At 40.8% G+C, this 144,179-nt stretch overlaps 6 protein-coding genes and 1 long non-coding RNA gene across 12 annotated transcripts; 2 read left to right on the top strand and 5 right to left on the bottom strand.

Annotated features, from left to right (window-relative positions):
• Positions 1-291: 291 nt before the first annotated feature.
• On the bottom strand, positions 292-28,345 carry tdrd5 (tudor domain containing 5). 5 transcript variants are annotated; one of them, XM_030048894.1, is made up of 19 exons: positions 28,253-28,344; positions 26,959-27,202; positions 25,689-25,891; positions 23,173-23,482; positions 22,104-22,261; positions 21,212-21,295; positions 20,969-21,025; positions 19,887-20,046; positions 18,713-18,861; positions 16,854-17,041; positions 15,064-15,273; positions 11,511-11,577; positions 10,653-10,853; positions 9,981-10,112; positions 8,914-8,979; positions 8,566-8,769; positions 3,525-3,705; positions 1,072-1,135; positions 292-963 (listed from the first exon to the last, which is right to left on the bottom strand). In XM_030048894.1, exons 2-19 carry the CDS (start codon positions 27,200-27,202, stop codon positions 927-929), a joined length of 2,715 nt encoding a protein of 904 aa, XP_029904754.1. In that variant the 5' UTR covers positions 28,253-28,344; the 3' UTR covers positions 292-926. The 5 variants fall into 5 exon arrangements, with proteins under 5 accessions (XP_029904754.1, XP_029904753.1, XP_029904751.1 ...); XM_030048893.1 differs by having other exon boundaries at positions 9,975-10,112; XM_030048891.1 differs by having other exon boundaries at positions 9,924-10,112.
• A 2,217-nt stretch (positions 28,346-30,562) lies between these two features.
• nphs2 (NPHS2 stomatin family member, podocin) lies at positions 30,563-36,939 on the top strand. Its single transcript, XM_030049657.1, has 7 exons — positions 30,563-30,854; positions 31,593-31,696; positions 32,805-32,877; positions 33,330-33,412; positions 33,857-34,116; positions 35,316-35,394; positions 36,706-36,939. The coding sequence occupies exons 1-7, from the start codon at positions 30,563-30,565 to the stop codon at positions 36,937-36,939; spliced, it is 1,125 nt and encodes a 374-aa protein (XP_029905517.1).
• A 1,526-nt stretch (positions 36,940-38,465) lies between these two features.
• Positions 38,466-59,627, bottom strand: axdnd1 (axonemal dynein light chain domain containing 1). Its single transcript, XM_030049659.1, has 25 exons — positions 59,573-59,627; positions 58,478-58,605; positions 57,429-57,532; positions 56,621-56,736; positions 55,849-55,918; positions 55,675-55,731; positions 55,387-55,495; positions 54,966-55,087; positions 53,424-53,564; positions 52,873-52,977; positions 52,103-52,223; positions 51,207-51,308; positions 50,146-50,312; positions 49,837-49,906; positions 48,458-48,692; positions 47,635-47,851; positions 47,172-47,268; positions 46,181-46,398; positions 45,428-45,518; positions 44,209-44,352; positions 43,943-44,041; positions 41,510-41,554; positions 40,628-40,729; positions 39,718-39,809; positions 38,466-38,622 (listed from the first exon to the last, which is right to left on the bottom strand). Exons 1-25 carry the CDS (start codon positions 59,625-59,627, stop codon positions 38,466-38,468), a joined length of 2,964 nt encoding a protein of 987 aa, XP_029905519.1.
• Positions 59,628-61,337: 1,710 nt separating this feature from the next.
• Positions 61,338-82,646, bottom strand: LOC115357466 (desmoglein-2-like). The gene is made up of 12 exons (XM_030048925.1): positions 82,518-82,646; positions 80,585-80,710; positions 80,126-80,272; positions 76,107-76,245; positions 73,014-73,174; positions 69,528-69,662; positions 68,524-68,709; positions 64,622-64,929; positions 64,267-64,409; positions 63,823-64,044; positions 62,990-63,226; positions 61,338-62,008 (listed from the first exon to the last, which is right to left on the bottom strand). The coding sequence occupies exons 1-12, from the start codon at positions 82,566-82,568 to the stop codon at positions 61,905-61,907; spliced, it is 1,959 nt and encodes a 652-aa protein (XP_029904785.1). The 5' UTR covers positions 82,569-82,646; the 3' UTR covers positions 61,338-61,904.
• A 5,860-nt stretch (positions 82,647-88,506) lies between these two features.
• Positions 88,507-91,515, bottom strand: LOC115357901 (serine/threonine-protein kinase pim-2-like). Its single transcript, XM_030049662.1, has 8 exons — positions 91,452-91,515; positions 90,970-91,245; positions 90,760-90,854; positions 89,808-89,855; positions 89,357-89,578; positions 89,017-89,194; positions 88,708-88,884; positions 88,507-88,598 (listed from the first exon to the last, which is right to left on the bottom strand). Exons 1-8 carry the CDS (start codon positions 91,513-91,515, stop codon positions 88,507-88,509), a joined length of 1,152 nt encoding a protein of 383 aa, XP_029905522.1.
• Positions 91,516-96,146: 4,631 nt separating this feature from the next.
• On the top strand, positions 96,147-105,210 carry ctns (cystinosin, lysosomal cystine transporter). 2 transcript variants are annotated; one of them, XM_030050260.1, is made up of 11 exons: positions 96,147-96,249; positions 97,705-97,823; positions 98,446-98,524; positions 98,775-98,865; positions 100,162-100,265; positions 100,373-100,510; positions 101,457-101,556; positions 101,918-102,037; positions 102,251-102,421; positions 102,802-102,919; positions 104,605-105,210. In XM_030050260.1, the coding sequence occupies exons 2-11, from the start codon at positions 97,757-97,759 to the stop codon at positions 104,748-104,750; spliced, it is 1,134 nt and encodes a 377-aa protein (XP_029906120.1). In that variant the 5' UTR covers positions 96,147-96,249; positions 97,705-97,756; the 3' UTR covers positions 104,751-105,210. The 2 variants fall into 2 exon arrangements, with proteins under 2 accessions (XP_029906120.1, XP_029906121.1); XM_030050261.1 differs by lacking the exon at positions 96,147-96,249 and adding an exon at positions 96,314-96,332.
• Positions 105,211-123,486: 18,276 nt separating this feature from the next.
• LOC115358316 (uncharacterized) lies at positions 123,487-128,598 on the bottom strand. Its single transcript, XR_003928178.1, has 3 exons — positions 128,284-128,598; positions 123,909-123,955; positions 123,487-123,757 (listed from the first exon to the last, which is right to left on the bottom strand). It is a non-coding gene; the product is annotated as an uncharacterized LOC115358316 (long non-coding RNA).
• Between the last annotated feature and the right edge of the window lie 15,581 nt (positions 128,599-144,179).

Consider the following 144,179-nt stretch of genomic DNA (forward strand, 5'->3'; position numbering starts at 1 on the left):
CGTGACCAGCTGAGGCAGAAGATAACAGGGGTAATAATAGACTGAATGTGAGAGCTGCTGGTTGCCCGTGTGTGTATAACCTGATTTAACTTTTAATGAGTGAAGGCTGAGCTGAATAAATTTTGGAGTATCTAACATGAATTTTGCCCAAAGGTCAAAATTCACATTTTGGCCAGTATCTCTAAAACAAGGCAAAGCAGAGAGATGCAGCTAGCTGTTATGTTAATCCAGCAATGACAATAAACATCCACTCCTGGCGATTACTAAAACCACTCATTTCACTCAGTCCTAAAAGATTTCAGACTTATACAATTTTATTATCACTTCCAGAATGAATGTATCAAGTATTTCTTTGTTTTCTGAAAAGCTGAAACTAAGACACAATCATCCAATACCTGTAGGATTACATCACAAGCTGACTGCAGATATCACATCTGAAATATTAATACAATGATGCATTAAATGAAATTCAGTCTCAGAAAAAAAAAAAATACATCGCTTCCATGTTATTATCATATGACATCATTCTGAAATGTTTTCACTTTGTTCTACAGAGCAACATTAACATGTATAACAAAATTATTCTTGCAGTGGATGAAACAACAAAAAGATTTCCAGATAGCTGCTAAAAAAAAATGCTAAAACTCCAAAACCAAACTAAAAGTTCTGAAAAACAAAAATTCAGGTTAAAAGAGAACAGGCTTCCATTTCTTTTCATCTTTCAAGACCAAAATGTTTGAACAGTACAACGACAACACTGATATCAAACTGAAAAAAGGTATTATACATTTAACCTAGTCTGCATGAGATTAACATAGCCGGCAGTGTCTGCAGTGTTTGTGGGAACGTCGCTTGTTCCAACGTGAAGAAAAAGTACTTCTTATGAAACTGCTTGCCAGGTCAGAGTTTTTGGGTCAATGTACAACTTAGTTCTCAGCTGACAACATGTTCACAGACTGGATCCTGTTGAGTTTAAAGATATTAAATGATGAAGCTCAGAGGCAGGTTTTCTTTCCAAAGTGTATGTAACTGTACAACCATGGAGCTGAAAAGGGGACGGGGGTTACCTACCTGCCCCCAAACACAGGAAACAGGAAGCTGGAGTTGGGCCGCTGGAGGGGAGGCACCGACAAACCTGGACATCACAATCAAATACACAAAAATATGACTTACCAGAATATACTGTTAATAATACACTGTTACCAGAACTGAAAGCCTCTATATAGAAAGTTTTTCTTTTTATATCAATATATCAAACATTTTTATATCAATTAGTCAAGTTTCATCTTATCTTATGCGTCTCCATAGAACATTTATTTTAGTCTTGTGAAATTCTGATATCATTTACTGAAAAGTATGCTACTGAAATTGCCAAATGATGTCAACAACTGGTGACAACTTGCGGCATCAAACATCACTCTTTGTAGTCTCTGTGGCCACCCTTGAAAATCACTGGTATGGTCCTTTAATAGGTTTATAGGCATTGCGTGCTTGATGTTGCAGCTGACTGAACCAGCTCAGTACTCGAAGACTGTAGTGCTGATGCATCTTTCTTGCCCTGAATCCTGAGGCTTCACATTTGTTCTTGTTGGCCAAGTCACTGTCGATGCATCCTTGGTTGGCAGGTGAACTTCCTGCCAACCTTCAGAGTCAGCTGCACTGCAGCAAGAAGGTAATTAAGCAGAACACAACTGAATGCTTCTACTTTTACTGCTTCTATTTTTAATGCCTGATATTTTTAGCAGTTTGCGGCGTATTGGCTGCATTTTTGTCCTCAGAATGGATTATTCCTGAAGAATGATATCCAGGACAAATTATGTGCAAACAGATGAAGTATTACTGAACTAATACTGAAGTTTGGCAACTAGGCTGTTTTGATGTTGTTTTTCCTGGTGAAAATATCAAAGTGAATTTCAAATGAGATTTTATGTACGTCACTGTGACCAAAGGACAAAAAAGTTTTCTGATACAAACTGGCACAGAGACTGACAACAAGCATTGCACAGCGCACTATTAACAACTGCTTATAATCTAACAAGGTTTCAGCACATTTTCCACTTCAATATTCATTTGCAGACATTACTTATTAGACATTTTTATTTAAATTACTTCTCACCATTTTGTAACTTTAACTACAGACTGATAATATTGCTGACCCTCAGAATGCAAAACAATTTCCAATGTGATGCTTTTGTGCTTTCCATACTTAGAAAAAACTTGGAAATTGATTTTCAGTAGTGCTTCATACTGTCCAAACTTCCACAGAAGTTTCATGTTTCTGACTAGGTGCTCAACAGAAGGGAGTACTGAACACCAAAACAGAAATCTGCTGTGCAGTCAGACCCAGCAGCAGGTATATTTAAGTGCACTGTGGCAAGGGACAAGCATTGGCTTAGCCTTTGAATGTGGTAATGTGGATTTTTTTTTTTTTTTTTAGTTTTTATTTGAGTCAGGTTTCTGCAATGTCAGGATTCTGAGGGAAGCTAGCGAACGATTCTCAGAGCACGCAGGGAGTCAAAATACAAGGATGAGATGTGACTGTGAGGGCTGAAAAATATAGGGAATACCGTCAGCATATTGTCAAACTCTGTTTTACATTTCTGTGCTGTCGCTCTCTTTTTTCTCTCTCACACACAGACACAAGCAGCATATCTGATGTGATTGTTCTGTTTTTGTGTGCTTTGTGACACTCCTGCTTGCTAAAAGGGACTTGTGGATATATTTGACTTGACCCACTCCTCGCAGAGGGTTTTGCTTATTTCATTAATGCCGTCCAAATGAAAGCAGTGTGGAGTAGCAGTGTATCGATATCAGGACAAATGCAATGAAAGCAGCTCGTTGGGTCAAATAGCTCTGGTAACAGGTCTAATTGAATCTGTGTCAGTTTCTCAGTGCAAGACCATCCACTACTGGGAGCAGCAGGACAGAAATCAATACGTCCTCTCTGCATCCATGGACACACTCTAATTTCATTGAAGGCTTTTGCGCGGGTGTGTTTGTGTTGCAGTGGGAGAGAGAGAGAGAGAGAGAGAGAAAGAGAGAGAGGGAGAGAGAGAGAGAGAAAGAATGTATGTGCAGGTTAATGAAGGTCAGTGTGAAATTGTATTAGAAAACTAAAAGGTTTGTGTGAGAGAAAATGGGAGCACGAGCATGCTTTTATGAAATTTTTTTCCAAAATCAGACAACTACCATTTAAAGAAAGCGACACCTACCTATCACCTCTTACAAAATGATTAATAACACAATAATGATTAATAATTAATGACACAAACATTATGTAATTGGTAACTAAATCACCATTTGCTTGGACAAACAGTAAACCGTGGGGACCTGAAATAATTAATAAGTCACTGCACAACTTCTGTATTTGAAACACATCATAATGAAACAAATTCAATGACATAAGTGTAGGTAGTAGCTTAAGGTTGAATCATGACTGAATTATATCAATAATCAATAGAGAGCAAAAAAGTGACCATTGTTCATATTAGACATGAAATGTTCTTATTACTGTATGTTCATACCGTGAAAGCAGCCCTGAACTTGTCCCAGGTCAGGGATGTGGAGGCTCAGTGTCCTCAGGATGGGGGGCACTGTGGCTTTAGAGGGGGTGGTGATCCCATCCAACTCCGCCCCTGAACCAGGACTGCTGTTAGTGTTGGTGTCACTGTCGGAGGTGGGTAAAGCAGGAGGCTGGGAAAGTGTCTAAGAACAGAGAAAGGTGTGTTTGTACTTATTAAATAGGGGTTCTAAGTGCTTCAAATTTCAGTCCTTTACTTTTGTCAGTTTGTGACTTAAGAAATGTGAAATTGAAATATGATACAGGGTGATTAATTCACAATAAATATATAAATGCAATATACAAGAGCAATTTGCAATATCCATAACTTGAATGTGATCAGCAACATTATAGATCAGTGGTTCTCACATGGGGGTACGCATACCCCTAGGGGTATGTTGGAGTACTGCAGGGGGTACGTGAGACTTTTGTTAAAAATGTTAATTTAGATAGTGAAAGTATAGGTCATGCATAATTCCTAAAATAACTAGCCTATGCCAGCCTATAATAAGTGTAAAAACTATAAACTATAAAAAATGTATGTATTTGTTCACTTGGACAAAAATCCAGAAAATGGATTTGTGGTAGAAACACAGCAGCGATACAGCTGAAAACAAGAAAAAAGAAGTGAAAAAGAAGCTAAAACAAGGCAGTGTGTTTCCTGAAAACCAGCAAACAGAAAAATGTGAGTGTGCTTTTCCATCTGTGTGTTTTGAAACCTCGGAGGAGCTGGGCAGAAGCGCGCCATCAGGCCTTGACTGTGACCTGATAATTTCACTAATGAACACACCGGGATGAGGAGATAAATGCAGCGTGCTTTCTGCCAATTAACAATTAAGACAGCAGTGCAATGGACTGTCCCCTGGGGGTGGAACTGAAGGTGGAGGGCTGACAAATGACAAACAAGGGATGAGGCAACAAGGCAACAGAGGACTGTCAGAGCCTGGCAAGAATGATGAGGGGTTTGGGAGTGGAAAGTAGCTGCTGCAAGGCCGAGGCTGGCAGGACAGCTAAGACAAAATGACTGCCAAGCAGGTTAACCAGATCACTTGATGATATCAAAGCTTTAGGTGAAGGGTGTATTGGTTCTCAATGGCCATGTACACAGTGCAGCTAAACACTGCTGTCTCCAGTCTAACATGTCCCACACATAGAGGGGATTCATTCGCATTCATAAATACAATGGCCACCCTGAAAATTTTACAGCTAGGGTACAGCTAACTATAGGTTTGTGGGGACTTCAGTTCAGTGTGTTCTACATTTTCTGTCTTCCATGATGCATTTGAGGTGATATCTAATGGCCATAGCGTTATTATACAGCAAAACAACTTGAGCACTAAGAGGTAGGATCCCAGAAGTTCACCTGCCAACCAAGGATGCATCGACAGTGACTTGGCCAACAAGAACAAATGTGAAGCCTCAGGATTCAGGGCAAGAAAGATGCATCAGCACTACAGTCTTCGAGTACTGAAGCTGGTTCAGTCAGCTGCAACATCAAGCACACAATGCCTATAAACCTATTAAAGGACCATACCAGTGATTTTCAATGTTTTGCCCACTGACTACCACATTTTCCATGGCAACAAACCATTTTGCAAATCTTGAGGGTGTACAATAAATTTCAAAACAATCAAAATCCCTCACTTTTCAAATTAGAATATTTGGTTGAAACACCCACCTTATAATGTTCTGCTTCTGCAGCTGACACAGTCGTCAACATTCATAAGTCATAGAACTGATAACCGGCTGTACAAGACATTTCCCTGGGGGCTATTTTCCAGCAGAGAAATTGTGACCCTCCTGCCATTTTTAAATCATCAAAACCCAACAGTGCTGCAGCTTTTAGGAAAATGAATGTGGACGACTTCATTACAGTGATGCAATACTGGTGTGAAAAAAGGTTTGATGTCTCGTAAAGGTCATTTTCATATAATAGGGGAATGAATGGAACCCATCCTGTTACTGGTTGGAGGGGCGTCCTCGGGGGGACCAGCCTGCAACCACACAGTTGGTAGCTGGTATTAGTTCATTGTGTGCCAACCATCATTAAACATCAGCCACAAAAAGAAGAGGAAGAGTAACCAACCACAGGCCATGTATAGAGCAGCAGGGTTGGTTTGCATAACACAGAGTGCTCCAGGATGATAGCAGAAGAGAGAAATGTCCCACTCAGATTCTTCAGCCGAGGGTTTACAAAAAAGTGCCACAAATCAGGTTCTAGAGGATAAAGCTCGTTGTCAAGTCATTGGAAAGGCATCACATAAGCGGAGGAAAACTTGTAGCCTGAAAACCTCCAATCAATTCATGACCGATGAGGAGCTGCCATTCTTTCTGTTACACTAGTGAGTAAATTCAAAGCATGTGGTCCGAGTAAAAAGGTCACACAGGAGTAAAATTGTTTTCCTGTCTTTCCCAACCCCAATTTATTTCTATCCAGCCAATCCCAGTCCTGTGACTGCTGCCATATAGTCAAACTCATCCCGTTTACCCCTGAACCAAGAACAATCCTGATTATTTCATTTCATGTTGTGCAATTACACAATGCAATGCAATCTGATTACAACATACACAAAACTTAGTTCAATGCTACACATTTTTTTTTTTTTGTAACTTACACTGAGGAGTTCATTGCCCTTCCTTCTCTTTTCCTGTCAGATAAGAATTTATGAAGCACAGCTTGTTGTAATTGATCAAGAGGCAGCAATTACAGTAACACTGACTGTAGCTCCGTGATTACATTGATTACATGTTGCACTCACACCCCCCTTTATTTTGCCAATCACAACAACAAAATGGAATACTACTGTCCTCCAGTTTAAAAACCTGCAGATGCAAACAAACTCTCACTTATGTTGTTGCGATGGTCTACACAACCGCTGCGCTCTGTGAGTAAAATCAATTCCGGATTCAGACTTTGCAAATTGGCTGAGGGTTGAATCAAGAGAGACCCTTTAAACTTTAACTGACAAAAATGTGGAATAAGCACAAAATCAACCACCAAATTACGTGCTTATTCCATGTTTTTTTGTCAGATGAGTCTACAGCGTCTTCCGTTGAACTGACTCCTGGCAGTGTTGCATAGTGCACCTTTAAGGTAAGTACTCTATTCTTGTGTTTGTGAAAACTTGGAAAAAATATACTCTCTTTGGATGCAAGTATCAGGCTTCTGCATTCATGACTCGATAGTCATCTCTGGTCAGGCAGTGATGCACCAACTGGGCAGACTACACACTTGACCATGGACAGTGAATACAAAGAAAACTTCCCAGAAAACCTTATTAGGAAAAAAGAAAGGAAGAAACCATGGGCGAACCAAGCAGAGGCAGAGTGTACCACATGTGATGGGAAAGTCAAAATATATGGTAACATGGACAATGAGGATGACGTAATGACAAATTTCCAAAGAAGCGCGGGCAGCACCCGTGCCCACAGTCAGGTAAAGGCACTGCGTCAGAGATGGGACTCTGGCCAGCACTGACATCTACAGAAGCTAAAACAGCAGGAGCTGAAGCAGCATCTTCGTCCACTGCCAGATGGAAACACTCCATCTAAGACCGGACTAATGTCCTCAGAAGCAAGGACAGCCCCCATGTCCACAGCCAGACAGAAGACACGATGCTGGTGTCTGAGAAACATTTTACATGCAGTGATATGCATTTTGTACTCATGAGTTTTTGTTAATTTTACAATTTGGCCTATAACTCTTTCTGCCTGATGGGCAAAATAATTTAATTTAATCCAGCCCTCAGACATACATCATGATTTATAGTTTAATCCAAGCCCCCTTGCCAAATTTTTGCTTGTACCGCAAAACAAATTCTTTCGTTTATTTCACAAAGGTGCTGCGCTATGCACCAACAAGCCTGTAGATGGCAGTGTAAGATATGTGTTGGGTTTAGCTTGACATGGAACACTACTCGTTATTTGCTGTGTGCATGGTGCAGGCTGCAACTAAATAACAAAGTAAAAGCTTTCAAAACAAGCTGAGTAGCTTTGTTTTGTTCAAGAGGCAGGTAAGCGATGAGATGTTTTCCCACTTCCCGAGGAGTTTCTCCACAGAGAGAGCAGTGAAACAGTTTCACTATTACTTTTTTGACTAGAACGTAGCCCAATGAGAGAATGTATAAGAAAGATTGGATTGAAAAAGGAACCTCCTGGTTACCAGATGACTGCTCTACCATCTGAGTCAACAGGAAGAATGATGAGTGTGATAGGCTAGCCTATGGACACTATGAAAGCTTTTTTGTCATTCTTTTATTTTTTTTAATGTCATTATTTTTTGGGGGGTGGAGGAGGTGGGGGGTTATTTGTGTGTGAGTGGGACCGTGTTCGTTCCCTGTTGCCCCTGGTGACTGATGTCAATGTCAGTCTTGCACAGGTGTTATGATCAATTTATAGATCTGTGTTGAGGTGTCACTGCTGTTGTGCTGTACTGGCCAACATGGAGTGTAGAAATTTTGAGATATTTATTTGGTGACGTAATACAGTCTGAATAATTTGGAGATGAGCGGCAACAGAAGAAGAAAAAAAAAAAAAAACTACAAACCTCCTGACTGCAAGCCAGTTGAAGATAGACAACAACCAGTATCATGTTAAATTCACTCTCAGTGGAATTAAACTCAGAAAACATGGAAGCAACACAAAGTGGTCTAGCAGACCAAACAAAGATCTTCGAGTCTTGCGTCGTCCAATGCACAGCTACATTTCTGGAGATGTGCGGTAGGCCATGGCAGCAGTCTCTGTGGGCTATGCAGGACCAACAGTAACGTAAAGCATAGCTACAGCGGCATTTAGATACAGAACTATAAACTAGAATAGAACTATACAGTGACCTTCAGCAGTGGCTAGTTTGTTGCTAACATTTGTGTGGCTTCAACAATTAAATCCAAACCTTGCACTGCAGTTTCACAAGACTACTGAACCATCTGGAGATCACATGAAAGTGAATGATCCTTTAACAGCTATAACATAGACTGTGTATGTAATCAGAATTAAAGTCAGCTTACTTTCAGATCAGCTCCACAGTCAGCAGGGCTTGTCCTGGTCTGGATAAGATCTGGAGGGGCGGACGTGCTGGTGGTGTGGGGAGAGGCAGGGGGGCTGGAAGGTTTGATAAGAGGTGGCTCTGGGGCCCAGATTTCATCCCATTTACTAGAGCTGAGAAAGGTTTCTTTATTCAGCAGGCCTCTGAATGGGTTGGCATTCTGATTCTGCAATGAACAAGAAACCTAATGGGAGGATTGTTCACACTTTTCTGGTGTTTCTAACAGTAAAAAAGCTCAAGATCAACAGCAGTTATGCTGTTAATGTAAAGGTGATTTATTTCCACATTTTCTATTGGCTGTAGCTGATACCTGGGTGTGGGGGCTGACCTCGCTGTTTTTGATGAACTCCAGGCCTGGCAGCTCTTCCTCTTGTACCTGAGACACAAAGAAACTTCCTCCACATTCATATTGAAACAACAAAGTGGACTGGGCAGTTGTTAACACATCTCCTGCAATTTTTATATGTGACCATTCTCCAACCTGACATTTTGTTTGTTTGGCCATCTGTCCACTACATTTATGATTTTGACAAAAATTTGGAAAATGATTCATCTCATCACTGTGTTCAGACATTTTTTCAATTACAGTGACTGGCCTAACAGAAGTACTTCAGTATGGATAAATAAAAAAGAAAATATCTTGTCCACTGCAGTGGTTCATTTAGGTAGAGCAATACTGTACAACCCTGGTTCCTGTAAGTTCAGTCCAAGCACATCCCACTTCTCAACATGATACCAACAATATCTAATAATCCAAAGGGCATGAAACAGCCCATTGAGTGGTTGTGCTTTCTTTAATGGCCAACAAGCTCAGAGCAGAAGAGTGTGAACAGATGTGACCTTCCAACAGTGTGCCGATACCTTCAGCAGGGATGGAATAAACAGAGAAACACAAAACCCCCCGCCCCATCCCCCATCGTAATTCTGCAAGTACATGGTTTGTGTTTTATGTGTGTTGCTGGATGCTGCAGTGGGCCCTGCAGCACTGACAGTATGGCTGGCAAGATAAGAGCTATGGACAGCGCTTAATAAAGCTTAGTTTCAGCTACAGTAAGAGAAAGAAAGAGAGAGAGAGAGAGAGAGAGAGAGAGAGAGAGAGAAACAGAGAGAGAAACAGAGAGAGAAACAGAGAGAGAGAGAAAGGGAGAGAGAGAGAGAGAGAGAGAGAGAGAGAGAGAAATGGAGAGAGAGAAAATGTGAGCGAGCAGTCCTAAAGGAAACCAATTGAGAGAAAAAACAGTAAATCCATCACTAACACCCATGTAACTCAATCCTCCAACTCAAGTATTCTGTTCAGTTGTACTGCACAAAAGTATTTACATAGTGTGTCTGTGTGTCTGTGTGTGTCCACACAGGTGTGCTGCAGACAACCTGCACCATGTCTGAGGGAGAGTGCTGAGATGTGACTGGCTGCTCGTTGGTGGGCGTGGCCTGTTCATCCTCCTCCATCTTCAATTCAAACAGCCCCTCCCTGAGGTACAGGCTCACTGGGCTGAACTGAGCACACAGCTGAGGGCAGACAATAAACAGAAACACTATGAGTATATTTGTGATGAACGGATCAAAGTCAAAGTTCAAAGTGTCACGACTTACCTATATGTTATTCTTTTGAGAATTGATACCAACAGCAAAAGTAACACCTTAACAGTTGATGGTCAATGCATTTTTAATTTATCATTTTTATAACTAGATGTTTATTAATCTAGAGTCTAAAGTAATAAATTCTAGAGTCTAGACTCTATTACTCTTACAATTTCCCTAAGACTCATCTATTTTTTTCCACCACTGGAAGCTGACCTTAATGTGATTAATTTATTATTTAGTCATCATTTGCTCTTACCGAAGACATTTCAAGATTTGGCCTATTCATATCTGCATTTATCATATTAATTCAAATGATGAAAAAATGCACCCATTTCATGCTGGTATGTGAGTGGTTTTTTAGACCCTCTCCTTCATCCAAATAAATTGCACTGTTGTGTGTGTGTGTGTGTGTGTGTGTGAGAGAGAGAGAGAGAGAGAGAGAGAGAAAGAGGAAGAAAAACTGACTTTTGCACTGGCTGCAGGGCTGCAGGCAGTCCCGTGGCCCAGGCTCAGCAGGACAGTGTGGATATAGATGTCATTGTCGGTGTGTGTGTCACACAGGTAGAGCTGCAGCACGTCTCCACTGTAGCTGTCCAGAGCGCCCACCAGGGAGCGGTCACAGCACAGATTCTGGAAGAAAGATGTGGCCTCGGCACTCCAGCTATCCTGAAAGAAAGAACACCACCACTCAGATGGTGTAATTCTGTAGGTTGTAACTTAGCTTTTTTTTAAATACACTATATCATCAGGAAAATTGAGCTCTGGCAACAAAACATGTCTAAACAAATGTTAAGTACTTGCTTATTATAGTTCCCTTGTAGATTAGCTTTTTTGTTTGCAAAAATCAATATTAAAGCTAACTGAACTGGCAGAGATGATGGATGTATTCTAACCTCTGGAATAAAACATAGCACATATATCATGGATTAAACATAGCAGATATATCATGGATATCCATCCAACACAGCCATTATTTTTTTTTATCATTATTCCCAAACCCTATTCTACTGTATATTCCACAGTGGTTTTGGTCTTCTCACCAAAATGCAGAGATTTACTGAATACACAACGATGCAAAACAACAATACCAACTTTGGCTCTCTATTGATAAAGCCCCACTTTACTTTACTGCATTCTTGCATTGCTACTACTCAGAAAATGTCTGTGGTATTAATGCAGGATAGCTGCAAGTGAAATGCATGAAGGGGATTTTCACATAATGACTAATAATGGCTGCAACTGAGGAAATAAGTGTAATTTTACCCAAGGGCTCAAAGGGGTCAAATAAACTGAATATACAGTCTCAAATATCATCAGACTTACACTGGTGGGTTTGATTCCAGCAAGGGATGATGGGACAGCTTGTGCTGGCAGAACAGAGTAACAGGACCTGAAACAGTAGAGAGCAGAGCAAACACTACCACCTCTCTCATTCATTAAAAAGAACCAAGTGTGGTTTATATTACATTCACAAAGTGCAAACTCCACATCTCAGCCAAGCTTTGCGGTGTCTTGGTTGGTGCCCATAGTAGTAATAATAGCAATAATGATAATAGTAATAACAATATACCGATACCGATATACAGACATATTTTTTCCACCTTACTGCAGAGGACATCAAGTCTCTCCTGCAGTAGAATTAACATTTAATTATGCCTGCTCTTAGTGTGGAGGCGCACTGGCAGATGCAGAAATAAAATATGCTTTTCAAAATGTATACATTCCACTGGGCAAAATAAGAAAACTACCTCAACTTATGTTATGTAAAACATAACATACATATTTTTATAAAACATTTTCTTGCAAACAAAACTCATCATCCTACTGAAACAGGCTTGGATGATGCTCTACCTGAGAAAATCCTGACAACAGCTACTACCAGAGCAGATCTGACCTATTTAACATATTGACATCATATGGGCAGAACTCTTCATTTTGGGGTGATACTGATATTTCATTTGTAAAGCCAATATCGGCAATGTCATGCCAATGACATTGTGTATCCCTATTTCTTTTACAGTAGTGTTTTAATAAATGACTGTATTTATTAGAATACTGATTCTTTTTTGATCAGTCCGCTAATACACTATATTACCAAAAGTATTCGCTCACCTGCCTTTACTCATATTATGAACTGAAGTGCCATCCCATTCCTAACCCATAGAGTTCAATATGATGTCGGTCCACCTTTTGCAGCTATTACAGCTTCAACTCTTCTGGGAAGACTGTCCACAAGGTTGAGGAGAGAGTTTATAGGAATTTTTGACCATTCTTCCAAAAGCGCATTGGTGAGGTCACACACTGATGTTGGTCGAGAAGGCCTGGCTCTCAGTCTCCGCTCTAATTCATCCCAAAGGTGTTCTATCGGGTTCAGGTCAGGACTCTGTGCAGGCCAGTCAAGTTCATCCACACCAGACTCTGTCATCCATGTCTTTATGGACCTTGCTTTGTGCACTGGTGCACAGTCATGTTGGAAGAGGAAGGGGCCCGCTCCAAACTGTTCCCACAAGGTTGGGAGCATGGAATTGTCCAAAATGTTTTGGTATCCTGAAGCATTCAAAGTTCCTTTCACTGGAACTAAGGGGCCAAGCCCAGCTCCTGAAAAACAACCCCACACCATAATTCCTCCTCCACCAAATTTCACAGTCGGCACAATGCAGTCTGAAATGTACCGTTCTCCTGGCAACCTCCAAACCCAGACTCGTCCATCAGATTGCCAGATGGAAAAGCGTGATTCATCACTCCAGAGAACGTGTCTCCACTGCTCTAGAGGCCAGTGGCGGCGTGCTTTACACCATTGCATCCGACGCTTTGCATTGCACTTGGTGATGTGTGGCTTGGCTGCAGCTGCTCGGCCATGGAAACCCATTCCATGAAGCTCTCTGCGTACTGTACTTGGGCTAATCTGAAGGTCACATGAAGTTTGTAGCTCTGTAGCAATTGACTGTGCAGAAAGTCGGCGACCTCTTTGCACTATGCCCTTCAGCATCCGCTGACCCCTCTCCGTCACTTTACGTGGCCTACCACTTCGTGGCTGAGTTGCTGTTGTTCCCAAACGCTTCCATTTTGTTATAATAGAGCTGACAGTTGACTGTGGAATATTTAGGAGCGAGGAAATTTCACGACTGGATTTGTTGCACAGGTGGCATCCTATGACAGTTCCACGCTGGAATTCACTGAGCTCCTGAGAGCGGCCCATTCTTTCACAAATGTCTTGTTTCACAGTCTGCATGCCTGAGTGCTTGATTTTATACACCTGTGGCCAGGCCAAGTGATTAGGACACCTGATTCTGATCATTTGAATGGGTGAGCGAATATTTTTGGTAATATAGTGTATAACAACTAATTTTTTGATTGACTGATCTGGGGTGGGGGTGGAGCACTGCTGCTTCAATGTATAATTTCTTTACATTGAGAGAGAACAGCTGAACATGTTCAACTGATGACACGTCAGTAGAATAGTTGTTTACATTGGGAGAAATGATGCACAGTTAATGGAAACATGGTATATTTTCACAAGAAAATAAAAAAAGAATTGGGAAAATAACCTTGTGGCTCTTGATTTTGATTCAAATAAGAGGTGAGCCTTATTTGGTAGGTTGTTGGTGGCTTTGCCAGATTATTTTTCAATAACTTTGCTTACAACAACACAGCTAATTAAAACATTTTGTCGCCGTCCTAGGAAGAAAATTGGCCCGCCAGCACTGGCGTGTTCAACAGAAAACAGGCCAAAATCACGTTGCTCTTCATCCTCACCCTCTGTTTCAGTGGTCACCAGCAGGTGAAAGCCAACCCCAGATTCTCTCTCACCATGGAACGAGCACAGACATTGCAAGTGCTCAGTGTCGTGTGATAACCATAGTCTAACATATTACCATAGTGGGTTTAACCCACCATGGTCAAAACTTGTAAATGAAACCCAGGTGAGGAGTACAGCAGTAACACCAACAAAAACAGCTACAAATAAAATAAAATACAATTAGATAGATAGATAGATAGATTAAAAACAGAGTGATATTGATCAATTCTATAATAAATATGTAATCAAATTCTATAATACATGTGTAATCCATCTAGCTGCATTTCAGTGTTTCTCATAAATAGAGTATATTTTGGCAGCCAACCAAAATAGATTTTCTAAAAATGTGTGTGCGCACACCTGCAAGCAGTTCCCTTTAATAAATCACAACTCTACCTGAAATGTAGTGTATGTGCCAGAGTTCAACTTCCACCCTGTGGACGCCCACAATTAGCCATATTTGGTCAATAAACGCATGTCATGAATGCTGATTATATGCATACTGAAGAGTTTGTCCACTCATCTTGTTTTCGGGAGAAAGCTGCCCAATGGGAGCGCACAACAAAGTGAGAATTCAAAGACCAATGTAAAAATTGTCATGAAGAGGTTGAAAGGAGACGTATGTATTTCTTTATTTTTACTGTCATTATACTTTTTATTTAAATACTACTGCATGATCCTGATGTTTGGACTTTCAGATTAATTAATTAAGTCAGATGGTGTTCATGCGCAATGATGCTCTGATAGCCAGTGATACAGTATCTTCATGTTTGGGTCTTTGATATCAATTGAGTGAAAACAGGGTTTGAAAATTATTTTGTGAGCTGCTTTGCCCATACACGTGCTTACATTCTCCCTGTTTTTTCAGATCCCAACTTGTATATGGAAAGTGGCATATGTCTCTTTCACACCACCTTTTGTGCATATGCGATAAATGAGGCCTCAAAGTTACACACTGGGGGAAACACAATGTCTACATTTCAGAGCATATGTGATTAAAATATGATATCAACAATGCTACAATATCTGTCTAGACAAATAAGATTTTGGATGTTTGTGAAACTGATTTGACCTTACTTGAGGAATTTGAGGTTGGCTCTCTGCACCACAGCCAGGTCTCCAAAGTCAACAAAGTACACCTCAACCTGAGTGGAGCTGATCACCCGGTGGATCACCACCCGGTAGAACCACATGCCTTTGGGTGACACGCAGCAGACCTGGCCGCGCCGGACAAATTGTTCTGGGAGGGAGTAGCGCTCTGACACCTCATGACAGTTGTAACAGCGCCTGAAGAAAACAGAGAACAAGGTTACATGAAAAATTAAGCAGGATTACGTAATTAAATTAAACAGGTTACTTTGTTACTTTGCACAAGCTACATCCACTACCTCCACTGTTTGCTTAGCATTCAACCTCTGCTTCTTTGAATGATGGAGCCCAGAGACAGTAAGACTCAAATCTCCCCCTCTACTCAGCCAAAACAAATTGCACCAGTAACTTAAGCTTTAGGCGATGACTCCTGTATCATATGGCATAGATGTTTTAATAGGAATGTAAAGAGAACCGATACTTTGGTACCAAGTCCATGCCAATTATCCAAAAATATGACGGTACCCATTTTTCTATGGCACCGTAGGTACCGCAGGTACCGCAGGTATCAGAAGTATTTATTTAGATTTAGTATTTAGGCTGTAGCATATTCTTTCGGAACTGATGGGGGCAGTATACATATGATTTACATTTGTTCAAGAGTGTGCCGAAGAGGAGACAAACATGTGAAAGATGGCTCCTCCAGGTGCAGGTGGAGGAGCTCAGGGGATAATAACAAATTCGCAAAAAAAAAAAAAAAATGCAAACAGTACCATTGAAGTTTCCCATTAAAATGGTTGTTTCTTTTTCTAATTATGAGTCTACTTATTATTTCCATATTTAGCTAATCTCTCTGCTGGATACTACAACTGAAATTCTGTGCAATCTAAAAAGTTGCTATTTAAGCACAGCTGAGTTATTGTCTGTTTTAAATACTTGAAGGATGAAATACTTGAATGTTCAACAGATTTTAATAAAGGAGTAAATGTTGAACTATATGGTATTTTTTTCTTTTCTTTCCTTTTTTATTTACTGTGGTATTGAAACAGGTATCAAGAATCATGGAAATTCACTGGTACTGGTATTGACTACTTAATTTCTAGTATCATGACAACCCTATTTCTTAAAAAAAATTTTCCTTCTTGGTTTGAGACAGATCCACTGTACATACTGGTTCTAATTTCCATGTCAGTAACTATTCAATTTTTTTTTTTAATTTTATGGAAAATATTTTTTGTTATTTCTCAAAAAATTGGTCCAATTGGGCAATTTTGTATAAAACATAGATGCACTTCTTAGATTACAGTGACTACTCCGAATATGAAATTAAAGTGTTACAATCAATGTATAGGATGGTCCCACAGAGTGTCAAACCATAAATGATCAAGAAAACTTTACAATAACCGTTGTTTTTTATCATTACTTGTGCAAATCTAATTAAATCAGAAACTAACTTTTACACACAGATTTTTTTTGCCTACATTATGGCTATTCAAAACAGCAATGAACTTGGGTACCCATTTACCCAAATAACAATCAACATCAAACATCAAACATCAAACATCAAAGCTAACCCTTTTCCAGACTAGGGTTTAGAGAGCCCTGTAACAAGGGTGGGGAGATCCTGCATTCTAAGGTGAAAGTGTGAAATGATTGTTAGTTCAGGGCTAATGCAGGTTAGCCCAGGTCTAATGCTAACAGGGGTGTTAGCCCAGGGCTAAGAAGGGCCTACGCCCAGGGGTAAGTGTAGAGTGAAAAGGGCTCATCTTGTGTGCTACCTCATTTCAATCATCATGTCCTCCATGGCTCGGGCCTCCTCACTTTCATTGAAGCGGATGTAAAAATGTCCAGGTGATTCGACCTGCTCCACCAGGACAGCCACCAATTCCTGGGGGTAATGGCGCGTTGGCGGTTTGAGATGTTCACCCTGCAGAGCGTCCAGTGGCACTGCTGACCTGCATTGCACCTACAGGATGGAATAAATCTCATTTCTCCCTCAGTTTCTGAATTGTCTTAAAAGTTTTGTTTTCAACATGATGTGTACTCAATAGTCGCTGGACAGTTTAACTGTCTAGACTATATCATTCTGCAGCTCAACATTATTCTAAAACGACATCTAAAATTACAATATAGCTTACTGTATCAGCTTTCTTGCAGAATAACAAATACAGAGAGAAAGGCAGTGCAAAGGTCATGAAAGAAATAATCTAAGATTTGAAACTTGATTGATACTGTAATCATCAAAATATTACGGTATTAGCGCTGCTCAAGCTGTAAGAATGCACCAATATTACTTGACTCAAATCATCAAAAATCAATCAAAACTTTATTTGTAGAGCACTTTTCATACATGATGTAGCACAAAGTGCTTTACATGTTAAAAACACCCCCTGCCCCCTGCCCCCCACCCCAACCTCTAGACCCCCACCCCAAGATTCTCTCTCACACACACAGATACGCACACGCACGCACGCACGCACGCACACGCATATCATGTGATCACCTCTTTGTTTGACAGGCCAACTATTCTGTATTCATTCTCACTGAACACAGAATATTGAGAATGTATTCATTCACAATGAATACAACTGCAGGCATAGGAAATTTTAATCTGTAGTAATTTTCAGTTAAACTGGTTGTAATCTTTTGATCAGGTGACTTGCCTTGACTCAGCACAGATGTGGGGATATCATGCTAAATGTGAAATGGAAATGAGAGTGGGGGTGTACAAGCATTAAACTGTCGTCACATATGGATTTGGACTAAGTAACATGTTGACTGAGTTTTTGCCCAGTTCATAAAAATTTAAATACCTGGAGATCAGGATAACCAATAGGACTAAAGCAGAGGTGAAAGCAGACTTAAGTTCTTGCCAGTAGTACTACCCCAACCTTCAACCTTGTTCTCCTCCTGCCCCGAGCTTCATGCATTATGCTTGAACACACATACAATATTTATTGCCACACAATAATTTGTGAATGTGGACAAAACTTTCAAAATTAAAACAATTTGTTTTGTTTTGGTAATTTTCCAGCCAACCACAAAAATGTTTGGAATTTCGGTGGAATCATTTATCATTTGTCCTTTCCCAGTGCAAATGACATCAACACATGGGTTGGTTATGAGAAAATTGAAAGTACAGGAACAATTAATCAAATGTACTCTTCCCAGTAATGTGTGTGTTTAGGAAGTAAAGATGCGCACAATTATGCAAGAGTTACAAAACAATCCAGAAGTCTCAAAGCTTGTTTGAGTTGTTGGAATAAAACTAAACATCATGAAACAGCACGACTTATTTTGTCTGTCAATTAACTTGGGGGATTTTTGCTAGAAATGACTGCCTGTCAAAAACCCAGAGCACTCAATACCAATCGGGCTGTGATGGGCACAAACACACTGGGACACTTTATAAGAAACCTAACTATTGTTCATGTTGACTTAATGTTAGCAGATGTGTTTTCCTGCTAGAAAGGCAATTGCAATGGGGTTTTGGTAGGCAGCTTCTGTTACCTCTTCCCGGTACTGTGTAGTGACAGTGGCAATCTTTCAATGGTACAGAGTACTGGACTGCACAGGCTTACTTTCAACCCTGGACAAAGGCTAGTTAAAATAAAGAGTTAATGAGACATTGTTCAACCTGCTGGAGCGTCTTTGTGTTGCTATTGATGTCCAGCTCCTGGTTCTGTTCATCTGATCCAGAGTTATCTCCCTCAACTTTGCCCTCCCAGGGAGATTCTCCACAGCTGAAGTAGTAGCTCTTAAGCGGCTGCTTGTGTTGCTGCTCACCTGAACATGCAAAATTACAGGAAATAAAAGTTTCCTCAATCAGTCAGGACTGCCACATACCCAAACTCTCAAGGCAGGGAAAAAGAAGTTTCTAACAACAGAGTGCAGATCATTTTTTCAACTAGATTTTTTTTTTTTTTTATGTGCATGTGCAGGAAAAGAGAGTAGATAAGGAAACTGTAGACAGACTATTTTTGCATACTGTGGGCCTTTCACAGTCTTAGAGTTGCATAAACTGGGTTTAACTGGAAAGCTGAGATTCTTGTAGATTCATTGAGCCCAATTTTATTAATGTGTGATGATGTTAGCCCCCATAGTAGCCATTTCATTATAAAGAGACCGTTATTTTTTTTTTTTTTAAACTTGACGCACTGTATAAAATGACCTGTTGTGACCTCTAAGTTAAAACTAACTAAAGAGAAGGGCAATTAGAGGATGTATGGTTTTTCAGGTGTACTGACAATAAGGAGGAACAGAATACTCCCATCCAATTGCTGTACAATACCATTCTTACAGGAATTCCCAAAACTTCATGCTACCAAATCAAAGCATGAATTTTTCTGTGGTGTTATGTGCTTCTATGGTGGTCTTGGTGTTCTAATGTGGTATTTTGGAGGGATTTTTGACCATGATTGTCAATTCTTGAGTTGTCAAAAATGGTTATGTTTTGCACAAGACCTGTGGTATTAACCCAAATGGTTTCAATCCACATGGTATCAGTACAAAAAACAACTTCAGAATTAGGCATGGGAATAGCCATCATATACTTCCAGCATAATGTTCTAAACCCTTATACACTCTAAACTTTAAAAATCTAAATAGTACTTAACTAAAACACAATGTGTATTACAGAATTATGACTAGAATAATTCTGAAATGACACTAAGTGCTGAGCTGCATCTTAAATTAATCTTCAGGTTCCCAGTTTTCAGATGATGAATACCACTTCTATCCGGCATCCACCGGTGACCTCTGATCCTCTGCCGCTCAAGAGCAACACACACACATCTCTGGGACACCCATACCTGGTTCGGTGTTGTTGTCTTGTATGTCCATGACAATCCAGTGGTGTCTATTGTTGCTGTCTACAGGTTTCAAGTGGAAGATGTCACTCATAGCACCCACCAGCTCAGTGACACTGACGAAACCACTCTGCAGCACTGGCAGCTCCTCACCAAATAGCCTCTGGTCAACACAAAAAAATCACAGGATTAACTCCTGCCAGGACAGCCACCTACTCTGAACATAAAGGTTGCTTATACTATTGTAAGGTATGTTGGATGAAACAGATTTCAGCATGATTCAACCACAGTAAAACAGTGGCTGAATCATATTAGGGATGCACCGATCCGACTTTTTCAGTTCTGATGTTGATACCGATGCTGGGGCCTTACGTATCGGTCGATACCCGATACTGATTCGATCTTGCTGATTTAAGAAGCTGCAAACCTCAACAGGACGAACACACTAAAGGCATCAGGTGTTATCTCTTTTGGCAAGAGTTTGCATGCTTTTTTAAATACATTTCTGGCAGTGCGGTTTCAGAAAAATATTTCCACAATGGTATATTGTACCTTGGCGCCAAGTAATCCATTAAACGTTGAAAGCCCACCTTTTCGACAGGTGACATTGGTAGCCTATCCAACACAATCAATTCCAGGACTTTCTCTGTTATTTTCATAACTTTGACGCTGTTGTTTGGAAATTTCTCTAGTCTCTGTAGCGCATCTCCTAGTGTTAACTGCTGTGTACCTCCAGAAGGGGCAGCTCCTTTGATCAGTTCAGCTGCTGGAATTCCTCGTGCTCCTTCGTGTGGTGTTTCTAGAGGTGCTTGATTAAATTTGTAGTATTATATCTGGCAGTGCTACCACCACCCCGGCAACATTCATTTTACATACACTGCAAACTGCTGTCGAGCTAGTTGGCGTGCTAAGGGTAAAATAGCTTCATATCGCAGATGCTTTCGTTCGCTCCATGTTGCTTGTGTTTGCAACTCAACTCAGTCAACTCTCGTGGCATGCGGCACACGTGCTGTATGATGTAGCCCGTGTCGCAAAGATTTAAAGGGGAAGGATCGGTCTTACGGATCGGAGCAATACTTTCTTACCTTGTACTCTACAGGCAGATCATGCACTGATATTCCATCACTGTTCTGTCTGACGACCTACAAAATCAAGTATGGATTTTCATTAAAAAATGAACAATATGCTCAACTTGGAAAAACTCACCAGACACTAATGTATAAGTTTCACTCACTTAACACTTACTAAAACAAAATGCTAAGGTAATGTACATCAAATTTTATGTTTACTGAGTTATCCAAAGACCTCTCACTATCATGCAGTCTCACCTTTTGAAGCTTGGCCTTCAGCTCCTGGCTGATGGTACCAGCAATGCCATTGTCCACAATACGCTGGCGAAGCTCCTCTTCTAGCTGAAGGATTGATAAGGCAGAAGCAGAAACCACAATGCTGACAACAAGGTGGTACAGCTGCACCATTAATCGATAGTAACACTAAAAACAAGACTTTCTAGCTGCTGCTACTTTGAGACTTGTTGTACTAAAAAATTGAAAATGTGTTAAGGTGCAAAACTGTGCTAACTGAAAGCAAAATATATGAGCATGATAAATATCAATCATCACAATATTTCACAAAATAGCTGGATTATTAATTTTGCTGTAACTGAGCATGCCTAAACAATGGAAACAAAAATGTGAAGAAGGAGCTGAAGGACAAAAATCCCATTAGCATCACTGGGCATTGACATGGTATAAATGTCAAAATTCCACTTTTTCAGAACCTTTTTTTTCCTTTTAGTTTGTATAGATAAAGATTGTGATTGCATGGCACACTGCCATCATATCATGATATGTTAGATTACAACTGGTCCGCGCTCTACCAGGTGAGCTACCAGAGCACCTACCATTTCTTTTTTCTTGGATTTCCAGTTTTTCCAAACCTATGTAGGTACCCTGCTGTAAAAAGTTGTCAAGTTCATTTGATCCACCCCTTAGTTTGTCACATACGGTGTGTTTGGAATATTAACATTAGGACAGGTCACATCATCTGAAATGCTGCTTTTGAAAACCCCGTACACCGTACAAAAGAAAAAAGACAAACACTATTGAAATCATGTACGAGCATCTGATTTTTGGTTCATGTTCTCATCTTTTGTATTAAGTTACTCATCCATATGTTGGGTGCAGAGACACAACCTCTTTGCTTTCTGTGTGACCAAACCTTGAGGACACGTTTCTGAAAGAGCTGTCCTTCCTGGTGTGAGTCAGGTTCTGGTTCCTGGTTCTTCACAAACACCTCCTCTGACTCTTTAAAGACAGGGCTCAGTGGATTCTGAGTAACAGGGGATGTTGGAGGACTTGGGTTCACTGGCGCTAGAGCTAGAATAAAGACACAGAGATGCTGACTGCGTGAACACTGTGGGATGTTTTGGCATGATGATGGTAACATTCAAACCTACAGATTATCAGTACAAAGCTATAACCAGCTTCAGTGTTTTGGCGTTGTGTCCTTACTTAGAGCACAATGCATATTTTAATAATAAAAAGAATGTGAAAATCAAAATCCAAAAAAAAAAAAAAAAAAAAAAAAAAAAAAAAGAAGCAAAAACTGCAACAGGTACTAACAATAGTCACTAAATTAACACATGGAATGTTTTACTATCAAAATCATCATCAATATTAAAAAGATCACCTTGACTATAGTTAACAAGACAGAACACCTTGACCACAGTGTTAATGATCATTGTTTGCATTCCACTGAATGTGAAACTCAACGTTTTCACTGAATATTCCTATTCACTTCTGACGTAAAGACATCCGAGTGCTTCTACGTAGAAAACAGATACCCACAACAAACTCATGAGAATGCCATATAATGGAGGCCAACTTGCCTTTCTTATCTTTGCTTACAAGAACATTCATCTGTGTAATACATCAACGTGGTGTGCCACCACCTTATTGTGTGTTTATGGTGGTGAACTCAGGCTGGATCATTCTTACCCAAATTTGTGACTGGGATTTTCGATTTGAATGAATGTTCCTGTGTAGATCCAGAATTTCCCTGGTTGGGATCAATAAAGTATATCTATCTATCTATCTATCTATCTATCTATCTATCTATCTATCTATCTATCTATCTATCTAGATTATGAAGTAGGTGGCCTTTTCTTTGAATTCTGAGTACAATGGAATACAGCAACATTAACATTTCCAGCCCAGACTTTCCTAGGAAGTACCAGGATTCAAACCAGCAACTTTACAATCAAAAGCTCATCTTTTCAACAGCTCACCTGGGTGTTTTGTCGCAATCTGTGGTCTGATGTGTGCTGGTACCCTAGAGGAGGACGAGGAGGAGGTTCTGACCAGTTCTGGCCTCACAGGCATGACAATCCTTTGTGGTAGTGGTTGGGATGGTGGTCCAGCCATCATATGCTCCCTCAGGCTCAGAACTGAGCCCAGCCTAGTCTGCTGGATCAGCACCAGGTCCGTTGCTGCCTCTAGCATTTCTCCAATGGAATAGAAGCCGTAGTTGTGGACACGCAGTGGGTAGCCGAAGCAGCGCAGGAAGCTGGCCTCCATTTCTGACAGCCTGAGCGGTCCCTGAGGGAAGGCTACAATGTTAATCCAAACAACTAACCAGTTCACCATAACAGTATTAGTTCTCCACAGCACCAAAAAACCCTGTTTGAGATATCTGGAAAAAAAATCACAGCTTTTAGTGATTTGGAAACTGTAGTCAGTATCATCAATATCAATTTTTTGTGTGTGAGCAAAGTTGACATTTTGGCATGAGAATGGAGCTAGGGGAAGGGCCATGCGGTTGCCAAATTGAGAGGGCTCATACTCTGAGGAGTATGAATGTGCTCAAAATTGTGCTTGATGGAAGTGCTAGAGAGATGGGTGATGAGGTCAGCCTACATATGAAAATGGCAGGGTTGAGGCTCATTGGACCACTAGATCTCACAAATGATGTACATAGGGACATACCAACTAGCATGGTCATCCTTAATACCTGGTGTGGTCAACACAACACTCAAATATTATTTTAACCCTTGTGCAGCCTTAAGGGGTCAAAACATGGCCGCGCTGCGGGACCCTGGAAAACGGACTCGCAGACGCTCGGGTCAGTTTGACCCCTTAATGCTGCACGAGGGTTAATAATCTTATCCTTATAATTACATTTTAAGATTTTCTCTTTAAGAGAAAAACAAAAATAAGAAAACACTGGTGCATCATCAGGTCCTAACAAAATTAAAAAAAATTGTGGATACTAACAAAATAACAAGAAATTTGTTTTTATATCTCTTCCTGCATCTGGCCCAATGTCTCACGTGCCGCACATTATAATAAACGTGAATTTGCAATAGCTGCAACAACATATGTGCATACATCCAGGTGTGCATGCATTGACACACACACGCACGCACACACACACATACACACACACACACACACACACATACACACGCACGCATGCACACACACACACACACACACACACACACACACACACACACACACACACACACACACACAAACTCAAAAACACCTAACCTCCATGGCAAATTTCAACCTCATAGGTATAAAACTACAGTTGATATAAGATGGGCACAGCTTTGTGGACCGGTGAAACGATGGACTAACAGAAGGAACTTCTAATGGGGCCAATGGTGCTTTCCACAAGACTCTACAACAAATGGTTAATAAGTTATGAAAGGGGGCATGGCTTAAGTACAGGGGGCAGGCAAGTGAAAAATTAACTCCACTTAGATCAGTGATGACACCCAACTGTCTATCTGGGTGTGTGTGTGTGTGTCTTTCTACATATTTGGCCATGTTATGTGAATACGTTTACAAGTTAAGCGCCTTTTTGTCTCCCCTGTCACAACTAAAAACAATTTACACACAGGACAACTTGCACCAATGATAGCAGGTGTCATGGTCACTGCTGACTTGTGGTGTTGTTTTAGTATTAGAGTTGGGCAACAGGGCTGTGCAATATCACATATGTATTGTGTGACGATAGAGAAACATCTGTTTCCATGTGGTCTTCAAATATTCTACCTAGTTGGTACAGGAATAAGATAATTTCTCCTCAATTGAAGGTAAGGACTTCTGCTCCTCTTTACACAAAGCAATTCACTGAAATCAGAGGCCTTCATTCAAGAGAGTGTTAAGTATATAATTTTTCGCCCAAAGCTTGGCTACTGAACTAGAACAAATCATACACCACTTTGTCTTTGCTTTTTGCCATTCTTGCTTTTCACTTGGCTCCTTTACAAATGCTTTTTTTTTGCTTGTATAGTGCACTGTGGGTGTACTTTTACTTGTGCTGAGATTTTAACGTTTTGTCTTGTTATTTGTTTGTTTGTTTTTATCTTCATTGTGAATTTGAACATATATTACAAATTGAAGTGTATCATAGTGATCAAGCCTTGTCATTTTCATAGTTATTTAGATTCACCTTATGGAAGTTTGCAAAGACTGCCTTCAAGCCTCTTTCAAGATGAGTGTATTTAGAGCTCCAATCAAGCACCTGACTACACAGCATGCAACTGCATCCCAGCCAAACTTTGCTGAGATCTGAAGATAATAAAGGCATTTGAGCATCAGTGGTGCTGTGATAATGACAGAGATTATTACTCACAGTGCTTTTCCAGGGAGCCAGGTAACTCCTGTTACTGCAGCTGTGTTTGACTACCAGTTTTCAAATCATATGATGATAATCATTAGATTTTTTCATCACAGAGAAAAATTGATGCTTTCTAGAGGTTTGGTGCTTGCAATCATGAGTGCTGAGCCATACCTGGGAGAGCAGATGGCGCAACTGAGCCCTCAGCTGGGCGGGCAGGGCTGGGGGGGCACAACCCCGTCTGGGAAGCACTATCGGGGGGCAATAGCGGGGCGAGAAGAAGCTGATCGCTCTGTTCTTGGTCTTTGTGCCAGGCTTGGGCTTGCGCTGCTTGGCTACCAGCTCTTCCATGCCTTGTGTCAAGTCATCACTAACAGCTAAAGAGGAGACAAAGGTATTCAGAAGGCAGTGGGGAAAGAAGACTTCTGCATCAACCACTGGCAAAATGCTGGTCATTGTTTGTCAGCATCCGCTAAACTATGTTCAGATTACGCTTTCTGTCTGTGTTCAAAAAAAGTTTTTCATTTTTAAGGCAAGGCACAGTGCAAATTCTCTGTGTAGATGTAATAAGCTTTTTAATGTGGAAATCATTCCTTACAGTATTTGCACTGCATGGATATGCTAGCTAACTGTTGAAATCAGAAACAATGATGTATCAGTCACTGCAAAGCTTGGCTGTCTCAGGTCTTTGTCTGTATGACACCACCTGCGACAACTACAATAATAATGGTTTGTGCGAGTCAGGATGGCAATAAATGGCCACCCAGTTTAAAACACCACGTTTAAGATCAGGCAGAATTTCAATTTGCAGAATATAATGTTTAGCTAAATTTAGTTACCAAGTCATCAACAATGCTTTCTTTGCAAACTGTTGCAACTGCTGCATGTGCTGATCTAGGTAACATGGTGATGATAGAAACATCTTGAGTAAAAACCCAAATATCAAATATGCACTGTTTAGATTATTTTATTCATCATTAAAAATATACTGATCACAATTCATAAGTGTCAATGCTATGTACAGTGTTATGTGCTAGGCCAACAATGAGTTCCTGCTAAAAGGAACACTTCTGATGGTCCACTGCCAACACAAAGGTTTTCAGCATATTAAGTTTCATTGTTAACAGAGCAACTTTCCACAAGAGAACAGTGCGTTATCAGTCTATTATGCATGAATGATTTCCGATAGACCCTACACACTTGGCGTGAGTGACCTACATATGTATAAGCATCCAATAAGTTCAGTGCAATCACATTTTCTTCAGAAAAAGCATTTTTTAGTTGGAAAAACTAAGCTACGCAGCACAAATCTATTTTGGGGGGCTTTCTTGCTAATATTATTTGGATTTTGACTACACACCAAATAGTCAAAATGCTGTACATTTGAAAAAATTGCACCGGATTATGTCTTTCTATCGCCTGAATTTAACAACAAGATGCCTACCCTTTAAGACTATGCTCCCATTTGCCATGTAGTTAATCGACACCACATCTGGCATATCCTTGACCATGTCCAATACATTTCGGAAGCCCAGGAGTTTCAGGGGCATTTGATGGCCCAACATGTTCCTGTAGTCCTGCCTCAGCTGATCAGGTTCCAGGCCCATCTTAGCTGAAATGAGCAGGGAGCGAACATCCCTCTTCAGCTTTAACAAAACCTCCTCTTGGTTGACTCTGCCTGTTGACATCTGGAAACACAAGAGGACAGTTGGTACCAAAAACATATGCTGCATTAACTCAGTTTGTTAATCCAGGTGAAAATAATGTCACTTGAACTCTGGTGGCAACAAATAACCTGAAATGTCTTTGTGCTACAACAAGAGAACTGGTAAGAACATAATCCAAACCAGTTAAGGGGGACAACCCCAAAAAGCAAGGGATTATGAGTAAGAGGAGAGCCTGAACTGCTTATTCTATGCAACCATTCCTGAATTTGTTCCTAATAGCTATGAACACCACAGAGGAACACAAACAAGTGCAAGTCCTCCGTGCATACCTTAAAGCCCCCTTCCAGTGATTTCATGACCTGTGTCATTTTTAAAACGCTTCCTTAAACATTTCAGGCATGTATGATTATCTCCACCACATTCACAAGCTCATTCAAAATAAGTCTCACCTGTGCAGCAGGTGTAACCACACCTCTTCCAGTGATTTGCAACAAGCTTTATAACAAGCCTAAATCATTTGTTTACCTTGCAAAATGAGAGTACATAATAATATATCACTTTGTGAAAGGGGGACTTCAGGCTTCATGGACTGAAAACATAATTTTGACACTATGAGCTGCCTTGGTCACAGTTCGTCATGTGACTTCTGTTTACAAGCTCTGCTTCACCGTGGAGGCTGTGAGCCTAAAAGAACCTCGTTTAAAAAATGCAGCTATGCTAACTGACCTTTCCAACTCACTGTAGTTTACACAAAAAGAAAACACAAAAAGCTGCAACTGCTACATGTTTCCAACCCGTGTGACGATTTAAAAGAAAAATACCTGACCAAATAAAATATTGTATATATATTGGTTTCCTAGATATTTGGTGAGGTCATGCTAGAGGGACAGATGGCATGCTACCGTGTTACCAACGGCCAACGGCCAGCAGTTTAAAAGACGAAATTTTCCCGAACTGCATGCAAGACAGGGCAGAGATGTACGGCAGTTTTCATTTCTGAGCAATTTATACTACAAACAGAATGAACTAAAGTGATATCTTCTCAGAAAACGACACGAGGGAAACATGTACCTTGCTCGTGTCCAGTCCCTCAGTCCTGACCCCTCCACCTGGTCAGCTAGCACTTCGTTGTCGGAGACAACCGCACGCTCCGGAGGGCTGGAAAGACACGCCCACGTGGGCTGTGATTGGCCAGAAAATTCATTGGCCTTTGCTGATTCGTTAGCACATTTCCATTCGTTGCCCCACCCAAACGCAGCATCTAAACGAGCTGCAGTAATGAGGAGCACACAGACACCTTGCTGATTACAAAGGTACGGCAGCCGGGAGGGCCTCTGCAGTTCGACATTTTCGTGGTTGCTGTTGATAGAAGGATAGGTAGATATTTAACTTATTATTGTTAATGAAACCTAACCAAAATGAAAAGTAGTTGTGAAAAAAACTTTTTTCTCTACTTAAAAACGACACTTTACAAAAAATGATGACTGAGATTGTGTTATGTCATTACAAAATAGACCACAAATAATAGAGAAATGTTTTTGGTTTTCATTTTGTTTATTTAGTTGGTTCTGGTTTTAAAAAGGCACAATGTTTTGTTGAGTTTTTGCTGCATAACACTTTTTTAATACCCTTTTGAATCTGGCCCCTGAGCTAAACATAAAAAAAACAAAAAAACAAAACAAAACAAAAAAATAAACAATCAGAAAGTTAACTAAACTAGTAAGCCCACTTTAAAAACAAATTAAAAGTAAACTGAAACTGAAAACAAAAAGCAAAACAAATTTTAAGTTAATACAATAGAAAAAAATGCTGAACTAATAACCTTGGCGTGTGTGTGTGTGTGTGTGTGTGTGTGTGTGTGTGTGAGTGTGTCTGTGTGTGGTAATTGCAGAGACACCTAATGCAGTGGAGCCAGAAGCAGAATCAGAGAAGAGGTGCATAGCAGCAAAATGTCCCCACTTTCAAGGATTTTCTATTTGTTTCTCATTAGTATAAGAATACAAGCACACACACACACACACACACACACACACACACACACACACACACACACACACACACACACACACACACTAAATTATGGTATTTCAGAATGAATAAACATTATAAATAGATTCATCACTTTCACAGCTGCGAGCCAGAGGATTAATTTTCAGTGCAATTAAAGTGTGGCTGGGGAGGATGCTGTGTGCCTGTCCTGTAAAAACACACAACAACCACATCAGCTCTTCTGGCAGACAAAGGCATGAGCTGGCACATTCTCATTAAATGCACACAGTGACTCCCTAAGTCTGCCTGGGACAGTTTATCTCACTCGAAACTGTACACTGTACACTTTCAACTCTGAACTACAGACTTTAAGCTCTAAACTCTGAATTGCATGAGCCCTGCACTGTAAACTCTGCATTAAAATGTAAAGTTCGACGTCCAAGGTTCAGAGTCCTGAACTCTAAACTCTGCACACTGAACTCAAGCCTGAAGAACAGAGCAGAAACATCTGATGCACATGAGGAGGCAGGTTGCACTTGTGGCCACATCCAATTAGTCTGCAAAGCTAAATGAAATTGCAATTTGTGCAAAGTGTAATATCCGAATCACAGCACCACCATAAATAAACTATAGTGGATTATCCAGGCATTAAAAAGGTGAGTTGGTGCAAACCCCAGCAAAAATCACATTATCCTCATTTTAGTAGTTTTTTTCAGTAAAGATCCCTTTCGCTAAGGTCACAAATATTATCACAATTGCAGTATATGTCAAAGTAATTGCAATATGCTTTTGTTAATCATATTGTGCAGCCCTACACCCAATCTGAAATCTGAGATCCAGAAATACCCCAGGCCAGCTGGATTTTGTACACCGCATATCCCACAGCCAAATATCATATCATTGCATTGCACATCATTAGCATAAGCTCCGTTTACAGGTGGCCATGTTTGGTTTTCAAAAAAATCAGCAAGTGAATACTAGTGAAACTAAGAGATTCTCTCAGAAAAGATTTTTTTTTTTCATGGTTTGATTTTGAAGTATGGCAGAATTTTCATTAGCATTGCTACTGAACCCTGTACATCATGCCAGTAATGTGCGTTCAACTGAAAATTGTAAATAAAGAGATAGCTTCATATATACAGAGATAGAGAGACTGAAAGAGTGAATGGGTGGTGGCTGGACCTCCCACCACTACTCCCACATTTAAAATCACTGCCCCTAATTTACCTTCCATGCTGTTTTCTTTCATTGCCACCTATAGCCAGCCGAGTACAGCAAAAAACCTCCTGACGTACTCATACAGTCTGCTCCTATAACACAAATCTCCCCGAGTGGTGACATCCCAGCAGCCTTCAGTCCTGTGTTCCTCACCACAGAGCCTGCAGGCAGAAAATGGAGAAAACTCCAAGACCGAAGACATCCAGGAGGGAGAGGGAGACAGAAACCTTGGCTTCTCCAAAAGGTCACCCTCCAAGAGCCTCCAGTGCAGGGAGGCTCCCTGAGGCATCAGCAGCAAGGAGGGAGAGGCCGAGGAAGGAGAAGTCAGGGACGAAGGAGCTGAAAATGGAGAAGGATGTGAAGGTGAAGTCCACTGTGGTGGATGTGGACAACGTGAGGGTGGATGAGGAGAAGGAGCAGAGTGAGGAGAACCTGGGGCTGCTGGAGGTGGGGGAGCAGGAGGATGGTGAGTCCAGACAAAGAGAAATTCTCCATGGGTTGGTGAAAAGCATCACTCTGTTGAAAAAAACATCTGCTTTTAAGTTGCATTAAGAGTTTTTCTGAGTTTCCAAGATCAAGAGAAATGCAGTCCTGTAATCTCTGAGATGGTTGAGGGAACATTTCATGGACGCTAAGTTTCATGTAGCGAATTGTAAAAAGCAAATTGTAGCTGTTTAAATGTACATTTGGGAACAAATGAAATGTAAGCTTAACTTTGAATTCATCTTTGCTATTTGTTGTTTTCTTTATCTTGAGAGCTCATAACTCTAAACTCATAAATCCACAAAAAAAGGGATGTCTTAGGAAGGTGCTCACTAGGAAAAGGTCAAACCCGATTAAAGCTGTTAACCCTTAAATGTTTCACTTATACATCTCATTCAGTGAATGGTAAAAAGAGAAGCAGACAAATTAGAGAATGAGATTTAAGCTTGGCAGTAAAATATGCTTTTGTACAAATTAGCAGCTTTTATTATAGCATTTTGTAATGCTGATTATTGTGGTTAATGTTTGTTGTCATTGCTTTAGTTGATTTTTGCTCTGATTTATGTCCATCTATGTTTCAGCAAATCTTCCCTCTAAGAGTTCAGCCAGAGCTTTGGATGCACTGATGTAAAAAACACTATTACAGTTTGCACACAACAGCTATCTTCTTTTCATGAAATGCTTCATACTGTCTAAATGTAAACTCTGTATGTCTCTGCAGGTGTCAAGCACAGGAACCTGGGAGTGTTTGAGTGGCTACTGATGGTCTTTGTTTTGACCCTGGTTCTTTGCTTCCTCCCGCTTTCCATCTGGTTCTGTGTCAAAGTATGCAATTCTCCATCAGCCAGACAGAAACCACATGCAGTGCACCTCACAGGCAGCCTGTTCTTGTAGAATTTTATGAAATGAACACAACATCTTCAAATGAGCTCTGCAAACAAAGAGCCAGAGAAGTGCGTTTCCCTGGAAGGAGAGCATTACGTGCAAAAGCTTGTGGAAAATCTGTGCGTGATGATTTCTGCCAGACATTTCAGTCAGGCAAAAGAAGATAAGGAGGGGGTTTTCTGTATAGCAGCAGTAAGTGCTGTCTAACAGAAAATCCATCCCAAACTGAGCATATTTTTTTTAGCTTCCCTTTCAAAATCCTCTTTATTGCTGTTAAACCTACATACAGTACCTGCTGAAATTGACTGGAAGGTAAACTCAGTTTAAGAGTAGCTATATGACAACTAGGGAAGCTTCATGTGAGTGGCCTCACAGAAGCACTGAGCTGTCTGTGGAGGTGATTTTGGAATCCAGAAAGTGGACTGAAGTGTTGCTGAAGTTGAGGCTGAAGGTAATGCTAGGGATCCTTTTCCATAATGTTGTCAGACACTTAATAATAGTAATCTGAACCTGTCGGTGGTAAAAACAAGCACTTTTAGTGGACATTATTTGATGGGTGAACTTGCCCTGTATGATTACGTTGCAATATTACCATATTGCAGCTGCCAGATGGAGCACTCTCACTCAATATAGGACCAATTTCAAAACTTTTTGTACTAATATGTCATTTGGACCCCAAAAGGGGGAAAAAATAGGGTCCAAGGATAATCTGACTATTGAAAAATAATAATTATAAAAAGATTTGCATAATCTGGGGGCAAAAGTAGCATCCATTGTAGTGCCTTGAGCTTGCAAAAAGAGATCATTTTCAAACAAGAAATAATTTTGGTAATGGGGTGCTTTGTCTTCTCTGCTGTCCAGGAAAGAGCCTGTGGACTATCAGAATGCGGGCAGACTGATAGAATCAAGAGTTACCAGAAAAAACATGGCCATCTGAAATAGTATAGAGGATAATTGCTCAAGAAAGTTGGTGTCTCATATGTTTTGTCTTGCATACTCTTCCTCCCATCCATATGGGCTGTTTGACAGTGCCTGTCTTGATTGACAGGTGGTGAGGGAGCATGAGCGAGCCGTGATCTTTCGCCTGGGCCATCTGCTGAGGGGAAGGCCCAGGGGACCAGGTCAGTGTGTCAGAGGTGATTTACAGAGTGCTGCTATTCAGTGTGTTTGATTAAAGCAATTATTGTTCAGAATTTACATTATATGTAGGCCTAAAGGTTTAACAAGATATTTCCATGATTTCCTTAAAGTAAGTCAGAATGTTTCTGAGACCGTAACACAGTCCTTCCCCTCCTGGTTTATTCAAGTTATTTTTCAGTCTGGTTTCCACTCCAGCTGGAAACCAGACTGAAAACGTTCAGTTATTATGTGAAACCAGTTGAAAAACATATTCTGCTACATTCCCTGACCAGTGGGGACCTGCAGCACAGACATTACAAGCAGCCAATAGTAAGGAGGTCAAGTGTGAGGTGACTCAGTAGAAACACATTCCCATAGTAGGAAAAAGAAAGAAAGATGAGCCAGGCTTAATGGTTTGTAATACTGCAGCCCTTTTCCTCCCTCCTCTCTCCAGGCCTTCTGTTCTACCTTCCGTTCCTTGATGTGTGTCAGAAAGTTGACATCCGCCTGAAAATGCTCAAGGTTCCACCTCACACGGTACAAAGCAAGAAGAAAACACAAAACACAGGCTACACTGAAATATTCAAAGCTCAGTCTGCTTTTGCATCTCTATGTAGGCTTCATAATGAAGAAAAAACACTTTTTTTTTTTTTTCAAAAAGTAACCCTTCTACAAACATTATTGCATCTGTTATTTATTTCACAGCAGAATTTTTAGTTGGGACAACAGTTAAAGGTGCACTATACAAAACTGTTAATGGTTGGTTGAAATGTGAACTTTAACTAAAATCATTAATGTGGAATAAGCAGGCAATTTCAGTAAGTGGAGCCAAAATAATGTGTTAAATGTTTGTTTTTAAATGATGAAAAACAATGGCATGCCGTGATGTTTAATTATATGTCATGCATATAAAAATGATCAGAAGTAAACTACTCATCAACACACAAAGAGATTGCTCTAAATTTCCCTCCCTGTGCCCAGGTGGTGACGAAGGACTTGCTGAGGCCAGAGCTGAGCTCGGTGTGTTATTACCGAGTAGAGAACGTGGCTCTGTGCAGCACGGCCGTGTCCAGCCTGACCTCGGTGCTTCAGACTCTGGTCCAGGCGGCAGCCAGAGACGTGCTGGCCCAACACAAATTCACCCACATCCAGTTGGACAGGAGGAGGCTCGGCCAGCAGATACAGGCAGCTGCTGACTCTGTAGCCTGCCGCTGGGGTGTCAGGGTGGAGAGAACTGACATGTGAGTTTGATGTTAAAAACTGAACTTGGTGTTGGCAGGAGACCTGGGCATGATATGAATTCACGTGGTGGTGAAATGTACTGATTAACTGAAGGAAGACACAAACGCAGAGAATGTATTTTACGAAGGCCAAAACACACTCTAGGTCAGAATAAAACAAAAATCAGGAAAAAGGACCCCTAGGGAGACACATAGAACCAACATACACAAAAGACAATCAAATAACGGAGGATATAACAGAGAGAGAGAGACGGGATGACAAAAAGAGAAAGACAGGAAACAAACAGAAAAAGAGAGAGACTGTTAGAGCACAGCAAAACAGTTCTAAAAATAACTTTAACCACATAAAAAACATGATCAAAGTAGATTATGCCAGTATAAAGAACAACCAGTCCTGGTAGTCTTTTTGTTCATGTAATTACAGTTGTGTGTGTATCAAGATTACTATCTGGAAGTTACCTGTACTGAAGTTACCTGATCTACCTTTCAATTCAAACAGGAAGAAAACCAGGAGAAGAGACATTTAATTTCCTCAAAAACCACTACTCAATGCTTTGTTCATGTTCATGTGCTAAAAGTGTATTTTGAGAGTTGTTTTGCTGCTCCATGGAAATGAATGGAGAAATAGAAAATACAGTACTTTGGATTATCAATCTGGAGCAACTAATGAGGATATTTTACCACCATGTGGACTCACACCAAGGTCACTATACAGACCAGCATTTTCCCAAAGTTATCTTTGTAATCCATGACCCTTATTGACATCTATCTGCCAGTAATTTGGAAGGTCCCCCACATTTTTAGCAGCTTACGTTACTGCTTTTAATTTTCTTTTCCTTGTTTTTTTTTTTGTGTTTTTTTTTTGCTGTGGTTTGAGTTTCTGTAGGTGGCACTCCTTTCTTTGTCTGTTAAGATATGGCAGCTATCATTTGTCACAATAAATAGTTATTCTATTTATTCCAAATAAACTGCAGCTGCTTCCGTTAACATGAAACAAATCCCTTCCAGTTGGGCAAAGAATTATTAAATAATTAACATCCTAAATAATAAATAATTACTAAATGTAAAGGCTTTTGTGAACTGGCCATAAGTTAAATCATAGAATCATAGTGAAAGGTCATTTCTTCAAACAGATAAATCTTTTACTTTAATGTGCCCACTGACCAGAGTGGATTATGTTGTGTTTGATTTCTTCTCAGAGAGGAGCTGAGTCTTCCTGCGGAGTTACAGCAGAGTCTGGCCGCTGAGGCAGAGACCAGGAGACAAGATCATGTCAAAGTAAGAAATGACCCAACTACTGATATCTCAAACACTGATTTTTACACTTAAAAGTGACAGTTTGGATTTTTATACATATAGTCTATTGGAGTTTAATACAAAAGAATGCTCCGCAAAGAATGAAGTAGATACAGATCGGAAAACAACACAAAGGTGGCACAAAGCTGAAAGAATGTTTAGATGGATGCACAACACATTTTTTTGGTTTTCATTTTCAGCACTCTTTTCAGCCCCATGGCGTCCAAAAAGCACAACTATTTTATGGCAGACAATTTCGAGTCTCTATCTTCTTCATTCATTTTGGAGCAGTCCCCTCCCGGTGAAGCTCACGACACGGAAGGAGTTAATGAACCAGTCTTGGTGGATGAATTACAGTTACATGGATCAACAAATACCACGATATTTGTCCAATATATGGGACAGGGGCAGTTTTGCCGCCAGTGGAACAGCCAGCTGTGTATTTCATGTGTGCCAAGGGACTCCTTTTTTGTCAGCAAAATAAGTTTGGGTTGATGCAGCAAGCAGTTTGCTGCTGCAAATACACACCAAAGATCATGCATGTCATGGTAAACGTTTTAGGTGAAACATGGTTTATTATAGCAATATAGTAGGTTAATAATGATTAAGCCATCATACGCCTACCCATTTTTATGTACTCTGCCTAAGTTTAGTTTGAATCTAACAAACATATTTATAACACAAATTGCAGAAGCGCTACAGCAGACCAGCTTTGTACTCAGGCAACAAACAGACAAAGTGAAGGAGGGTTGAAATGGCAAGATGGCTTTACTAAAGCATCCCAGAGTTCATTACCACAGAATTAAGTCATGAGATATAGGTTCTCTATGTCATATAACGTTATATACAGAATCACTGTGTAGGATGGAAAGCACAGTATTTGCATTATTTAGTTATCCTGGGAAGAACTGACTCTGGTGTGAACATCAGGCCGCTGCTACAAATGTAGCATCAACACAGCTCTCCATGTATGGCAGTGTCACTAACTCTCAGTTGTTCAGACAGCCTTACAACCACTTTGGTCTCTTATCCAGCCTGCAGTGTTGTTCCTTCACTTTCTTTCTGTTCCTCTCAGTGTTTCTATTCGACACATGGAGCAGTGCAAATTTGTTCTTTGGGCGCCAGGGCAAGTGCATTTGGCTTGATGTGGTGAAAGACTTTTTGTGCAGTGTAAGCTATGAAAACACTGAGTTGGTCCACATGGGTTGAGTTATTTTACCTTTTCCAAAAAAAGATTGTGGTTCTTTGGCCCTGTCTGCTGATGGTCATAACCCCTCTTCTGCTCTCTTCTAGGTAAAAGCAGCAGATGGAGAGAGAGCTGCCTGGGAAGCATTCAGAGCTTACCTCCACCTCCTCCACCCCACCCTGGTCCTTCCGCTACCCTCCGACTTCCTCAGCCTGACCCCTGACCTTTCACCCCTGCCTCCGCCACCACCTCCTCCCCCTCCCCCTACCACAGAGGAAGAGATGAGGGAAGGGGAGCAGATCCGTGAGGGGGAATCGGGGACTGACTCACCCATGATGTGACAGAGAGGGACCGTTAAAATGAAATGTTTCCTTGTGTTGTTACGGTAAATGAATGCAATTTGTGTGTAGCTGTACCATGAACACCCTCTCTATTAGAAACTGAGCCAATTGTGGTATTAAAAATGTGATATTTTCAATCGCAAAATCCTTTATCTGACACACTGTTGACATGAAATGCCAGCTTAATCAATGACAAATTTAATGTTTGCTCGACTACTTATTGTCAAGTTTTTGATTCCATAATTATAGTAATAGTTTTAATGGAGTGTCTGTTCAGGACTGTGGACTAAATACAGATTATTTTTCACATATTTCACGCTTGTGCACACACAAATATGTCCTTTGATTGCATGAAACAAGAAAAATACATGGAAAGATAAAGTGTGGGGCAGGGTTCTGCAGCCTATACATGGACATTTTAATTGTTTGTTAAAATAAAGTAGAGAGCTGTGAACCTGAATAATTGTGTTTACTTCAATACAATTTCAGCTCTAATGACTTTATAATCAAATGTTTTCCTCCAAGCTAATACAGTTACAGCTCAGATAACTTTGTTTGCTGGCGCCTGTATTATCTTACATTGATCCTGAGATCACATGAAGCTTTGTGTGACATTTTCCTGAATAATTTGCTGTGCTGGGCCTCAGCATTGAGGGGTTTGAGAGCCTCTGCTGTATATAGTCACTCAGAAATATATTTTGCAATATTAATTTAATAATGTGCAAGTCTTGAAAAATTTGGTAACTGCACAAACAGGAAATACATGGGAGAAAAAAAAATGTGTCCATGTAGTTTCATGTAGTTCCTGATCTAATTTTCGTTCACATATTGTGATATATAAGTTGTTGTTAGAAGCTGACAGAAAATACCATCCAGGACTGTATGCATCAATCTGACCCAAAACATGCCCCAACCATACTCATACTGTCAATACTTGATACTTGGACAGCTGTTCATGGATAATGATCTCTCCCATCTTTTATTCATATGTGCATGTCGGATCATATATGTTTTGGTAACTGCCTTATAAAAGCTGTAATACCACATAGGGTGTTACTGGGATTATGGGTATGGTGATGATGGTGGAAAGTATGAAGCAAAGGCAAGAAATTCCACTTTGGTTTTGTCATATTAAAGAACAAATACAAGAGAAAACCCACTAAAAGCTAGCAGACACAACAGTTCACTCCCATACAGAGTTGTACCATGTCCTGATCTGATGCCATATCAGCGTTTCTTGGTCTTCTTGGAGCTGCTGCCTGATTTGGTTTCTGAAGTGCATTTCTTTGGAGGAGCCGTGCTTGTTGCTGCTGGCGGAGAGGGATCTGGTGTTTTCTTAATCACTGTAATGTGATCAGAGAGAGACATGGACAGTCATCATTTGACTGAGTGTAGGCCATAAGAGTTGCATTATTACAAATTGGTAGAACAGGACAAAAAGACACCAGGATCAGTCTAAGAATGAGATGTTCCTTCAGGGCCAAAAAGTATCAACCTGTTTACTTCATTTGAACTGACAGTTTGAGTTACGGCAGTGAAGTGGTTCTCCTACCTTTGGGCTCCAGACTGGAGCGACCCTGTAGTTGTCTCTCCAGGTCCTGGATCTTTTGCAGAGCTGCCTGGAGAGCTTCTTCAGCCTTCAAGGCTCGCTGCTCAGCACTTTGGATCCGCACCTCTGCAGCACTGACATACACATGGACACAAGACTGGTTGTGTAAACTGTGTGCATTCTGCTGTTTTTCTTGGGTTAAAACATGAAGATGACAGCAACTGGCTACATCTACATGCACAGAAAATGACCCTCTTAAACCAGTTACTCAAAGGTCAGCAAATAACAACATTACAACTCAGAGTTCCTTGAATAAGTTTGAAGTTTGATTAGAAGAAGCCTGGTTGGGATGATCCTTTGCTCCTTTGGCATGGAAACATCTTACTGTGTGTTCACACTGTGAGCAAGATAATCAACTAGTCAAAAGAAGTCCTATTTCCTACACATTTGAGTGACCCGGGAAAGTTGGGCTGATATGTTGACACTCAAGCTTATCATCACGGCTGAATTTTTTAGGACCAACAGCACATCAACAGTCAGATTTCTGTGTTTCCTTGTTACCCTACTGATGTGATTTTGTTCAAAGAGTAAGTCAACACTGAATCACGAGCAGAAACTTTCTGCTTGTACTACCCTCTAGGTGTTAAAACTTTCGGGTATATTATACTTCAGGTCACACCCAATCAGTGATGTGACAGCGGTTGTTTTTAACAGCTATGGTAATGACAAAGTACCTGTTGCTAGTTCTCGGCTACTATTTGAAAAACTACAGGCATAAATGAGTTTGCGCTGTGTATTAGAAATTAGGACTACCTAATTCATGCCTGCTGGCTAAGCTGAGCTAACTCATCATGATGAAACGTTTTGAAAGGCAACACTAAAGCAATGATGTTCAGCCAGGGTGACTTTGCCTACTCATACTAACCAAGTAGTTCCTCTGGTTATATAAAACAAACTGAAAATGTAAGACATCCTTCACCGTGCAGCAGGAAACAACTATCAGACACCGAGCAAATGGAAAAGCTTTCATGAACTGGACATAGGTCGAATCACTGTTGTGTTACAGCAGGTGGCCATGGACAAAATCACATTTTCTATCAACAAATTATAAATTATTACTTTACAAAGTGCCATGAAGAAAATATTAAGAGATTATTGATAATATTATATGTAAAATACACTTAAAAAAGTCAAGTCCACATTAGGAGGACACGTGAAGGAAGACTTACCTCAGTTCCCTCTGCAGTAATCCCACTGTGGCCAGAGCACTGAAACCATCCTGGGCTTCATCAGTAGCTGGAAACACAACCAGCTCCTTGGTCTGACAGGCACACAGACAAAGAAACACACTCGGTTAACAAGAAAACGAAGGGTAGTGCAATTTGTATTCTTTCTCGGAATGCATAGCTCTTACTTACAGACCTTTCTGATATACTATGTGTTTGCTTACATTACATGAGTTGTAACTGGGACTGACCTGCCTCAATTCAATAGATGGGGATAATGATAATGTCAGGTTGTTTTTTAAGGAGAGGCACCACAGATGGTCTGATTCATTTTAATATTTTCTTCTAAACTGTAAGCAGAGGTACGCTACAAAGTGAAAAAAGTGCATTTCATTTTCAAGTACCGTATTTGAATACAATTTTGATATACTGGCACTCTACTGAATGTTTCCATTGTGTGAGACTTTTTAATTTTAGTCCATTGAAACTGGGAAACTTACCACACCGAATTTACAGCTGTGGTTACTAGTTACTTTGCAGAAGAAGCTTTTACATGCAGAACTTAAAATATGTTGCATAGTCAAAGTGTTAATTAGCCAACAGTATGTGGAATGGCTAGAGCTACATTAAAACATTTTTAAATATCAATGCAGCAACTAATTAATTATTCATTATAATCTGAGACAGAGAAAAAATGTTTAAGTCAGTACATACTAAAATGTGTTAATAATATAAAAAACAGAAAACTACCACCACATGTCCACATTCAGCATATAATGATTAATGATGCAATGATATAATAATTTATCCTGTGCTCCCTGACTTTAAAAGCATTGAAAAATGAGGTGTGTGAAATAATTTTCCCTGCTAAATATTCCAAATAAGGGTGCGTGTTACTGGGGCTGGTTCTGACCCCGTCCAGCTGCACGCTGCTCTCTTCCAGCCTGCTTTCTGTGATGTGTCCATCGTACTGAATCAGCTTCATAACGGGGCTCTCGTGGTCCGATGGCTCACCCTGCAGGACAACATCAACACTGCTGGTGACACAGGTTGGTCAAAAGAGCCAAGGGTTATGGCGAGCATGATATAAAAGCTAATCACAATCATGAACGCCGGCAACAAATACATAAAAGAATAAGTTGCAAAACAGTTTCGTATTTCATTTTAGTTGCCACTCCAGCTTTGTGGCAAAACAGCAAATGCAATGCATGTGTGAAACAGGTTGGAAAATGCATTCTTTACATATCCCTGTAAAGTGACCCTTTTGTAAAATTTCCTGATATTCCTTGACGTCAACAGAAAACTTATCTATATTTAGACCTATAACTATATATCTATATCTATAATTAGAAGGAACCTTGAATATAAAAATGGGAGAGGAAAACATAGTTTTCTCATGGTAGGTCTTTTACCTCGTCAACACATGCTACAAAGGCCTGCTTTTCCTTTTTTTAAAATTTAGTCATTTTTTTCAGACCTTATGATCTAGACTTTTTTTTTTTTGTAAATGCAGTAGGTTATTGTTCAGTCATTGTTCCTTTTTACTTCAGAGTAAACTTGTTTCTTGGCACATGTGCAGTTTAGCTTACACCTTTCACAAGTCCTCTTTACTTCCCTCGCTCATATAAATGGCTATAAAGCTTTGTTGTTGCAAATGACTACAAAATATGAATTGATATGAATGGCTGTCAAACATTACTCTGCTTTTTTTTTGTCCAGGGCTTTACGTTGCCTTGCCACACACTTCTGTGGTCTAAATTTAATTATGCATATTTCATACAAACTGTAATAACACCTGAAGTATCCCTTGTTCTTGGGGTTCATCACATCCAGCGGTGCTCTGTGAAGAATCAAGAATATCATAACTGCCACTGTATTAAGTAATTAGGAATAATTAGGCACTGGTTTCTAACATGTCTACAGTAATGGGTGCTCAAAATTAATTATAATAAAAATTTAATAAGTTACTTGATCATGCTTTAAAGAGAAACAAAACTAACAACATTTCCAAATAACAATTTTTCATCACTGCTAAAGTTTCATGTTATAAGATCCATCTCGTAACATTATTACTTCACCTAAAGAAGAAAATGAAACCATGTGGTTATTCATGGTTTATTTTAAATCATGCAGCAACATCTGTTGCTACATGATTTATTCAAAATAATGTAGTCAGCATTTCATTTTACGTAATAGACAATGAAAACTTGACAGTGTGTGGATCATTTAAATGTATTGTGAACATCATAACAAATTATCATATTCATAGGACTACCTCTTATAGGTAACTAATCACTGATAATATGCTTTTACTTATTATGCCCTGTAAGCAATACTGTTAAGGTTTTATGAGTGCTTTTACAACACATAAATGAGCCTTTTGTATTCTTATGGTGCCCATAGATCATCATGAGTGCACTGTGCATTACAGATATGGCACTAATAGAAAATGTTGAATTATTGCCTTTGAGGTGAAGACAGTTTCTACACGTATTACAAAATATGGAGACACTTCTAGCTGGCAACATCCTTGGCTTTCTATCAGTAATTTTGTAACAACAGAATATAGAATAGCATATGAATTATTGATCATAGGGGAAACTCCTTTTCACTTCAGCACAGCTACACAGCAGCCCTGTAGCTGGCAGGGATTCAGGCCCTCATTCACAAGAGGTTTGTGCCAGGAAGGTTTTAGTGCTATATCACCAAAACAGGCAGAGTTTTTCCACCTCAAATCTCAGATGAGATCAGAGAATACTGCAGTCAAAAGCTAAACTGAGCTTTGGTAGAGTGTTGGGCTGGGTAGTTCTCTGCGTCCACATGGTGTTGAAATATCCTCATTAGCTGCTCTGTGTTCCCCTGGGCTGCTGATCCACAATATTGCATTTCTTTCTCTCCTTTCACTTCCATAGTGCAGCAAAACAGCTCATAAAATAACAGTCAGTGCCAAAGCAAGTGGAAACAAAACATATTATCACAATATAAAAACAATACAAATGCTAGTATCCGTTTTTGAGGAAATGAAACTGCTCTTTTCTTGTTATTTTCCAATGTAAATGGGAAAGTAGATCTGGCAAGTAGTAACTGCCGGATTATTACACAATTACATTACACAAACAAAATGGGTATGGAGACTTGTTATTTTTTTTTTATTGGGATGATCCGCTCTGTTTGTGTTTGCTTATGTGCTGAAAGTGTTATTTTGGGAGTTGTTTTGCGATTGAAGTGAATAGAGAGATAGAAATACAGTATTGTGGATTAGCAGCCCAGGAGCAACTAATGAGGATGTTTCACCACCATGTGGACTCGCATAATGGCCAGGTAACTGTACCAGCCAACACTACCAAGGTCGAATTCTGGGGAAAGTGCAGCCTTGTTGAATTTGTCTCGCAGATGAAACTCTTGTAACTGAAGTTGAAGAAATGATTAGCCAATCCGTGTTTTATTTTGTTTTTATTTGCCCCAGATTTGATTTGAAAAAAATCCCTAGTGAATAAAACAAAAAGTCTGCACTCTTATCTTATGCTCAGATGAAAAACAAAGCAAATCAAAACAAAACATGAGACTGCCATCTCAACACAGTTTTACTCAATACAGTGTTCAGTGTTTGCTATCATAGGGGCTTGTACCTGTCTGAATGAAGGATAGACTAGCGGGTCCACCACTAACCCACCAGGTTATCTCTCCAGTGTGGTCACAGCACCACAGACAATGTTTTCTCTGAACTCACACACTCGCCACATCCAAACAGGATCAGGCATTGTGGAAGCGCATTTTGGTTTGTGCAAAGGTGTAGGTGTGTAACTACATGGCCCGTCTGTCCTCTGTCTGTTCTTTGGCTACGTGATTGGCCAGCACAGCGTGACATCACATTTCAGGTTGCATTGTCGCAAAAAAATCTGGCGTTTTTATGCCAGATGCTGCTGCATTTTTTCACGGAACCCTCTGTGACACACCCTGCCACAGCCACAACACAGCATCCCCATTGTGTTTTTGCTGCAATGCGTGATCCTGTCTGAATGCAGCCTCACTAGGAAACGCTGTTTAACATTTCGGATGACAGAATGCCATGTACATGTACAGTTTGTCTCAGTGACAAGGGAAGGTTTCCACAATGGGTTTCAAAATATGTATGTATATGAAATATGTATTGTTTAATATTTTTAAAATGAAAGTCCAAGTGGTTACAGTGTGTTGTTACTGTGACCATACTGACATGTCTCCATACCTCCCTGGTCTGAGTGTGACTGAGGTCTTCCAACTCTGCCTGACTCTCATCTTTGACCTTTTCCTCTACCTCAGGCTGTGATGAAACCTCCATCTTCACCTATAAACACACACACACACACACACACACACACACAAACACAGTGCTATGCCTAAAAGACGATGTCTAAATGGCAGATCATTTTGTTCCCATACCATAATTTTACAGCGGCATCATTATTTGCAATTAATTCATATACACAAAATTAATTTAGGTCTATTCCCCACCAGAGACTCCACACTGTCTGCTGGGGAGACTGTGACATCATTGCCAGAGGCCGCGTCTGGCTGGGTGACAGACAGCTCCACAGGACTGCCTTTCACTGTAAACAGCAGGATTCCACAGGTCTCCACCCAATCACTGCACTCTTTCTGTGGACGCACACACACACACACACACACACACACACACACACACGCGCTTTGTTGAGCCAAGTCTGAAGGACTAATCTGTAACAACAGTATGGCTCCCCCTGCTGGAGGTTTACATGGATTTTGATGTTGTCTAAAGTTCGCGTATATTTGTCTTATCTATTTACAAAGGAGTAAAAGAGACATCCCATGTTTAGATGGTTGAATTGTTTTAAATTGCTACGTTTTTGCTTCAGCACGTCCTTTTATCTCCTATTTGTCCTATTCTATTCTAAACATCAAGTTGGCTGCTAAAACAGAGAATTCTGCAGGTTAATTAATATTGTAACTAAGACAAGGTCCTCTTGGCAACAAAGAGGTTTTCTATTAAACACAGAGAACAAAAACAGCAAAACAGAAAAAAATGGGGGGAAACGTGTATGTGAAAGAGTCACTGATAAAATTATTAGGCCACGCAAGTTCTGTTGTCATCAGTAACTTGAAATACAAACATAAAAAAGGTCACAAAGTTTGAAGTCTGTCATGTAAAAAAGGCAGATATATTTTGTAAGGCCATGCCCATTGTCTGCTAGTCTTTTTGGCTTGTATGTGCAAATGTGGGTACATAAATTGAGTGTCTCTGTGTCTGTAGCTGTTAAGGCAGGTTAAGGGTGATTGCCCACTGAAGAGAAAAGATCACATGTAATCACTAGGAATGGGATGATATGAGTTCCACACTTCTACATTTTACTCTGTGTTTTTCTGAGTTTTTCTGCAGTATAGGCACTTCTCAGAAGCTCACAGTAATCGTTATGCCACTGTGGGGATCAGACACAGCACCTAGGGACATCCCATCCCCTGGAGGGCTCATCAACCAATCAAATTCTTTACTTATGGTTCAATTGAAAAAAAAAAAAAAAAAGAATTAAGACATTGTTTAAGACATTGGTCAGTCAGCCAATCAGGGCCTCCCTTGAAATGTCAATAGTCAAACCTTTGAACTGGACAGTGAAATTACTAACTCCAACTGTATCCACCGAGCGGGGAGAAACACCAAAAGAAAAACAGTGCATTGTCAAAAAGTAATTACTAATACCTGTAACTTCTTGCACTCAAACATCTCATTTTCAGCCTCATCTCGACACAAGGTCTTCAGAATCTGCTCCTCCAGGATCAGCTGGCATGAGCTAGAGTGAAAAGAAACTCAATGAGGGAACTGAAGAAATCATTCACTAGGGATCTCCTCTGTCAGCCATGTTGTGTTAAAGCCTGAATTACAAATTGACTTTCAACCTTGAAGGAATTTCATAAGTGTCAGCCATCGTTTTATTCACTGTGTATTGTGGTTGGTTTGTGTACAGTAGGTTTTTTGATGTGCATGCCCTTCATGTAAAAACTCATATCTTTTGCACTGCATTTATGTGCAGTACTTCAGTAAACATGAACACGAACAGTGTGAAGAGACAGATGGAGCTGGATATCTGACACTATTTGAGGTCTAGGCTATAGATCACTAACTGTAATGGTCATCTTTTAATACATTCTTTTTATTTCTTGATGCTGCCAACATGCTTTTATGTAGTGGGTTTCAGCAACTATATTCTTGAATCCCAAGCACACACAGTGCTCTACTTACACAGCTGGTATAGTTATTATAAGAATACTACACATACAGCACATTTGTTTTTTCATGTTTGTACTTTTCTTGTTTAAGGTAGTGGCACTTTTTGTTTGCATAGCTATTTGCCTTATTTTACTGCTGCACTAACTGCAAGTTTGTCCAGATAAGTGCATCTGGTTCCTGTTGTTACTGTAAATTGTAAAATTGGATATAAAAACAACCTGCTACCTTGTGATGTATTTGGAGAAGTAGGCCAGTTTCTGGGCCAGTGCCATAGCATCCTCTTGCAGTTTCTCTAGTGAGATTTTGTTAATGGAGAGGTCCTGGTCCTGGTCCCGGTCCTGGACCTGGTCCTGGTCCTGGTCCTGGTCCTTGCTGTGGTCTGGAACCATGAGGAGCAGCAGGTCCAGCATCCAGTGAATCATAGCCTTATGAATGGAACTGACCTAGTGGAGAAAGAAATACTATAACTCAAGTGAAACGAGGCGAGATTTCCAGTTTGAATCCCTGTTCCTGCATGGGGAAATTCAGGTCAAGGCCATCAATGTGTGTAAGTATAGGTATGTGAAGCTGGGCATCATTGGATAAGAGTTTGGCAGTCAGTTTAGTTTTCCCTATATGAATAAGGGTAAGAAAAAAAGATTAAGTAACTTCAAGGTCTCAAATTTAAAAGCTGAAAGAAAATGTTTAGATTTTTTTTTTTTAAATCCGAAATACTGCATAAAAGTTTGTACACTTAATTGAAGTGAGGATTTTTTTTGACACAGAAGAAACAGTGAGGCAAATTCATATCATGACAAAATAATAATCTAGGACTCGCAAGACTAGTCTGATGAGAGATTTAATTTTACTGAGGAACAGTTCTAAAGTGGTTTTGAACATAATAATAGGCTGTCTGTAAAATGTCTTTCCACCACACAAATATGTAAGAATTACTTTGTGCACAGGAATTCATCCAAGTGTTTTTCTTTGTTTTACTCTTAGAGATATACTTTAAAAACGATCAACATCAGCTGACTGACAGTAATCAATTCTTGAAACTCCGCTTCCATTTTTCTTTTGGATGTGGGTTTTATTGGCATTCAAGATGATTTATTTCACACCAGCTGATGGGAATACATTTGATTGGCATTTTATTTTTTTTTTAGCAACATTTGTCTTAGTTTGTGTTTGTGTTAAATTCCCCTTGAGAATCAGATGGAAACGTGCTGGTGCTCACCTCCTCACACAGTCTCTGGTCCTCTATGTCAAAGAAGTTGGACTGGCTGCTGATGAACCTTTCCATGGTGCGAAATACATCTTCCACCTCTATGCTGCTTCTCACACACACACACACACACACACACACACACACACACACACACACACACACACACACACACACACACACACAAGTTTCTCCATTTAGAAAGCATCAGAACATATTAATTACACCATTTAAAAATTTAACCTTTTATTTCTGTATTACATGTCCTCTACTCTTAAGGAAGCCTGGTTTCCTTCCACTCTTTCTTTTTCTTCATAAAAGCCATTAAAGACTGACTTTAACTCATAAATCATTCATGCTGAGACAGGTTAATGTGGAGATTTACACTCAAGAGAATTACATGAAAGACTCATATTCAGAATCAGTGGTGTTCTTGACTTCTGAATGAATAGAGTCCAGCTTCTTGTCCTCTTACTTGACATGTGAGTTGTTTTTGTCCTTTTCGTTCTCTGTTTGCATGCTGGAGACATGTTGCAAGGCTTCATCAGCTAGACTCTGCCAACTGCACAGTGCAGTCTCCAGCTTCCGCCAGTAAGAGACAGGCATATTATCCGGACGGTCAATCTCTGCCTTCAGCCTCGAGGCCCAGGAATCCATCCATTTAACAAGGGACATGATTTGTCTGTAGATCCCTGCAGTCAGTTAAAACAGACTTAAACCCTTTGAACTTTGATTTTGCCATTGTTTTATGGCTGCACTATTACATCAGATAGAACATATCTCAGATGTCTTGTGCATCATTTTATACACACGGTGGGATCTCCACTAGAATTTAAAATATAGTTCTGTGGGCTTGAACAAAGCGTAGCCGTGCAGAGTGCATTTGTACAGATGAAATATATTCACAGCTTGTGTGTATGAAAAGACAAACAGGAAACTGATTTAGTCAGGTTAGTTGCACTGCTTTAGCTTCACTACTTTCGTATCATTGTAAGATGACAGTGTGAGTTGTGCATGATAAACTGCCACCTGCATTAGTGTCATCAACTGGGATATGGTCAAAAGAGCATGAGTTACAAACTAAACTAGTCCCAGGTGAAAACACATGAATCTACTAGCACATGTTGCTCTCTGGAGCTCAGAAAATCAATATGGATTCAGCCAGAGACCCCTAAAACACAAAAAGAATTTCAAAAGAGCTCTATTATTGTAATAGCGGCTATACAATAAAATAGCCTGTCAATCTCTCCCTAGATAAATAAAAATATTTAAAACTCTGTCTATGTATCAGCCCTCACCACTCTCTCCGCTGACTCGAGTTTCCAGCTGTTTGAGGAGCTCAAACACGAGACTGTCCAGTTCTCTCAAGGCCTCATGGCCTTTGGGGGGTGCTCCATCTCGGGCCGGGTGTCTGCTGAAGAGCTGCAGGCACAGATCCACCCAGCCCCCCTGGAGACGCCCAAGCTCACCCAGCGTCTCCTTGCATTGGAGCAGCTCTGTTCCCCCGTAGCGCTCGCACTGCAAGGTCAGCGTCTGCAGGGGAAAAAAATACAGAGGAAGAAAACAGGACAGAACAGCGCAGGGAACTCCTCTGTCCACTGGACACAGTGGCTGCTATGTCCCAAAATAACACTTTTAGCAAACACATAAACAAGCATAAACAAAGTACATTATGCTAATACAGGAAATAAGTTCTAATGCACATTTTTGTGTAATTACAATTGTTTGTGATGGCTCTATCAGATTGTTTCTTGCACAAGCTTACCATGTGCATGTTTCCTCCAAACATTATCTGCCAAAAAAATTACTTCAAACCTTTCTACATTGGCATAATCCACTTTGTTCATGTTTGCCTCTGTGCTAAAAGTGTTTTTTTACATATAAGGCCCAGGTAATTATACAACCCAACACTCTAAGTTCAGTTTTCTTTAAATAGCAAGCAGTTCCACCACCATCTTTGAAACTTACTAAACCACATCCTCAACTGCAACATCCATCTAAAACTGGGAAATCCCTATTTTATGATGCGAGTTATGCGATGGGATGTGCCAGAATTGACTGAGATAGATAGAACAATGTGACAGACAGATAACAGAAATGTGAGATGAAACAGACAAGGTATATGAGAGACAAGATGGATGATGGGGAGCGATGCTTTGATGAAGAAGTGGAGCTTTGACTATTTTAAAGAATACAGTCAACATGCATTTACAGGACCACACCAGTGATTTTGCATGTTTAGTATAATGTTAAGTATATACAAAATGTATATACTTCATGTTTCTGTTCATCTTTTCCCAAAGCAAGCAGTCATATTTCATATATTTTTCTTTTCTCCAGCCGTTTGTTTCACCAGTATTCCATTATCATAACAAAGTCATCCACATTCGTTTTCCTAAAAGCAGCAGCACTGTTGTGTTTTGATGACTTGAAACTGGAATGAATGAAATGCTCCATCTGTCACAAAACAATCCCAGGGAATCACCAAAACATCTTGATGATGAAACCTTGATGATTTGCAAAATGGTTTCTTGAAATATAAAATGTGGGTAAACTATAGTGCATGAGCCAAACATTCAAAATCACTGGTATGGTCCTTTAAACATGGACATATCACACTGTCAGACACACAGACACACATTCACACACAAACACCACAGTAACAGTGCTGTCTTACATTTGACCATTGCTTCAAATCAGCATAAATGTCTTCCTCTGTATCCTTCTCATATTTTGGATTTGGACTCCTTGAAAACCAGAAACCACATCATCACCACCAGAATACACAGACATCTCCAGCTGCTTTTGTACAGCTTCACAGTATAGAAGAAATATAAGATTAAATGGTATAATAAACGTAATAAAAAAAGTGGCAACAGGACTGAAGTATGACTATTCTTGCTCTCATAGTCACTCCAGATCACAATCTTGACTTCAACATAGTGACATTATAATAACCTCCTTTGGTCTCTTGTCTTGTCCTTACTTGTTCTGTGCGGTGCAGAAGGTGAGCCACTTAGTGAAGCCTTTCTGGATGGTGCTTATCTGTTCACATTGAGCGTGCTCAGTCTTCCTCAGCTGGGACATGAAGGCAGCCAGCTGATCTTTCCACTGGTCAGTGAGCTGTGTGATGACGTTCAGTTTCTCTGTGTCCTACAGCAGCGCGGTCACAGTCCAGGATAGGAGATCAAAATATATTTGCTGAGTGCATCACGTACAGGAATTTGTCTAACCCTAACCCAATAGCACAGAGATTTGTGAGATATGTCGGAATAACATGGTAGTACATACTCATACTTAAGACACAGGTATCGTGCATGATAACACATTTCCTAAATTCATATTAAAACAAAAAAGGATAAAAGCATAGTACTAGTGGCAGTGCATGTCAGAAAAATACAGCTGAGTTAGGTCTCATTCAGATTTAGTTTTAACATCCGTTTCAGGCGATCCAATCACAGCAGAGATAGACTGCTGTTCACATCAGACATTATCATGCATTTCAAATGTGTCTCCAGTGACTACTTGTGATTGGATTTGTGATCACAGATTCAGATCAGTCAGAATTTCTTTTCTTATTTTGATTCCTCTGCAGTTTACTCCATCTCCCTTCCATCCCTCCTCTCACCTCACTTCTATATTCCATTCTTTATTACTTATCCCTGTACCAATGCATTCCTGACAGCATCTAAAGGTGCTTTAAGTGATCAGATCACAGTGCACCTTCAAGATGCATTGCACCTGTTCACACCTGTACTTAGAGCGGTATGCTTGTATTAAAGCCAAGAATGAAAGGTGTTTTATATGGATTAATAGGAAGTGATGCAGTGCCAGTATGCTCTGCAGTGTTACCTTTGAAGTGAAGAAGATGACAGTACAGTGTGTACATTGGAGGTGAAGAAGAAGACAGTGCAGTGTGTGAACTGGAGGAAAAGAAGAAGAAGAAAGCTTAGTGGTGCCTTTGACCTGAAAAGAACAGAGCTTTGGAGGAGAGGAAGAAGAAAACTTGGTGTGTACAGTTTGCAGATGAAGAAGAAGAAGTGTTACCTTGTGTGTGAGGAAGATGGTGCAGTGTTCTGCAGTCTTGGCCCAGCCCTGCTCACTGACATGCAGCCTGCTGACCACCTGCAGTTTCTTCAAACTGATCACCTGTCAGTCACACAACAACACACTGAAACTGCTTTGGATCACACTCACCTATTCATGTTACAACTGTTTTTATTTATTTTTAATATGCAAATGTGGCAAACCTGTTCAACTATTGTATAAACTACAAGTCAGGTTCAGAGCCACAAGGCCAGCATTGGCTGGCTTTACACATTACAACATTTGTGCAAGTAGTTACTGGTTGCAAATGAGACTTACTCCCACTGAGTCACACTGAATATTCCAAATGATGAGACATAACCAATTCATGATTTTCACTGGACAGTTTTCCACCAGATACCCCTCATGAATAAGCTAAGTTACGCAGAACTTTGAAAGCTTCATTCAGGTAAAAGTATCTCAAATATAGAGGACACTGTGCTATTTGATGCCATGGAAACACCTCAAAGCCTTCACAGGTCTTTAACTGCTGATTTTCCAGACTGTTATATTTCAAAATACATTTATGACATATCTGTAGTAATATATAGCGCATACTGTACTATATAACTGTAAAAGAATATGGTGCAGATTGCATTTGCAGGTTGCCGTGCTGCAAATCTCATGTCACCACGTATCGCTTCATCAAAACTCTCCAGTGATTCAGTTCCAGGGATTAATACCTTTCCCATTCCTTCTGATGCCAGTATCAAAATTCAGCAATCTATGACTCATTCAGAATTCAACGGTAAACCACAATAGCATCAAAGGTGCCCTGAGGCAGCTTAAGTTCATTCAGTCGCTAGCTAATGGTGTTATTCCAGCAGGTTGGACGGAGCAGTGCACCTCACACAAACCTTGAGGGCCAGGCTGAAGGTAACCTGACTCCAGCCATCTCTCTCCTCAGTCAGCCGGAGCAGCTGAGCCTCAAGACGACGTCTCTGCATCTCATACAGCTCATGGTAAGTCTGGACCAGGCTGAGGAGCACACGAATACACACAGGCTGACAGGGAACAGACAAGGGCGCAATATGGCCAAGTACAATATACATATCGCAGGAGCTGCAATTTTTTGATAAAGGTAAAATGTGTGACAAAACATTATTATGAATGCATTATTCTGGTTCTACAGACATGACCTATAAATTGTATATCCAGAGGTAAGAAATCATGTTTGTTTGGTACAGACCCCAGAAAAAAATCAAATCATCATTTTAATATTTTTTTAGGGAAATGAAAATTGTGATGCAAAAATGATCACTCTCACTAAAATCGTGATTCAAATCAAAATTGCAATATTTGTATTCGCACTAATTTTTTTTTTTTAACATATCGTTCAGCCCTAGAATACACACTACTACTGCTGCTCCGTCCACACAAGGAAATGTGTGGTTGAAACTAAGTTTGTTCTTTCATCCGCTGCTGGAAGTCAGTGGAAAACAGTCTGATCACTAGTCACTAATAATAATTTGATTCTTTTTGAAATTCTTCATGAAAGAGACGCTGGAAATGTCTTTCCTTTTGCAAAATATGTGGCTGGAAAAACAGTGAGGGTGGCAGGTTAAATTAAGCATCTCAGACTGAAATCTGTTTTATTTTTCAGAAGGGGAAGCGCAGTTTGACTCACTCAGAGTTTCTGTGCACCTGATCCAGTGCCTTGGCAAGCTGCTGCTGAGCATGTTCGGACTGCTGGGACACGAAGGCATCATGGTCTCTGATCTTCGATAGTTCCCTAAATAACAGAGTGCACAAACACACACAAACACATAGACAAACATAAATACAGCATGCATGCACACACATGTCACACATTTGTCTAATTCTTGAGAGTGGCAAGTCATTGTCTCGTTGTTACCGATGGTGTAAGCTATTTTCATTGCTTGCATTCTACCATCCCATAATAACACAAACACACACTCTGCCAACACAGCCCAGCTTGACAGCCCATCTCCATCTTTTCATGTGGTTTGATTGAAGAAGTGGATTCTAAAACTGACATTTTAATACGATTCAGTCTATCTAGTCTTATCAAAAAATCTAATCATATCAAAAACCCTCTTCTAATACAAAGGGAATGGCAGTTTCAAGTTTCATTTTGATTTTTAGGTGACTGAACACCAAAGCTGACCTCCACACACACACACACACCCTGACCCCCTCCCATGACCCTAAGCCTACATGTTGAGCTGCTGCATGGAGGTTTTTAAGTGAAATATCTCCTCGGTGAGCCGGTGGTCGAGGGCCCTCTGAGCCAGGGTCTCGGCGTGGAGAGCCTTCAGACGGCGGGGGATTCGCTCCAGCAGGGACTGATACCTCTGTCTGGGCACACAAAACACAAGAGCTGCTGGTAAAAAGGTTTCCTAATTTACCACTTGATGTAAATAGCAACAATAAAAGATGTACTCCCTGTTGCTACGAAATAAATATTCTTGTTTTCCTCAGTAATGGGAACATTTTTTGAAAAACTTGCAGTTGTGAGATTTTCAAGGAATGCCGCTTCTCCAATCACACTGTGTGGTCATTACAGCTCTTCTGTAATGCAACATATTTTGCAACATATAATCACAATTAGCACATGATTTGGGGAACAAAGTTGTTTTACTGCTGTTTTTGTGCATACAAATTTTTACTATCTGTGACAACAACCTATATTCAAAGGGAAATGAAATATTTCCCTGCAGTAAAAGTAGATAATCATCAGCTGCAGAAACTGATGAACAATGACATATTATTGAAACAAAAAGCTGCTGCATGGTATTACAGATGGTAATGATTTGATCTCATGGGAAATCTTCATGAAAATGACTTGATTCAATATTACATCCTCTTGGATTCACAAACTGATCACATCCCCTGGACAGAAACACACAGGTGAAAGTTGACAAGGCCACTGAGGCTGACAAATCCTAAAATTACCGGCCACTTTTAATATTCTACTAGACAAAGTGTTTTTAGAATAATGTCTCCCTTCCAATACTGGTTGACTACATGTCAAAATGGCTGCTAGGTGTCCACACCTCAGGTGAATTTTGGAGCCAAGGCAGAAGTGGAAGCAGAGTCAGTTCCTCCACCGCCATCTAGTGGCTGACTGCAGAATAAGCTCAACCCCTCCCACCTCCCTGGACGACTTTGGGACAAACAATTCAACTTCTCACTAAAAACATAAAATCAACACATTGATTCCATTTTGGTAATGAATTCACTTCTTCTCATGTATCTCCATCTGTTTTTTTTTTTGTTTTTTTTTAAATAACCATGTCAGCAGGTCCCAGTTTTTTTTTTTTTTTTTTAATTTCTTATTTCTTATTTTTTTTTATTTTTAACTTGGTCCTCATTCATAGAGCCATTGGGGTGGATTGTTTATTTGTTTGTCTGATAACAATGTTTGTACAAAAAAAAAAAAATCTATAGATAAAAAATGTCATGCGTGCAATCAATAGTATGCATGCTGTTACTATGTGTATCAGAAATGTTTTCTTGATTTTACTGAGTACTGACCCAAGCTGACAAGTTTTATTATTTAGCGGGGAGTGGCTATTTTTTCCCACTATGTCCTACTACTTCCCATTAGAGATTATTAATTTTTCCAGGACAAAACATCCACATATTTTTTACATTTCCAGCATTGTGTTTTAAAAGTTTATAACTTACCGTCAAATCATGAGACTCCCTCAGCATGTAAACAAGCTCATATTGACAGCTGTGGTTTTTGATGCTGACCTGAGCTTGGCGAGCAGCTGTCCTCTCTCGGCACAGCCTACGCTGACCTGCCGGATCAGCTCGTGGAAGACGATGTTGTAGATGTTCTGCTCGACCCGCACCAGCTCCAGCAGTCCCTGCATCTACGAGGCATTCGATGGCACTGTTTCTGATCTATACCACCATCTGTACATCCATATGAATCATCACATATTTCTCGGTAACTTCTTTTCTTTGTATTGCAATTTAACATCTAGAAATAGGTTACAGTTATGTCAGACAATTAAAGACAATACTACATGATGTTTCAAAATTTTCCACACAGACGGTTCTTCCTTATGGTAGGGTATACAGCTAATAGACAGCTGGTGAAGTAAATGTGAATCCATAGGTTTTATAGTGTGTTTGTGTGTGTGTATCCATGTGTGTATCCATGGTTTACCTGGGAGAGTTCGGTCAATTCCTCACACTGCTGCTCCACCCCGGCCTTCTCCAGCATGTCGTCCATCATATTCATCAGCTGGACCACTTCCACTCTGCTACTGGGCCTCCTAGACACACACACACACACACACACACACACACACACACACACACACACACACACATTTTATCCTCAGATCCTTACATGCTGTCTGACTCAAGGCTTGCTGTAGTCCACATCTCAACACGAGGATCATTAAAGCTTTGTTTGTCTCAGATTCATTTGGTTAAAGCTCTTTGAACTCACAGGGAAGGGAAGACCCTCAGTCTCTGCTCCTCATCCTGCAGCTGGACTGTGTATTTACTGAGGATGAAATTAGAAGAAAAGTGCTTTGAATGTGACATGACACAGTCACTCTCAGGGAAATGCTGAGTATAATTTGATGTAACTCATCTGAAAAGGCAGGATATAACAACTTACTCTTCATAGAAGTGCAGGCCCTGAAGCCCTTTGTTTTTCACTATGTGATACTCCTCTGGGATCAGACTCTCTGAGAGATCCTGAACAAGGACACTGAAATTACTGGACCACAATCCATTCTGAAACTGGCAAATTAAGGTTTCTGTCTGATACATTGGCTTGCTCTGTAGGTTACCAACCGTGATTTGGAATCCAAATCTATTGCAAACATCCACTTGACTGCTAAAATAGTCGAAGTGGCTTATAAAGTTTTGACAGTTACTGGTTTCCTACGACAAAAACAAAACATATGGACGTGCACCTGAGATCTACCAAACACATAAAGCTTTTAATCATGAACATCTTAGTAAAGATAGGGGAGCAGGAACAGAAGCATCCATCATGACTCATATTAAGTTGTGTGCCAAAAAAAAACCTCCAAAAAACACTGTCTGACAGAATTAGGCTCCTTCCCCATTTACTGTTCTACCAATCACAAGTCATCACCAATGTGTTAGCCAGCACTGCACATCAACCTTTTGTTAGCAAGCAAGCCGATCCTAACTAACACCACTGCACAGGCAGTTTTGCACAGATTTTCTTATCATGTCTGGGAAGGTGTTATTCAGTGCAGAGGTGCCTTTCCAACAGAATTAGAAAGGCTAAGCCTGCTGGTTAATAAGGGCTGGATTCCACTTGGATTTCATTAAAACCCTCCGCCCTCAGGCTTTATAGCTTTCATCTTACAAGGGTCACTACAGGGAGTAAAGAAGACAAAAAGTCAAAAAGAGGCCAACTGTGCTGAGGCAGCCTGCCTGAGTGTGGGCGTCACAACTCCTCTCAACCAGTGGTGGGAGGTGTATCTTCTTCCTCTGGGTTGCCATGGCATCGCACAGAAAGGAAATGTCACTGGATAGACAATCCACACAGAAACAAAGACAACGTGCAGATTAGGCATCAGGATCAGGCAAGTTTCAGACTGCCAGATTTAAGACCTGCTAAGACTTTTCAATGATATACGTGGAACTTAATTTAACTAGTTGTGGGAGCATTAGGGAAAATTCCTTCATATGTGCACTAAAAACAACAACAACAACAACAAAAAAAAAAAAACAGGTGGGCAGTTAAATTCCAGCCACAAATTCAATACATTTTGGTCTAGGATTACAACAGTTTAAATAAAAAATAACAGCAAAATCAAGACATATAGACATTTATATGTCTATATGTCATCTAAATATAAATATAAATAATTATAATATATATTATAACATATTATAACAGTACAGAACATATATTATGATACAAAATATAAAATACTAAATCATATAAAATGCAACATCTAACTATATCAAATATACATAGAAAATGTAAATGCAATATGAAACAATTTGAAAGGTTTACTTAGTTACTGTATGGACATTTTTGTGCAGCACTAATTGAAAATGTGACACTGTACACTTGCAACACAACTGTTTCAAGTCCACTAATTCATGCCTTACTATCATCTGCCAAAAATCCAAACGTAATGGTAAAAAACAGCAGGACTGTGTGTAACAGAACACTAAATTGTTGCATATCTTCTTGTGTGTTTCACTGACCTGCCAGCTCCAGTCAGGGATGTCGGCTGCTCCAGGAAGTATTTGTATTTCTTACGTCCAAGTGGGTGATGCCAGATGGCATCTGGGCGCCTGATTCCACAGCCCTTTGAAATACGAGTACAAATTAACAAAAAAAAAAAAAAAATGGATTCTGACCTTGCTCGCCCAAGTTTTCTACAATTTCTCTCCCTAATCAGGTTTTTTTTTTTTTCATGGTTTTACACGGGGTCTTGGTGATTCCCAGACAGTGAAGTTGTGTAGGACTCTATGATTGGAAATTTCCCCACTGTGGGACTAATAAAGGAATATCTTATCTTATCTTTTCTAGACATTGCTATTGTTTCTTATGGTTTGTTTTGCACCCTTGTGTTGGTCTTTCATCATTCTGTTGTGTAACTGATTATTGATTAGTTCAAACAAGGAAGCTCAGTCTCTGTCATGTCTGAAGACATGCTTGTGAAGAAATAAATTAACTTGAATTTGAACTAGTCCTTTAAAGAACCCCTGCGCCTCACATTGTATTTGTTACAGTTAGTAGCATAGTACTATTGATTGTAAGATTTACACTACAATTTTCCATGCATCAACACCAGCTCTATCTGTAACAGCACATAACAAACAAGAAATGAGGACAAGAGATAAAAATGCATATATTTACATAACATTACAATCACTGAGGACAATACTTCGTTCAGAGATCAAGACGCTTCAGCGTACATTTGATCTGGGACTGAGCTCTTCATTTAACTTTAGGATTGACTGGTGAACAAAAGAGTGTTTCAGTGTAACCCGACTGAACCATGGAACCCTGTATCTCTGGTTTGATGGTAGGTGTACATCTTCACTGTTGGTTGAGGTCAGAGACAATGTTGTTTGCCTCAGTATGTTGTTATGTTGCTACATGCTTCATAATGTAATATTAGCTTCCTCCTCTCTTACCTCTCATCTTTCTCCCCTCACTTATTTCTGCCTGAGAAGTATTTGTAAAGCTATAAGGCCACTGTGTCCAGATGTAGAGTACAACTTGGTTGTAATGTGCCTGAGGGTACCTTGCTGTGTCTGTGGTGTGCAGGTCCTGGGGTGCTGCTGCGGCACATGGTGGAGGTGAGGGTGACCAGCAGCTCCTCTGGGATAAACTGATCATGGACTTGCTGCTTCAGCTCAGGAAGCTCCACTGCTGCAGCAAAAATCAGTTTAAACTCAAATTAAACTGTGATGCTGACCATTATATGAAGAATATGTGTTTGTAGATAGATAGATAGATAGATAGATAGATAGAATTTATTGATCCCAAACTGGGAAATTCTTATGTTACAGCAGCGTTAATAGAATAGAAACATAAAATTAAATTAAATTAAATTAAATAGAATAAAATAAATGCAGAAATATATACAGTAAATACAAAAATACATTTTTGTTTTCAATTAATGTTTTTTTTTCAGTTAGTTTCAAGAGTAGGATTATCATTTCAGTTCAATTTTTGTTGTTTTTAAGTTTTAGTTTAGTTTTTATTAGTTTAAGTAGGCTATTAGTTTTAGGGTCTCTTAAGTTATTCTAATATAGGGGATGTTTGCCAGAATAGCTATTCCAATCCGAAGCCAACACTTTATGCAGGCAGTGGATTCCCACTCATGTCGACGTCCCAATCTCAGCAGTTTTCATTTTTTCTCAAGTCTAGTTTTTATTGTCATTTACGTTAACAAACTGAAATCAAGTGAACTCCAGTAATAATAACAATGACAGCAATAATAATAATAATAATACTGATGATGATGTTGATAATAATAATAATAATTATAATTATAATAATAATAATAATTATTATTATTATGATTGTTGTTGTTGTTGTTGTTGTTGCTGTTGTTATTATTGTTGCTATGTTTGTATGTAGCATACAGCAAGCTTTCATATAGTATGCAACTTGTATACTATTTGTATACTGACCTCTCTCTCTCTCTCTTTCTCTGTGTGTGTGTGTGTGTGTGTGTGTGTGTGTGTGTGTGTGTGTGTGTGTGAATAGAAGTCTAATGTGGATGTGAATACAGCAGTATACTGGTTATGCTGTCGTGAAAACACAAGCGACGTTTCTTTCTGTTTGTCAGCTGTTTCCTGAAGTTAACAGGCAGCAAGGTAACGTCACACACCTTGTCCTCGGTTGTCCTCTGCCGGCTCTGGACAGGCTTTCGTGGACGCAGACATCCTGAAGTGACGGTGGACGTTTACCACAAACGACTACTAAATAAAAATATAAAGTTTGGACTACTCATATGGCCATGAAGCTTGTGAAAATTGCAAAATGAATGGTCGCTTCTCCGGTTATCCCCACCGCTCCCCTGCTTCCTCGGTGCGTTTCCATGGATACGCCTCGCGCGTCTCCGGCCGGCCTGCTATTGGCTACAGCCAACAGCCAATAGCCTTGTGTCCTTGAGCATGACTCTGTTTTATTTAATGGGCTGTTCAGTAGTCAACAAAAGAGTACCTGACACATAAACTGGAGTAAGAGTTTTTATTAAAATCATTTTCTGGAGGGTTAAATTGCTGGGGTCAGACTGATCCCAACTGATAAAAAAGTTAGTAAATTTGAAGGCACAGGGAACGATTGGAGCTAATTTGATTGGCCGACTTGACTGACACAAGCCCTTATCATACTAGACTATACTCAGCTATCTTTACACAGCACGGCAATTCAAAACTGTAACTTCTCCGGCCAAAAAATGAAAATGAATGTGGACACTGTTTTATTGGCCTTCATCCCATTATGATTTTTTGAAACTCTATTTAGGCCATCATATACTTGAATCTGCAAAATATGCTATTTGTTTGCATGATAATATTATGGGCAAAAAGTGAATTTTTAATTCTCTTACACAGGGAAGATTTAATTAATAAATGCAAATTGTGTAATGCCACTGTATGCCTCAGGTTCTTTTTAAGGACTTATTACACCTTATTATTGAAGTGTACTGACCAAAGGCGATGAAAACTATATGCCATGTTAAAAACGTTATAAATTTACTGTGTTGATCATAATAAACAAATAAATAAGACCTACTCTTAATCTAGCCCCTTTCACCAGTGTGCTGCTGTATCATTTCTGTGGTAGCACATCTGGATATAAAATTATTAAAAATACTAAAGTAAGAACAAGGCAATGCCCACAACATTGTTCTTATTGGAACTGGAAAAAAAAAAAAAAAAAGATTTCTGTGTATCATTGCATTTAGCCTACAATTAGTCAATGCTGTGAATAGACAAATTTCCTAACAATTATGTTTACAGCCAACAATTTTATGTCCACTGATCTGGCCCTATTGGAATCAAGGCTGGGCAAAAACTATGACAACCATTTGAACTTGAATGCTGATTGCTTTGTCTGGAAAAAAAAAAAAAAATCAGGCACTGTTAATCAGCTGGCTACAATCATTGGTACAGGGGAACATGGTGGTGGCTGCATTATCCTCTCTCAGAGAGAGGCCAGGCGGGATTGAAGGAACGATGAGCAGAGTCAAATTCAGAGACGTCCCAGAGAAAACCTGCTGCAGAGCACACACAAATTCAGACTGCCAAGACAATGCAAAATGACTGACATTACCATTCCAACCTGACAAAGCTTGACATGATCTGACTTCTTATGCAAATCAAATATTGCAGTGTTTCATTTGTAATAAATCTGCAAACATGTCTAAAATTGTGTTGCTGCTCTGTCATTATGGGGTATTGTGTATAGACTGAAACAGGGAAAAAAAATCAATTTTTCAGCTGCATAACTACAACTGTGGAAGAAGTGGACTGCATTTTGATTTACTCTTGTATTACACAGACACATACACACACATGCACACACGAATATTTGCTGACCCTGAGTTTTATGTCCAAAAAGCCTTTATTGAAGAAGTGGCATTCAAAAATACAAGGATTATAGCATCTGGTCCATTACCCACCACAATATTGTTACAAAGACATGATTTACACCCTCGTTGAGTCATTCCCACAGTGGGCTACATCTTTAGCTGGGATTTTTTCTCTCAAAACAAACAAACAAACAAACAAAAATCTTCTAAATCTATCAGTAAAGCTGATGCTGAGATAACTAAGATAACTAAGTAACTCAAAAATAATTTTGCTCAATTTTACATGTGAATACCCTGTTAGTATTAAGTCTTTGATGTTTATTAGAATGTTTATATCAGATCTTATATCCCTTTATCCACCATGTGAAAGAATTTTAAAGTGACTAGAAACAACAATTTATTTTATGAATGTGAAATACATGATTTTAGTTGAACCATTACAAAATTTCAGACTATTTTTATTCTGCATAAAATTAAAAAAAAAAAAAAAATCTTGAAAGAAATTCTGCACAGATAACAGAGCAGACCCCTGATACACCACAATGAGTAACATATCAATAATCAGTTTACAACACTGAATTTAAGTTATTATCTTGCCATGCAAATGATGCAAACGTCCGTGCCATCAGGCAAGCAGGTGTGATTTGGTCTCAGTGGGCATTTTAGTGAAGCCCCCTCGCAGATCCTCAGTCCCACAATACTTGCAGAAGTACAGCAACAGAGAGAGGACTGTGGACACAAGAATAGATTTTCAGTTTTATTCTTTGATCCCCAAATTTACCCTTCATTATAAATTCCATTAGCCAAGTAGAACATTAACTTCTCCACACCTAGCACAAAGACAAATAAATCTCATATCAAATAAATATCAGATAGTGGTTGATATGCCATAGTAATGAATGTCTATGAAAAATAATAATAATAATAATAATAATAATAATAATAATAATAATAATAATAATAATAAAAAAACATTTTATGCTGCAACTCCTTCTACAATTGTGAAAATTCGCTTTATTATTAATAAATCATTGCCATAAAATGTGACTTGGTAATTACTTTGTGTGAAAATATAATTTATTAGAACTAACAGCCTACTAGAGGGGAAAAATAATGAATCCATGCTTTAATTAAAGATTTGTTCACTTGTTAATATATGAAATAGGATTCCCAAGGTACAAGATTTTATAAAGCAAATTCTATGATCTGTTGGTTAGGGCTTGGTCTTGGTCAAAGACACTATTGGGGCCCCCTTGAAAACAAAATGGCATGTCTCAAAGACTTTATCCTAATAAAATGTTGACGACTGGATGCAGGCTTGACTTTTTCCACTTTTTCAAAGCAACATTTTTCGGTACCTGATCCACCTCTGCACCACAAACAACTCAAAAGATCATATTTATATTTAGAATGTAATGGTCCTAAAACTAAAACATTACAAAGCTCCTGCAGACAGACCTGTCTCTGTTCCTGTGTTAAGAAACTCTAAGCATGATCTTCACAGAAGACATTTATGCTGTTTATGACCTATTTTGGTGTCTTTGAGTCTTCAATAGGACTCAATTAGCCCTGACCTCAGCCTTGACCCAGACCTCAGACTCAGTCTTATCATTGCAGTCTTGAACTGAGCTTGACTGTCTGCAGTGCTGCCCTGCTTTAGTCATTTGATCCTGTGGGCCATCATTGGGATGAATGTCATATCATACTCACGTAGTAGCGTCAGCACGGCCAGGATGATCAGTCCAATGACTGGAGCTCCTAACTCTGCTCTTTTCTGGGAGTGACCACTTTGCTCTCTGTACATCTTTCCAAATTCACAGATCCAAACCTCCACTTTGACCTTCTGCAGCTCTGGACAGGCAACTCCCTGCTGGTCCTTCACCTCCAGTGCCACCTCATAGGAACCAGGCCATATGTCCGACTGGGCCCTCAACATGGCCGAAGTTTCTGCCATCAATAGCATAATCACATGCTACTCAGTTGGAAAAATCCAAATATTATAATCTTATAAGCACTTCTCTATACATATTTCTCCTGATGTTCTTGGTCAGGTCTGGTCAGATCAAAAACAAGAGTTTCATATTGGCTCTCTCTACATCTAAATCAGTTGTGTGCCATGAAGGGCTGAGAGTATGCAGGTTTTCATTCCAAACACAGACTACAATGGTTCGTTTTTCCCTGACAGGCATATCTTCATCCAGAGAGCTTGAACCAATCAGTAAAATCAGGCACTGTCGTCTTAAGTTGAAACAAAAACAGACTCTTGGGATATTTAACTGTGTCATGATTGGCCAGAGGCTCAGTTGAAATAAGAGGTTCTTAGCTCATCCAAATACACCTGCAACAACTAATTGAGAAGTCTGATAAAAAGCAGTAATAAAATTAGTTGCAAAGATTGTCACTGATTAATTGCTTGAAGTCGTAGGACTTGCTAGTGGATTTTAGTGCCTGTGTGCACACTGAAGAGTTGTGCTGGTTAACAGTACCATGGCATTGTAATCACAAGGACTTCCTAAACAAAAATGTGGCAGTATTCCCCTCACCATTAAGATGCTCCACAATCCATTTGCCTTTGGTGCCTTTTGGGACGATGGAGAAGGTGAAGGGAGCTACATTAGGGAATACATTTTCACTCTTTGCAGTCACAATGACAGCGCCAGCAGTGGAGCACATAGTTTGGATGTTACTGGTCAGGGTGGGGCAGCTGTCCTTGAAATATTCCATCTGGATAACTATGGTGCCAGTGGCTGTCTTAGTGGGTAAGTCTGTAAGGGGAAATGGAGACAGGTCGGACCGGTCAGCAACTCTCAGGACTCTTTCCATTTTTAGTATGAGTCAGATTAAGTTTAGCCACATATCCTTCACTTGCCTTGGTGATAGGCAATGGGTGTACACTGACCTACACAATAGTTAAATATTTAAAGGAATACACAAAGATTTTAGGACACTGTCCCACAATTTATGTGTAAGGCAGTGGAATAGGTTACCTTCTGATATGCAGAGTACTGTTGCAAAATACATCCCATTGACCAGGAATGGAGAGCTCCTGTCAGGCATTTTGTTTAGTTTAATCTCAGCCGTCTTTGGGTCAATGGTCAGCAAGTTGAGTGGATCAGAGAGCTTGGCATACCTAAAGCAGAAATAAACTGTAAATCATTGGCAGTCATCCTGTATGCATACATATGTATATGTGTGTGCCTGCACACATACGTGTTTGTGTTTGTGTGTGTGTGTGTGTGTGTGTGTGTGTGTGTGTGTGTGTGTGTGTGTGTGTGTGTGTGTGTGTGTGTGTGTGTGTATGTGTGTGCATGCATGTGTGTGTGCCTGCATACATTCACTGACCTTACATTCTCAGCTTCTTTCCCAGTATCTTCATCCACTGCTGAGTAGCGGGCAATGACCTCATGAATCCTGACATTCTGGCCTTTGTTTGAGATGGGAATGGCTTTGACCTTGGGGTCAAAACATGGCCCAATTTGGTTCTTCACAATGATTTTGACTGGATAGGTTTTATAGTTCTCTGTGGTGGTGTCCTCACTCCCTCCTGCTCTTCCACCTACAATTCCAGTATCTGTCCCATTATATGGTTCAGCTTTGTTCCTCACAGCCAGTGCCAGTTCAAGATGAGTCACATCCTCATAATTCACAGCCTGGGGAGTGGCATGCAAAAAATTGCATTATTTGGTTTTAGTCACAAACTTATCCCATATTTTGTCAGTGACAACAGCCGATATAATAGCTTAAACCATGGTTTATCAATTGAATCTTCAAACTTTACTTTAATTCACAACATTTAGCGTTAAACGTGAAACAAGATCAAACAAACAATTCAGTTAAATTCAATTCAATTCACTTTTGCAGGTAAAGGCAAAAAGGTGTGTGTGTGTGTGTGTGAAAAATGAAATAATGATCAGAGAGGAAATAAATAAATGAATACTTCCACTGCCACTACTAGTGCTAGGAGATAGGAGATAGTCATTTCAACTTGATTAAAACAACAAAAAGTAACAATTTCATTGAATAATATATTTACCACATGAAAGAGTACATCATAACATGTATTAAAAACTACAAACGATGAGTTTTGAACAATATTTGCTATTATTTTGTGGTTGCTCAAAATGTGTCCCACATATTCGTCAGATATTTATTTAAAAAACTCTACAAATACAAGGTCAGTTACATTCCTGAGGAGCCCTTTTCGAACCTTTAGCTCTACTGCATGCTTCAAGACCACTCAGGCTCCTGGAAGTTTGCTATTTTCTCTTAAATCTCTTCATATTTTTGGACACTGCTACTGTCACAACCATAATATGTCACCACTGTCACTTTTGTATAAAAAATATTAGATTATGGAATAAATGTATGCTTTTTAAGAAGAGGTCTGATGCAGGTAGCAACAGGGCGAAAACAAGCTGGCTAATGTGAACAACTCATGCTTATCATGTGAAAGAGCAGGTTTTTGTCACCACCGTCAGACGTCACCACCGTCAGGTTTTCTGTGTGACGGTGATGACTGAAGTTTGAAAAATGCTCATAACAGTGATCAGGATTGTTATTTTTTGTACCAAATAGTTAAATAAAGTTGTTAAGCAAGATGCCATTGACTTGAGTGGTATAAATTTTGGAACTGTATGTTTTAATGAGGCCACTGTCACCACCGTCAGATTAGTGTCACCACCGTCAGTTATATTTGTTTTAAATGAATATGCTTACAATATGTTTCTTTGGTGCTGTTGAGTTATTAAAGTAATAGTCTCTTTAATACAAAAATATGTTTTTCAAAAAAAAAAAAAAAAAAACATTACGGTGAAGGTGTTGACAAAAACAAAGTAGCCTAATAACTGGAAAAAACTATTTTATGAAAAAAATGCAAAATGAGGAGGTTGCACCGGTACATTGCTGAACAGTCAAGACCTTGGCCTATAATGATATACCTTCAGATTTTGTAATTTATCTCACTTTTTTTTTTTTTTTTCAAAATTAAAACCTGTTTTATCCAAATTCCCAAGAATCAATGTTCTGTGAGTAGGTGCCAGTCTTTGCCTGGTCAGGTGTTCTGCCTGGGGCTAGAGTTCTCATCGGGCCTGAAAATTAAGACCCGACCCGACCCGGGCCTGACTGGGCCAGCCCGAGGCCCGACCCGACCTGACTAATTAGCCGAACTTTAGGCCCGACAGCCCGATAAAGCCCGAAAAAAAAAAAAATTGCCAAATTCGCCATTATTTAACAGAGCCGGTCGGCCGCGGCACCGGGGCACCATCAGTCGGTATCAGGCGGGCCGGCCGCGGCACCGGCCAGAATGAGGCAGCTCACCTGTCAGATCCGGCAGACCTGACCGGTGGGCGCGGTACCGGACAGTGCCGCGGCTGGCCCGCCTGATACCGACTGATGGTGCCGCGACATGTGCGGGTCAATACGGTAGTCTAGAAAGCTGGAGATTTTTTTTTTTTTTTTTTTCTCGTGCGCCCCCAAGTAGATTGCGCAGTTGCACTGCCCATAGCAAAAACCGTCCCTGCTGCCGAGTCTGCCAGCACAGCGGGATGCTGCTGCAACTCTCTCTCACTTGTTTGCGTTGCGCTCGCACAGCTGTTTGTCTGTCTGTCACTGACAGTTTAGCCTCCAAATCCAATCCAGTCTCTCACTCTCTCCACCAGTCACATAAAAATGAAACGTCATAATCAATAACAGAACACATAATTCTATTTTTTTATTTAAAAAAAAAAAAAAAAAATCCCCCACAGAACCCGAAGCCCGACCCGACCCGCCCAATTCACGTAAATTTTAGGCCCGACCCGTCCCGAAAATGTCGGGTCGGGTCGGGTCGGGTCGGGTTCGGGCAGAATATGAGAACTCTACCTGGGGCGTAAACTGTTTTTGACGGCTGAGGCAGCTGGTTGCTGCAGTAGTTACTTGAGGCTTGTTTGTTTTTGTATTACTTTTAAGTTTAATGGACAGTAAAGGCAAAGGAAGATAAATGGACGAAGATCAATTACAAAGTTTGTCTCTGACTTTGATTCAGCAGACATAATCATTAGTGTCAATGAGTTTAGCCACCGTGTATCACCTCAGTGGCTTAAAGCGTTGGCCTAGCCTCTGTAATGACAGTAATTATGCCTAAAATGGAGTATATAACAGGGAGTAATGTTTTATAAAGTTTTGGTGTTTTTGGTGTTCCCAATATTATGAGACAGCACCGCAACAATACTGATTTACTGACTTCTGCACCTCACAATACTTTGATAATTTCAGTTGTTTGAGTTAGTTTAAAGTAACACTTTCTTTGCTTTAGCTCCTTTTGTTACCTCCCATTTTTGTCATGGTTTTGAGTCATGACAAACCGGGGGCTCGTCCGGGTCTTAGTCTGAAGTTTTCATTGTTTTCTTAAACGCTGACAATCAAAGATCTATCTATCTGTTTTAGATTTGTTGTTCAAGTAAGCTATGTTGTGTGGTCAACAATGCAGCAACACAAACAGTTAATTCAGAATTGAATGTAGCTGATTATTTTTTGGCATTTCTGCTCCACCTGATAGTGATACCAGAGAGAGAAAGGAAACACAGGGGACAGCAAGCAGCTCTACTAGGCGACCCACCAGGTCACCCCAACCGCACCTTTTTCAACAAGGTGGAATCAGTCACTTTAAATGGGATGGCTAAAAATACAGTGCAGAACAGTTTTTGGCCATCAGGGCAGTGCTGAAGACTTGGCAAAAACAGCAGAGCATAGAACAAAGGGGCTAAAATGCAATAAAATGACTACTACATTCAATTCTAAATATTGTATTTACCAGTAACTGGCCTATTTTGGTCACACAGCCCAGTATTTATAACGAAGACATTGCAAACTAATGTAAAATCCATGGTTGAAAAATTAAGGCAATTTCAGAAAATTTCCAGTAGCATCCAGTGTCTGGTCATGTTCATCAGTGCAGAATGAAAAAACATATACATTAAAGACCCGGTTTAATGGGATAATTCTGTCGACCACTGTTCATTTTGTCAGCTATGTCTTTGTGCCTTATGCCGCCTCCTGAAGGTGGCTTCACATATATTTGGTGGAATATCTCTCTTTGTTTCTGCTGTCACCTCATATCTTCACAATAGGGAAAAGATTTCAATCCGTTCTAATTTTCTGGAGCGTGTTCATTGTATTTCAAGACGTCATTCTCATTTCAGAAAATTCTGTCAGACCAACACACAGAAAGTGTCACTAACACTGTTGGATTGGTTTTTCATTGGTACCTTGTCCAGCATTAAGATGCCCTCATTGGTCTTCGGGTCTGTCGTGATGCTGAAGTAGCTGGCCTCGTTGCCCTTCACAATATCGAACACAGCTTCCCAGTTTTCTGTGCCCTTCAAGTCCAGGTCCTCTGCTTTGATTCTCATTACCTCCACACCCTCTGTGTTCTCCTCAATACTGCCCTCATACTGCAGGGGAAACATGTTAAAAGCCAACTGTAACAAAGTCATTTTACACTTACACTTCCTATTATGTTTGGGGTCAATTTGACCCCATTCAGTGTTTAATGTCTCTAAATAAATGATTAACATTTTTTTTCTTCATATTTAATGACTTTTCCTAATGTAATGGGCTCTACCGGGTAACCATGAAATTCACATGATGGTATGTTATCAATGTCCTGCACACACTTTGTACGCATCGGTTATAAATAACAAAAATCCATACTTAGAAATAATATAAAGCCATTAAAACACCAAAATTATATTTCTTTCCAATTTTAGGTCAATCAGTGAGATTTTATGGTGATTTTCATATTTTTCTATAGCCACATAATAGGAATATTGGATGTATAAGTGGGGGTGTGGGGAGTTATGTTTTATTTAAAGGGCTATTTAAGTAGTCAGCAAAGAAACAAAGTAACTGACACTTAAACTTTGCCAACAATTTTAATTAGAATAATTTTGTGGAGGTTTAAGCTGCGGGGGTCAAATTGACCCCAAACATAAAAGATAAATAGAGTAGCTAAAAGTAAATTTGAACATATCAGGAGGGTTAAACAGAAATCACAACCTGCATAACCATTTGACCCCCCATAAAAACATGCTATTTCTTTGTTTTTAATATGTGATGTATATGTACAGTTACATGCAAACATATGTTTCACCCAGAAGATCCTTCTCACAGGGAAACAGCATTTAAATCATGCAACTCTGCATGGTGCAGAGAATCCATTTCATATCCACTGAATCTGCTGGTAGATCAGTGTTAAATGAAACATATTTACCTCCTCTTTGTCCAGAGTGGGGATGTTGTTGTTCACATCTTGGATGTGAATGGTGACAGTGCCTGTTCCGGTGTTTCCCTCTGGTGCACCAAACAGATCCTGACCTTTCACTATCAGAATGTATGTATCTTGGTGCTGAAAACCAACAACAAACAACAACCCCAAAAAGTCAAAAAATACAGTTTGAACTTGGAAAAGAGTGCAACTGGAAAAAAGTAATTTTGTAATAAGTTTTTGTGTGGTTACATCATGGCTCCCACAACTATCTAGCCTTGAGTGGCTTTTCTGTTTACATTATATTTGAAAGTCATCATTCGTTTTATTTGATAAATGTTAATACACTACAAGTGTACACAATACCATTCATATTTGTTCCTAAATTATAGACCATCTAAGTAGTAATGCTTTTTATTTCCATTAGTCAGTTTAGCATTTCACTGCTGCATTTCACTTGGCACTCTCCTCCGTCACCACGGAGTCCATTTTCACTTTTATGCCGACGACACACAGGTCTACATCTCCTCCAAACCCAACACTGCCATCCCCCCCACCTCCCTCATCACCTGCCTCGATGACATCCGGAGCTGGATGAGCAGGAACTTCCTCAAGCTGAGCGGTGATAAAACCGAGGCCCTACTCATCGGCTCCAAATCTACCCTCACCAAAACCCAACTTACCCCAGTTCCACCCATCATCATCGATGGATTCCCTGTACGCTTTGCTCCCCAAGTCAAGAGCCTCGGCATCATTCTGGACAGCATCCTCTCATTTGCACTCCATATTCAAAATGTCACCCGGACTGCATTCTTCCACCTCCGCAACATCTCCAGGCTCCGCCCATCTCTGTCCCAATCCAGCACCGAAATCCTGGTTCACTCATTCGTCACATCCCGCATCGACTACTGCAACGCCCTCCTCACCAGACTCCCCGCCAAACTCATCAATAAACTGCAAATGATTCAGAACTCGGCTGCCCGGATCATCACCCGCACCAAATCATCCGACCACATCACCCCTGTCCTCCTCCAACTTCACTGGCTCCCTGTACAATACCGCATCCAGTACAAAAACCTCCTTCTCACCTTTAAAGCTCTCCATAACCTAGCCCCAACTTACCTCCACGACCTCCTTCATGAATACACTCCCTCCCGCACCCTCCGCTCTTCCTCTACTGGACTCTTAACCATCCCCACGTCACACCTCAGCACCGTGGGTGCCCGAGCCTTCAGCTGCTCAGCACCCAGGCTCTGGAGCTCTCTTCCTCCACATATAAGACTGTCTGACTCCATCACCTCATTTAAAACCCACCTCAAAACTCACCTGTTCAAACTGGCATACTCACTCTAACTGGACACTGTGCTCTTCACCTGCTTTATGCTGCTTTGTCTTGTTCTAATTTATGTTATTGACTCTTCTATGCTATGTTTTCGACTCTTTTATGCTTTTATCTTCTGTAAGGTGACCTTGGGTGACATGAAAGGCGCCTCCAAATAAAATGTATTATTATTATTATTATTATTTTATTTCCTGATTGTCTGGTGTTTCAGACAGCATCAATCCATCAGTACAGCAGAATTTGATGATAACTGCTTTTTGATATGTACAATACCAGTCAAAAGTTTGGACACACTGTCTCATTCAATGGTTTTTCTTTATTTTTATTATTTTCTACATTGTATATTAACACGGGGGATCTCAAAACTATGACAGAACACATATGGAATTATGTAGTAAACAAAAAAAATGTTAAACAAACCAGAATATGTTTTATATTTTAGATTCTCCAAAGCAGCCACTTTTTGCTTTGATGACAGCTTTGCATACTTTGGGTTGAGTTAGTCACCTGGAATGGTTTTCAGTGAAAAGGTGTGCCCTGTTCATAACAACATCTCACTCTCCCAAGCTCTGGTGCCTGTTTGTCTCAAAACTATTGTTCCTGTGCCCAAATGCTCAGCTGTAAGAGGCATGAATGACTATTGTCTGGTGGCCCTCACCTCAACTGTCATGAAATGCGTCGAATGGCTGGTTCTGGCCCGCATAAAGAACACTGTCAACATCAATGAAGACCCTCATCTGTTCACTTACAGAAAGAGCCGGTCTGTGTCTGATGCAGTGTCAGCTGTGGTCCACTCTGCTCTAACCCACCTGGACGGCAGGGATTCCTTTGTCAGGCTGCTCTTCCTGGACTTTAGTTCTGCTTTTAACACCGTCATTCCACAGACTTTAGTCAATAAACTGCTGCCGCTGGGACTTACACCAGCTCTCTGCAACTGGGTACTGGACTTCCTGACAAACAGTCTGTTAAGATCCATGGCATCTCATCTTCCACCATCACACTCAACACCTGCTCCTCACAGGGATGTGTCCTGTGCCCCCTGCTGTTCACGCTCATCACATATGATTGCTCTGCAAGGTAGCCCAGCAATCATATAGTGAAGTTTGCAGATGACACGGCTGTGGTTGGACTGATCTCTAACATTGACGAGCATACAGTATGTACAGGCGGGAGGTGGGAGAACTTGTGGACTGGTTCAGAGCCAACAATGTGGAGAAGACAAAGGAGATGGTTGTGCACTTTAAGAAAGGAGGCTACACCTAGAGATGGTAGAGATGGTATGTTCCTGCAAATACCTGGGCCTGCACATCTCCAGCGTCCTCAAGTGGGTCACAAACAGCCAGCATTATAAAGAAGGCCTACCAATGCCTGTACTTTCTGAGGAGGCTGAAACGGCTGGCCTTAGCCCTGATGTCATGACCTCCTTTTACCTGTGTGTGATGGAGAGCACACTGACATCATCCATCACTGTCTGGTACGGCAACTGCTCTGCAGCAGACAACAAGGCGCTGCAACGAGTGGTTAAATCTGCTCAAAAAATCATCAACAGCAGCCTCCCTTCCTTGGAGGACATTTATGCAAGCAGGTGCATAAGCAGGGCAACAGACATCATGAAGGACTACGCCCACCCGGCACACACACACTGTTCACCCCACTCCCATCAGGAAGGAGGCTGAGCAGCCTCAAAGCCAGAACAACAAGACTGAACTGCAGCTTCTACCCAGAGGCTGTGAGACTGATGAATTCTCTGGCATAAAGATCTGTCCTCTGCACTTTACTGCACCTTACTGCTGTGACTGTCTTGCTGTTTTGAGTCTATGCTGCTTGGCTGTTCTTAACTATTCAGTAATTTATTAATTTATTTTGATCTGTTTTAGTTATTTATTATTTATTATGTACGCTGCTGGACCTGGGTAACGAATTTCGTTCCCAACATGTTTTTTTACATGTTTGTTACGACAATAAATTGAACTTTGATCCCTGAACCTTGAACAAAACAAAAAAATTCATAACTCACAGAATGTTTGGATTCATTTTCAACATACAAAATTATTTCTGATAGTATGAAAGGTCTTGTTTTTGCCATTTCCTGCTGGGGTCTCACATTATAAATGTTGTAATATAAATGTTGTTATAATAGCAGTCCATACCTCTCTGTCCAGTAAGGGCCGCTCGACATAGATGTCTCCACGCTTGCTGATGTTGAACATGTCCTCTGGAGGAACCTGCTCCACAATGCTATAGGCAATATACGAGTTCCTACTCCATGGCTCATCTGCATCATATGCAGTGACTTTCATGACAACAGTGCCTGGAAAAACAACATCAACTTTAACAGTCAACCTTGATATTGTATTGCCTCTTTTCCACCAAAAAGAACCTGGTGCTAGTTCGGTGCTGGTGCTAGAGCCAGTGCTTAACTGGTTCCAACAAAGAACCGGTTTGCTTTTCCATCGGCCAAGAGCCAAGTCAGAGTCACGTCATTACGTCAGCGTAAAACATTATCACGTGGACTCCAAGTGAGGACACTCACTTGGAATCACAGTAACCAACATGGACGACAAATGTACGACCCATCGTAGCGATGCAAATACTGCTGTTTAACCATCCACATTATCCGTATCTGTACTGGGAGTGGGTGGGGCCTAAACCGGAAGTGGGCGGTGCTTAATCCGGAAGTTGGCTGAGTTTGACCGGAAATGGTGGGGCTTAACTGGTAGGTTATTTTAAGCCTGAAACTGATACGAGTTGATCAGAAGTTGCTATATTTATTGTTTATTGGAAAATTATTTACAGAACAGCCTCAGAAGCTTCAGATCAATGTTTTTGATCACAATAGTAAATTAACTATTTACAGAACAAGCTTTTTATAAACACAGAACATGAATATTCTTAAGTGCATCAATGAATACAACACATGCAGTAGGCAATTATCTCTAGTACTAGAGAGTGTATATATATATCTTTATCTATCTATATATAGATCGATAGATAGATATAGATATATTTATATAGATATATAGCTTAATTTGTAATATTTATACTACTACTATATTTATTCTTTATGAACTACAGTGAGAAAGTGTCAGACTCTCAGTGCATGCAGCCAAAATAATATCAAAATAATAATATACTTGGGCTCTAGTTTCCCGGCGCAGCGTGGGGTGGCGCAGTGAGGCGAACCCCGCGCAGAGCTAGTTTTGACCGGCGAAGCGGGAGAGGCGGACAGTGTCCAAGTTTCGCAGACGGACTTGCGCGGAGATGGGAGTGGCGGCGCAGTGGGGGGAGGTGTCAACAGATTCAACTTGGCGCAGTGACAGTTTTGTGCCAAAAGGCTTCGCCGAGGTGCGCCAAAAGCTCGCCATCTGAAACCACGTCTACTTTCAGCGCAAGGTGGAGCGGAGCTGGCGCAGTGGAAGTTTGGCTGGCTGGCGCACATCACCAAAACCTCACAATCAGCACAAACGGTGCCAATCTCCTTTGATCTGACATCAGCTGTGACGGGACAGTTGATATGGAGATATATGTATGTGCTGATTGTGATCGTAGCATTGAATAGTGTTTTTTGTCAGTATTTATTGCATCGTTCATGTGCCTGACATTCCGGAAGCCTGCCTGTGAGGTTTTGGTGACGTGTGCGCACTGCTCGCCGGTCTCCGCTCCGCGCCTGTCTCCTGAGCTCTGCTCCGCCTGCGGCAATAGACCTCCATGTCAGCTGTGTAAACTTTCATTACGCCTTCGCGCAGCGCATTTTAAAGGCAAGGACAGGGGCTCATTTGATTGGTTAAATGTGAATCGGCTGTGTCAAACCCACTCCACGCCTTCTCTCCTCCCTTGCGCCGGTAGGAGGGACGGTGGAGTACTTGCGCCACTGAGCATGGCGTGCCAAACTTGGAAAATCCGCCTGGCCACACCCAGTTGGCGAAGCGCATCTGCGCTACGCCCCCGCCTCGCCAGGTCTGCGAAACTAGAGCCCTGTGTGTTGAGCTAATGTATGTGTGTAAGTGGTGTGTGACTGTGACTCTGTACCACGTCCGGTACGAGCAAAGTTTTCCAACTGACTTTATATCAGAAACCAGCCGGTAAGAGGGAGCAGATAGTAAAAAAAAAAAAAAAGCGCTGTGTCGACAGTGAGAGACGCGACGCCAGTCGCATTCAGCCCCAACCACTAACCCAAACTCTGCTGAAAAGCACTGCGTCTGTTACCAGTGAAGTTTAGCAGAAACTCTACAGACTATCAGTGATTACAGACCGAGGGAAGAGCGAGCTGAAAAAACCTGACCGCTACTGAAGAGAGACGCGACGTGAGCTGTCAGACCTGAGTGAGTGACAGCTGAAGTTGTCCCTGTGTGTGTGTGTGTGCGGGGCACACGGCGTAGGGGAGGGTCGCTGTGTGTGTTGTGTGTGAGCGGCGCACCACTGTACTGTGTGTGTGTAGGGGAGGGGAGCTGTGTGTGACTGGCCTATCACACAACGTGGACACAGTCAGCTACCTAATGAAGATTTTCATTCATCACGAGCACGGATATTGACTCATATTACTCGGATCATACTCGTACTCGGCAAAAGTGCTATATCCGTACTGGATACTCATTTCAGTAGTATCCGGCTCATCCTTAATTGCTGGCTACCCGCCGTATTCGTGGTCCGGACGAATGACGACTACGTTTAGCTACACGTTTAAAGCGTTTGCTGTTCCCTTGTGGGTCTGTAACCCCGCCCACCAATGACGTGGTGGGTCGCGTCATCGGTTCTTTCTCTGGCTCCCGTTTTGCCTCTGCTCGAAGTTGGTGCTTGCCTGGAACCGATTTGGAACCGGTTTGGCCTGTGCTTGGGCGGTGGAAAAACAAAGAACCGGTGCTAAGTCAGGCACCGGCTCCAAACCAGCCCTGGAACCTCTTTGGTGGAAAAGGGTATGAGTCCTACTAAATATAGAAATATTTCACTTCAGTTCATACTATTTATGCTTCATTTATATTGCACAGTTTATACATATAGACAATCTAAACAGCTTGCCCCACTGTTGAAATAAAATAATTAAACTAAAATGTTTTGTACATGATAATGCCCTTAAAAGGACTTAGAAGAATGACTTGTTGAGTGGAGGTAAACAGTGTCCAAGATTCAAAACCACAAGCCTGTGTTTCATTCACAGTCAAGGCAAATAAACTGATTTGGAAGTTTTTGGGACTGAAGCTTTGCAAATTAGAACAGGAGTTATACTGGACAGCAAACACACCAACCTGCAGGACTGAGCTCATTCACCATCCCCGGCTCAATGGTACCAAACTCTGGAGAGTTGTCATTCTCATCTTCAACTCGAACATTTATTATAAAGTCATCTGCAATTGTGCCGTTCTTGTACTTAGCAACGGTGTTCAGCTAAAGTAAAAGATACAGCAGTGATGTTGTTGACATCATCATCACTGTCATCCCCTATTATTTATCATCATCATCATCATCATCATCATCCTGGTCACATCTTTTTCATTTTGTTAGTTTTCTTAACCAATATACAGATGGGTGACAAATTAAAGGAAACAACCATAAGGTGTTGGGCCACCACAGACCCCCAGAACTGTTTTGAGGCTCTTTGGCAAAGATTTTACAAGTCTTTGGAATTCTACCATTTTTCCAAAAGATATTCCTTCATTTAAGAACATGTCGCTCCAAAATCTGTCATAGGTGTTCAGCTGGGTTGAGATGTGGTGAGTGTGAAGGCCACAGCATCATGATTTACATCACTGATCCTCTTCAAACCATTCAGTGAGCCTTTGTGCCCTGTGGATGGGGGCATGGTCATCCTGTAAGAGACCACTCCCATCAAGATAGAGATGTTTCATCATAACATAAAGGTGATCATTCAGAATAACTTTGTATTGATTTACTTTCCAGGAAAATGCCCCCCACAGCATAACAGAGCCAGTAAACCCCCTCTCAGCCTCACGGTCGGAGAATGGGTCAGAGCAGGGGTCAAAGAGAGAAATTCAAATTGAGAATGAGGATGAAGCAGAGGACATGAGGTGTTCGAAAAGGGTTAAAGAAGGGAATGTGAATAAGATCAGAGAAGAAAGGTGATTATCATATGCAGCTGTTGAGAAAATGGTGGAAAATGATCAAATGAAGGCAGTGCAAAAGGAACCGGAGGACACAAGAAAAGGAACTGATTAAAACATCTGCATGGACAAAAAAGCCTTTTTGGCATTCATTGCCAAGGTTATCAATTGTGCTGTGGATATACATGGAAAGCCAGAAAGAATTAAGATGGATGCTGCCAGGAGATTATTGAATGTTGTGGACATTTCTGGGTATGAGCTAGATAGTATACTGACCAAAGGATTTGCATCAACTCAGGCAGTGAGGTCTGGGTTGTAAACCAGACAGTGCTGAAAATGGGAGCACTTTGGGTGAGCACTGTAAATAGTTTGCGATGTGGAACTGGTAAAATCCAGTGGGCGGTGGTAATGCACTACAATGGTTTGCCAACTTGCCAACCCTAACCCACTGTAGGGGTCCGGCTACAGGCCTCACACGTTCTCCTGGTGGACTTGCCCACTTGTCCAGAAAATGGTAAAGGATGACTCACATCCACATCACTTTTTCCCATATCTCTGTACACCAGAACCACCCTTGTCACTTTATGTGACAGATGGACTAATGTGCATTCAGAAAGTGTAAAAAGGTAGCACATCCCAATTCATCAAGTCAATGAGGACAAGATACTCACATTGCACCAGTTTATTGGCCCACATCACAGTGGAAAACACTTATGTGTTTCGACACAGAGCCTTCATCAGAGCATTTAAGGTTAACAAGGACAGAGAGCATGCTCAGCTGGGGGTTGAACCAAATTAGGTAGGAACCATTTCATTTTCTTGTCCCCTGGTTCTAGATACAGGACCAATCTCAAGTTGGAGAGGGAGGGGAAAAAAAGGGGAAGGAGAAAGGGGTGGGGTATGGTAGGAGGGCACACAAAAAATAAAATAAAATAATATAAAATATAGAAAAAATGTAATAACTCAATTACAATTAGATGCAACAAAGCAGAGATATATCAGTTTAATGGAATTACATACAATATGAACTCTCCTGGCCTTCATTGATAATCCGTTTAGGGTGGTGATCAATGGATGGTCACATCTCTGAATCTTAAAGTAATAGAAACAGTTATATCTTAGAAAGCATCTTAGATTGAAATCATCATTAAGTCCATTTGGTGTCATAGCGCTGAGTGTATATATCCAAACCGTGTTTTGTTTCAGTATAATGTTTTGAAATTGCATAGTCCATATTGCCACTGTGAATTGCAGTTTTGTACTCCAGTATTTGTTTAAGGGGTTGTTTGGTTTGTCCTACAAATGCTAGTCCACAGGGACACAGAAGCATGTAACTGACATGGGTCGATTTACAGTTTATAAATTCTTGAACAGGAATTTACTTCCAGTGTGTGGATGGTTGAATGACTTTGTATTTGCAGTGTTGTTGCAGTAGGCACAGTTACCACATCTATACATGCCAGTTGCTGTCAGCCATGTGGTACCGTAGGTCTTGTCCTGTAATATTTTTGTACATGACAATGTTTTTGATTATCGGTGCTTTCCTAAAAGAATGGAGGGGTGGAGACTTATAAAAGTCCTTCAGAGATTGTTCTGCTTGAAGCATGTGCTAGTGTCTCAGTGATTATATTCAGTAGAGAAACAAGGCCAGTTTGAAGTCTTTGTTCTTTGTGTGTTGGACAGAAGATCACAAAGTCTTTCAGGAGGAAGTTCACATATTTGGACAGTGGTTCGGTAGCCTCTTCCTGAGACTATTGACCTGAGACAGAGTTCTGTAGGCTATTTGTGGATTGTGGAAAGACTATAAATAATGGGGGTGATTGGGTGGTCATTGGTCAAGTAGGCATGCTCCTTTCTTGTGATCCAGTGAGATTCCAATGCAACCTTCAGTAAATGGTCAATTTCAGATTTGAATTCATTCATGGGGTTTCTTTCCAGCTTCCTGGACTAACGTGCATTCAATAGCAGAGCATTGAATGGCCTAATTTGTCATACACTGTCACCTGAGCATTTTCAGGGTCCATGGTTTTATCTGAAATTTAAAATGTTTATTGTTTTTTCATATGTTAAAAATGTACTAGTATTTGTAGTTACCAGAGGGCTCCAGCAGGGGCAGCATAGAGCTGCATTAAGGAATGCCTTGCTTCTTTCCCTCATTCATTACGTGGCTGAACAGAGGAAAGTTTGTGGTCGTGTATGTTTCACACTAATACCCCCTTTGCAGGTACGGCCCCCCCATAAGTGCATGAGCACCAGTGTGTGAGATAAATATGCATATGTGCTCAGGAAAGTATTTGTATTATAGTGTCAGTCAGTGTATTATGAAGTCATGAAGTTAATTACATGACAACAAGAGGGCTCGTATTTGAACCTTGTGTGATGCTGCTGTGCTGTGTGGAGTAGTGCTGTGGGAATACAGATCGCATTACTTGTAGACTCTGAGTCGTATATACATACTGAAATGTCTTATTAATTCGGTGCACTGTTAGAGTTATATTCAATAAATTATCAGTTAGCGTTATTTGTAAGGCAAAAACATGCTGAATTTACTACAGTTTATTTTGTGACTAGAGGTATTTGGTTATCCAGATATATTCATTTTATTTCCAGTGTTCAGCACTACAAGCACTAGTGCTGAGCAGTAAAATATTCAGGTGGCTGTTTAGATGCACATTCTCTGTGGTAATATTTCAGTACAGTCTATTAGTGTTTGATATACTTCAGTACTGTAACCATTTAGGAGAACTGTGCATACTGTGATATTTGTACTAGCATATATATTCATTATGGTGTTATATTGACAATGTAGTCATCACATACATGATGTGAGGAGTTTGTTTCCGTGTATTCTTAATAGAAATACCTTTTCAGGGTTTTCATATATGCACTGCAGCCCTGCTATAACCTCCCCTCTATGTGCAGGATCTTTTGGAAGAACATTGTTCCCTTCCTCTGGTAGAGATCCAGAGAGCTGGAGAATCTGCACCAATGAGGACCAAAGCTGTTCTGATGGTTCATGGTGACCCAACAACTTAGTAAGACATGTTCAGTTTGTCACCCATTTCTATTTATGTTTGATTGATTGTCTGGGGTTCTTTTTAAATATATAAATAGCAATTAATACCTGCCAAATATTTCAATGATGGTTGGAGAGAATGCCAACAACAACATAGAACAAAACAGAATTTGTGATGTATCACACTCACAGGGTACCGATGGATTTTCTCCCGGTCTAATATACCAGTCACTCGTATACAACCAGTGTCAGGGTTGATGACAAAATGGTTGTAGGGAGGTTGGTCTGCACCAGTGCCTTTCAGTGTGTACTCCACATTTTCTTCATGTATACCAAACTGAAAAACAGAGAAGAAAACCTGATGATGTGACTGAACACAGAAAACAGGAAAGTATGCTCTTCAAAAATTGCAAAATATTAGTTATCCACACCATTATCTTATAGTGTGTTAGTTAGACAGTAATTGTTAGCTGTTTACACCATTTATGAATGGGAGGGAGCTTAGCAGGTCCATCAGTGTTAGTGACATTGGGCTCAGTGTACTAATAACAACGTAACGATTTCTACTGCCAGTAAATCCAAAAAACTGGTGAGCTGTTTTAGTGGACTCAAAGGACTCCCAGTTAATGGAGGAAACAGGCAGACTCACGTGAAAATAACACTCAATTTGGCTGAGGTCTTTGTTTTCAGGTACTGAAATTGGTGGACCACAGGACAGTCTTCTATTTCTGATGAGCAGAGCCTGGGAATCGGCCTCCAACAGAGCAACAGCAACCTGGAGTCATAACACAACAGAAATCACTTTACAATTAATTCATAATTTACAATGAATCATTACGTTTGTGGTTCACCTGTTTGCATACAGTCCACATGAAAAATCAAATAAGTAAGGTTGCATAGGAGCTGTAGGCTGTAGATGTCCATATGAGGCATATGAGGGGTCACCTTTGTAGAAATTCACAATTCTTGGTCCAGATGACCAGGCTGGATTATGCTTCTGCGTAAGCGGAACGTACAGGGGTTGTGCAACCACGCAGAGCCTTGCCGTGCACCTCCAAAAAATTGTAACAGAATGGCTTCCTTCTGGAGTTGTTGGCTGGTCCACCTACAGAGTCTGACTGAACTCTGATCAAAGAAATTGGATTCCAGTGGGTCTATTATCGAACTGGAGGGATTAACTGAGGTGAGAGCAAATGGGAGCATGTCTCAGAAAGATACAAGATTAGATTAGATTTTCATTTACCTTTACTGATCCCCCAAAGGAGACATTCAAATAACACAGTAGCAGTAGCATCTACTCTTTGCATATTTATAGATCTGCATGCTTTTAATGAGGTTTAGAGTTACATTACACTAAGGGATATTTGTTCATGGAAAAAAACACTTCTAAATATGTAATATTGATATGCTCTTATGTTAAAGCTCATGTATCCAATCATTACCTTTTCAGATAGAACTCCAGCAACACTGATGGACTGTCACGTTTTCCACTGTTCCTGAGCCGCACAGCCTTCTGATGCCTGTTATTGTCCTTCCTTTGAACTTGAAATTTCTTTCAATTCTTCCAAATTCTCTCCCAGTGGAATTCCTAATATCACTCCCCTAACTCCTGTCCTCTCACCAACTGCTCGTCTTTCTGCTATTTCTTTCTCTCATACTGTTTCTGCTCAGCATTCTTGCACTTTATTAACAGACTGCCATCTCTCAACACCTTTGCCATCTCAATTTCTCCTAGAGCTTTCCTCAATCCATTAATGCAGTTGAACTTACAGACTGTATTTCATGTCCTGCTTTAAATTTAAGAATGATCCTAAACTCTTCCATCATTAGTTTTTTACATACATTGTGTCTTTCCTCACCTTCTCTGGGCAATCGTTTGTCTGACAGAGTCAGCGTGTTGTAGTTCTTTCCTTTCGTTCCTCCTTCTTTTCTATTACCCACAACTCTCAATCATTCCAGTTCCGTATCTTCATCCTCTGAAAATTCCCCACTAATTTCCATTCTGAACGAGTCACAATGCAGATTATGCCAAAAATCAACAATTTGGAATTACTGATCCCTCTCTGGAAAACCAGACTTCCCAACGTCCTCCCTCGTCAATACGGAAACAACTGCAGGCACAAGTTGAAAAATATCTCCAAAGGTTTTTGGAGTTTCCTTTTCACCTCTCTAAGCAGGACACTCTCTCTCACTGCATTTTTTGAACAATCATCTTAACCGTTTTCATGTTTTCACTGTGATTTCCTACCACTCTTCTTTTTTTTATCATTTGGCCTGTATGTTTTCATTTTGTTCACTTTATTCTTCTACTTTCTTTCATAATCATAGTACATATGTTGTTTAATCTACTTTGTAGTTCTGTTTCAGAGTGTCAAATCTAATATACCATAATATGATATTAATTCTAATTTAATGCTATGCAGTGATGTGTAGACTGATTGACCCTTTAAATAGTAGATCAGTAGAAGTTAATGTGAGGTGAGGATTATACAGAAAAATTTCAACAAACTATTTGTGACTCCAGCTATGGAAAAACATTGCAGTACAACATAGTGAGCAACTTAAACTTTAATTGTACTCACCACAAACAACATCAGCAACAACATCAAGACGAGTGAGGAAACCCGAGTCATGGCTGGAGGAGTTTTATCCGAAAAAACAAAGCAGAGTCCTGGGGCGAGCCAAGAACCGATTAGACAGAATCTGATATGAGGGAAACAGAGGAGAGAAATATATACAATGACAGACACACCCTGACTGCAGGGCAGGAGGGAGGCAGAGAGAGGAGACACAGGAAAATCAACACTGCTCCAGAAAGAAAGTGAAACTGATTTATTTCAAACAAATCAAATATGTTCAAATAACTTCAAATACAGTTTCAGGAAATGGTAAAAGCAGAACCAACACAAATTGGCTGGTTTAAATCAACCAGACTAAAACAGATAAAATATTGTACAATGCCTGGGTGCGTGAGTGACTGCATACATGTAACCACATAAGGTATGCCATGGAGTCCATCTCCTCTGCATACCTGTACTGCTGTCCAGATATTGCCTCTACCTGGCCTGCCCTCTCTCCTGACCTCAACCCCACTGATCACCTGCAGGATGCACATGTCAGGAGACTGACCCCTCTGCTTACCAATGACCAGCAACTTTCCCAGGCTCCTCTGCAGGTGTGGGTTATAATGTCTGGCACTGAGAGAGACTCTGGGTAAAAAACATTCAACTGCCTTTTACTGTGTAACTCTGCTTGTGGGAACAGGAGGCTGAGCGAGACACACCTTTCCACTCCTGGCAGAATAGCTCAGATTGGGCACGTCAGGACAACAGCCGAGTCATGGGCTGTGGTTAAATAGTCTGTTTTGTTTAGGAAGGTTCCTAACTGAGTGACGTGACCTGAAAGTATCGAAGCGGAAGCCATTATAAGAGCTGCTCCAATTCTCTAAATGTTCAAGAAATGTGCTTCAGTGCTTCCTTTCCTATCTCCTTTAGGATAGGATACACTGGACTGTCCTTTACAAAAGGAAAGGGGATTATACCATCCCAAAATTCCTTGCAGCAGCCACATTTAAAGCAATGCACCATTGGGCAAAGAACACTTTCTTTCAAGAAAAGAAATATGAGATATTTTTGGCCAGATGATGTTTTTAATTCATGTTTGAGATTTGAGAAGGATGATATGTACAGTTGTATATTTGTATTTGTAATCATTCAGTCCCATTGCCACAGGTGTATAAAATCAAGCACCTATCCTAACTGAGAGGAAGCACAAGTACAGTCCTGTCTACGTGGTCCGACCTGAGAGAGGCCCAGGGAAGACTGGAGTCCTACACCAGAATCTGGTGCTGCTCTGAGACTCCCTGCCCGTGGAGGAAGATAAGCAGGAGAGAAATGAAAATAAGTGGACCTCCCTCAACAAAATATCCTTTGACACAAAGAAATCCACCTGAGACACTCACATAGAACACATCAAGGCAACCATCAGAATTTAAAGGTAGAATAAAAATGGAAAAATTCATGCAATCTATGACATTGATTTATTTTAGAGAACACACATACCAGTGTGTTCTTTTCACCTATTCTGTTTTGCCATTGCATTGTAATGGGACCACTTTTTGAAACTTGACATCACTGTTGACATCACCTCTAGGATAATCACAGCCTCATGAAATGTTATTGCCACAAACTAGGGAGTAAGGGCCTTCAGAGGAAGTCTGGTTTTCTGGGTATACTGACACTAAAGGGGAGTTTCTGAGACATTTCCAGAACAGAAAGCTTGCCATTCAATCACTGGCAAAATCAATTCCTACAGAAAAAAAGCAGTTCTCACAGAAATCTCCAAATGTCAAAGGTTGTTGCTACCAAATCACAGCATGGATTTTTCGGTGGCGCTCCTCAAGAGCTGTGACTGATATGATTTTTGACCAATTTTATCAAATCTCAGGTGGTCAAAAATGGTTAAAATTTGCATCGAATACTGTATCTGTAACAAATGGTATCAACCCAAAACTTGCTCTAACAACTTATGACACATAACTGAACATGGGAATGTCTATAAAAGATGTGAGGGCTGGCCTGTAAGCAGGAAGCACCACCCCTAGTACGTAGGGTTAAAGAGCTCCCTGCCTTTACAAGCACAGGTGAGGGCAAACAGGGCTTCTCTTCGTCTGAGGCCTGGTAGCTGCAGGGAGGACTGCTTTGTTTGTGCAGGTAAGATTTAGAGTGGTTTCATGGTCTAGCAGGCATTTTGAGCCATAGTTTAAACCAGTGTTCTTGTATGTAGAGTTGCGGTGGGGCTGAACTCAGGGTTATCCCGATTGATCCCGATTTGCTGTGTAGCCCCATGCTGAACAGGTAGGCTGCAGCTCTTAAATCTGTTGTTTCCACTGAATTATATTATTAGTGATTAATCTAATCCCCTTAGGAACAACACAGCCTGCCGTTCCCTGCTTGAGTTACAGTGAGGCCAATCATCTATATTGGTTCAGGGCCCCCAATTCAGCAAGGTAAAAATTAGATGGTGAAGTAGGAGGGTTATTCCCTCTGAGGTATTTTGGCCAGTTTGTGTACATAATTTTGTCATTTTCCCCTTTTCAGCTTTTATGCCAGACTACAGCTTTTCCTGAGTCGAGTTTCCTCATTGCTGTCTGGTCCGCGTTGGAGGGTTTTGTTTTTGGCAACACTTTAATTGTGTACCAGTGGCCCTCTGGTTTCTACCAGGGCTATGATGTTGGATTTTAAAATATTGAATTGTATTGTATTGCACTATGTCCTTTTTAATCTGCTTGTAAATGTGAACCAACTGGTTCCTTTTATTGAATTCTGTTTAGCTACTGCCTTTTTTTTGGAAGACCTGCAGGGAGTACTCGTTGGACCCCCTCTCCTTGCATGCTGTATGGTGGGCTTTAAGGGCGGAGGTCACTTGAATTTGGATTTGCCTGTCACTTGATGCTGTGTAGGTGGCAGTGTAGTTGCAGTGCACATGTGGTGGTCTCCTTGTGATAGAATCTCCCTGCAGTAGAGACCCTTCCTTTTTCTCTTTTCTAAGATTATTTTTTCGGCATTTTCTGCTTTATTTGACAGTCACAGTGGAGATAGACAGGTAGGGCTGAACCCCGGTCACTGCGATCGGGACTGGGCCCTGGTACTTGGTATGAGCTCCTTGCCGGTGAGCTATTAGTGCGCCCCCCCACCCTTCCTTTTTCTGTCTCTTTTTGAGCCACTAGTACATTTTAATGTGTATGTTCTACTGAAATCAGTTGGCATGTTAGCTGCTTTAGTCTTCGTAAAGATTTCTTTTGTTTGACAGTTTCTTCCCCAGGTTCATCCTCAGTTTTAATTATATTCTAATTTTTTAATTGTGAACTGATTGCATGTCTCCCGCTCTTCTTGAACTTTGAATTTGTTTGTGTCCACACTCAGACAGTTGGGGCCTGCTAGAGCCATTGTATTTGAATCCCCCCACCTTAGACCCTGGGTGAGGTCACACATACATCCATCATAATGTCCTTACCCTTTTACACTCCTATACACGCCTAACCGAAATCTAATATGTTTTACGGTTTTGACTAGAATAACGTGAGACACATTGCTGAGCTGCACCTAAAATTGATCCCTGGGGGCCAGACGCTCAAAAAATTTAATCTGGGCAAAAGTGATCCGGATTGGATCAAATCCTTAAAATGAGTTCTTCCAAGGAAAAAGATTCTGTAATCAGATTCTGTAATGGGATCATATAATCTTGGTGCTGATATGGATGAAACCTTGGGTTTGTGCTGTTCGAAACTTTGTTGTTCAAAACTCACCTTACCAAAACTTTTGGTGAGGTGAAAATCTGGCATGGTAATTTTCCAAAGGGGTCCCTTGACCTCTGACCTCCAGATGTCTGAATGAAAATGGGTTCTCTTGGCAGCCACGGCTCTCCTCTTTGCAGACATGCCCACCTCATGCTAATGCCATGCAGTTTGGGCCACAAACCATGCAGTCCAAATATGTTCTTTTGGCCATGCTGTATTTGTGCAGACTGGGGCCAAATCAAAGTATGAATTTTTTGATGGTGTTCCTCAAGGTGTCCTAATGTGCTATTTCAGAGTGATTTTTTTTTTTTTTTTTTTTTTTTTTTTAACTCTAATAGAGGTTTTTCAAAAAGAATAATCACAGGGCAGCTAGTGATCCATTGCATCTGATTCTTGACATTGAAACAAGATCATCTGACTTTATGAGTCCAAAAAAGATCCCAAGAGCTAGTGCCATCTTCCACGTTGCATTTTAACCAGCTCAGCTTCGATTTGTAGGATGCTGTCTCAATCACTGCATTTACCCAGTCTCTCAAGATTTAGCTATCCTCCAATGTGTCAAGATAATTCTGGAAGCTGTGATCAAACCAGCCATAGAAACAGAAAACACACCTTTTGACATATTTGGTGTTTGAGATCTGTCCCCTCACAGACACAAAGCAGGAGTCGGGGGGATTACTGAGCCAGACCAGTTACCCAGAACCTTCCACCACTTTGACCCATATGCAGTGTAGGAAGACTCTGACATGCTTTACACTTCCAACACAGATTGTCCCTCATCACTTTTCTTCATTGAGTCTCAGTCTTTTTGGAGTGTGGTAATATCTATTTATCATCTTATACTGTGTAAACTTTCCTCTCGCCTCCTTTACATCATTTCCACAATCTGCCCAAATATTCAACCATTTTCCTTGTTCAAAGTCTGTGTTCATGTCCCTTCAGAGGGATTTTTGACTAAATTAACACCAGACCACTACTGTGTGTTTGCTACCTTTTAAGATTAAACACCATGAAAGGGTAAAACATGCCAGGCTGAAACTGAAGTATGCAACACAGGTACAACTGATAAAACCGATGACAGGTGTGTTACAGTTTCAGTAGGTGTGTGAATTATCAAGCATTGATCATGCTATTGACAATGGGCAATAGTATTGGTGATAGGGGCCCCCAAATCAAACTCTGCTTAGGGCCCCATAAAGACTTGGGCCGGCTCTGCACGACCCCTACAAAGAACCTGTGTTGAGTTTGATGACCCCTTGACCTTTCCACCAGCGCCACCAACAGGCCAACCTGGTTTTGAGTTCATGAATATGGATTTTCTGTTTTGTCAGCAGAACAGATTGGATTGTGCACTGTGTTTAAAGCGATATGGAAGGAAACTAAAACTTTGGCCTGTGTATGTTCTTGAGCTCCATCTGAGTCTATATTCTGACACTCGATCAAAACCAACCATCAACCAAAACCTAGAATCTGATAAAGATGTTTTTCTTTTTTTAATTAAACATCTGTGTGGTCCAAGCAGATTTAAGTCAGTCAGTCTTTTGAAATCAGATGTGGCCTTGTCATGGGACCATCAGGCTGTCAGGTCCAGTCAGTGCTGTGAAGGTGAAGAGCTCGTGCTGCTCTACAAGTCCTGTCGGACCTTCTCCTTGTTCTCGTCCCCTGCTGCTGTCTGAGCTGGCCCACTTTGTTGTCCAGCTGGACGATGGCCCGCTCCAGCTCATAGCTTTTACTGAGCAGAGACACCCAGCTGTGGAGAGAAGGCACACACACATCTTCAGTCTGCTATTTAATATTCCTCACAGCGTCACAGACGTCTGGTGACCCTGTTGCCATAGAGCTTTTAGAGCAGACAGACAGACTGAAGGAAAGATGGTTACCAGGTAAACCGAACCAGATTCTGACACTTGAGGAAAAGCTGCATCCAGTGTGGGCTTGTAAAGTTACCTGGGTGTGATGTGAGTCCACATGGTGCTCACATATCTTCATTAGTTGCTCTGAGCCCCCTGGACTGCTAATCCACAACACTGGAATTGTTTCTCTTCTTTCATTTCCACAGCAAATCAGCTTCCAAAATCACATGTTTTGCACATAAAGGAAGACCAGCAGCTCCTGGTGAACCTGAGTGGCAGGAGAGAGATTTGTGTTGAGCTCAAGAACATATTCAGGCAAATGTTTTCCTGAGCTTCCATATGGCTTTAAAGGAAGTGTGGAGGTGTTGCTTTACGTGTGTCTGCTGGACACTTGTCTCTGTGCAGGAGTGCAGGGCTGCATCAACGCAGCCAGGGGTGGAGCCTCAGCTGCTCCAGGGTGGGACGGCACTCAGGGCTCTTGGCCAGACACTGGCTCAAAAAATGCTGGCACTCTGGACACAAGGACAAGGATCAAATGTTCACACACAAACTGTCTGTGAGAGTGTGTGTGTGTGTGTGTGTGTCAGGTTAGGTTAGAGTTAGGGAGAGAGTGTGCCTTACCCTGAGACACCTCATCCCCGAAGACAAGGTGGCTGTGGATGATTTGGCTCTCGGTCTTAAAGGGCCTGTATGAGAAGAGCATCTCAAAGAGCACCACCCCCAGCTGCCACACTGTGGTGGGACCTGCACTGCAGCGCCTGAACCTAAACCACTCTGGTGGGGTGTAATAGAAGGTTCCTGGAATACACACCGACACAGGTAGAGAGATGAAGGGAGAGACATCAGGCGGCAGCAGGTAGCGGCTAACCTTTAAAACAAACCAGGTGACAGATTGGCAAAAGAGTGGAGAGCAGGAATAGAAGCCGCTACCTGAGTACTCGGTGTAGAATCCTTCATGTAGTGTGGAGCCACAGCCGAAGTCGATGAGGCGGACGCACGGGAGCTGTGATCTGATGTCCATGAGGATGTTTCGGGGTTTCAGGTCACGGTGAAACACTCCCTTGGTGTGGATTTCGATGGCAGCGTCTACAAGCTGCCTCATCAGAAGCTGAGACAGAAAGAGGAAGAGTGAGGAAGAGTTGAATGATGAAGAGTGGGAAGTCTCTGAAACAGGATTCACACCACGGGACACTACAGGTCTCCATGGAGCAAACACACACACACACACACACACACCCCCCTCCGCCCTTCCATGCCTCCACCCGCTCACCTTGGCCTGGTTCTCGTCCACGAAGCCGCCTTGGGCAGCGAGGTAGTGGTGAAGGTCTATGGAGGGAAATGGCCTCTCCATGACCAGGATGAGTTGCTGCTCCATGTAAAACCAGTCGAGCAGCGTCACTGCTGCGCTGCTGCCCGACGGCCCCGCTCCTGCTCCCGCTTGGAGCAGCAGCTCCACCTCCAGGGGGAACTGATACAGCTTCCCATTGAGCAGCTAAAGCAAAGATACCATGTGGGTCGAGGTGCAAGAAAAAAGCAACAGACTGAGAAGAGGAATAACCAACCTTTACACACACACACACACACACACACACACACACACAAATACACATGCACTATTTCCTGATGCTGTCTAAGATGCTCCTGTTACCGCCCAGTGGGAAAAGAAGTCAGCCAGCAATGTCAAGGACATGTCAAACATGTCCGACATTATTGATGCTCACCTTTGGTGTGCAGATCACCTTTTCTCTGCTGATGTGTTTAAGAGCAACCTGCAAGACACACAGAGGAAACATTTCTCAAGGACTTTCTGTCTTTTTTAACATAAAAATAGATCAACAGCTTTGTTTCACTTCCACTGTGTGTATATATAAACCCCAACATGATTTCTTTGAAAAATGTGATGTATTTCAAATTAAAGTATTTGAAATCAGCATAAGATTACCGCAAAACTATCCAGAAAATTGAAAATAAAAAGCAAGAAAACTACCAATGAAAACACAAAGAGCAGGAACTGAGCAAACAAATGACCATAACAGTAGCAAAGAAAAACGACCCGATAACTCTATTCATAATTACAGTATAATAATTACATATTTAAAATGACATTACCATAAACTGCCTCCAGAAGTCCAAAAAGTTTTCTTGTCATATTTTGCCAGTTGCTTAGCCAGGAATGTTTGTTTTGTTTTATTTATTTAGTCAGTTTGTTGTTTGGGGCACATTTCTGGTCATTTTCTGTTGATTTTCTTGTAACTCTTGAAGTCATTTCTTGCTCATTTTCAGGTCATTGCTTGGTCATTTGCTCATGGCCTTTTCTCACATGTTTTTGAAAGACATGGTGTGGATTTCTTCAGGTTTCAAAGGGTTGAATGTTTGTGAAAGATGTTTTTGGGAACATTTGGATTTCTTTCACAAGCATTTAACACCAAAAAGAGAAGAAAAACAATTGCAGTGGGGATGAGGTGGGACAGTGGATCAACTATTTAGTGACTGGACTCTAACAGTTTGTAGGTGGACTAAAGTGCAGGGGACAGAGGGGACATGTCCCCCACATCCCCTGTGTCCACCCCTGAAGACAGGTACACACACACTCAGCACCGCTACATCATACGGGGAGTGGTAAATTGTATGTGTGTGGATGTATGTGTGTGTGTTTAGGGGTGTGAACCTTACAGGCAAATAGTCTGCGATGCGGAAGCCAGCAAACACTGATCCAAAGCCTCCTTCACCAAGAGGCTGCATCTGCAAGTATCTGGCCTGAAATTCAGCTGCACACACACACATTTCTGTTATTGTACTTGAAAAACAACAACAACAACAACAACAACAACAACAACAACAACAAAAATCCTAATCTTGAGTCTTTCCTCTCGGTGGTCTGACCTCTGCTGAGAGTCCTGTTGGGGAGCACAGAGCAGAAGGGGGCAGTGTTGCTGTTGGGTGAAGCTGCTCCTGCCTGAACTTCCTCTGCTAACTGAGCATGAGGCTCTGGGCTCTTTCTCTTCATCCTCTTTACTTCTCCCTGCAGGCTTTTGTCAGAGGTGGCCTTCCTCTTTGTCTTGGCTGACCTCCTGTCAGCTGGGCCGTCCTCCACTGGGAGGACGTTGCCCACTTCATGATGCCTCTGGATCCTGGCTGGGCAGGTCTGTGTCTTCCTGCCTACAAGTGAAGTAAAAAAAAAAAAAAAACCTCAGGTTGCTTGTCGGGTTGGGACATCAAGCCAGAGGACAAACTTGATCATGATTGGAGAAAACAGCTCAGCAACAGGAATCAGATCCATCATTTGAAGTAAAAAGCTGGACTAAAGGGAATCTCCTGGATTAACATGTAAGGGCTGGAGGTTTTCCACAGGATTTCATACTCACCCAGAAGTCTCCTGGAGGCAGGAGAAGGTGGAGAGTGAAAGGCCTGCAGAGACCTGCAGGCCATGATGAGGTGGATGTGTCAGAAAAGAGTTTGTGATCAAATCCAATGGAAATCAAACAGCTGCTAGATGAGTGTCAGCGTGTCTCCGTGTTGACGGGTTGGTGTGTGTGAGCTGAACTCTGTGGCAGTGTGTGTTCTGCTGTGACATCACAGAGCTGACAGAAGCTTCAGCTGGACAGCAGCAAGACATCATCATGACATCACAGCCCAGCAAATCAAAGCCCAACAGAAGCAGCATCACACAAGGTTTGTAAGGTTTGACTCCATCAGATGGAGCTGTGAGGAGCTGTCAGACCTGGTCCAGCCTCATGGAATCACCTTGTCCCCTTAGTCTTTACATGTTGCACCAAATCAGGGCCCTCAGTCCTGTCCCATCATCTACAGGTGGTGTCGGTGGTTACTATGGGGTTGTTAGGGAGATAGGGCCCTGGGTATTTTGTTTTGTTTTGTTTTTTGTAGATCCCATCAATCCAATGGCCCCTTCCCATTTCCCCAATCCTATCACAACAGTTGGTAACATTTAGTAGTTATTAATTGGTAACACTTTATAATAACAGTACAACAATTAACGTTAGTTAAGGTTAGTTAATGCCGTAATTAACTAATTAATTAATTAACTGTTAGTTAATAATTATTATGGCATTTACTAATGTTAATAATATCTACAATAACCCTTAAATAACATATAAATTAATACCTTAGCATGAACAGTATTAGTAAACGATTCTTAGACACATTAGTTAACAGTTAGTTAATGTTTATTACCTGTTACTTAATGTTTATTACGGCATTAACTAACGTTAATTGTTGTACTGTTATTGTAAAGTGTTACCTATTAATTTAGGAAACAGTGAGGGGATGAATAGGAAGGAGGTTAAGGTGAGGGTTAGGCTCAGGCAGTGCTGAGGGTTAAGGTTAGGATCAGTCTCCAGGAAATGAATGGAAGTTAATGTAACACCTCTGAAGTGATGGAAACATGACTGTGTGTGTGTGTGTGTATGTGTGTGTGTGTGTGTGTGTGTAGTCGGAAAACAGTCACCAATGAGGTAAAATAAAATAAAATAACCATGGAGAAATAAATTATTCTTAACGCTTAAGAAAAGAAAACTATTTGACTAAATAGAAATGATGTCAAAATTAAACACACTGTTACTGAAATGATTTTCATTTTATTTATTTCATTTCATGTATTTTTCGTTGTGTGTGTGTGTGTGTGTGTGTGTGTGTGTGTGTGTGTGTGTGTATGCACCACAACCAATGAGAAATCGAGTAAAATAAAATAAAATAAAATAAAATCTCACGGTGCTGAATTACGTTTATTAACTTTTTTAAGGCTTAAGAGAGGAAACCGATGTGAAGTTGCAACACCGTGCCACCTCGCTGGAAACGGTCAGACTGAGAGATTCAGTCCAACTCTCCTCTCTGTGCTCAGAAACTTGACAGAGGAAGCCAAGTCAGGTTGGAAGAGCTCCCTAGCCAAAGTCATACATGTGTAGAATTACACACACAGTGAAGCAACAGGATATGGCCCATACTACCTCCTCTATGGCCCAAATCCCCGGCTACCTGTGGACATTATGTTTGGTCTGACATAAATTCCTGGTCACATGTTGAGTTTATTGTTGTGACAGGGGGGGGGATGAGGTGAAAACCTCTCAGTGTGAGATCTACAGCCCACCTGAGCAGCAGAGTAACACCTCAGATATCACATGAGCAGTGGTGTCTGTGGCTGACACGTGACATGACAGGGGAGCTGGTTGTCATGTCAAAGACTGTACACAGAGGATCCCGAAACACTGACTCGCACATCACCTGCTGCTCTAACTCACCAGCTGAAGACAGGAGTACTCTGGGAAAACCATAATGTCAGGACAACATTCATTTTGGAGGAGAGAGGGTGGGACCCAAAGTAATGTTTTTCTTTTGGTTTATTGTTCTCTCATTCAGAAGATGATGAGCATTCACTTACAACAGTAACTTTAATATTTTAGTAGGCGATTTTAGCATTAGGGTGAAGCGCAGAAGGGCACATATGCATCATCCAGTCGACCTCGACAGCCTGATGTGCGCGCCCACAGTGAACTTGAACTGAGGTGCTTGTGTTTCTGCGTAAGAGATGAGCTGAGCTGTCAGGCAAGTCAAGAAATACAATGCATTGGTTGATATTACCAATGCTAATTGAGTTTGATTGCAAATGGTCAGGATTTCAAGCAATTTGTTTCTAGTCAAAAGGAAAAACCAGATTTGATATGTGTTCAGGAGTCCTGGTTAAAGCCACAGTTAGATTTCATAATTAAAGGATATGTAGCGATCAGGTGTGATCTGCTCTGTGCTCCTGAACAGTGTGTGACCACAGAGGTGTGGCTGGAAGGAAAGAGTTTAGTGATCATAAATTACATTCCTTGCAGGAAATTAGAGCTAAATAAACAGGGAGAGCTAGGTTAAGTAAAGGGTACACTGTGTGGTGTGGACATTTCAATACGCATAACACATTATGGGGAAGTGATAGAACTGATTACAGTGGACAGATAGTGGAAGAATTGATGGATGAGAAACAACTTGTATGTATTAATGATGGTAGAAACACAAGAATAGATGTAAATAGTGACAAGGAATCTGTACTTGATTTAACATTAGTGACCGATAATGTAACACATTTGTGACTGGCAGGTGTACCAGAAGGGAACTATTGGCAGTGATCATTATCCAGTGTATTGTAAGATAAACATAGTAACAGTGCAGAGTACAGGAAATGTTGGTAGAAAATGGATTTTTGGAAAAGCAAATTGGGAAAATTTTACCAAGGAAAGTGATTAAAGATGATGAGTATAGAAGACATGAATTTTAAAATAGTGCAAAGCATGATTGCAGCAGCAGTAAGTGCTATACCAAAAAGTACAGGCAGAGTGAAGAGGAAGTTGGTTCCCTGGTGGAATGATGAGTGCAAACAAGCAGTTAAGAGGAGAAACAGAGCATTTAAACTGGTTAAGAGATCTCATAATTTCCAGGATTTGATTTTGTGCAAACAAGCACAAGCAGTGGTTAGGAGAACAATAAGACGTGCAAAGAGGACATATTGGAGGCAATTTTGTGGGTCAATTGGGAACCATATTAAGATAGGCGAAATTTGGGGAACGATAAAGAAGATGGGTGGAGATAGGAGGGAGTGGAACTATGCTGTATTGAACAATGAAAGGGAGATGGCAGTAACTAATAAGAAAATTTTTGGAACGCCAGAGAGGTAGTCTTTGATAAACCCGGCTCTGTGGGGGCGAGTGTTGTCATCTTGGAGGATGGAGTTCGGTGCCAGACTGTGGAGGTGCCAATCAGGCACCTGATTGGCAGCACCTGGGGTACCACAAACTCAAAACAAGAGTCAATAGCAATAGCAGAATAAGCTGTTTGGCACTGGCAGAGAAGATGTTCCTTATAAATGTGGCACCATTTAAAAGGGAAATAAACAGGCTTGATATAAGATTTCTCACTCACTCTGTCACAGCCAGTGCAGGCAAGTGGACACGAGCGCAGACTCTGAGGCCAGGCTGAGCTTCAAGTATCTGTGCTGATGGACATGATGGTGGTTGTAAGAAGAGCTGAGGACAAACTAATAAACTGAAAACTAAAACTGAAGGCAAACCAGCAGACGTGACAACAGCTAAGGAATAACAAACTGGTTCAGACAAGAGCTGGGAACATGGTGGAAAACTGAAATATAAATTCAACTGCTCAGAGTCAGAGACAGGTGTGTGGACAGGAGAACAGGCAGGGAGCTGATTGGCTGGGAGGGGGCTAACGAGCAGGTAACACAAAGGCAGGGTTAACAGCTGATGTGGAGCAGGTGTGCAGGAAAAATAAGATGGATAAGACTATGGGATAACAGGAAGGACAAAAAACACACACAATATCAAAACTGAGACTGAGGCATCTCAGCTGACCTCAGCATCACCACTGGCTGCTCCCTGTAGGTGTGCCTTGACATTTATTTCACTTTTCAGTTTGTTTATTATGGTGATTTAAGGTTAAAGTTATTTTATTTTATTTTATTTTATTTATTTATTTTTGTTCTCCTTTCATTAAGGTTAACAGGTTAAGGATCCATTATAATCAGGTTGTATTTCTTATGTGGAATAGCACAAAGTCATTCCAATAAAGGTGCTTAGGGAAAATCATTTACCACTTTTGAAGAACTTATGTCAAACAGAGTCATTAAAAAGTTCTGTCAGGATTGCAAAGACACAAAAAGTCACATTTTTCATATTGATAGTCTGGTAGGAATGTCCATCAGACAAGCTGAACATCCTTTAGGAGTTTTTGACTTGGCTTACAAAGCCAAATAAATCCTGTTCATCTGATAATGATGCAGCCTGGCGTCTCTTTGTTTTTTCATGATGCCTTTTTCTTTACATTGAGCTGTCCGAGGTGATCATGCTGGCCACACACAGTAGATGCAATCACTTTTTTTTTTTTTTTTTTTTTTTTGCAATCACATTAGAACTGTATTTTTAATCCTGTTTCTTTGTAAAAGCCCATCTGCAGGTGAGATGGACCAGATTATTTCCAAACTAGTGTTAGGTGCACAGCATGTGTTGTGCAGCAGGGGGCAGCATACACCTCTACCAGTGTTGGCTGGCGGCCAGTGGAGGACAGGAAGGCCGACGAAGAAGAAAGCTCACGTGATATACTGATGTCATATGATCTGTGCCTAACACGGAACTAGTGGAGGAGACCCGCACTGTGGTAAGGAGACGAGTTCAATTATTTCATATTAAACTCCAAAGGGAGGTTTGTGTGCTTGGAACTGCTAAATTGTAGGTTTGGAGGTATGTCTATTAATGTGTCCGCATTTTACTGAATGATACAGGATGAAATGATGTGTTGGGAGGTATAAGAATTGTCAGTGAAACGATTGCTTTTTGTTTCTCGTCAAACCTGTTCAGTGAAATGAGTCCAGACTGCATGTGTCACACAGCAGGACGTCAGGAGGAGGACTCTTTTGGAGTTCTCAGTAAACTTCAAGGGGAAGTTTTAATTGTTATTTTAATAATGAAAAGCCAAACATGAGGACACACCACAATATATCATGCAACATATTAAGCTTGAAGCTGAATATCACTTTACATATTGTGGCATGGAAAGGCTTTAATGTCTAAATTCCTCACATGGACGCAGTTATAGACAAGTGTGTGTTTTAGAGAGAGAAGCTGTGTAAAGGCTGTAGGAAGATTAGGGTAACTCATTGGAGACTGCTGGTTAAATGCCACCTGGCCTGACTTTGAATGCCAAGATAGCAGAGGACCCAACCCAGTCTCTAAAAGCCTTTACTTATTTTCTACCAGATGGTTACGTAAGGCGGCATCAATCTGCCTGATTAATTCAAATTTTGACACAACGTTCTCTAAATCCAAGGGAGCCAGGTAAGTTGTCTGGCCACACAAAGGCTGTATCGATGACTTGGAGTCCGTGTCTTTCCGGAAACAGATCGTCGGAGTAAGCTCACAACAGGTCCACTTTCCTCTGAGCAACATGAAACAAGAAATAGCCAGCCTCTGATGGAACACATTGTACCACTGATTTTTCGGAGACAGTTCTCTAAAGTGTTTCATCATTGCATGTTGTTGCAGTCTGGAAAACTCAGGAAAGGTTGTGGCGGTGAGCCTAGTAGGAAAACAAGATGAGCAGTCCTAACTCAGTTACTTTGTTTTTTCGTGACATCGGTCAGCATCATGCGTGTAGCCCTGATCTCTCAAATGCAACAGTATTTTCCTATACGCTGTCTTGTTTGTCTCCATTTGCTCAAGTTGAATCTCATTGTCTACCTAAATGACAGTGAGAGCTTGGACCTCATCATGGCTCCGTAATGCCAATTTATATTTCTCCATCATTTTTTTTTTTTTTTTTTTTTTTCCCCAACTAGCAGCTTTCACCGTCATTTGATTGAGTAATGCAAAAAGTGTGCAACCAGTCAGCACTAAGCAGTGCAGTAGTCCTGTTGCCTGGGTCCTGCTGGGTCATGTGAGTCCCACATGTCGAACAGGGATCAACAACTCAACTGGAACTGGACTCTTGGTGAAAGGAAAATCCAAAGTCTTTTAATAAGCATGAGATGGTTTGCTACCCTTGCAGTGGGAAAAGTTTGATGCAATAGGTCTGTCTAAATGTTTGCATGCTTTGTTTGGCTCTTGTGTCATTCAGGACAGCAGTACCCATCATCCTGTTGTCCTCTGTGGAGCTGGTGGGGCTGGACATGGCAGAGAGACGGCTGCCGGCCAGGCTGCTGCTGCTGCTGCTCTGGGTGCTGAGCGATGCCTCTGGTAACCCACTCTTACAGCGCATGCTAACCCGCTGGCTTTGTAACCTCACAACACGTTTAATTTTTCTGACTTTACAGTACTATTTTTAAAACGTTGATTAGTCTGTACGATTTTGGTCGGACATCCAGGTTTTGGGGTCGCAGCATCGTAAACACTTAAATAACTGTACTGCCTTGTGCTACATTCCTTGGTCAGCTCCAGTCCGTCCTCGCCCTCTGCCAAACATGTTCTGCCAGAAAGTACAAGACACTCGTTTGCCCAAAAACACTTCCTGGAACTAGAAAACTCCAACTCCATGGGTTGCATGCTCTGTATTAAAAGCCTTTGTGGTTAAAAACTGTCTGCATGTCCTACAGTCTTATGGTCATCATGTTTTATGGGTCAGTTGTTGCTTTAGGGTTAACTGTCAATTTAAATAGAGATAATTCCTTTTTTTGTAAATGTACACTGTCCCTGCGTTCCAAATCGCATACTTATACTTTTTACTTTTAGTATGTACTGCAGCTGCCCTTACAAAGTATGTAGTTTAGTATGTATTGGGACATACTAATTCTTTTTTTCCCTACTAAATAGTATAGTAGTATGAGTATTGGAACGCAGGGTGCCTGTCTGTCTTTGCCAGGGTCTAGAGTGTCTCTGTTTGCACCTGGCGCTGTCACCCTGGAGGAAAACTCTAATGCCAGCATCACCATCACTTCCAGGTAACCATAGCAACGCATCATCTACATACACAGTAGATTCACAGACTTCTTTATTGATATGAATGTTTATACTTTAACTTACGGTGCATTTCAGTGCTGCTGTTATTTTCATTCACACACTTCCGTCAGTGTGTTGTCCATGTGTCCCCTAAGCACTGCCTGCTGATACACCAAAGCTTAATGACCAGAAGAGTACATTCACACTGTCCTCTCAGGCTGAGCGTTTGTTGTTCTGTCTGTGTTTCGTCAGTTCCTCCATCAACCAGACAGCCGTAATCCAGCTAAATGTGACCTACAGCTCCGTGGAGGACTACCCGTCTGTCATCACACTGCCTCAGCAGGTGAGCCACAGCTCCATCAGGTCCAATTAGAGCAAAACCCCTGTAGCATGTTGCACCAGTCAAGTTTGATTTTAAGAACGGACCACTTTGAATGAAAGGGTCAAGTCGATGCTTTATGGGGTGCATCAAATGAAATTGTTCAGCAACTTGTTTAGCTTTAGGGTCAAACTAACTACATTCAGTGAAAAGTTGAGTGTAGACTGCACTTCTTAACTTAAAATTACATGTAAGCCTATAGCTCATACAACAGGCTGCTTATCTGTAGCTCTCGGTGGTAGTGACACATCAATAAATTGTATCCACAGAGCCAGCGGGTGGCAGTTTAACCAGACAGTAAGCAGCAGCCATGTTTCCTTTGAGGCAAAGTTGAACTTTGATAGGACTGTTGGGTTCTATAGTTACCTGGGTGTTACATACTGTCAGTGTTATGTAAGTGTACCTGCTTGTTGACTCTCATCCAAGATGCTTCTGAAGTTCTGAGGAAGTGAAAGTGGATGAGAAGTGCTACTTTTTCGAGAATCTACAAACAAGTCCAGTTGTCTTTGATTCAACTCTCTTTAGATAACCATGACCTGGATGCCTGAGAACCTTGACAGACAATTTTTTTTGCCATTTTTTTGCCGCGTTATGGAAGTGAATGTAGAGTCACAAATACAGTATTCTGGATGAGCAGCCCAGAGGAGCAACTAATGATATTCCTGCACCCTGTGGGCTCAAGCCCGGGTAGCCACACAACCCAGCATGCTTTAAGTGTTAGGTTTAAGTAAGAGACTGAAGATCCTTCATGCTCAGTTAGGAATTCACCATGTTTTGGAGAGATTACCCCAAAGGTCCACATAGCTGTTAACTGATGAGAACAAAGGCATCAAAATCATTCATGTGCTCTGTGTTAACACTGTAGCATGCATTAGGTTGAGTAAAGGCCACCAACATTATCCAGAATAAAAAGATTGATCTTTTGTAATTAAAAAAAAAAAGTGTTTGTTTTCAAAATGTATAAATCTATTGGTCAAATAATGAAAAACATTCATTACATCAAATAATCAAATAATGAAAAACATCACAACCTTCACTTTGTGTGTGAACAAAAAAAAAAAAAAATAGTAGTCCCTGTAACTTCAAAACACTATCTGTTTTTTTTTTTTTTTTTTTTTTTTTTTTATTATGCAAAAGTGTTAGCATGGAGCATTGGAACCAGTGATATACCAGAGAAATTTGAATCAATCCACCAGAAGGTTGTTATATTCTTTTTAATGAGTAAAGCATGAATAAATTTTGCCGTTTGTTCTCGTTCAGGTGGTGTTGCCACCAGAGACGACTTCCGTCAGCTTTGAGGTGACGGCACACCGTGTCGGTCAGGTGACCACCTACCTGTTAAGCAACAACACAGACGTGGACAGGTAGGCTGTCAGTGTGGAAGCAGCGCTGATGCAAGTGTGTTGGTCTGTGTGGTCACTTTTTAGCCCGGTCAACCTGCTCAGCACTCAGTTCCTCTTCTCTCCCCCAGCATGACCACCAGGCTGCGCTTCATGGTCATCCACAGCAACGCTCTGTCAGTAATCAGCCAGGTGATTGGATGGATTTACTTCGTCGCCTGGTCCGTCTCCTTCTATCCACAGGCCTGGGAAAACTGGAGAAGGAAAAGGTGAGTGGTCTGTCGTGGCTGTCACTGATCTAGTTGTTGTTGCTATTGATTTTAACTGAGATGATACAAGATGGCTGCAGACGGGGCATCCTGCTCACGTGGGATAACACATTCCATTCATGTGATAATTATTTATTACACAACACAACTAAGATCTGTTTTTCCTTCCACCGAGAGGCAGCCCTTACAGAACTGGCTGGTGCCGTTTTTCCCTCTCTGTCCCCAATAAGTCTTCCATCCTTCACTATTTAACCCTATGAAGCCATTTGTATCATATATGATACACGTTATCAATTCCATTTTCCATTTTCAGTTTAATCAATGCTTGACCAAAATACTGGACACTTCCCCTGTTCACCCTGGACCATACCATTGGCACTTCAAGTACATATCATATATCATACAACAGAAAGATCATGTAATAACATATTTTTTTAATATATATATATATATTTTTTAATACATTTTGTTATAGGACTAAATAAAGGGTTCAATTTCAAAAGACTGGAATTTTCTAATTCTTTCATAGTTCAGGCTTTATAGGGTTAACTTTTTGATAAAAGGCTACGCACTCTTCTTCTGGTTCCACTGGGGAACAACAACAACAAAAAAAACACCTTTTGAAAGACTTTCACAATGGGTTGTCACATCATGCAGGAATACTTAACATCTCAAAGAGAAAAAAATGTTAGCAGGATGACATGCATGGAGGGATTCTTTGTAGAGATTTCTGCACACTTCATTTTTAATTTCACAGGCATTTTCTGAGCTCTTAATGGCATTTTTAATTTCCAATTTTGGCACTAAAGCGACTAAAGTAAAGTATTCATTATGGACTTGGATGCACAGTTTCCCACTTTAACATTGGGCCTCCTCTATAAACAATGACATTAGATTCATGTTTGGACTCACACTAATGATCCTTTTTTTCTGTCTTCTCTTTCAGTGTTGTAGGTCTGAACTTTGACTTCCTGGCTCTGAACATAACTGGCTTCATTGCCTACAGTGTCTTCAATATCGGGCTGTTCTGGGTGCCGTATGTCAAGGTAATTTTAGTTGTTAAAAATGAGTTGAAATCCAGTGCACTGATGGTTTCTCAGGAACACAGTAGTTGTTATGCAGTCTGATCACTCAGTTAGTCAATCATACACTATTTAAATGTTACGGTTTAATTTCTTTTGGGCCAAATTACATTATGGGACCCCACATATCAGCTCCATTATTGATGATGGATGAACGTGTTTAGGGAATATGTATTTTGGACTCCATAACAAATGGTGGAAATGCTAACTTTATAGCCAACAAATGTATATTAGTCGGCCTGCAGACAAAAAGTAGGTTTTTAGTGAAACAAACAATTGGTTCACAGGTTTTCTCTCAGGGTGTTGTGCTCTCTCTGTCCTGTAGGAGGAGTTTCTCAAGAGTAACCCCAACGGAGTTAACCCTGTCAGCGCCAACGACGTCTTCTTCAGTCTCCATGCTCTTCTACTCTGTTTGGTCTACGTCTGTCAGGCTGCTATATACGAAGTGTGTAAGAGTGTGTGTGTTTGTGTGTGTGATGCATGAAGCTTTCTGACACAGTGTACGTTACACACCATATATACCAATCTAGTATGTAAGAAGTGGAAAAGGTACTCAAATATCCGACTCAAATGCTGTGTTTTTGTTCTGGTTGCATGAGTGTGCATGCATCATGGTTATATTCATGGGTTTGTGTGTAATTCTCTCCGCTGTGTCCAGAGGGGCGGTCAGAAAGTGTCCAAGGTGGCCTGGGTGTTGTTGCTGATTGGCTGGACATTTGCATTGGTCAGTCTGTTTGTGGCAGTCGCCAAGAAGATTACCTGGTTGGAGTACCTCTACTATTTCTCCTACATTAAACTGGCAGTGACTCTGATCAAATACATTCCACAGGTGGGCGACACACAGACACACAGAATACACTGTCACACTGATTAAATATACAACCTTTTTGATACAAAGTGCCAATTTTAAATGGTCTTATTAATCTGTGTGCCATATCGACATCAATCAAGTCAAGATAAATACGACACCGCATGAAAATCAAACTTACTGTGAGCCAATGGTGGCACTCATGCCTAAAGTTGCTGACCTCTGACCTAATCTGATGCTAAGGAGAATTTTTTAAAATCGGATTCCACATAAGTATTAATTTTTATTATCATGATCCTTAGTTGCTAGTAAAATGTCTGTTGTATTATTATATTTTATATCTTGTAATTTTATTTGTAATTTTATAAAATTAATTGTGTGTGTGTGTGTGTGTGTGTTAGGCCTCTATGAACTACAGGAGACAGAGCACTGAAGGTTGGAGTATTGGCAACGTGTTGCTGGACTTCACTGGGGGCACGCTCAGTATCCTCCAGATGATCCTGCAGTCTTACAACAATGGTAACTACTCTTTGACTACTATTGTGCTTTACCATTTACAATAAAATAAGTAGCATTTATGGCAGCAAAATTTCAAGATGTAATTTTTTCATCGAAAATATATATAAAAAAAACAAACAAACAAAAAAAAAAACTGTGAATCTAGATTAAATTTAAGACCTTGCACAATTTCAAGGACATTTTCCCATTTCATAAAATGACAATAGAAGTTTTGTATTTGCATCAACAAATCTCTTTTCCAGGACATACATGACTTTATTCTTAAGCTCTACTGGTTAATTGGTTTTTAATTAATGATACCTGAATAGAAAACAACAGGCTGAAAAAGCTGAGGTGTGGCTGTAGATTTCTGCCACATGGGGGGGAAAAAAAGGTTAAATTGTTAGTTTTTCTCAAAATTGTGAGTACATCATCCATAAGTGAGTTTTTTCATAATTAGGTTTTTTTTTGTAACAAATGAAAAATGCATTTCAGAATTCTGTTTACCCCCAAATGTAACTTTTTTTTTTTCCCCTCTCATTTTCATCGTGGCAACACAAACAAAGTGCTGGCAGAATTTTACAATATTAGCATAATTGGAGAGAAGGCTGCACAACAACCAGCTTAGGCAGAAATGAAACCAGACTGCTGACATAGTTTGTTACACAATCAACTTCAGGCCATTACTGTGACTATGACTGTGACTGCCAGCCGTCATAAGATTTGTTGTGCATCCACCAGTAGCCATGTTGTCAGCCCGAAATCTGAAGCTGCTCGTGTATCACAGGCTGAAGCTGCTGGCTTGAAGATCCCTTGCAAAACAAATCACAGCGAGAAAAAAAATCACAATGTTAAGTTATTAATTCTACGTATTAAGTTATTAAATAAGAGAAAATGATCTAATAATAAGGTATTAAGTCACAGTTGTGAGAGGAAAAAAACTCATATTTATTTTTGTGTCAGGAATGGGCTTCTGTATCTTTCAGTAATTAAAGTGTCACTAAGTAAAAGTGACCAGTGTGATAAGGTGGTTTCCAAATGCAGCTTACTGTGAGTCTTACACAGTAAACTGTCTTGTCTTTAGCCCCAGTCTCTACTTCTGAACACTTTGGAGCAGCACTCCAAGTAACTGAGATCTGTGACAGTCGGCCTTCAGCTGGCCTCAGACGACAGGAGTTTTGGGAGGATTTATCCCTGATCCTGACAATCAGACCAGAAACCTGGTCTCGGAACTTGGTTGGTCTTGATGTTTGGCCCGGATTATCTGGTAGTGTGAGGGGTTTACAGATCCAGTCTTACACCTCCTGACAGCTCAAAGAGTCATGCTGCCCTGATCATTTTCAAACATGTTTAATATGTCTACTATCTACTTCCCCATGAGATCATATAAGGTGGTGCATTTCTCCCTCTGGCACAATAATCTTACTAATATACTGTAGTGTGTGATGTGCCGTGATATGTAGAGTGTGCATGTCTACGATTAAAGGGAAGAACATCTGTGACGTTTCTTGTTATGTGTGTCATACAACCCAATTTAAGAATCGCTTACGATTTTAAAACTCCTGTAGTCTGAGTGCGGCTTTACAGATTTCAGTTTTCTACAGCGTCCAATCAGAAGAGATAATTTGACCACTTTGCACATTGTCCCAGCAACAAACATCAAGGTGTCTCTCTCTCTTTCTCTTTCTTGCTCTCGCTCTCCTCAGATGAGTGGAAGTTGATATTCGGTGATCCTACCAAGTTTGGCTTGGGCTTGTTCTCGGTGGTGTTTGATATCATCTTCATGGTTCAGCACTACTGCCTCTACAGACACTCGCCAGACTACACCCCCGTCGGAGACGAGGACTCATAGACACATCACTGTCGGGACAAACACACTGCAGCACATGAAGGTGTAACCCACACACACACGTGGACTGACTGTACGGATTGCATGACTACTGATCTTCACCAACGAGTTGAGCCAGCTGACTTCAAGTTGACTGGTCAAGGTCTTGTAATCTTTCATTTCCGACATGCCTCCGGGTAGGACTGTTGCACCAGAGCACTGTGGTGACTTTCATTTCTGTTCAGCTTCTCAGAGCTCAGATGTTTTGCTTCACCAGTTTGCCTTCTTTCCAGCTGTTACCAAAGCTGTCATGCACTCTTATCCCTCTTCCTGCTCTTCAAAAGTGAGTAGCACCATCCTCTTTGTGGCAGGAGCCAATGGAGTTCATGGGAAAATGTTTTAATAAATACAAAACTTAGCACCCTTTAAAAAAAAAAAAAAAAAAGATATAATATAAAATGATTATTCAGTAACTACAGATTTTCCACGAAAGTAGATCCGGCACCATAAATTCTTCAGTCCTCAAAATATGAGCATTATCTTACAAAATAATACAGTAATCCACCTTCATATGTCTTATTTTCAGACAGTTCAATTTGGACTTGTCAAATAATTACTTTCCAGAGGTAGATAGCACACCTTTGAAATTACAGCTTGTGAGAGAAAACCTGCAGCTGCTCTAATGCCAGTGAATTAGACTTTGACCTCATGTGAAGTTATGGGCCAGGCTTGTGGGTTAGAATACAAAAGTGCCTTACAGAAGTTTATTTATTTGTCCCACCTCTTACTATCCCTCAGGGAAATATTGGATTGTTAGGGAATTTTGGGGAATATCGAATCCTGTTTTGTTCCTCCTTGAAATTGAAGACCAGACGTACAGAGTGAAACATGTGATGTTTGTAAATGCTCCCTGTCTGACTGGCCAGTATATAAATATAAAATAATACTGTATTGTTTTGTACGGTTTTCTGTGTATGAAATTATAGGTTTGTTTTTTTGTAATTTACTGTTTTCATCTTTAAAAGTCAATAAACCAGTACACAGTTAACCAGAGTCTTGCCTGTCAACTTTGTAAATAAAGCTCTGAATGTCTGATTGTAGATCAGTCCAATAATATCGATTGCATTTCACCTCGTATGGCATTCTAAGTCAGCCTTAGCTCAGCAACAAGCAAGTCATTTTCATACTGCATGTAAAGTCTTACTGTTGTTGTGTTGCTACTTTAAAGTAAAATGTTCCTTCTCAGAGTGGTGGAACGAGCCTTTTCAGAATATTAGCGCACATGAACAGTGTGGTGAGTCACTCTGTATACTCCCACAGGGACCACCAGGACAGAAAACTGTTTTTCTGTTTGTCCAGCAGAGAGCACTGCAGGCAAAGGCATGTCAGCTCCATGATTACTTACTTGCAGGGGCGCCGCCGGGAATTTTGGGCCCCATGAAAAAAAAATAAATTAGTTTTTACCTATTTTTTGGGGCCCCTGTCAGGCAGGGGGCCTTGGAATTGTCCTAACTTTTCCCCCATATACGGCGCCCCTGCTTACTTGGCATAGGTTCTCCAAGTCTCTGCGACTCTGCTGGAGGGATGGAGCTCCATTCTTCCTAAAGATCCTGTACATAGGAGATTATAGCAGGGCTGCAGGGCATATGCACATTGTTAGAAAGGCAAATGCACATTTGACAGTTGAGTGGCACTGCTCTTCAGAGATGTGAGAAAATGTAATGTGGTCGGATGAGTCATCTTTCACCATATTCTGGACAAGAGGGAAAATCCATAACTGACTTTCCCCACCAGGTTTTGCGATGCTACCTGAAAGCATTTGCAAGCTGCAACTACAGTTTGTCCCACCACCTTCAGGCAATATTTTTGTCTTAGGACATGCCCCTTTAGGCCAATCAACATGGGAAGATGGACAGTGTCACCTTGACTTATGGTAAACATTCCCACCAGATTCTGAGTGGATGCATTTGGAAATTACAGACTTTTTTATACCAAGAACTGTCTAATGCCAGGCTCTTGTATGGGGGTCTTCTTGAGACCGCCTTGAGATTGTCCAGTCAACACCAATATCCGTCCTTCATTCTCATTTTAAATGCAAAGGTAACTGTCTTCCTGTCTTCCTCAGCATATCCTCACATTTATCCTTTTTACAATTAAACCTACCTGTTTACCTTGACTTTACATTATTTGCTTTGATATCTTTACTGTAACTCTTGATCGACTCCAGTGCATCTGTTCCACAGGAAGCACTCACAGACTGGGCTGATCATTTACATGCACCGTTAAAACTGCAGGATCAAGACAAAACTTACAGGAAAGGAATCCAGTGGCAGCCTTGTCGATATGTCAGTTTGTCTAGGATGTTGAAACTGCTAAACGATAACATATTTAAGGCTAATTAAAAGCAAAACATGGGATAAGAAGTTTTAAGACTTTAACACATTTTATACTTCAATCAAAAATATGTGTCTCTTCATATGAACTCATGCTACTGGACACACAGTTGGGGTTGGAAAGCGTCTCTGTGTGGGTGTTGTATACCTGCTCAAGAATCACAGCTTGGTTTCAAGTCTCTGCAATGATTTAAGCCCATCCCTCTTTGTTAACAATGACAGATTTTAGGGAACATGAGGAGAAACTACCATTAACTATCACGCCTAATGGGAACATATTGCCCATATTGGATGGAAATTATAATAAATTATCCATCCTCCTTTGAAGTAGATACTGATAGTCAGCTGTGATAATCTAAGATGCCAAAACTGAAACAGAGCTACTAATGTTTATCCTCATGTGAATACGATGTTGAAACACGGGCTCTGGTCTGAATCTGGATCCAGTTAAAGTGTTTACACTGCATCGATCCAGCTTCTCCTTTATTCTGCGCACCCTTCGATCAACAACCGGCGGTGGTCTAGAGTGTCCGATATGGTTCTGATTATTGACAAAGCAGCAAGAGAGGGCCGAAATATGGTTTTGATTATTGTTTATGATGATAATTAGGAGGGAGGTTTCACTGCTGTTGAAATACTGCAGAATCGACACAGGGATTTGCGTGGGTCCGACCACACGCTGACAAGACTATCTATAGCCTTAACGTGTGTGTGAGTGTGTGTACAGTGCATGTGTGTGCTCCTGCTTGAACACACACTGGCGGAAATGCAAACACATTTGACTCTTGACTTTGGCCAAGTTCACAGCATGATCTGTTGCCGTGGGGAAAAGTTTTATTGCTACATCTTCATTCGCTGTCATGTATGCCTGAAATAGAAACTCTGGGATACATATGAGGACTCTGGACTATTTTACACCTCAGCGAGCTGTATCCCTTCAGAGCATTAGCTGTTCTATACCAGAAAATGCACAAATATCCCACATAGTTGATATTTTGTTCCACTAAGCAGCTCCAGGTTTAAAAAAAAAAAAAAAAAAAAAAATCTCTGGTTTCTTGCTATGGGCGCATCTTGGCCATGCTGATGTACAGTATACATGTATATGTGCTAGGCTGATAAATAATAGATGCAACATTAGCAGCTCAAGAACTGAGCCTTGAGAAATACATGTAATAAATGAGTTTGTACAATGAATATCATCACTAGAGATGGATTATTTTCTGTTGGATACATAAAATGAGAACCATGTGATGTTGAAGAATAAATATGGCTGTTCCAGGAGTCTCCAGCTTCAGAGCTTCACCACAAAGAGAGGCACTTGGTGGTGGATAGCCTCATCTCTATCAATATGTCAAAAGACCCTCACTGGTACAAAACATTTTACTTTGCCATTCAATTTTGCTAGTTTATCTAGGATTAAATCAAGTGGTTTCCCTGTTTAAAATGAAAATGTAAAAAACCAAGTCTTTCTCATGCAGCCTTTCCTTAATGGCACACGATACAAACTAGAAGCTGAGGTTTGGTTAGAAAAGTCCAAGGCTTTTATAGGCCTTTCATTTCAGTTCAAATCAAGTAACAGGCTTGTTGACATTTGCACTTTAGTTTGTTGCGGTTTCATGGATCAGAGTTTCTGGCAAACTAATTTATCAGCAAACGTTGGAAGACTCATTTCAGGGTTCGTACGGGTGCTGGAAATCCTTGAAAATGCCTGAATTTTAATGTGGTCTGAAACGTGCTTGGATTTTAAATAAAGGGCTTGGAAATGCTTGTGGTTGTAACTGCATGACTTTCATTGTAAATGGCTGGGTCAGTGACAGATTTTGAAATTTGAAACTTTGTTATGTTTTCCTTTTAATTTGTCTCCCTTCAGTAGAGTGCTGTCACTAAACATAATCTTTGTTGTTAATTGCACAGTAACATCTGATTTAATGTTAAGCGCAGTGAGTACCTGGAAATGGCCGTAAGGTGCAGGAAAAGCTTGAAAATGCACCTGCAAATTGCCTGAATTTCATGTAAGAAAATGTTTAGGTTTCATTTCCTTCTCTACATAACTTTCCACATTAACATGTAGCATCATCTTGAACTGGCAGATATTGCATTTACTGTCATTCTTTAATTCATGCAAAGATCTGTCATATGGCAGCAAAATGAACTTCAATGTGTCTCCCCTGATTTAAAAAAAAAAAAAAAAAAAAAAAAAAAAAAAAAAAAAGCATCATCAACCCCAAACTCATTTTGTTGTTTTCCAGATAGCTGTGAGCCACAGTGTAAATAAAACGTCCTCCTTTAGCCATAGTTCATAGTGTGTTTAACCTATAGTGCAGTTATTCCTGTGGTTGTGTGGGATTACTGTCAAATCAGGTTCTCAGGCTATAAAAAGCTCCATATTTGGTTTGGAACCACAGTGAGTTAGTTTGCTGTGCTCTCAGTGAAAAACAGCGAGCTAAGGAAGCCAGTCTGTGGTTTAATGTAGCTGCTCTTGGTGTGAAAATATGTAAAACGCCTTTACATGCGGGGACAGTTTTCTTCTCAGTCCACTTACTCAGTAACCTGGCTTTGGGTTCATATAGTTAAACATAACAGGGTTAACCTCTGATTATGATGTCGCATATTAAACAGGTGGCATGGAGATATTTCAAGATGGATATAGCAGTGTTCAGTGTTGCTGTTATTATTGGGGGTCATCATTTCTTTCCCCTAGAGGTAAGCTTCTACTGGTCATCCCTTAAAATCCTTCCTCATTCTGCTCCATCACTTTTCCTCCATTTTCTTTTTTTTTTCTTTCCTACCCAGTCAGATTCTCCAAAGACTGAAACTGCGTACATTTGTTTAATCAAGAAAACAGAAACCCTACCTAACCCCCCTCCTCCGCAAACACACACACACACACACACATACTGTAGCCCATCTGCTATGGGTAATTAACTAAAGTAGCCAGTCCCTGTATGTGTGTGTGTGTGTGTGTGTGTGTGTGTATGCCCAGCTGTTGACATTGCAGAGTGAGAATAAACAGATGGCAAACACATATGAACTTTACAATCAGACTCAACATGCACTTTTCCCAGCCACGCCCGACACTTACAGGAAAATCCTCTCTACCTGCCCCTGCACACTCTAATCCCTATGCACACACACACACACACACACACAATCACATATGCACACATCCATCCAGTCATGCAGGTTGTGCAAAGAAGGTGCTCAGTTTTTCCCCAGAATTGTATTGTTGCCATGTTGGAGAAGCCTCAGAAGCAGCATTTAGACCATGCTGCTCGCTACTGGAATTAATTTATGCATCCTCCCGCGCCCTGTATTTGTGTTACTAACATATGATCCATGCTATGACTTCATGCCATGGAGGGGTGAGAGGAGGCAGGAGTGATAAGGCCAATTGAGTCCTTCTCTCCTCCTCCCGGCCCTCCTCCCTCTCCTCCTCCTCCTCCTTCCTCTGCTCCTCCACTCTGCTGTGAGTCAGGCTCAGAGCGCTGAGGCGACAGCATCCCAGGACGACACAGCTGCTTCCCACTGTTACTAGAGGATACTACTACTGCTGCTGCTACTGCGAAAGCTGCAGGATTTCTGCTCCTCGTGCTTCTGTTGCTACTAACTACTGCAAAACTGTCTCCTGCAACTACAACTAGAGATCCACAGGACACTACAGCAACTTTAATCTGAACTGCTGTGAGGCTTGCTCCTAAATGAGAGTGGAATTTCTTCATTTTCCGTGCTTTTCTTAGAATACAACTACAACCTAATTTGACACTGCAGAGGGATACAACTACTGTAATCACCAGGAGAGAACATACTACAGCTTCAGGCAGCTTAACACTACTGTACAGCAGAATATAGTGCTATTAAAGAATACAGCAGTGTAATTCCCAGCCACTACTACAGGGAATGCTCATGGGACAATACAACTAATGCTTCATCTATGGGATAGGTTTTGGGTTCTTCCAGTATTACATGGACCATCCTGCAAGACCAGGCTCTGGGTGCAATATGTGGTCTGATGCCTGGCTATGGTTCTAGTTACACATCTGCCCTTGGGAGCTAGAGAGAGAGAGAGAGAGTGTGTGTGTGTGTGTGTCCTTTTGAAGCAGGATAACCAGGATTACTCAATCTCTCAATCTGTTTTTATTTCTTTGGATTTATTTTTGAAGTGTAAAGCAGAGCGATTCGCCTTGATTGAAGCCTGGTGTTTCAATCAGAGAGACCTGAGTGCTTTGTTCCCCCGTCCTTGTGGCTTTGAGACTCTCATTTTTCCTCTTCTACCCATTCTGCAGTCCATCGTAACAAAACCAGATCCCTGCTCTGAAACCGGGCCGGTCCCTGGAGTTGAAGGTGTCTGTGTGTATATGTACAGTCGGTATGGGTGTCTACATTGTAGTGTGTGTATAAGCATGTATACGACATGTATCTGAGTGTAAGCGTGTTTGATGTGAGCATGTATACTGCAAGCTGTGTGTTGGAGTAGTTTGTATGCATCAATATGGACAAGTGTTTTCCTTAAGAGGAGCAGCATCACTGAGTTTCCAGGACTGAGAGAATGAGAGAAAGTTCACCCGTCCGTGAAACAAAGTGCATGTTTAAAGTCATCACTGCTTTCTAAACTGCTCAGCACCTGTACCACATGCTGCCCAGCAACCTGCATCTTTAACTCTGTTTGTGTGTGTGCGTGCGTGTGTGTGTGTGTGTATGTGTGTGGGCGGATGTCTGTGGGTGTGTTTATGTGTGTGACAGACTAGAGAGGCATCTGTGAACTATGGGTCAACTGCTGTTGATGTTTGTAAAGCATCCAGTCTATGGGCCGCGATACCGCTTACAGCAGATGAATAGAACCTGGTTTGGATCCTGATACTGACCCGGTAGAGCCTCTTTAGAACCGGACTGGTCTGAACTGGAGTGAATTTCCCCTGGATTGGGCTTGCTAAAGGCCAGCAGAGCCAGGATATACCCCCACATGGTTTTTCTCGCCTCTGTGTTCTCTGCTGGACCAGGTCTTTCTATCTTCTGGAATCTGTTATTTGGGCCAGCAAGGGCTCTAACTTTGATTTTAATTGTAGTGACTGAACTGGACTAAACCTGTCTCACCTGGACCTTAACAACCAGGATATTTTAGAGACTAGTCTAATTCCTGCTTCCCTGGCTCTGTGGGCTTCAGAGCCAGTGGCCCTGTCTTCGAACTCCCAGTTGGAGTCCAGTGGTCAGGCACTGATTGGGGGAGAAGTTGTGGACCAACCAGAAGAACATCACCAGCCTGTTGGATGTTGGAAGCAACCTGACAGGTAGGCACTAATTACAGCTTCAGTGCACACATTTTACAGACTTAAACAACTCCACACACCACGTTACAGAAATGCTGTTGCAGCCACTGAAACATAAGTTTAAAGCTAAACACTGAAAACTAACCAAAAATACTCAGTTCCTGTTGTTTGCAGTCTTTTTGGCTTGTGACCTCCTTAAAATGAAGCAGTGCCGTCTTGCAGTGCTCCGTCACAGCCTGCATATGCAGAGTGGTGAGCAGTTCAACCAAACAATGACTTTACTTTATAGGCTGTTTCATTTGATGAATCGTAAAGGCAAGCAGGGAGGCTACTATTCATTAAATATACCAGAGATATTCAGTTAAAGTTTTAGGAGGTCCAGTTACTCAAAGCTCCTCCCCAGCAAAGGTCCAAGCCATCATATCTTTTCATATCATAACTTTTCTTGTGATTTGTCAGCCTGTATGGATGTGGTATTGACGGTTAAAAAATTAGAAATATTTTAAAAGTAAGAACAAATAAATAAGCATGCCTCAGAAATCTAAGTATCAAAATGAGTTCCCCTTAGAAATAGAAATGAGAATAATATACTACTCCTGTCCTCATCTGAGCAAGACTAAGTCTTTATCTTTGATCTGACAGATAAAGTTTCTTTTGCAAAACTGAGGGAAGACTGGGCAGAGCAAAAACACAGATGCTTTACCGGATGAAAAACAAAGTGTTCCTATTAAACAGATAAGAATTTATCTTTTACACATCTTTGGCATTTTTCTTTTTCTTTTACTCCTACATTTGCATCTCTCTCTCTCGCTGAATACAAGCGCCTCCTGCTGTACCATCACTTTGATTGGCTGAGATGGATGAGTGATTTAAATAACACGCAGGATTGGACAAAACACAGAGATACAGTAGCCACAACAGCCCACAATACTGTAAAAATATTTGTGAACTGTTTCATAGTCCAGGCGGAGCCAGGATTGAGCCACATCTCTCAATCCTGACTGAGAGGCTCAGAGCCACTGATGTGAAAGGCTCTGGCTTACACATTGCGGATATTACGTACACATGACTTACACAGCTCTAGGACCAATAACCCTGGCCAACATTTTGAAGCTACAGAAAAGGGACTTTCATCAATATTTATGACTGTTTTTTTTTCTGAGCATGGTCTCTGAAAACCTTGTGAAATGAGTATGTTTTAAAATTCAAATAGCTGGAAAGGACTGGTTGGAAAAGAAATAGGGAATAGGAAGTAGTTGGACAATGAAACAGCGCCGTAGAAAGTAAAAGTGTGGATATTTCATATTTCTAATCTTCTGACTAATCATCAGAATATTTGAGAAAAAGCCTCCATTTCAAAATTGTGAACCATGGGTGTAATTTTCTTTGTCAACCATGCCTACTTACTAAAATATGCATGAACACAATGGTGAGATGCATCATCTCTATAGGTTATGTCACATTTGGATCAGTGGGTGCCTGAGATATGACCTATGACAGCTCAACAGTTAATCCACAGAAAAGACCAGACTGTATACTATGCAAACAACTGACCACATCCTGTTTGCTGCTGCTTTGTTTTCATAGTTTGTAACAGAAGTTCCCTGTTTTTCATCTTTGTTTTGGTGCCAGCTCCCACTCCTGCGATGCCCCTCACCTCAAAACGTTGGCAAAGTGCCTTGGCCCTGAGACTGACAATTAGAACCATTTCAACTTCAAGTTTTTAAAATACCAAAAGTATTTTAAGTGACTGTAGCTGTACACAGCCGCATTATACTACGCACAGACAGAGAGGGACTGCGACCAATTTATGTTCAGTAAACAATTTAGGAAGTAAATTTCACTTCACCATTCAAGTGCTTAATGACATCTGACATGAGAAGGTTTCGCATCCAAACCTATTGGGAAATATTTGACAATGAAAGTGCACTGGCTAACAATAAATTTTCTACAACCATTTCCAGTAGTTTTATCTGATGTAGTAGTGAGCTGTGGTTTGGCAGTATGTCAGCTTTTTGCAATGAACGGCCAATTTTACTGCCACTGTGACAGCTGGCCTACCTGACTGGACCACAGTCATACATCTGGTCACGGCTTTCTGTGGCAGCCATAACATCTCCAGCAGCACTTTAAGCACTGACAACAAAGACCAAAAAAAAAACTGAAATGTTGAGTACTGAGAGCTTGTCAGAATGTGATGGCTTACTAACATGTATTTGTTCTCAGTGCTGCAAGTGCTGCTGGGACATCCCCTTTCCCCGTGGTACCTGTCCGGTCCACTGCACCGTGTTAGTGGCTGGAGCCGGGCCAGAGTACCATTTCAGCCACATTACACCAACAGTCTTTCTCCACGGATGCTGCTGCATAGCTAGTCTGTGACAGCCATCACGCAAGATGTTATGGAGCACACTGTTCCACATTTGCAACATGGCCTAGAGGAGAGGCCGCAACACATTATGTTCTGCATGCATGTGTGTGTGTGTGTGTGTGTGTGTGTGTGTGTGTGTGTTACTAGGAGTCAGAGGAGCATACATTGCGTACTTTGAGAAGTTGAGCTGAGAGGTGTCTGGAAAACCTTAAAAGTAATCTGTGACATTTTTACACGGATAAATAAATAAATATAAATCCGAATAAATATAAATAAATCCCTCCATTTTGCAATAAACACCGAGGGGTGATTACCTAATAACCCAAATAAAGAAGTCTAAATTGCGTGCTCATGCCGGCAGACAGCATGTGTGTGATCTACGTGTTGCAGGTGGTCACCAAATGCTGACAGCAGGTGCAAACCAGGTGGAGACATCTGTATTTAAATGAGGGTTTTGCATGATTTAGTGAGCTGGCAAGACAGCAACAATGGATGCTGCAGGATGCTGCCTGAGCAAGAGAACATTGTTACGCATTGTATAATTTAATAGCCGCCTTACCAAGCCTATTTTGCAGTCAGTGTCTTGCCTCGCTTTGTTATGATAGCAAATAAACATTTTGGTTTTGTGCATTACAAATAATAAAACAGCCCCGCATAAAAGCCAGCCTTCTTCATACATGGCATCTCGCAACTTGGAGAAAAGAGCACTACGTTTCAGGAGGAAGGACGTGTGCCTGACTCAACATTTGTCATGACACCCTTGGTGTTAGAAACAACCTGTGCATTTGAAAAATGTGTGAGCTTGCAACTCTTGCACACAAGTTGGGGACAAGTTGCACATGATTTGCCCAAGTCAGTCGTTCCAATTACTTTAGGGAAACCAACAATCCAGTAAAAGGTGTGTTTGGTTTCATTCAGTGCATCTCAGGTGCAAGGAAACCTCATGTCCACCTGCACTGCTTTCACATAACACCCTTATAGAGCCCTATTTTACAATCCACACTGCGAAAACTTTCTATAACATACTTGCACATTATAAAGGTACAGGTTACACGCTATAAAAACGGCACAGAGGGTAGAGTGGAGATACACAGCCACCTCAGCACCTCACTGCTAGGTTAAGTCGGCTGATCTGCTTCATCTGAATGTCTTGACCCACTCAGCTAGTAATGTGGATACAATCTAAACAATTCTAAAATGTATGCTAATGCTCAGGAATGCTAAAAAGCTGATACTAACACAAGGCTATCTCAGTATATCTTCTAAAGACTCAAGTCCCATTAAAGAGGGCGGTAAGACTCCCCACCAAATGAGCATATTGTTGGACTGCTTTTCCTGTTCCCTTTCTGCCCTGCTGATACAGTAGGTGCTGCATTCTTGCATGCATGTAGCCGCACAGTTACTTTGAAATACAAAGCTACAGTGCGAATACAATGTTGCATTCCTAGACTTTCTGATATATGAGCTTATCAACCTAGCTTCTCCAGCTTTGATCAGATACTATCATACCACCTTCCTTGTCTTTTGCCAGGCTTTTGCCTTGCTTCTCTTGATTTGTTAGTACCACTTCCCCATCTAAGTAAAACATTTTGTCCGCTAGCTGCATTAGCCTCTATAAATATTTCACTACATCCAATAAACTTTTATGTTCTCAGTGAGTCGGTGCCATGCCACTGGTCTGATGACCCACTATTCTGCAACCCCAGTGGTCTGAAAAATGTCCCATTAGGCCGAAAGCCCATTGCTCTGGAGTCCCATTGCTCTGCAAATACACACTCTGGAGTTGTTGGAGTTCAGTGACTGTTGGTGTTGATGCTGAGTTTTGCATCCCTCCTGAGAAATGCATTCATTCCTTACCCTGAGGAAACCCCTGTCTACACTTAACCTAACCTAACTTAACTTTGTGAAGTGGACTTATTTCATACTGTTGGGGTTTCAGAAAAATGGACATTAGCTGTTGGGGTAATGGGCAGCCAGACTAATGGTCTTTTGGTCCAATGGGACATTTTTCACACTATTGGGGTTTCAGAATAACGGGCTTTTGGATCAGTGTTCAGTCCCTGTGAGCTACACCGTTAGACCCTGGGACTGATGAAGCCTTTGCCTACATCACCACATTTTGCACCTCACTCCACTTTGGTAGGTTCACATTTGATAGTCTATTGCCCCAGTGTGTGGGACATCAGGAAGTCATCCTAACCCCCTATTTCTCTCTCTATCTGTGGACACATTCTCTATGTGGTCCTCTGGCTTCTGCCTTGTTGCTCTCAAGTCATCAGTCTTGCCTTTCCTAAACAAGGTCTTGTTAAATGTTTTATTTAATGTTATCCTTACTTTTTCTTTCTTTCTTGTATTCTTTAAGATTTTCTTCCACTTCCACCTCCACTGCCTCCAAAGCTGCCTCTTTTCTTGAATATGTCCTTCAATCTCCTATTGGCACCTACACTAAACTAGCTCTGGAGCTGCTGTCTGCCTTTTCTCAGAAATACCAAACCTTGCTGTAATCACAACTTATATCCTCGTTTTTTCTTGCTCCTTCCTGGCTGTTCCTGTAAGTCTATGAGGAACCTCAAGCTTTTCAACCACAGCCCTTCTCCTTTTTTCTACTCTGAAGCAGTGACTGTTTTTCATTTTTCAGAGGCCTGGCACATTTTGCAACTGTGGAGCACCTCAGCTCAGGTTTTACCGTACGTCACAACCTAATTCCCCCATCACATGCTGGAGGGAGGGAGGTGACTTCTAATGAGAAATGAGAGGCTTTATCACAGTGATTGACTGCTTTGATGCAGGGGGGTTTACATTTTATGAAAGAGGAGAGGGGCAAAATGTTAAACTTTGCCATTCACAACCTATGTGGGACTGTATGGTTTCAGTCGTTCAAGGGGTTTGATGTGTTGTGCCAAACTTAAACCACCTAAAAATGTGTTCCCCCTTATTTTGCATCATTGTTTGTTCCTGGGGGACTATTGTTGATTTAAGGATAAGGAAATTATTGTAAAAGAAAGTTGTTTAGTAAATGACAGGTAGACTTATCTATAGCCTGACAGCACCCATCAATCAACTTAATCAATTAATCCTCATTGTAATAGATAATATGATCACATACAAGCCTGAGTTCCATTCATTGGCAGCAAACTAGTTCAAGTTCAAGTTCATTTAAAGCCCAGTATCACTGTTTATAGTCTCAAAAGGCTTAACAAGCCCAAAAGTTTGATATGTTGTGCCAAACTTAGTACCACCTACTTACTGAGAAGAGGAAGGTTAAAGGACAATGAGAAGTCCAGACATTGCTGACAGTTAACCATGCATGAATGTAAACCTGCACCCTCTCTCCCCCTCCCTCTCTTTGACTCTCATACACAAACTCAACCCACGTACCATTTTAACATCCATCAGAGGCATGGATGTTGATTCTCAGGCTCCTTATACACATGCAACTATCTGAGGCAAGGGACTGGTAATGTAGACTTTTGAATGCAATACCATTTACCATGCATTACAGAAATGTGGATATTGTCAGTGTTTAAATGAGTGAAACCACAGTATGTGGGTGAACTTTCCATTCAGCATTCAGCACACACACACACACACACACACACACACACACACACACACACGTATATGTATATAAACTTTTTGAATTCAGTCACATTATCACCCTTCATGGTACGCTTTGGTGGGAGAGGACTGGAGGAATTAGAGGCAAACTAATTCTAAAAGTTGAGTTTTATTGAATAAAGAGTTGCTTGGTTGATTGGATGTATACTGACCAGAAGACTGGCTCCGGAAGATTCAGAAAACATCTCGAGTTGAGCTTGACTGGAAGTATGTGGCGCAGCTGTGAGGCCTCTGTAACAATAAATGCATCTTGACAAAAGTTGTATTGCTTCTGTTATCAAACTGTTAATTTCCACTACGTCTGAATGTTCCAGTACTTTCTGTAGATGCCGGTCGAGTAAAAACAGGAGTCGTCAGCCATGGCATCATAACATGGAAATCTGCCGACCACAACCAGAATGTTTTGGCCAAGTCACCTGCTTTTAATCAAAATATCAAAGAGAAACAACAGCTAGAAGGAATGACACAGTTGAGCTGATTTAACTATATGTTTCTGGCCATATTTCAGCCCATAGAGTTGTTTACTTGCGACAAGCTTGGCTGAGATTCAGAACTCTGCTGTGGACTAGGAAGGAAGAGCTGCTCTCCCAGCTCAGCGTGGAATTACACTATCACTGCTGATTCACACAGAAGACACAGCCAGTCAACCAGGCAATCCATCCAGTCTCACCAGATGTATTATGGTCACGGAACAGAACCCTGTTGTTCTCGTATGTGTCTCCCAGCTGTAGAACCAGCGCAAACGCTTTTCCATTTACTCTTCCTCTGCTGTCTCCTCGAGAGGCCTACAAGTGATTCCTCCTCAGGACCTTGGCTTTGCCTTCAGAGTATCCAAAGATCCATTTACACAGGACCAAAGTATCTGGATTCAACTGTTTGAAAGATCCATCTCACACCTGGATCTGACCTTTTGTACGCAGGGCAAAATCAGATTCCACGAGACAAACACAAAGCCTCTTCCACACCTTACACTGACAGTTGTCTCATGGAGGAAGTATGCAGAAATGAAGCATCAGCATTTCATTCACACTTGCTGTTATAAATGCATCTCAGCTGTCCATATGGAGTCAGATTTCTCCTCTCTAGCTAAATGCAATCATGTTTTGCCAGACTGAGGACGTTCTCCTGCAGATGATGCAAAATTATGAGTGTTGCATGCTATAAGCAGAATATTGCAACATTTTGTCACATTTCATTCAAAACTTGCCTTTACCAACTAACATATTGCACACATCAGCTGATCTTCTATTTCTCAATGGTAGGATATAAGGGCATTACTGTTTTCTGCAAATCCAAATACCTTTTGGATCACAGAGGACACCAAAACTATACAAAACATAAAAATATGCAATGCAAGTGTATAACAACAGAAATGTGAGCATATGTGAATTAGAAAAGCTATTGGATTTACTTTACAGGCTCTAGTTTCATCTGTTTGATGTCAGGGTTGCCAGTCCTGTCTCTGAGCTGCAGTAGCCTCATCCACACCCTTTTGGTTTAGCTTTTAACAGCTGAGACAAACATCAGATTCCACCTGATTTTGCATTTGAATTCTATCAATCGACCTGGCTTATTGCTGGGTTTAAATGCTCGTTTCTGAGTCGTGACCATCAGCTACCAAACTGAAAGTAGAACAAACTCCACTATGGAAGACAGTGAAAGCAGTAATACACAGTTTCTGCAAAACAGAACTTTTTCTCATTTGAAGGACTCCCAAATGGAATCTGTTCTATATATGGCACACACTCAGGAAATGATGACGTCTAAAAATGGAGGTTGTTTAATATGAAGAACACAAATTGATTTCAGTCCACAGGCTATTTAAAGAGCGACTAAACTCATATGATTTAAACAAGCTGAGCTAATCTTGGTGATGAGGTATGTAAGCAAAGCTGCTGCAGCTAATAAAATAATTTGATTTGACTGAATAATGGCTTTATGTGCCAGCGACCAAGCATCGTCAATACACTGATCAATGCATTCTGGACAGGTCTTTGTGGGTCTGCCATGTCTTTCAATATTGATATTGTGATGATATTCATGTGCTTTCATGAGATATTTACAGAAGAGATTCATTTATAAAGTCGATATGATGACTAGGCAGGAGAAGAAAAAACAAGACAACACTGATGCCACATCACAACATTACAACATCCAACATCCCGGATGATATTTAGCCTCACACCGTATGCATGTTTTAGCCTTGTATGTTCAAAGTATAATGTATGTTGTGTACTAAACAAAGCACTTCATGCAAAGACAAATATCTGTGCAACAGACAGTACAGATACTGAGCCTCAAGCTCTCTGAGGTTGATATGCACCAGTGTAAGAATACAGCTCAACTTTAGTGTCTAGATAAGCAGAAACATTGAAATACTTATCATGCAGTTATAATGTTTAGTGCTTTAGCATGTGTAAACAGGAACAGCAGGGGGATCTCAACTCACAGCGTCCTTGTTTGGCGTATCCTTCACTGTCCTGTTCGTGCTTAAGAAACAATCACACTCACTGTGTATGATCTCAATATCAAAAGATATCACAAGATCTTTGCATAGCTTGAAATCATTTGTCCAAGTCCTCTTAAGTAGTGAATCATGAGCTTACATGGAAAGTATTCCTAAAACTAGAAGTTGCATCCAGATTGCTGAATGTTCTCCATTTGTTTCATGATGGAACACAGGTCTGTATGAGCACTGGACAGCATTGCATCCTAACTGCAGTCACGTACATCTTGGTCCCAGGTGGGACTTTTTTCTGATTTGTTTATATGGACAGACAAAGAAAAGGAAAGTTACAAATGAAAACAAAATGTTGAGAATTGTGTCTCTGTGATGAGCATGTGCAAAGAAGCAAAAAGTTGTGGCAGTGACATCAGCGTTATCAAACTGTACCATTTTTACTGCCCACATTTTTTTAAATCACATTTTTTAGAATGTTTTCCAAAGTTACATTGTCAGTGGAGAAATTTTTTTTATTTTTTATTTATTTTATTTTATTTTATTATTTTTTTTTTTTTTTGGTGTTTATAGGAAGCCAGAATAGACAAGATGTGCTTTCAAAAAATTCATGGATGTACAGATTGTGTACCACAGTTTGCAGATGACTGTCCTCTGGTGTCCTGTTTGACCCAGCCACATGCAGCTTGCACTCAGGCTACAATAAACCACTCTCTGTCCTCCCACACTTCCCACTACTATACATCCATACAGTGTTGGTCCATTCATAAAACATTCACAACAAACTTAAAGTTAAAGTCTATGTGTAGATGCTAAATATTGTTTTACAGTCTCTCACAGTTCATAGAAATGTGTGAAGAGTTTTACGTTACACATTTTACTTTAACCTGATGTCGTGATGCCAAAGCAACCCTAAAACAGATGTTCACGTACCTTTCAGGTGCACAGTTGTATACGAATGCTACCCTGTTCCATTTTTTGTATTTGTTACCAATTGTTTAAAAAAATGCTGTTATTCCTCTCCTCTGCCTGGGAGCTAAAATTCATAAGAATAGTTATAATCTGTTTTGCATCCTCTCTTTCTTTTTAAATCAGGATGAGTCTCTTCTCCTGTGCATGCTCAAGCCAAACACCATTAGGGTCCAGCTTTGTTGTTGTCTGTTAATGGGGGGAAAATCCAAGAAGTCTGGATACTTGGACCCAGAAAAAGGCAGAAAAAGACAGCTTGTCAAACATTTTATGAAAATAGAGGAAATACGTCCACCCAGAGAAAGTGCACTTTTCTGCTGTTTCTCATCACAGAAAAGGAAAGTCTTTCACCAAGAGACAATTAAGTTGAAGTTCAAGTTTCACTTTTATTGTCCCTTGTTAGAGCAATTATTTTGCAGCAAGGCAGCATCATAAAACAGTCGACAATTAACAGTAAGTTTACAGTTATGAATAATTAGTTTAGAAAGCTCAACCTACAGTGAGCTATAGACACAATTGGACATATAAAGAAAACAATACATCTCCCATGACATTTGGTTTGACTTGGGACAACACACAACATGCACCATTAAAAATTTCCACCAAAAGCTTTTGTTTTAAAGCTGTTGTGTTTTTCACACTTAGTACATGGCCTGAGGGGTCTGATGTATATTTGCACCACATGTACTTGTACATGTACTACAAGTACTTGATATGACAGTCGCACACTACAGAAATACACCCACTGTTTAGGTAGGAGGATTACTGCAGCTTGATTGTAATTGTCCCTGACTGGGTTGAGTCACTTGTCAGGGAGAAAGTGTTTATGTTACCCTGTTTTGTCAAATAACGGGATTATGTGTTTTTTTTCAGTTGGGTCCTCACATGAACTATAATAGCTGAAAGATTTTCTGCGATCAAACTAAGCAGAGTTGGTAACATATCTGTGTGATGCCACTGTCACATCTACTTTTGGCTGGTTATCTGTAGGAATAGGAAAATCCATCAAACAATATAATCCTCCCAAAAATGCAAGGTACAATGCCAGTATTTTTATCTGTTTTACTGGTGATTTTTTTTCTTTTGGCTTTGAAGAGCAGGTGACAGCTTATTCAATGTGGGCTGAAAAGTTTTCAGAGTCCCTGGGGATGTGAGGAAGACCTTGGTGGGACATGCAACCCTCACACAGACACATCTCTCCGTTGAGTAATCAGTGAATGCTCGGCTCAACCCAGCTCAAATTTTCCATGACTTTCCATGTCCATAACACTGACACTCTATCTTTTCAGCTCCGGGTCCCAAAAAATAAACAACAGGATGTCTTCTCACCACTCCTAACATGGACATTTTTGTCCATGTTAGCACCTTGTTTTGTGATTCATGTTCTCTATGTCTCTGAACAGCTTCTTTTCCTTAATTCACTATTGAAAGAAGCCTTGATGCTACCAGTCTCCATGATTTTCTAATACTATTAAAGGGAAAATGCAGGATGATATATATTTGTTGGGAGTCAGTACTATCTGTGCTACTGTAAACAGGATATGAGTAGGCAGTTGAAAATTTTGGTTTTGGTATCAGTTCCTCAGAATCAAGACTGTTTTTCAAACATACAGGGAGGAGTACATCCTAGAAGACACAAAGGGGTAGAGAGACCAGTTTGTCCACCGGCAATAGCTTCAGCAGACCATAATGCAGTGCAGCTACAGTTTGCATTTTAATGGCCCTGTTGTTGGTAGTGTGTAAAATACAAAACTTCTTCAACCTTCAAGCTTTTTGTAATGAACAACCAGGCACAACACACCACGCTCATTCTGCCATCAGTCTCTGTGCACATGCAGGGGTTGATTTCAGAGAGGCTGTGAAGGGGTTCCATCCTCCTTGTTAGAAAAAAAGATGACAAAAAAGCTTCCCCTTCTGTTTAGGTGTCATCCCTCCTTGGCATCCCGTGTGAATTTGGAGAGCTGTATCATTATTAAGGAATATATTACCAAAAACTGTCTGACTATCATCTGTCTGCATGTTTTGTAGCTTTTTTTGTTTAGTTTTGCTGCATGCCACTTGCAAATCTAAGGAGGGAAGCAGGGTGGGAAGCAGAGTTTGTGTCAGTCTTACCAGGTCTTTTTCTGCATGGACTCCTATGTGGAGCAGCTCTTAAATGCCTGGAAAGTGGATAATATAAGGTGTCAGTTGAAAACAAGTTCAGCTTATCTGAAAAACAGCCTGTGAAATCAAAACGGTAAATGAGTTGCATTCTCTATTGAGCTTTTCTAGTCTACCAACCACTCAAAATGCTTTACAACATCTGCCTCACATTCCCCCATTCACACACACGCATTCACCCACTGATGGCAGAGGGGTGACAGTTAGGGGGTTCAGTGTCTTGCTCAAGAACACTTCAACCATCCCCCGGTCCACCTCCTGCCCCAACTGCTTTATTAATCAGCTGACCAATCATGATCGAATACAGAACTGTGTTATGGTTACAGTGTGTTAACAACAACACTAGCTGTTTTATATCAGCCAAAAAAACTTCTTGGCAGCTGTTTTTTGCTCAAAAAAAAAAAAAAAAAAAAAAAAAAAGACAGTGGCAGCTGCAAAAAAAAAAAAGAACACTGTGTGGAACAGAGCTTAGGGCTACCTCTTGCAGCACACCGTGCTAAATTTACACGAATCAAGGATCACTTGCATGGATACAGGGCAGAGAACCACCTTCTCTGTGGGATGTTGGGGAGATGTAGGAAAGTTACTCAAGTAGAAGTAGACAGGGCAGGTTGTGGGAAAGCGGGCGCAGCAAAATGTTATAGCAACGTCACAAAATAACTCATGGAATGTACTGAACGTCACAAATTGGATGATTGTTAACTGGCTAAATGATGTGGTAAATGTGGTGCTCTTTTCATGTGGGGGGTAAGTCATGATCTTGTAAAACGATGAAAAACAGAACCGCTTTGGCTGCGATTCTGTCAGCTAAGTGCAGTAATTCCATGATTATTGAGACATCAATCAGAGCTGCTGACAAAATTCTGTGATGAGAATACCATGCTGCTGTTAGACAAACCCCACCGCCACTGCATGCACATACCCATCTCTCTTTTTCCTGTCTCTGCTTGTCAGGGCACAGGAGACCGGCTGTCGCTTCAGTCCACGTTTAATTTCAAAACAAATAATAAACTTCAACAGATATAATTCACTTTTTGCAAGTGCAGTTCATTGTATTAGAGGGAATTTAACTGATAATTGGGGTTTGCCACAGTAAATTTACTACCATGTTTGCTGCCAATTCCTGGTGTCAAGGTGAAGGTAACAGAGCCTGCAAAAATATAATATTCATGTGTGTATATATATGTATATATATATATATATATATGTGTGTGTGTGTGTGTGTGTGTGTGTGTGTGTGTGTGTGTGTGTGTGTATATATATATGTGTGTATATATATATATATACAGTACAGGCCAAAAGTTTGGACACACCTTCTCATTCAATGCGTTTTCTTTATTTTCATGACTATTTACATTGTAGATTCTCACTGAAGGCATCAAAACAATGAATGAACACATGTGGAGTTATGTACTTAACAAAAAAAGGTGAAATAACTGAAAACATGTTTTATATTCTAGTTTCTTCAAAATAGCCACCCTTTGCTCTGATTACTGCTTTGAACACTCTTGGCATTCTCTCGATGAGCTTCAAGAGCTAGTCACCTGAAATGGTTTTCAAACAGTCTTGAAGGAGTTCCCAGAGGTGTTTAGCACTTGTTGGCCCCTTTGCCTTCACTCTGCGGTCCAGCTCACCCCAAACCATCTGGATTGGGTTCAGGTCCGGTGACTGTGGAGGCCAGGTCATCTGCCGCAGCACTCCATCACTCTCCTTCTTGGTCAAATAGCCCTTACACAGCCTGGAGGTGTGTTTGGGGTCATTGTCCTGTTGAAAAATAAATGATCGTCCAACTAAGGACAAACCAGATGGGATGGCATGTCGCTGCAGGATGCTGTGGTAGCCATGCTGGTTCAGTGTGCCTTCAATTTTGAATAAATCCCCAACAGTGTCACCAGCAAAACACCCCCACACCATCACACCTCCTCCTCCATGCTTCACAGTGGGAACCAGGCATGTGGAATCCATCCGTTCACCTTTTCTGCGTCTCACAAAGACACGGCGGTTGGAACCAAAGATCTCAAATTTGGACTCATCAGACCAAAGCACAGATTTCCACTGGTCTAATGTCCATTCCTTATGTTTCTTGGCCCAAACAAATCTCTTCTGCTTGTTGCCTCTCCTTAGCAGTGGTTTCCTAGCAGCTATTTGACCATGAAGGCCTGATTGGCGCAGTCTCCTCTTAACAGTTGTTCTAGAGATGGGTCTGCTGCTAGAACTCTGTGTGGCATTTATCTGGTCTCTGATCTGAGCTGCTGTTAACTTGTGATTTCTGAGGCTGGTGACTCGGATGAACTTGTCCTCAGAAGCAGAGGTGACTCTTGGTCTTCCTTTCCTGGGTCGGTCCTCATGTGTGCCAGTTTCGTTGTAGCGCTTGATGGTTTTTGCGACTCCACTTGGGGACACATTTAAAGTTTTTGCAATTTTCCGGACTGACTGACCTTCATTTCTTAAAGTAATGATGGCCACTCGTTTTTCTTTAGTTAGCTGATTGGTTCTTGCCATAATATGAATTTTAACAGTTGTCCAATAGGGCTGTCGGACTTCTGCACAACACAACTGATGTTGTGTTGTGCTATGATATATATATATATATATATACACACACACACACACACACACACACACATAAAATACTCCTAGTTGTAATTCCCATCAGTGGGCTGATGGGAATCTTTTTTTCCAGCCAGCAGCTTTTATTCACCACAAATCTCATATAGCATAAACAGCACTGACCCAGTAGTCCATCAGTCCATAGTGATGGATCAATTTCCGAAAACGCTACTCTGCAGGCCACAATACAGTGTACTCATCAAAAAACCCAGATGAAGCTCCAGTGTGAGGTATACAAACCTGAGCAAGTTCGGTAAAGGCTAAAATTGAACCCGCGCAAACGCGAACTACTGCTGAGCTGCTGTGAAACATGTTCCTGTGGGCAATTATATGTATCCTCACTGCAACCTGAGCTTTGTTTGTTTACTCCGTGCTTCCTCCAAGCTCCTGGAGGAGCTTTCAACTCACAGGATTAAATATGGGATAGGATAAAACGAGGAAACTTGAAATAAAAGAGTCGCGCAGCTTTGTCTGTGCTGGAATTGTTGACAGTCAGTTTGTGTGAGATTTCTCTCCAGCAGTTTGCCATCAGCTCATTACAGAACCTCCTTGCCTCTCACAACAATAGATGTCTTTCCTCCAACTGATCCCTCTTGGAAATTATCACGAAGGAAAAAGGAATGTGATGTAAACAATGAAATAAACGAGAAACACATGTAAAACGCACCAAAATACAAATAAAGAACGCCCCCAGTCATGTGACGTTGTTGACTAAATGCAGTGTATTTGGGGCAAAAATTTTATCCAATTTACCCCGCTGAGATCAACCCAACTCTTGGTCGCAAACTGGCCAGTGTGCCTGTGCAAACATGCCAAATTTCTCTCTTCTATCTATTATACAGCTGTCTTTAATGCCGCCAGCCTCGTTCTAACTTTGTGCTGTCTACAGCCTGTTCCTCCTCCTCCCTCTCCTCGCTCCCGGTGTCCCTGACTGACAAAATGCATCTGTCATTCACTAATAACCACTGGGCAAAAGTGTCCTGTCCTGACAAACCTCCTCATGAGCCACACAAGCAATGTTCGATTGACTCCCACAATGTTTTTTTTTTTTTTTTTTGCGGTTGCCAGCTAGCTGGGTAATGTTTCCTTCCCTCTGGGGGAAAAGCATCACACCATGACTGAGTGAGCAGCACCTCGCCTATGGACAGTTTGACCCAACAAGTTAACATAAATGTGGATGGTGCCCTCTATTTTCTCTCATGGAAAGTCTAATGACATTAAGAATTCTCAAGAATTAAGGCTCCATTCCATTTAGGTCTAACAGAGCCGGGGTCCTGCTATTGTTCATGCTGGTTCACTGGAAAGACTCAGAGAGATGGAGCAGCATTTTAATTAATCTCATTAGTAACACCTATGAACACAAATCTCAGTGATGCTCATTGAGTCTCACTGTACTGCACAGCAACAGATTGCACTGACAGGAGCTCATTCTTGCCTTGCACACGCTCTCTTCACAATGGTGGAATTTGTGCATTTCATTTAAGAACCAGTCGCTAATATTATACCTCTGTGGAAAGAGAACATTTACAAAAAAAACATCATCATCATCTTGAGGGTGTGCTGCCTCCAAATGGCTTTGCTGTTTTGTCGCACTGCATAATTCATGTCCATATGTACCTAAAGAAACAATTTCACAATATTAGCTTTTCCATGAAAAGAATGTAAATGGGTGATCTGGATTCACTTGCTGCACGTGATATGGAGACATTAGGATTACCTCCTGAGGTGATCCCCACGGTTGGAGCTGTGGCTGATTGTCCAAGAGAGCAGGTGGCCAAATGAAATGGCAGTAAACAGTGTCAGTATCCACAACAAAATGCAACAAAAAGCTGTTCCAGTGCTCACCAGTCTCATTAGACTGACACTATATGTTGGAGCTATTTTGCTAATTGAAGAATGCCACTGTTTTACTACAACAGGGAAAATTTGCTAATAGATGTTTTTCACAGTAACCACTACGTCATGAAATAGCAGGTCAACACAGAAGTTACCAACGACATTAACTGAGGTTCTGCTCTATGTACAGCAGAGTGTTTCCAGTGAGCCAGCATGAATAACAGCAGGAGCCTGGCTCTGAAATGGAACTGAAGCTTCATTTATGTCATTAGTAACACCTGTTTACGTGCTGTTTCATGTGATACTGACCGCTGTGAAAAAACATCTATACACTGGTGTTATTCGGTGAACAAAATAGTTCCAAGATAGAGCATCGTTCTAATGGGAAGTATTGAAAACATTATAGAGGTTGTATTTTGTTATGAGTTCCTTTTTTCTTTTAAACTTACAATGTAAGCCATTGGCTGAGCCTTGGTTTTGGCTAAAGGAACTTGCAACAACTCTGGTTGCCTGAGGTTGCCAGTGGAGAGTGTCTACACATCAGTGTTACTTGTAACAGGTCATACCACCTTGTGCCAGTCAATCCAAACTATGTCTTTCAAAGAATTCAGTCAGCAGCTGTGATTGCTATCGCCTCACCTGTTCAGTTCTCTTTGGTCCTGATGTCGATGAAGGATTTAAAGTCCACCTGAGATGTGGCTTGTGCAATTGAGATTCATAGGCCAGTCTTAGAGAGGTGATTTGTATGGACAGTCAGTGTGTATCTGGGAGGAAGATGTTTATGCTCATGTTCTTTTATTCTGGAGAGGAAGTTGTGAAACAGCCTTCAGACATTGATTACATGTCATATTAAGTCCAATATAAAAACAGTTTTATGCATCCACATGATAAAGCTGTGTGTGTGTGTGTGTGTGTGTGTGTGTGTGTGTGTGGTCTAGGTATTGCTAATGTTGTGGGGACATAAATCTGTTTACGCAGTCATGTTTTGGGGACTCGCCTCCCTTGTGGGGACAAAAAGCAAGTCCCCATAGTGAAAATCATTAATTTTAGGGTGAAGACTTGATTTAAAGGTAAGATAACTTTAGGGTTAGGTTAAGGTTAAGGTTAGGGTTAGGTTGGGGTTAGGGTTAAGGTTAGGATAAATATCCAGGAAATTAATGTAAGTCAATGTAATGTCCTCTGAAGTGATGGAAACACGACTGTATGTGTGTGTGTGTGTGTGTGTGTGTGTGTAAGCTTGGCATGTACCCGATGTAACCATTACTGAGAAGTGAACCGCCCTGTGAGAGGGATCATCCTCTGACCCTCTAGTTTTAACATTCTATAGCCGTCTCTTCCTCTTCCATAACAGCCTATTCTTGATGACAGAAATTCCTCAAATTAGGACTTATCATTATTATTATTGTGGTACTCATATGACGTTACTCTAAATGTTATAAATCAATCAAAGGTTAAATAAAGCAATAAAGCTGAATTTACTAAGTGCTGACAGAAGGAAGTGCCACAGGCTGGACTGGATTAAACACACAGTGTGATTTTTAACTCCGAAGCGTTTATCTGTCTGATGTTTTATTTGAAGGGGGAGAAACCACAGGAGGTCTGGTACAGGATGTCACGCAGCCATGACAGACCTGTACTGCTGATGATTAAAAATCATTCTGTAATGGCAGCCAAATAAAGCCACAGGTCAGGAGATGTTTTTCAGTATCAAAAGCATTTCCATGAGCCAAGGTTTCAATCCGATAAACCCAAAGCCAAATTGCTTTCAATCCCAAACCAGTTTAATGTCACGCCTGCCCATAAAGTCACTTGTTGTGGTGCTGTTTGATGGTATTTCTTTACCCAACGAAAGAAAAAACATGTTTTTTATGAGCTTTGCTTTGATTCAGTTAAAAATAGAACTGAATTGGATATATTTCAGGAGGGAAAGATGAGAGATGGGATTTTGATGATTTGCCCAATAGGATACCACTTTGCTCAAATGATTACTAGTGCATTGAAGTATATGGGTGACAGTGTGGGTGACACCTTGACTTATTTTAAGTGTTGTTCCAGAGTTCTTACATAGTTTTACACTGGGATCTGAAATGAGTCATTAAATCATACTGACTACCAACCAAACACTGGTGTGAAGCTCTCCATCTTTTCTACAGTTAAACACAGTTCAGATTATATTGAGTTGTGTTTGCAGACTGTGGATCGCTGTAGTGACACTGTGGATATATTCCATGAAAGGCTGAGGATTGCCTCTTGTCATGGGGAACAGGAAATACCAGGATGTTCCCCCAGGTTTCATCCCTCAGCCTGGGGTGAGAGGTCATATGGATGTCTACTTTGTGTGTGTGTGTGTGTGTGTGTGTGTGTGTGTGTTTCACGGGTGTCGCATGGGGTTACAACAGTAGCTAACTGACTGACCATCTGGAGCATGATGCAGGCTATAGGGACGACAAATGAAAGTCACTGCTGCGTTTTCTCCAGCCCGGTGCGTTGGTGTCGCTCTGGCTGCTGCGTCAATCGCTGTGGTGGTTGACACTGTTCAGTGGCTGGTGTCATGCCTGTTGGCTGCACGGCTTGGTGCTGGTCATATGTTATGGTCGTGGTGGTTGGGTTAGCATTGGGGGGGCAACAGTATCTAATTATTTGACCATCTGGACCATGAAACAGCCTTTCCATATGAACTGCACCAACAAGATACAGCTGTCACACAGACTTCATGCGAGGAGCTTTCAGTGCTTGCAGCATTTACACAAACACAAGACATACACCCCTTCCCTTCAAGCAACTATGAGTAATCCAGCAGGTATTAGTCTACTTCTTCTTCCTCTTTTTTAAGATTAATTTTTGGCATTTCTGCTTTATTCGATCAGCCTTAATTGTATATGGTGCATAGTCTACACGGTGAGTCATCAGAATTGTCTCTCTTTTCAGAAGTATCCGCAGTGAGTGATCCCACATGTAATCATTGTTGTGCAGAACTGATGATTTTATGATTGTTTAACAGAGAAAGTAACTGCAAGCAGATTAATAACAACAATGGAGACTCTCCTCTGGCAAAAAAAAAAAAAAAAAAATCCTTTGGGTTTATTAGAGATGCTTCTGTGGGTCACATGTTTTATATATTTTTTAATTTTATTTTATATTACTTATTTATTTATTTTTATTTTTATTTATTTATTTATTTATTTATTTATTTATTTTTGAGAGAGAGGGAGAGGCTCCTGTCGGTTTTATTGAAGGGTTAGAACAAACAACCTATGTGGTCATCTGTGCTGGAGGACTTGTTGCAACAATAATTTGTTGATATCAGTCACAAAAAGTGTAACACATCATAGCACTGTTGCTGTGTACATTAAAGAAATTCTTAACCCAAACCTGTATTTATTTTTTTAATCAGTTTTTTATCAGTGTCCAATGAAAAAAGGTTTTTAATCTCATGCCTCATGAAGAATGAAGTTTCCAAAGATTTTAGGCATCTCCGCTAGAATGGAGTGGATTGGACACTTAAGCAAAAAGCAGTGAAAAGTCTGTTCCAAATTATGGTAACTCGGTTGTCCATTGGTACATTTAATGTACTTTTGCCCCCCAAAAAAAAAAAAAAAATCTAAATAAACCCTTTGCAGAAAGTGTCTCATGCACAAGCAACTGTGCACAACTGGCCTGTCATCTTCAACCACCAGCTACACCTACACTTCAGTCAGTGCCCTGACGCCATGGCGCCAGTTTGACACCCCTGCCTTAGATACTGGAACAGCTGACCATCACAAGTAATTTTGCAGAATAATGTGGCTTCAAACCAGTTTAAACAAATTGTTTAGCATCCACAATCATGGAATGAGCCTTCAAACATGCATTTGTGCCATGCAAAAGTCAAAAAATAAAAATTGTGACACGTTTAAATTTTTCCAAAACAAAAAAAAAAAGTTGTTTTCAGTGTTTCTGTTTATTTTTTTCTCATTGCCTACAATAGTATTGTTCAATACATTTTCACCCAAAAAAATTTAGGACCAGTTTTAGACAAAAATGGTGGTGTATAATCATCACTAAATTTCATCTGAACAGTTTTTTTTTTTTTTTTAAACCTTTTTCTCCAACAATATATGATGAGTAAATGATACAAAATATACAGTATTCCTTTAAAAGCAGTAATACTAACATAACAAAATAAGTTCCCATGTAGGAACGATTTCTTCTTTGTCCATTCTTTATAAATATTTTCAGTACAATGTAAAGTTACTAATGTACCACTGTACTAATGCGGGACCTCCACAGAATAGTATTTCTATAATTCTCCATAGAGGTCCTCTAGACGTACATCACCAGCTATTTGCACGATAATTCCTCTTTCTCCCCTTCGTTGCTATTGACATCCTCGTTTCCCGTGCCTCCTCCTGCCTCCCCCTCCTTGTGCTCTGTTTACAGACCACTCACTGTTGAGTAATGTCTTATTCAATCCCCTGAAGAGACCCTTGATGTGAAGAATGGCTTATTGAGAGACACCGGCAGTATAATATAATAGAGTAATTGTTTCTATTATTAGGCTTAGTGAGCTTAAATCAATGTGAACTCAACAGAAGATGTTTGAGAACGCTGTGCTTCCGAAAACCCAAAATGGACTGTCATCATTCTTTGAAGGCTTGATTTATAACCACCACAACATTGTAACTATCAAGTATGTTTTTCCTGCCCTTCCTCCCACTCAACAAGGTGAGACCCATCAGACTAACAGAACAGGATATCTACTAAACTAGGGAACCATTCAGATGCAGGGCTTTCTGATCCCCCTAAAGTAGGGCTAGGCCACATGGAAAAATAAAAGGCTAGTTTTTCTTCTGAAGGAAAGCTGAAGAAACCAGAAGGATAATTACAAGGCATTGTTTTAAAAAGTTACCACCATAGGAATTTGACACTTAATGCCCTAACCAATAAGTGTAGTTACAACTACACTGAGCTGGCAATACTTTATTTATTTATTTATTTATTTATTTTAACAGGTTCTTGCTTTACAGAAAAAAAAAAATCACAAAATCAAAACTATATGACCTGGTTATAAAGTATGTACAGATTTAAAGGAGGGTGCCACTAAAAGTTTGAAAAGTAAGGGATACCAAAAAGCCCAGTATAAGGCCAAGATGCAGTTTATTCCAGCTGCAATTAATTTAAGCAGTGAAAAGCGTTTCAATGCCTTTTGCCAAGTTCAGTACCTCTTGGCGCCTGTCCTCATTCCTGGGTACATTTACTACGGTGCATGCAGAAGACTGGGTGGTAATGTAACACATTACCACCCACTATTTTTCAAAGCATACCGTAGCCTACTTACTTTCAGGTATGGATGTTTGAATGTTGTAAAAAAAGCTATTTTCTGGCAGAGATGTACATTCTGTTGTGTGGGTTCTCAACTTCAACAAAGAGGAAGGGAGCATTCTGTCAATAAATAAGTGAAATGAATTTCCCTCTTGGTAGTTAGCTTGACTATTATAACTGTTTTGAATCACGAGGCAATCAAATCCACATCTTTCTTTAACAATGCCTGTGGCTTTGCTTGTGTCTTTGGTTTGATTTGCTGACCAAATAGTGCTAGAATTTAGTGCTGTTTTGTTAGCCAACAAAGTCCTGCTTGTCAGAGCCTCCCAGCAGCTTGTGAGCAGAGCAGAGGACATCAGTCTTTTCAATTAAATGCAGACATTAAATAACCATGCTACTATAAAGTAAATTTGACAAAAATAAACCCAGGCGGCATGTTCACTGTGATGGATTGCCTATCACAAGCAAGATTCAAGTCTGTGTAGCTTGATATTTGTGCTGTACTGTAGTAAAAGGTCATAAATAGATTGCTGGCAAATTGCTTTTTCTGAGAATTTGTAAAGAGTTCCCCAAGGGTCAGTTCTAGGTCCACTTTTATTCACAATGTATATAAATAACATCTGCTCTGTAAAACACTTAAATCTTTATTTTTACATAGTATTTTGGTGAGTGCCCTAACTCTAAAACAACAGTCTGATTTTTTTTTTTTTTTTTATACATCTCATTAGAAGCCCTCATCAGTCTTATGTAACTAAACATGTTATTCACAAGCAGTAAGACATGGAGTATCGGTTCTGGTACAAATGCCTCATGCTTCACAGAGTGAAAGGGTATCATCTTGCAAATATCTTGGTGTGTGGCGAGATGGTAAATTGTCTTTTGGAATCCATATTGTGGTGCTCTCCAAAAGGCAGAATAAGGATTAACTTATTTTTTTTCATACAGACAGATTGTAATTCTTTCAGTCTGTTTTGATGACAGTTTTGGACTATGGTGATATAAGTTGTATGCAGCAGCCGCCTCACTTAAACCATTACACACAGTTAAACACAGTACCTTGACATTGATTACTAGTGATCGTTTTATGGCACATCACTGTGTTTATATCAGAAGTTTGACTGCCTCTCCCTCTCAGTGACGAGAGAATACACTTTTTACATATTAAGTCTCACTGGGAACCTTTTTTATCTTACATCACCAAGAGTCTCTCACTGTTGATCTCAGGATTTGCTTGCTGTGGAGGCACTGTATTTTAAAACTGGACTTGGCAAAAAGCATTCGAATGCTTTTCACTGATTAAGTTAATTACAGCTGGAATGAATTGCATCTTGGCCTTAAACTGGGTATTTTGGTATCTCTTAATGAGTTCAAACTCAGCTGCACCCTCCTCCGCTGTGTCGTTAGCACAGATCACTGCTATGTGCACACTATTGTTTAAGTAGACAAAAACCAAGTGTACACAAAACCAAGTGTGTTTACAAGGAAAACTAGGACTGCAGGCAGTCATGAAGGAGGCTGGCCTTTAAGTAAATAATTTTTGTCAGATTACATATTTATCATGTTATTATGACGTCTAGGCTCTGATTCTATCACACTCGGCTAGCCTGTACTTAAATGAGCCAAGAGAAATCATGGAGTGAAGACAGGGAACAGAAACTGGCTTTGACTTTGTCAGACACAGAGCTAGAGACCCACAATGATATGAGGCTGGAGCAGCCACCTGGTGACGTGGCCAATATACAAATATATCTTCATTTTAGGATCCAGCGAGGTCATTCAACATGTGAAATCCTCTGTGTATGGGCCAAACACTGGCATGCTATGGCCATTCTCTTACATCAGGGATTTACAGGACAGGAGTTTAGAGGACTGAACACCAGTTTAGACTCAAGCTGAACTGGAGAAGGAAAAATCAGAACACAAAATAATGTTCAGCTAAATCTTTTCTTTAATAGTATATCCTAGACTACAAGTCATGGCAATTGTGAATTGTCCAAAATGTGGAGGAAAAATCCCATTTGTCCATTTGTAGATGTTTGAATGACAAAGGTGCATGTCTACAATTTCTGCTTTGGAAATGGTTTGCAGCCAGTAATGTAAAATGAGCACAGTTTGTAGTTAAAGAGGCTAAAACAGGTTTGTGAAATCGGTTAAGCCTCTTTGAAATTGCTCAAGCCTAGTTGCCTTACCTGTGAACATGTCGTACATGTTATGATATGGTGATATGATGTCTTATGTTTACCTCCTTGTCCATTGCATTCACCTGCTTGCAGATTAGGTGCATGACTTTATCTGACCCATAAGGCACAGTGAAGAATACGTCGCTCCATTTCTCCTGAAAATTCCTTTAACAATTACAATTATGATTCACATCTGGCAGACGCTTTTATCCAAAGCGACGTACATATGAGATTTTTATACACCACAAAGGAATATCTGTTCAAGAGAGAACAACAGCATCAAGTGCCATGAAGCTCTGGTTCTGGTCAAAAGAGCAGAGGAGCTGCAAGGCAGTGCAAAGACAGCCCCGGCTCCTCCATCTCACTAACCAGCTAACATGCCTGCAGTGATGACATAATCTGTCTGGAGAGCAGGCATCTCACGACCGATGAGGTACCTGCCACCAGAAATGTTTCCGAGGGCTGCCATTGGCCTACGGGCTGCACTTTGACTATGCCATTCTTACATGGTAACACTGTCCATGGGGAAAATATACAAAGCTAATATCTCCAGAATGCTTCAACTAATGTCCAGGATCCATGAGGGATTACATTTATGTGGCAGGTTATTGACAATATATAATGAGCTTTAGAGCAGGCAAAACCTCACTCTTAGTAGCAGTAGTAGCAGCACTGTTCTGATTGGTCTGGAGGTAGACCACAGCTGGAGCAGAGATCACAAAGTCTTGCAGAGAACCAGGACCTCGTCATGGGTTTACAGCCATTGATGATGAAAGGCAGGTAGGATGGAGGAGTTGCAGGCCAGCATCGTAGGTAATTCATCACAGGCAAGACGGGACAGAAAGCAGTATTGTATAGTTTATGCAGTTAAGGTGTGCCTTTGCAGGATCTGTCCATTTAAGAATACTTCAAAAAGACTGTACATATGGTCTCTTCAATCATGAGATCACAAAAAAGTGCAGTCATGCTGAGGATTAAATGTGCGAGATCTGTTTGTGAATTCGCCACATGTTGGAAACTCATAGAAACCCATGAGAAAGACACCCTCTTTCATTTTTTTCTGTTTACTCTGAGAAATGAAAATGAGACAAAAGCTTTGAAAAGGAGCTCTGTGGCATATAGATGGTGATAGTGTTTCTTGAGTTTGTTTACTGGACAGGATTTCTCTGCTTATATTTTCCTGTCAGGACTAAAGCTCCCTTAATTCTGTGGTGAATTACAGGCATGGTGCATCCTGTTGTCACTGTGCTGCTCACCTCCTGCCCAGCCCTAACACCAACCTTCCACCCCCTACATAGATAGATAGATAGATAGATAGATAGAAACTTTATTAATCCCCGCAGGGAAATTGCAGTGCCATAGCAGCACATAAAACAGCCACACATAACACAATAAAGACAGTAAAACCACATTAAAAACAGACTAAAAAGTGCAGTAAAATAAATGAATAAATAAGTAACATAAATAAAATACAATGAAGTAAAATACAATGAAAACCACAGAGGCTGAGGCACTATAGGCAGTTGGTAAGGCAGTGACTAAATAAAACTAAATAAAACTATCTTTTTAGAGCAGAGTTGAAGAGCTTGACTGCACTAGGTAGGAACGATTTTCTGTGCCGCTCTGTTAGGCAGCGGGGCTGGATCAGTCTGTGGCTCAGGTTGCTCTTTTGCATGTTTATTATGTCATGGAGGGGGTGGCAGGGGTTATCCATGATGGTCAATATTTTGGACAGTTGTCTCTCTGCCACCACATCCTCCAGTGAAACCAGCTTTGAGCCAATTATGTTTCCAGCTTTTTTGATGAGTTTATTCAGTCTGTTGGAGTCTTTTGCAGTGGTGCCGCTGCCCCAACACAAAACAGCAAAGAAAATGACACTGCAACAACGGCCTGGTAAAAAATGTGGAGCATTTTGTGGCAGACATTAAAAGACCTGAGCTGTCTTAAAAAACAGAGCCAGCTCATCCCTTTCTTGTGAATGGCAGTCATGTTGGTGGACCAATCCAGTCTGTCATTGAGGTAGACTCCCAGGTATTTGTAGGAGCTGACCGACTCCACATCACAGCCCCTGATCCAGACTGGATCAGGTGGGCTCCTTTTCTTCTGGAAGTCTACTACCATTTCTTTTGTCTTGTCCACATTTAACGGGAGGTGGTTTCTCACACACCAGTCAACCACCAGGCCCCTGTATTCCCCCTCCTGCTCCCCCTCTACACAACCCAACAGTGTCATCTGAGAATTTCTGCAGATGACAGGCTTCCGAGATGTAGCTGAAGTCTGATGTGTAGAGGGTGAACAGGAAGGGGGACAGCACAGTCCTCTGAGGAGCCCCAGTGTTACACACCAGACGGTCAGACACGCAGTTCTGTAACCTCACAGACTGCGGTCTGCCCGTCAGGTAATCCTCAATCCAACGGATCATAGGGGCATCCACCTGCATGACCTCCAGCTTCTCACTCAATAGTTCAGTTTCTGTAGTTGTTTTTCTTAAAGCCACTAATCTCTCTCATTCCACTCCAGACATCTTTAATTCTGTTTCTCTGAACTTTCATCTCTAACTTCCTAACAGTCTTTGCTCTCCCTCAGTTTCAGTTTCAGTTCTTTCTGAATGTGTTTCAGCTCCTCCCTGTCTCCAGATCTAAAGGCCCTCTTTTTGTCATTGAGAAGGACCTTCAGGTCACTGGTGACCCAGGGCTTGTTGTTCGGGAAGCAGTGAACCTCTTTTGCTGGGATTGTGTTGTCGACACAGAAACTGATGTAATCAGTGATACAGTCTGTTAGGCCATTAATGTCATCACCATAAGGTTTATCAAAAGCACTCCAATTAGTGGTTTCCAAAACACTCTGCAGTGTCTCCATGGCTTCTTGAGACCATTTCCTCACTGTTTTAATAATCGCCGGTTGCTGCTGTACAACTGGCTTGTATGATGGTATGAGCAGAACTAGATCCCAACACAACACACAACCCACATAACACATTACATATATTACAATGCATCCTTGTATATGGTAGTTAATTAGATGTTATTTATTATATGGTAATATATTGCCATTAAGCATACATATCACACTTTGTACTGTGACATTCCATGCAAACACTGAATTTACTTTTCACTTGTCGGCGTTGACTCAGTAACACACTATATATCTGTAAAAATAGTGTCAGTAATAGCAATGCCAGTGATTATAACAATAACAACACTAATGTGTATACAGCCCCTTCCCAGTAGGTCTTGTCTTATGTAGTTACACCACTCTGTCCTGCACTGTCTAAAGAAAAAGTTTAAAACACTGTTGTAATCATCATTCACCTCATTGCACATTATTAACAGATGCAAAGGTTGTTAATGTGAACAAACGTTTACTGAGACACAGCACTTCAAACTAGTGATTATTCAGGTTGAAATATTTAGGACATTTCAGCAATAGACCACCACAACTGTTACTTCTTTCAGACATTTATGTCCAACTTAATATAAAAGTTGTTAATGGGAGTTAAAGCTTTCATGGAGACACACGCTCAACCTAATATGGTTGTTAAAGGCTCAATGATGCTTCTTTACAAACCCTAAACAGAAATAAGTGGGTAAGGCTTTGAGGAATGAGTGGTGAATCCCCCGCAGTTTCAGCTCTGGCACTGGGACCCTTCAGTATAGCGCAGACAGACAGGCAGGCAGGCAGGCAGACAGACAGATGGTGTTGGTTAGTTTTCATTGTTCGTGTGGTCTGAGAAAGTTTTCCTGAGCAGAATACCGACTGGGGATCAGCATGCTCTAACACACGCACTCATATCCACACACACGCGCACACAAGGGTGAGCACACACACCCACGGTGCAATTCCCCAGAATGTCTGCGTCTGTATAAATACTAATCAATATGATTTATTCCATTTCCTGTCTCACGTGGAAATGTTCCTCTAGAAACTGGCGGTTTGTTTGTGTATGTGTGTGTGTGTGTGTGTGTGTGTGTGTGTGTGTGTGTGTGTGTGTGTGTGTGTTTGGGGTGGGGTGGGGGGGTGCGCGAGAGAGTGAGACAGAGAGGGGATGCCTGTGTTTTCCTGTCGGTGTATACGGAGAGTGAGTCACACACTGACGTCAGCAGGCCAGGACAGAGGTATAAATCCTCAGCAGACTGTTTCATGGAGAGTGAGAGTAACGGATGGAGAGTTGAGGAGAGATAGACAGCAGGAGATACAGTGGATTGAAGAAGAGACAGGAAGAGAGAGTTAGACCTGAAGATGCATAGAAACAGAGAGACAGAGACTTTATATAATGCAGAGAGATTAATCTGGATTTACAGAAAACAGCAGATCTAACCTCTAATTCCTCAGTGGAGTGCTGATTTTTGCATGCGGGTCTAAAAATAGCAGAACATGATTTACACTGGAGTCATTAGGGCTGGTCTTATAATAAAACTACACTAAATATTTGTGTTAACAAAAACCCACCCAGATCAGCTGCAAACAAAATGTAACTGCAGCAGAGAAGCGTATCCCCAGTAACTGTGACACTGTAGACTCCTTTCAGACAAATGAATCTCTAGTGTCTGTGTGGTCACAGGTGGGAAATCATCTCCACACACAAAGTGTTCAATTGAAACTTGACTTAGATCCAAAAATGTCTTCTAAAGAGCAGTTTAGCCAACATTAATCTTTCACATTTTTTGCCTCTTATGTTACAGCACAGGATGTCTCAAATAGTTACCTTTATTGCCATTTGGGGCCACAAATATGCAAAGTCGCTTGATACAGTTTTAAAACCCAGTCCACTCTAGAGGATATGATAACAACATGAGTGTTTCAAGAGTATGACTCAGTAGTTTAACATTTTACGAATTCCAAAGATCTTAGATATGTCCTGCTGAATTCCAGGGAAAAGGGTATGAAATGATGAACAAGGTACAGAATATGTATGTGACATTGTTGTAAAATATCGAAAAAATGTTTTTCTTACTTTGAAGCTACTTAGGTGAAACTTAAAGGGAAAATCAGAGTTCCATGGGTTAAAACTAAAGACTGGAGGGATCACAAAAGCAACAGATTCAGTCTGGTGTTTCACTATTATTGGGTGTTAACTGGCTAAAATCAGTATAAAGGCACCTCCAACAAACAGGAGGGGGTGAAGGCAACTTTAACTTTCTCCATATCTTTGAATGAGAGACAGGTCTTGATTTTAACATTCTCACTTAAAAGAAACTATTGCTATTGTTATTATAATTATAATTATAATTATTGTTATTAATATTATAATTAAACTATTACTGCATCGACTTGTTTGTCAAGTTGAAAATTACACCACAGTTCTTGGCATAAGGTTTGACATAGGTGGACAGCTGGTCCAGGCAATTGATAATGGATTTTATGGAGTCAAGAGGGCCAAAGAGGACAACTTCAGCTGGAGAAAAAGTTGTGTCCTTTTAACAATTGATTTCCACAAGATAATCCCCTTGGCTGTTCAAGTTGCACTGGCCATGTGGTTTTAGAGAAGGATAAAGTTGTGTGTCATCAGCTTAGCAGCGGAGAGATATATTTCTGAATGATGTGACCCACTGGGAACAAACAGATTGAAAAGAGGATAGGGCCAGTGATGGAGCCATGTGGGACCCCACAAGGCAGATAACACTAACCCCATGCTTGATACACTCAGTCAGAATAATTATGTTCAGAGGGTGGTCTAGAAGGACCAAAACAATACAATCACCAGAATCAACTGTAAAAACATGGGTCCATGGCCATTTTCAGTGGAGCGGACACAATACTATTAGAGGCCTTAAAACCTGACCGGATTTTTTTTCCTTTATGTGGTTTTAGTTTAATCTAATCTTTGCTTGCCCATTGTTTGCAACTATTGCATGCTGTTCTATCCTGGAAAGGCAATCTCTATGTGTGAGGCTCTATCCAATGTGAAAGATTTTTAAGACTTTTAGGGTTTCATGTTAGTGTTATGTCCATTGAGACTGTATGTGTGATTAAGAGCTATCCCAAGAAAAAACATTGCTTTTACAAGAGGCTGGATCATATTATATTGGAGGCATGTGGGGACTGTAACTGAGGCCAGAGAGCTGTTGATGGAGAGGATCTCAGAGGCTTACTAAAGACCGCCTTAAGATGACTAGCGGAGACAATGTCACGGCAGTGGCGGATTTTATGTGACAGTTGAAGAAAACACATCTCAAATCTTTGTTGAAAAAGAAATGATGATTGTCGTAAGGTTCCCAGTATCTTTACCTTTGGTGATCCCCCCTTTACTACTTATTGTCCATGCAGAGGATTTGTTATTAATTATTATTATTACTATTATTATTGTTTTTCAATTGGTGTTTGAACTTTAATTGGATGGTCTTAAGATATTAGACCTGTATATCTACACATCTATGTAGCCCAGACATTTCCTGAACATCTCATCTACTGTAGTTGTAATTTAGTAGCACAACATAAGTTCCTATTGCATTTGATATTTCAAAGCCGGATATGATGTTTGTCATTCCAGAAACATCATATCCGTTGACCCTCTATGACCCTCTACAGCATAACTCAACTATGTATTTCTGTGAAATCCATGCTTTTGGAGAAAATAGACTTGACACTAAAGCCACAGAGTGCCGGTCCACTTGCTGCAAAGCTCTTCATGAGTGCTGGGCTGGCAGGGTTATTGAGGTGAACAACAGATTCCCTCACCCCCCGCCCTCTTCCCCTGGTTACAATTTCCCCACCGTCTGAATCTCATTCTCTGGTTGTGAGGCGTGGCACACCGTTGCTGATATATCTGAGGATCTCACAAGGCATGATAGGGGTTCATAGGGGGTAAGCAAAACAAGTCCCACCCGCTTTAGTTACTGTTGCTGGGCTGGGCAAGGTTTATGTGCTCAACCGGAGAGAAAATAAAATTCAGTGATAGGCTACTCAATGTCTTTGTTCCCGCAGTTTTAAACAAACATACACTTGTTATGTTTTCAGCATCTTCGGTTACATCTAACCATCCCAGGGTCGGAGCAATTCGACCTTTACTTTTTACATGACGACCTTCGAAAAGGCGGCTCTGCTGTGTCCAAGACACACTTTTCCAGTTGAAACTAGCATTAAATGGTTCTGTGTTTCTGTGCTCTTTCCCACAGTTTTATCAAACATCCATCATTATACATATCAAAATGTTCAGTGTCCTCTGCTGAATCTAAAGATGTCATTGTCAAAGATTCCGCACTCCTTCTTTTTATGGTATGCCTTCAGAAGTTGTCTGTGTCATCCAGGCTATGCTCGGCTAAATTAGCTGTCCTGGTGTGTCCTGGGGGTGTGTGGCTTAGTCCTGATTTGGTTTTGAACAGTCTATGTGTGTCTCTGCTGCAGGGACCCCAGGTACAACACTTCACCAGGGAGGTTTTTTGTTTTAAAGGCACCAAAATAAATCTCTGAACATACCTCAACATCTAGAAAGACTTCATTCACGTCTATGGAGGCAGATGTATGTCCAGGATTGTTAGGATCAGTCAATCATAGGCGAGACTCTGCTCTACCTAACCTGATGTAATGAAGGAGATAAGTCATGAACTGATCCACCCACCAACTTATAATATTTGAATGATAATACAGAATGATGATTCATGGGAATGCGTCACTGTAAGTGATTTTACTGATTTGGGTTGGAGAGAGAACTTTGGGATGGAACTGTGTGAAGTATTGCGTCCAACACAACACTGTTATGTCACCCTCTGTGCTCCTCTGTCCCTGAGGATGTGGCACTGTATAAACTCAGAGGCTGTGCAGAACACTGAGTAACAGCCAACCAGTTTGGTGTACACAAGAACATTGTTAAGAAGTTTGTGTACCTATTTTGCAAGAGCATGATGCTGGACATGCAAGACCTGGTACCCACACTCAGGTGTGCTTAAATGCACAGCTCTTTGGTAGTGAGTACAAGTTCCCATCATATTGGAGGCAGCAGATGGGATGCATTTAAACTCTCCCTTACTCACCCGATGCCTTAATTGCATTAAACTTTCACTCTGATAGAAATGTTTTCAGATACACAGGTCTACTGGTTGGAGAATTCCTATTAAAGTCAAACAAGCAAGCATAAAACATGCATGAAAGGGCTTTATTCATTTTGGAGAAATCTGTGCGAGTGCGCCTTTGCCAGCCAAAGCTGCATAAAAAAAACATAGAATGCCAGTGCTTGTGCTAAGTTGTGATCTGAGCAGTAGCTGTTGATACCAAAATTGCACAGCATTAACCAGTTTGCATTGACGCTCCTCTCTACTGTGCTGCCTCACACATTTCAGAGATTGAAATGTCATGGTGA

The sequence above is a fragment of the Myripristis murdjan genome, chromosome 4, assembly GCF_902150065.1.
Source record: "Myripristis murdjan chromosome 4, fMyrMur1.1, whole genome shotgun sequence".
Classification (NCBI taxonomy): domain Eukaryota; kingdom Metazoa; phylum Chordata; class Actinopteri; order Holocentriformes; family Holocentridae; genus Myripristis; species Myripristis murdjan.

Excerpts from the sequence above, each read along its gene's own strand:
- tdrd5 (XM_030048891.1), bottom strand. The coding sequence starts at position 27,202 with ATGTCAACAGGCAGAGTCAACCAAGAGGAGGTTTTGTTAAAGCTGAAG. Across the intron at positions 10,854-11,510 it reads CTGGAATCAAACCCACCAGT|GATAGCTGGAGTGCCGAGGC; the intron begins GTAAGTCTGATG and ends TCTTTCTTTCAG. Across the intron at positions 8,980-9,923 it reads CAGACACACAGACACACTAT|GTACAAGAGGAAGAGCTGCC; the intron begins GTAAATACTTTT and ends TTTGTGTCTCAG.
- nphs2 (XM_030049657.1), top strand. The coding sequence starts at position 30,563 with ATGGAGAAAACTCCAAGACCGAAGACATCCAGGAGGGAGAGGGAGACA. Across the intron at positions 31,697-32,804 it reads CCATCTGGTTCTGTGTCAAA|GTGGTGAGGGAGCATGAGCG; the intron begins GTATGCAATTCT and ends CTTGATTGACAG. Across the intron at positions 34,117-35,315 it reads AGGGTGGAGAGAACTGACAT|AGAGGAGCTGAGTCTTCCTG; the intron begins GTGAGTTTGATG and ends ATTTCTTCTCAG.
- axdnd1 (XM_030049659.1), bottom strand. The coding sequence starts at position 59,627 with ATGTCTGCGTCCACGAAAGCCTGTCCAGAGCCGGCAGAGGACAACCGA. Across the intron at positions 55,919-56,620 it reads AGGCTGCCTCAGCACAGTTG|AGAGTCTGATCCCAGAGGAG; the intron begins GCCTCTTTTTGA and ends AGGATCTCTCAG. Across the intron at positions 44,042-44,208 it reads CAGACAGTGTGGAGTCTCTG|GTGAAGATGGAGGTTTCATC; the intron begins GTGGGGAATAGA and ends GTGTGTTTATAG.
- LOC115357466 (XM_030048925.1), bottom strand. The coding sequence starts at position 82,568 with ATGACTCGGGTTTCCTCACTCGTCTTGATGTTGTTGCTGATGTTGTTT. Across the intron at positions 76,246-80,125 it reads AGAAAATCCATCGGTACCCT|CTGAACACCGTTGCTAAGTA; the intron begins GTGAGTGTGATA and ends CTTTTACTTTAG. Across the intron at positions 69,663-73,013 it reads GGCCCTTACTGGACAGAGAG|CACCAAGATACATACATTCT; the intron begins GTATGGACTGCT and ends GTTGGTTTTCAG.
- LOC115357901 (XM_030049662.1), bottom strand. The coding sequence starts at position 91,515 with ATGGCCTGCAGGTCTCTGCAGGCCTTTCACTCTCCACCTTCTCCTGCC. Across the intron at positions 91,246-91,451 it reads TGCCTCCAGGAGACTTCTGG|GCAGGAAGACACAGACCTGC; the intron begins GTGAGTATGAAA and ends CTTCACTTGTAG. Across the intron at positions 88,599-88,707 it reads CGGGGATGAGGTGTCTCAGG|AGTGCCAGCATTTTTTGAGC; the intron begins GTAAGGCACACT and ends CCTTGTGTCCAG.
- ctns (XM_030050260.1), top strand. The coding sequence starts at position 97,757 with ATGGCAGAGAGACGGCTGCCGGCCAGGCTGCTGCTGCTGCTGCTCTGG. Across the intron at positions 98,525-98,774 it reads AGCATCACCATCACTTCCAG|TTCCTCCATCAACCAGACAG; the intron begins GTAACCATAGCA and ends GTGTTTCGTCAG. Across the intron at positions 102,920-104,604 it reads CCTGCAGTCTTACAACAATG|ATGAGTGGAAGTTGATATTC; the intron begins GTAACTACTCTT and ends CGCTCTCCTCAG.